This window comes from Brassica napus, chromosome C6 (assembly GCF_020379485.1).
Source record: "Brassica napus cultivar Da-Ae chromosome C6, Da-Ae, whole genome shotgun sequence".
Classification (NCBI taxonomy): Eukaryota; Viridiplantae; Streptophyta; class Magnoliopsida; order Brassicales; family Brassicaceae; genus Brassica; species Brassica napus.
In genome coordinates, this window is record NC_063449.1 from 41,468,370 (window position 1) to 41,603,474 (window position 135,105).

Here is a 135,105-nt window from a genome sequence, read left to right on the forward strand (position 1 = left end):
CTGACATCAAATAAATTTTATCATTAAAAATGTATAAAAATATCATCCAATTTTATGTAATTTCAGTTATAACATAAAATTAAGATTTTTAACTGATTAAAAATGTATGTAAATTTTTTTCAGTTAGCTATATAATACTCTACAGCTTTATATCCGTATACATTTTTATGAATTGACCCAACAAAAACAAATATGAATATAAGTAGTGATTTGGCCCAACGATTTTTTTTTTAATTATCCATTTCTAAATTGAAATCCATCATCTAACATTTTTTTCATCGGGAATAACAAACAAACGTTTGTATAAATCTTTTGTGTGTTTTTTTTTTGTTTCTGGTAATGGCATATAATTTATAATTCACTAAGGTTATTTTTATAATTGACCATTATAAAAATTAAGTTTATTTTTAAAGTTTATTTTTAACTATCGAACTTTTTTATATTTAATGTACATTAAAAAAAACTATCTTTTTATTTTACCAATTAAAAATATACATAATTAACAAGATTAAGATTTCTTTATTTTTACTTTATTTTATTAATATATTTCATTATCTAAATTAAGCTGTTAAAGCTTAGACCACTAGCTTATGATTACTTGCGGTTTGAGGTAAATGATGGAAGGTCAGTGCATTTCTAGTTCGACAATTGGCTAGGAATGGAGAAGCTGTGGATGTTGCATGGGATGTAGGGACATTGTATTTGGGGATCTCACGTCATGCTACGCTAGCTGATGCGACTCAGGAGGCTGTTTGAAACCTGCGAAGTAGAGGGAAGCGCAGGTACCCTCTCATATATGAGAGGATTAAAGCTTTCACGGCACCAAACCAAAACTCTGGTGCTGATATAGCTCTATGGGAGCATGATCATGATGGTTTCAAGCCGACTTTTTTAGCCACTAAAACTTGGGACTCTATGCGCGCCAAGAGGAGAGAGTGAACTGGCATGGACTGGTCTGGTTTGCACAGGCAATCCCATGTCAATCTTTTATACTCTGGCTTGCCATGAAGGATAGCCTATCTATAGGTTCTCGTATGAAGCAATGGGGCATTGAGCAAGGATGTGTTCTATGTTGTGAAAGAGATGAAACCAGAGAACACTTATTCTTCGCTTGCCCCAATATGTTCACTGTCTGGTCCAACATTACAGGTAGATTACTTGGTCACTCCATGTCACCGGATTGGGATCACATTTTGGTTTCTGTTTTTGCAACAGGCCAATGCAAGATGGATAAGGTACTTATCCGGATGTGTTTTCAAACAGCAATAACCACACTGTGGAAAGAAAGGAACTCCAGGAGGCATGAAGGAGGCTGGGTTTCAGTGGAAGGTACAACTCGTGCTATCGATCGTTTAATGAGAAATCGTATTTCTTCCCTTCGTTATACAGGAGCCCATAAGCTGGAAGGTTTACTTAAGCATTGGTTTGACCGTTTGAGGTCCAACTACGTTGATTTTTTTTAACACTTTATTTTATTGAACTGATTTGAAACATATTACATCATAGAAGAATACGACAAAACGATAATGAGAAACTAATAATTCTTCTGCACCAGAAGCTCGTGAGGATAATCATCATTGATGAAACATTAACCATATCAAACTAGTCTTATTATAGAATAAGGTAGATTAGGTGTTCATGTTCTACCAGTAGCAGACAGACTTCTAATACCTTATCAAAAACATAGACAATCTCATCATCTAGATAGGTCTTCATCTTCAATTGTCTTTATCAATTTTGTTTCGAATTTGCTTCAGATAAGCTGCCATCAAAAGGTTGATTTTCTATGGTCATCTTATTATCTAAAGTTTCTTTCTATTCTTTATACATGGTGAAAGGTAGATAGGTTATACTCCACATTGTACGGTAGAATATCTATAAATTAGTACTCGATAAATTAATAATTTCTATAAATTAATAAATTTCGTTGGTCCTAACTTGGGCCGGTTCAAAATTTGACACAAATCGATAAAATAATAATTTTTTAGAAAATTCTATGTAAATATATGGTCTCATTAAAATTATTTATAAATTAATAATTTATATGTATACATATTTTATATCAGTAAGAACCTATTATTACATTGTTTGTTTTATATTCATAATGAAATTATCTTTATATTTTTATTAACATTAAATATATTTTGATGAGATTTAGTAATATTATATCTAAAATCACATTTAAGTTCTATGCAATATATATTATGTAAACTAAATAATATAATAAAAATAATATAAATGTTAAATTTCAAAAAAAATAACAATAAATGTTAAATTTCAGAAAACAAATAACAATAAATGTTTATACAATAAAATCAAATATTTTTTTTATTTTAGAATAAATATATCCTAAAATAAAAAATATAAATAAGGAATTTTTTTTAAATTATATCTCTATAAATTAATAAAATTTCAAAGTAACAACATTATTAATTTATAGAGGTTTTACTGTATATGACTACTTTTAATTCTGATCAATAAATTTTAAATTTCATTTAAAAAAAAACAAATATATATATATATATAATACAATATTAATTTGTTTAAACGTACATAAACCGATCCTATCGTATATGATGGATATGGCCGACATGACAAACTGAAAGGACAATAAGACGTAAAGCCAATTATGATTCACACATAAAACAAGAGTTTCGCACACTTCAAACATTAATATAAAAGTATAAATACATTGAATAGTTTTTTTTTTCTGATAATCGTGGGTTCATTCCCAAAGGCATTGGATAGTTTATTTCTTCTTCCCTTTCGATGACATTTTATTGGTTATGCGTTCCAAAACGTGTAGTTTCTTCCCTTTCGATGACATTGAATTGGTTATGTGTTCCAGAACTTGCAGTTTCCCAGAAGCCACACATGTGCTACACGTAGCCACAGCTTCACCAACTTCCTTGATTGCCGTAGCAAACGTATCCACTTCGTCACGGATTAGGTCCATCACAGGTTTTACGGCCTCCTCTTCTTTTTTCACCACAGCACGCTCCACTGACCCTAAAATCAACGAGAGACTGTTAATAAGCTTCTCGACTAGGCTATGTATCGTATTTGTCGCTTGGATGTTGACATTCGTGTTGTCCTTCATTTTATTGACCACCTCTTTCTGTTTATCCAAATCCTTCTCACGTTTCTTCAACACCTTATGGACCAATACTCCTACAGTTCCAATCACGTAGTTCAACCCAGTCGCAACCCCAAGCGCAGTATACAACCCCAACGGAGGTATGACTATGAATAGACAAATCTCTACAGCCAAAAAAGACATAGCCGCAGTAGCGTAAACAATAGTCACCCATCTCCTCTTTCTCTTTAATATCTTCTTTTTACTATCAAGCTTCACCGCCAGCTCATGGAACTTCTCTAAAAGAATAAGCTGCTCCTCGCGTACAGACTTCATCTGATTCTTATACTCGTCACCAAAAGGATCTCCCATAGCTTTAACCTTGTTCAGCTCCTCTAATGTATCCTCGTACTTCTTCTTGTTTCCTCCAAGATCTGTGTCCTTGGACTCTTTTTCGAACTGTTGGATCGCCGTTCGGATGATCACAATGCTTAATTTTGCTTTATTGGCGGAGCTCCCCACTGTATTAAATAGATCTAAAGTCTTCGTGGAACTCTCATAATAGAGATCAACCAAAGACCTTAGCTCTTCGTTCTTAAATGCATCTTTGCTGGCGAGAATGCTCTCGCCCATCTTTTGGTTCATTTCAACTAGAAACCCGCACACCGATTTGACTGCGTTTATGGGATAGTTTTCAGTCTTGCCTCCTGTAAGACCGAGCGAGGTCTTCAACTCGCTAAATTGTCGGTCAAGCGAAGAACCAAATGACTTGAGCTCTGGATCTTCTTCACAAGCGGATGTGTACAAACACATGCTTCGTTCGTTGGTTTCATCCTCATCGGAACTTGAATATTTCAACAGTAGCTGAGAGACTAATCCAACAGCCCCCATTGACTTGATAGTTAAGCTAATCTGGAAACAAAAAAAACAAAAATCAAGAAAATTAAGGCAATGTATTCACAAAACTGTTCTTATCATTCTTAGATTTCCTATTCAAAAAAAAAATTATTTATTTTTGTCCACTGTTTTTATAGAACTAATTTATTTTGTTCACTGTTCTAAACATATTATAAAGAACAAATAAGTTATTTTGTTCACTGTTATTTTGTTGTAAACATATAAAACAATAGGTATAATATGAAAAAAACATGATTGTGAATTACACGAAACATCTAGACAAACATAATATATAGAAAACTACACTAACTATATAGATCACATGACAACATCTCTGAAAACTACACTAACTATATAGATCATTTAAATATGTGTTATGTTGTTAACACAATAAAATATAATTTTGATATCAAAAAAATGTTGCGGTTTTAGAATTTGGCATCACCAAATAAAAATTTATTTAAGAAACAGATCATAACACATATTTAAATGATCAAAAACAAAATGAACAACATATATCAAAATTTCAAAATGCAATGTTATATATTAACGAATATCAGATAATATGTTAAAATATGGAGTATATATTAAGCATCATCATCATGATCATCGGGTTACAAAACTAATAATCTTTAATGGCTATCAAATTATGTTAATTGTGTTAGCAACATAACACATTATAATTTAGCATGTTATCATGTGATTCATATAGTTTGTATAGTTTTTACTAAATGAATTTTGGTCATGTAGTGGCATATTGTTCGTATAGCTATAAATCTTTTTCTGTATAATTTCTCCAATCAATAAGTATTTTTTTGTTGAAAACTATTAATATGAAAAATATCGAACTAGTCTAAGTTTTTAAAAATAAATAAAGAAATGAAAGAAATTTTCTACAGTTATTGCAAATATAAGCTATATATACATTATATATATTTAAAACTGTTAAACTTGGATTCAAATCAGTTATAAATTGTTCACCACTAGTGCACTATCTAACTATAAAGTTCCAAACATCACGTCTAGTATCATTTCTGAAACAGATCTAAATTAATTTAGTTACAAAATTATGCACTATGGGAATGTTTAAAAGGAAAATTTTACTTTTACCTTATTTTTTGTATAATTATTCATGTTTACCTTTATTAAAAGATATTTTCACAAATACTTTATTCATTAAAGAGGCAAAATACTCTTCAACTTTTTCTTTATAGATACATAAATATAAATAATTTTTAAATAAATAAAAGTTATAAAAAATAAATTATAGTTTTCGAATTATACGTTTTCCAATTCAAACTTTTTTATTAAATTTTCTTTTTGAAATTTTTCATTTTGAAATTCGAAAATCTTTTTTGAAACTATTTTAAATTTTAAATATTTATTTATATATTTATTAAAATCTTAAACCATAAATCTAGATTAGTTAAACTCTACGATTATAAGTGAACATGAAAATTGGTACTAAAAATGTGGTAGTTTAAACAATTTCTCATGATTAAAATGTCTAACTATAAAGTCTCAATTTTTTCTGTTCAAAAAAAAAATTAATCCCGCTCAGGGCACGTTTATAATATACTAATCGTAATACTGAAAAGCAGAGAGATTACCCATATCAAGATGAGATAGGTTTGAAAAAATAAAATTACCTGAACTTGGTAGGAGAATCTTGCTCAAGACACTGGATTGTTGCAGTTACAAACTTAGCAAAACACACATATATATATATATATAATCAATAGCCAGCGACGCTTGAAACTGTGAAAAAGAGGTGGATCGTGCTGGAAGTTGGGGACAATAACGCGGGGAAGAAAAGTTCACCGTTTCGTCGAAACTGTGGAAAAGACGTGCATCGTGCTGCAAGTTGGGGTTAATAACGCAGAGAAGAAACTGATTGGGTTCAACTGGTCTTTTTTTTGTTGACAACATGGTTCATTTTGTCTTTTATCTATCATAAATGATTATCCTTCATGTTTCTAAATTACCTCAATTGATTTTTTATTTTTCTTCTCCTGCCATAGTTCTAGGCTTCTAGCCTTCCAGGTCACATCTTCTCATCTTTCAATCCTTTTCTACATCATTTAAAACTTTATTCTCAAAGTTTTTCCATATCACTTCATCTTCCTCGTGTAGAAGTGGACGTTTATACATCTAGGCCTGAGAACACGCAGATGGGCCGAGTACGAGAGTTAGAGCATCTCCAACCTCACTGCAAAATTTACTGCAAAATGGAATGTATTATGCTGTTGTGAACAAACAAAAAATGCATTACTAATCTTAGGATTCGAGCATGATAGTTGACTCTGACTCGGTTCGAAGAAATAAAGGGAACAACTATTTTTTTGTTCTAATCACAACTCATTAGTTTTTGTTATATTTATTTTAGTTTTAAATGTTAGATTTAAAAATATATTATTTTCTTTTAGAAAGAAAATACCATATTATTTTATGTGAAACTATGTTTCGTGTATAAAAATCAATAAATTTAAGACTAATAGATATTTTATTTTTAAATATGAAAAATAAATTATATATATATATATTATATGTCTTTATTTTTGTTATTTATGTGAGTCTTTAAAGAGAAATTAAAGCTAAAAACCAAATAGAAAATTATAAAGAAAAACTAATAATTTAGTAATGGTAATTATTTATAACATAATTCATTAAGGTTATTTTTGTAATTGACAATTTTAAAAACTAAATTTGATTTTAATTATCCAATTTAAAATATACATAATTAACAATATTAAATTTCTTTGCTTTAGATTATTATATAAATATATTTCATAATCTATATTTAAAATGAAATAAAATTCTAGATTTATGTTTATGTTAATTTTATTTCACTTAATATAATGAGATACTAGATCTTGATCTCCTCAACCGAGTGGGTGTATTTCACTTTGTAATAAATAATATTTTATTTTTATGTTATAATTTTATAATTATGTTTGTTTGTTTAATCGAACTAATTTATATTTTCTATTTAGTTTGTTATTGCGTCCGCGTAAGTGATTTACTTTTGTAATGTAATACATTTATAATTTATTGAAATTTTAAATGCTTGACCATGTGTTGATTGTTCCTATTGTGTTTGGATGTTAAGTCAATTAAAGTGATATGTTACGTAGATTATTTGCCATTTGATTTTATGGTTACTATATAGACCATTTTTTATTGTATTTGTTTAAATCTAAGGAGGTGTTATTCAATGAGTAATTTAAAATCTATTGGCAAGTTTTGTAATAAATTAAAATTGTTAATTTAAACATAGATTTAGTTGATGAATCCTAAAATCTCTGCAGTATACCTTAAACTTTGATTTCAATCACTTGTTCATAAGAATCCACCACAATTGATTTGAAATCAATTTTAAATACAAAGAATTTTTAAATCTGTTGAACTTGAATAACACTGGATTTTAAAATTTGGATTTAAATCATTCATTAAATAGCACCAGATTTTAAATTAGATTTATAAATATCATATCCAATAACATTAGATTTAAAAATAGAATTTAGAACCATTGTTCGAATAACAGTGGATTTTGCTTAGATTTAAACTCAATTAAAATACATAATTGAATACCACCACCTAATTATTTAATATTTAGGGTATAATTATACGCCTATTTAATAATCTAATTAAATAATATGTTGTATTTGTTTATTTAGTATTTAGTATTTACTATATTTGTTTATACATCCAACCATTTATATTTTTCTATTTAATTTGTTTATTGTGTCCGCGTGGATATTTTTATTTTATAATGTAATACATTTATAATTTATTGACATTGTTTTTGAACATGTGTTGTTTATTCATATTATGTGTTTGGATGTTAATCCAAATAAAATGTTATGTTACATATGTCTTATGTAGATGGTTAACAGTTTTCTTTGCATCGACCTTAATCTTGGTATAATTGAGTGTTTCACTGCAGAACTACATGGGTGTCAAGATAACCTTGGAAAAGTGTAAGCAGGTCTGTTTAGATCACGAGATTACTAACCTTTATTTCTTACTATAAATTAGTTTTATAATATAATTTTATTTACGGAATTACGGAAATATTTTTCTCTTAATTGGGTTTTATATTGGTAAAATAGAAAATGAATTCAATATATTGTTATATCCGGTTCGTACTTACAAATTTATCAATATGAGACCTCGGATGTGATATAAATTAGAACATAACTTCAAAATAGCCAACCTATATTCCAACGGGTAACTAAACGCCCAAGCCTAACTTACAATGTGTTTTATGTTTTGTTTCATTAGGTTTATATTTGATAACTATTTACATTTTTGTTGGAATAATCCATACAACTATACTTATAAAAATATCAATAATAACATATGCCATCATATAATTAAATCTTGATAGTAGCAAGCTATTAATATTTACTTCATCAAATATGTATACATATAATTTTAATACTCTATACATAAAATTATATTATTATGTATTTGGTGAGGGTTTTTGAAGAATTTGTTTCTTGCATTTGGATTAAAGTACATTTGTGTGTATATATATATATATATATATATATATATATATATATGAATCAGTAGGAATATAAAATTATTTTTATTAATAAAAATATATAATTGATTAGTTACTTAAATTTAGTGTTAATATAAACTGAATTCATTATTTAAAAAAAAAATAGATTAGTTATTTTGTTCCTTAATTTTAGGATATGATATATATTTAATAATAATTAAGTTAGACCTAGGTAGAGATAATAGGAACCCGATAAAATATGATCCAACCTAGACTATTTATAAGTAGATAAAAATTATTTATATTTTAATAATATTGACTAGATTTTGATTCGCGCTTTGAAAGCGCGGGTTTTGTTTTTTTTGTTTTTAATTATAAACAAAAGATTGATAAATTTTTGATATGAATTAAAACTTTAGGATGTTATACAGTATTATGTAACAAATCTTATTATATTGAAGCAAAGAATTTGTTTAAAATTATATAATATATATATTAGTTGACATGAGATTCTGCATAAAATTATATAGTTTATATATTAGTTTATTTGAGATTTTGTATCTTTCGGTATTTGAATATTTTTTGGTTTCAAATATTTGGGGGGGGGGGGGGGGGTGGGGGGTTTAGGTACTTGGAGTATTTTTCGGGTTCTAAATACTAGACACGAACCAGATCCACTAATTATCAAAAAAATTATAAGTATTTTAGAGGTACTTAAATTATGGAACTGAAGCGACCTAGACTCAAAAAGAAGTGATCCGAACCTAAACCGAAAATTTTCAGATATCTAATTGGGTCAAAATTTGTAAGACTCAAAGGACCAAAACCCGAAAGGAACTGACATGTATCCGATCGGAAGAACCGAATGCCCAGACCTACTTTCTCTCATTATATTTTGTGTGCATTTTATAAGAGTTACATTTGTTAAATTGGTGTAAATTAAAATTTATTTGGCAGATTTTAGTTAATTTAATAGTATAAATTTGTATTTTAATAGTATTTAAAATTTTCTTAAATAACAAAATTTTACTATAGATATTCATATAAAAATTAATTTAACTTAATATATATATAAATAATTTTGTTTTGACAAATGATTTGCTAAAGTGTTTTAATCAAATTTGATTTTATAAAAATTTGAACTATATAATGTAAAATGATATAGTATAATATGTTGTATGATATATGCTTACTAATTTTGATAATTGATATCTAAATATTATAGGTCTATATATTATTGAGCATAAGATATGGTGTCTATAATTATCGAATAAAAATAATAACGTAGGGTGATAAAAGAATTAGAGAAATGTCTATAGTTACTGAATAAAAATAATAACTTTTAACTATTGATGTATATTCATCATATACGTTTATAATAATAATAATTTAATTTGTATTATAATCATTCTAAACACTACATACCTTATAATAGTTAGTAAAATTTATAATATAAGAAGTGCATAACTAATAATTAGAAACAAATGATATAGATATAAGTTAAATGTAAAATGTAAAATTTGACAAAAAAGGAAAAACAAATGATTACGTAAGATTTGTTATATGCGATTTGTTTTATTAGTGGATCCCATTATCTGAGGTTATATTGAGGTTAGATTGTATATTTAATAATAATTAATACGGTATGTCAAAAATACAATAAAATTAAATAAATTTAATGGTTCAACCTAGATTATTTGTAAGTACATAAAAATGTTTATGTTTTAATAGTATTGATAATTGAGTGTTTCATTGCAGAACTACAGGGGTGTCAAATAACCTTGGGAAAGTGTAAACAGGTCTGTATCATGAGATCACTAACCTTTATTTCTTACTAGTATAAAATAGTATTATAATTTAGTTTTATCCATGGAATTTTGGCAATATCTTTCTCTTAATTTAGTTTAATATTGGTGGAATAGAAAGAGATTTCAATATATTGTTAGAATTTCGTTATACAAATACAAAAAACTAATGTAAACAATTTTGTTCATTTTAAAATATATAATATATACACTAAAGAAATCATGATATCTATTTTAATAGATTAAAAGATATAAAATATAATATAAAATTAATGTAGTTAAACGTACATAAACCGATCCTATCGTATATGATGGATATGGCCGACATGACAAACTGAAAGGACAATGAGACGTAAAAACCCAACATAGACGCAGCCACAGAAGCGAAAGCAATAGTGGTCAATTTCCTCTTTTTCTTTAATTTATCCTGTTGTTTTTCAAGTTTCTTCTCCAGCTCACCGAGCTTCTCTAAAAGCATAAGGTGCTCCGCGCGTACAGACTCTAACTTTTCCTTGAACTCGTCACCAAAAGGATCTCCCATAGCTTTGACCTTATTCAGCTCCTCTAATGTTTCGGCGTACTTCTTCTTGTTTCCTCCAACCTCTGTATCCATCGACTCTTTTCCAAACTGTTGGATCGCGATTTGAATGATCACAATGCTTAACTTTGCCTTATTGGTGCAGTTCCTCACTGTATTAAATAGATCTAGAGTACTCGTGGAACTCTCATGATAGAGGCCAACCAAAGACGTTAGATCTTCGCTCTTCAATAAATCTTTGTTGGCGATAATGTTCTCGGCCAAATTTTGGTTCACTTCAACTAGAAACCCGCACACCGACTTGACTGCGTTTAGGGAATTATTTCCAGTCTTGCCTCCTGTTGTGAGCGACCTCTTCAATTTGCTAAGTCGTTGGTCAAGCGAAGAATCAAAGGATTTGAGCTCTGGATCTTCTTCACAAGCGGATGTGTAAAAACTCAGGTTTTGTTCGTTGGTTCCATTCTTATCGGAACTCAAGTATTTCGACATTAAACGACAGACTAATCCTGCCGCCATTGACCTTTATACTTGAGCTAATCTGGAAAGGAAAAATCAAGAAAATTAAGGCAAAGTATTTACAGAACTGTTCTTTCCATTCTTAGATTTACTAAGCAAATAAAAATTTATTTTAGTTTTGGCTTACTGTTTTTTAGAACTAATTTACTTTTGTCACTGTTTCAAACATATTATAAAAACAGATAAATTAGTTACTAGTGATTCATTTGTTCTATACATATAAACAATAGGTATAATATAAAAAATGTTTGGCAGCTATACGAACAATACACCACAACACAATACACCACCAAACTATATATATCACATAACAACAAACTATATAATTTTGATATCAAAAATGTGTTGGATTTGGAATTTGGCATCACCAAATGAATTTTTTTTTTTAAACAGATCATAACACATTCAAATGATCAAAAACAAAATGGACACATACATATCAAACATTCAAAACGCAAAATTATACATTAGAGAACATAAAATAACATATTAAAATATGCTAAGCAGTAAGCATCATCAGGAATTACTGCGTTATAAATCTAAATACACTTTAATGGAAGTATGTTGATTGTGCTAGCAACATAACAAATAATAGTTCAAAGACGTTGACATGTAAGTCATACAGTACATATAGTTTTTAATATATTATTTTTGTCTAGTGTGTAAATGAGGTGGCATATTATCTGTTTAGCTAATAATCATTTTTCTACAGTTATTGCATATAAAAGCTATATACATTAAAGAGTGTTAAACTTGGATTCAAATCACTTATAGGATGTTCATCCCTAGTGCACTATCTAACTATGAAGTCCCCAAACATCATGTCTAGTCGTCTACTATCAATTCTGAAACCGATCTAAATTAATTTAGTTGCAAAATTATGCCCTAGGAAAATGTTTAATGCTTTCCTTAGTGGGCGCGAAGTATAAATTAACATATAGAAAACCAAGATTATTTCGTAAGATTCTGCTCTTGGTTTCGCTCGAGATAATTAAAATGCTATGCAACTCCTATATTATGCATAGCATTATTAATTATTATCAACTAAATAATTAATTTAGAAGACATATTAAAACTAAAACAATAACCAAATCAATATAATCTCTCTCTTTTATCATTTTCTTTTCAAAACGGATCACTATCTATTCTATTAATTTTGAGTCATATATTTTATTTACTGTTGACAAGTCATAACCATATAATTAACTATTTGATGTGACATATTTGATTATTTACATTACTAATCAATAAAAATATTAATAATACATCAATTTTAATTAAAATTTTGAATTTTATTTTTAGTTATAACAAAATTTGTTACGAAAAAATCTAACAAAATCCTACCAAAAACTTTTAAACTATGTAATATTTATACAAAAGTTAAAACTATTAACATATTTAAAAAATTTATATCTACAATTACATATTATCATTTTATTTATTTTGAAATTCACAGCAATATTTTATCTATAAATAATTATATGCAAAATATAATAGTATATAACTAACCTTTAGTTTATGCATGTATTATTTTACAAAATATGTGATTAGAAAAATTTGAAATTTTAATAATTAATGACAAATCAATTTTAATTATAAATTTAATTTTTATTTTAAATTATAACAGGATCTATTGAGAAAACATAAAAATCTTACCAAAACTCAAATTTATTTTTATAAAATATTGAATTAATTTAGTAAAAAAATTAAAAATCATATAATCTTGAAAACTAAATAAATCATATATTTAATTTTTTTATGATAATATCAAAGTTATACAATTATAAAATGAAAAAAATATATGTATGTTCGTGTGGATCAAACTCTAGTATTTATTATTCTAAAAGATATTTACAACAATTTTCTATAAAAGTATTCACTATAACTTTTTATATAATATTTTTGAGAATATTATTGTTTGCAGTTTAGAGTTTTTTCTTATAAACACTAAACAAAAAACGATCTATGTTTTTAATAAAAAAAATAATGAAAATTTTATGAAGTTTTAATGTTTGAAAATGAATATTTAGTACATAAATTGATATTACAACTACATCAGAAATACCTGAATACGTAAACAAATTTTTTAGCAAACAATCTATTAATGTGTGTAAAATCCTTTAACTTAACACATCAATAATATTCTTCAGCAAAATATTATCAAATATTTTTTTATCATTAAAAATTAGAGAAATTCTCTTAGATAGTTTTTTTTTTAGTTTATTTTCACAAAAAAATAGACCGGAGGAAAATGACCAAAACATATTTTATAAAAAGATAAATGTGCATTTATATCATTAGGGTTACTAATCAAAGATTTAGGGTTTAGAGTTAAAGGGTTGGATTTTTGGGATGAATTCAAAAAAAAAAATTAAAATTTTAAAAAATATTAAAATTTTCAAAATAAAAAAGAGCTATTTTGGTTATTTTATTTTTAGGTCTATTTTTGTGACAAAAGTTTTTTAAAAAATGTAACTGCGAAAATTGCCCTAAAAATTATATGTAGTTTTAAAACATTAAAATTATTTAAAAATAATGGAGAACGAATCTAAATAGTCAAATTATACTATTTTGATTCTCATATATGTATATTTATATAGAACTTTAAAAAAATTCAGAAAATTAATAATATTAAAAATTATATATGTTAACATATGCTTGTTACAAAAAAAAAAAAAAAAAAAAAAAAAGTTAACATATGCTATATACATGTTATGATCGTTGGGTCTATTGTTTGACCACAGATCTGAATCAGATATAAAAACACTACTTGAAATTTAAATATTATAATAAAATAATTTTTAAAATTATTTGTTTTCTAATATAGATTCATGCTTTTTTAATCAAAATGATCAATATAAATTTATGCGCTTTGATAATAACGATCAAAATTTAGTATAATATATTATTTGTAATAATTAAAAGCAAAGCGATCACGCATATCGAGATGAGATAAGCTTGAGAAAAAATTACCTGAACTTGGATAAGAATCTTGCTCGAGACGATAGAATGTCAAGATTACTCTGATTTACAAGAATAGGTAATGGATTGTTGCATTTATAAACTTAGCATACACTTACACACATATATATAATCAAAATAGTAAGCCACCCTTAAATCTGTAGAAAAGATATCGTGCTGGGAGTTGGGGACAATAGCGTGGTGAAGAAAAGTTCACCCTCAATTATTAAAAAATATTATTTAATTACCTCATTATCTTTTCTATTTTAAATTACCCTATTGATGATAAAAAAAAAGGAAAAATAGCCCTATTTGCCTTTTACTTTTTTCTCTCATATTCCATAGTTTCAGGTCACTTTTTCATATTTCAAACATTTTTCACATATATAAAGTCTTCTTCTCAAAGTATTTCCCACATCATTTAAGAGAAATTAGGGTCAATAACAAAAACAAACACATTAATTAAGAAAATGATCATAACAAAAAAATTATTATGTATTTATATAACATTTGCCATTTTACCCTTCATCATTGTTCCTTCTTATTTTATTTAATTTTAGCATTCTATAAAACAACTATTCAGATATTTTATTTACTTTTAAAAAATATATCATGTTTTGAAATTTTAAAACAAACATATATTTAGAAAATTTTATATGTTGTGTTTTTTTACAAAATTATGATGTTTATTTCTATTTAGTACTTATAGAATAGAAATCTAACATTTTTTCTATTTTGTATGAAATTATTATGTTCTATTCTATTTAATAAATCTTTCTCTCTCTCTCTCTACAAAAAGGAAGATAATGTCCAAAACAGTGACAAATGGTCACATCAATTTTCAGAAAATACATATATGGTTAGATTGTTAATTCCCATATGTATATTTGAAAATTTCACCCTCAATTATTACAAAATATTATTTAAGGTACCTCATTATCTTTCCTATTTTTTAATTACCCTATTGATGATAAAAAATTAAAAAGAAATCATGTTTATCATTTTTCTCATATTCCATAGTTTCAAGTTGCATATTTTCATATTTCAAACATTTTTCACATCATATAAAGTCTTCTTCTCAAAGTCTTTTCCATAGGGGTGGGCGTTCGGGTATTCATTCGGGTTCGGTTCGGATCTATTCGGATTTCGTATTTTCGGATTTAATGATTTCAGTCCCATTCGGGTATTTCTAAAAATCGGTTCGGGTTCGGTTCGGATCTTTACGGGGTCGGTTCGGGTTCGGGTTCGGATAACCCATTTAAATATTTTTTAAAATTTTCATATTCATTATATGCTTAAAATTTCTCTAAATCTATAAAAGAAAATAATATATTACATATAAATTTGTATAATATATGTCAAAATACCTAAAATTAACATATAAATTGGTTTGATTTGAATATTTTGATAGAAAATCAATAGATATTTCAAGTATTTTGGTGTTTTGAATATATTTTAGCTATTTTAGACATTTACTTTTGACTATTTATGTATATTTTTTAGTATTTTAGACAACTTAAAAATATCTTATATATTTTGGATGTTTTTAATATACATTAAATCTAAAAATAATAAATATATTTAGGTATATAAATCTATTTCGGTTACATTCGGATACCCGAAATATTTCGGTTCGGGTCGGATTCGGTTTCGGTTATTTAGATACCAAAATTTTGAACCCGTTTGGATATTTAATCAATTTCGGTTCGGATACAGTACTACTTTTTCGGATCAGGTTCGGTTCGGTTCTTCGGATCCGGGTTTTTTTACCAGCCCTACTTTCCCACATCATTTTATCATGCTTAGAGCATCATTAACGCTCTGCTTCTTTAAATTAGGTTTTTAGGATTTTTTTTTTTAATAAAATAAATAGAGAACCAAGTGGTGGGACCCGCGAACAGGCCACAAACTCTTCAAAACCCGTAGGAGGAGGAAGAAGCCAGCTTTTAAAATGGTGTGGGACCTACCGATTTTTTAATATATTTTTTTTTAAAACCCATGGCTTAGAGCCAGAATTAAAGATGCTCTTAGCACTTTCGTTTGATCATTTTCTCTTTTCCACGTCACCGCAGGCCTTCTTCTCAAAGTACTTTCATTCTCTCTTTAGGTAACCATCACTACAAAAATTAAACAAACAATCCTTGGCAGATTCCCGACGTAAACCACTTCCTCAAAAGTTACTAAAGAATTACCAACAAAATATTGGCGAAATTTTCAGTTGGACTTTTGTCAGACTTTCTTCGGTAATTATCAACAAAAATTCCAAAACTTAACTCGTGAGTAATTATCGACAAAATAGTATGTTGGTATATAATTTTGACGGACTCCGAGAGAACATTTATCCGTTAATTAGTCGTTGTAATTCTTGAGAAAGATGTTCAATTCGTCAAGAATCCATCAAAAAGTTCCGGCAAATTTTTATAACCGTTTTATAGCCAATTTGGAAATTTCAAGTATTGTGATGAACTCCCGAGAACATGACAAAATTTGTCGGGAATTCGTTACAAATTCGTTGGAAATGTCGAAAGCTTTATCTGTAAATATCACTCTCTCTATCTTGCTCTCATTCATAACAAAGCACAAAAAAAAGAATGAAGACTCATCCCTAGCATAGAGAAGGGTCAACCCCGACCTGATTTAGTTAACCCAAAATGTAAAAAGGATCAAGACATTTGAGGTTTATAAAACATAAAACAGAGACTAGTATGCCTAAGATGAATAAACATTATTATTAAAACATAAAACAGAGACTAGTATGTCTAAGATGAATAAACATTATTATAACGAAATGTTATGAAATTGTCTAAATATGTCTCTTTAGTGTTTAATAAAACATAATACAGAGTCTGATCTTAATGGATATATGAAGCCAATCAGTGTCTATGAGTTACCGGGAGATAGCAGGAGCTTCCTGGGACGAGCAGTGTGGTTTTCATAATTAGTCATCAAGTTTCTTGCGTTGAGAGTAATGATCTTCTTCTAGCACCGGAACCTTCCAAGGTTGCACTTCACAAAGCTGCAAGCCTGCAACGGTGAGAAATCAAATGTGGAGCTGGTGTAAAGATTAGTGCCAAGGAGAAGACAGAAGAAAGAGAGGGATTATAGTATAAAACTTAGCTTACATGAACCAAGAGATAGCAACAATAACCAGGGCTTGTGGCCTAGTGGTGATTAACTTGAGGGTAAAAAGCCCAATACGGTCAAGCCATCAGGATTCGAGTCCCGACCACTGGAGAATTAACATTTCGGCATCGCCAGTAACAGAGAACCGACACGTGGCAACACGTGAATAGTCTGGACCACTTCTGTGGGGCCAGGATAACCCTGTATAATTCAAAAAAAAAACAAGAGATAGCAACATTACAAGACCTGTGAAGAGGACAAGGCGCTGTTGGAAATTGATAGATGTGCTCCATTTTCTTGCACTGGCCAAAAGATGTGGAAGCTCTTATCTGTTTACAGAGGTTGTTGTGATACGCATGCATGGTGGGAAGAGCAAGAAATAGACTTGAAAGGAAACTCAAGAAAAAGAACGTACGTGATTGCATCATTTGCATGCATGGCTGCTGTTTCCAGAATGTATGGACCAATCGCCTTTTAAAATCTATCTTTTTGGGGAATCAGACAAACATAAGTATTACCAATCTTTTATAATAAATTTGAAAAAAAAAAAACAAAGCTGAGAGAAGGTAGATGAAAGTCATTAGATATGAGAAAACCCCATAATAAGATACCTATCAAAGAAGAAGAGTTAGGATTCGAGCTCGATAGTTGACTCTAACTCGGTCTCGAAGAAGTAAAGGGAATCCTGAGATCTTCGGGCACCAAGTGATCAAGTGGAGGACAAGATGCTGGAAACATCAACAGATGAAGCGAGTATATAAGGATGATCATGACGAGGGAGATGGACATTCATGCATACATTGACTTGACATCACGCTCTCTTTCATATTGACCTCACTTAGTTCTTTGTTCTTAAACATGATTACATTGTTGTTGTTTCCAAGGGAATTGTGCCCTAAAATCTTTCTTCCCTAATTTTTACATACAAACACCCTCAAATACCTAATGTAGTTTTAGGATTCACATTTCGCCGTTGTCTGTGGGGAATATTACAAAACACATCTTTGCTAAAAAGCTGATCCAAAGTTCGAAGGTACAAATGGATCCATTCTATACGACTTCCAGATCCATAGTTGATCACCAAGACGAGCCGACATCAAACGTTAGAGCACCTCCATTGGTTAGAGTCTTTAATGGGTTCTTAAAATTAATTTAATTATTAATTGTGTACTTTAAATAGTTTAGAACCTTTAATATTATAATTAGTTTTGAGAAGATCTAATGGGAGAACCTCTATGAGGTTCTTAATTTTTTTTTTTTTTTTTTTAGAAATTGAACCAATTGGTAAAATGAAAGTGTTTTAGATTTTTACAAGTATTTGAGAAGACAAACAAAAACTAATACACGAGAAAAAAAAAAGTTTTAAACCATTTGAAACAAAGTGATAAAGAAGAAGCCAAGTTCTTTGTTGTAGTTTGCAAAACTTACCCTCCATATGAGTATGGACCGACTGATACCAAACCATGGTCTCTTGCCTGTTTATGAATTAAACTAAGACATGAGTATGACATCGGCCACCAAGAGAATCAGAAGAACTCAAAATGTGAGCTTACCGGGAAACTACTTTCATAACCATAGAATCTGTCTAAAGAAACCATTCCCAAGCTGCTTTCCTCTGTCTCTCGCCTCTGATCAAAATCTACAGAAGCATATTCTGGAACAGAAGATACAAAAGGAGGAAGTGTGAAACCGGAATGATCAGATCTTGCAGGAGGAGGATTCCTAGCAGAGACACTGCATCTATCTCCTAAAACATCCTCTCTAAGTCATAGAACAATCTGAAAGAGAGCATCTCTCACACTGCTGAGTTCACCAGATACCTAACGATTACAAGAGATTTCGAAGTTGAATATAAAACAAAAGAAGGAGAAAAGATTTGAACTTTGGTAAGGATCATAATAACCTCAACAAGATCATCGTTATTCTCTTTCGAGATACGGATACTGGCATTGGTTCTTTTCCTGATTTGGGTTATGACAGAGCCGCTTCTACCTATAACACATCCAATAACCTAGGAAGGAACAAGAAGTTGCATCTTAACAGTCTCCTCATCATCATCATTTATCTTCTCTTGCAGAAGAAGAATAGCTTCAACAGCCATACACTTCATATCATCAGGAGACTGAATAACAAACAAACACACAACAAAAGACAATATAAAAACAACACTTTACAAAAGAAATGAAGATAAAAAGTGGAAACGAACACTGAAGACAATATAAAAACAACACTTTACAAAACAATGATCATGGACACAAATTGCAATGTGAGATTCCCACAGAAACTGAATAAAGGTCGTAGCTTTTCAGTTGGAATGTGAGATTCCACGAACACTTTTCTAAGACGCGGCTGGTTAATCTCCTCGTCGTCGGTCTCCGAAACGCCGTCGTTTTGATCGAAAAGGAGATCGCTAGATCCTTCTGCGTTTACACAAGCAAACGAGAACTCTTCTTCCTCTCCTCCTTCCTCTTCCTCGTCGAATTCGACGGAATCTTCGAGTTTACTCCAAGATCTCTCGAGTTTTCGAATTCTTTCACCCTCTTCTGAAAATCTCAGCTTCTTGGTGAAATCCTCGCTCAACTTCATGGACATCTCTGTTAAGCGTTCATCGTCGATGGTTTTCGCCGGCGGCGAAGAAGGGAAAGCAATTAAGGGTTGGTCGTTCCTTACCAATCCTAGAAAGCCCAGTTTAAGACCCGGTTCTTTTTTTTTTTTTTCATTTTTTTTTTTTACTTTTGGTTGAAACTCTCCTTACTAAACAAATGAATGAAGACACGTCCCGATCTCAAAGAAGGGTCAACGCTGACCAGACTTAGTCAACCCAAAACGTAAAGAAGATCAAGTCATTAAAGGCGGTTTTCAAAACACCATATACTCGCAGGAGACCACACTAGGGATGTTAATATGGGCTTAACCTGACAGGGATAGCCCTAACCCTGCAAACCCATTTGTAACCCTAACCCTCATTTTTTAAACAGGGTTTAAATAGGGTTGACCCTAATAGGACCAGGGTTTAAATTCTAACCCTTTTATTTTGATTCACACAACTATTATACAATATTTAATAATGTTTTTCATCAGAAAAAACTTAAAGTGGAGTTTTCTCGCCAAAAACTGAACAACGAAATTTTCCGTCGAAACCGCAAAATCGAGTTTTCAACTAAAACAACAAAATTGAGTTTTCTTTCCAAAAACGCAAAATCGAGTTTTTCGTCAAAACTTCGAAATCGAGTTTTCCCGCCAAAAAATCAAAATCGAGTTTTTCGCCAAAACCTCAAAACCTCAAAATCGAATTTTCCCGTGAAAACGTAAAATTAAATTAAGTTTTTCTGGAAAACCCGTAAAATTCAATTTCACGGTTTTGGCGGGAAAACTCGATTTGCCGGTTTTGTAGGGAAAACTCGATATTGCGGTTTTAGTTTTGACGGGAAAACTCGATTTTGCGGTTTCAGCGGAAAAACTCGATTTTGCAGTTTTGGCGGGAAAACCTGATTTGTCGGTTTCGGCGGAAAACTCGTTTTTGCTGTTTCGGCGGGAAAACACGATTTTGTAGTTTTCGGCGGGAAAACTCGATTTGCCGGTTTCGGCGGAAAAACTAGATTTGCCGGTTTCGGCGGAAAAACTCGTTTTTGTGGTTTTGGCGGGAAAACTCGATTTTGCGGTTTTGGCGGAAAAACTAGATTTTACGGTTTCTGCGGGAAAACTCGATTTGCCGGTTTCGGCGGAAAACTTGATTTTGCTGTTTTGGCGGGAAAACGCGATTTTACAGTTTTGGCGGAAAAACTTGATTTGCCGGTTTTGACAGGAAAATTCGATTTTGCGGTTTTTGCGGTTTTTGCGGGAAAACTCGATTTTGCGGTTTTGGCGGGAAAACTTGATTTTGTGGTTTTGATGGAAAAACTCAAATTAGGTTTTGGCGGAAAAAAACACAATTTTTTTTTGACGGAAAAATTTTATTCTTAGTTGTGGAGCAAAAACTCGATTTTGCGATTTTGGGAGGAAAACTTTTGATTTTGATGCTCAACAAATTGGAGGAAAGAATCTTATGATATCTTAATTTTTCTAGTTTTATCTTTAAAATTTAAGAACAAAAATAAATGAAATATTTTTTTCAATTAAATGAATTAACCCTGGTACCAGCCCTAACCCTTGATTATAATAGGGTTAAAATAGGGTTGGGTTAAAATAGGGTTGGGCTTATAATAAACAAAAGAGGGCTGAGCCCTAACCCTGCAGTTAACATCCCTAACCACACCACTGTTTGTTACGATTCTCCTCTGATAACTATAAAAGGACGACAAAGGAGAAGGAGGGGAGATCCAAGTTTCCATACATCTTAGCTATACCCAAATTACTCTCGAATTTACTTGTATTCTTATACTCCATGTTCATTATGGTTATATAGTTTGACTGTTTGAGAGATCAATAATATACACTTTCTTATACCCAAAATCATCATAAACATTTGTTTTACATATTACTTTGTTGATACGTTAGTCTAAATTTTAGTCCTAAATAATGAGTGGATTTTGCCATCAGGTCATACCTAATTTACTGCACATTTCTTTAATTCCTAACTGAGATCATTTTTTTTTTCGAAGAAATTGCCACAAATATCACATTCAAAGTATCATTTTTCATGTTTACACTAAACACTTTTATCCTCATTTTTAATGAAGGGTAAAAGACAATTATACCCGTAGAGTTAACTAATCTATTTTCATATATACACTAATCACTTTTACCTTCATTTTTAACGAAGGGTAAAAAACACTTATACCCCTAGGGTTAACTAATCTAGACTTAGGGTTTAGAGTTGAGGGGTGGGGGTATGGTTTTTGGAATATGAAATTTATGATTCTAATAAATATATAAATAAATACTTAAAAATATAAAACAAATTTTAAAAATAGTTTCAAAAATAATTTTCGATTTTCAAAAAGAAATTTTGAAAAAAAAAATAAAAAAAATCGAAAAAAATTGAAAAAAATAATTTATAAAAAAGTTTAAATTTGAAAAATTATAATTCGAAAACATAAAAAAAATATTTATTATTTATTTTTTGTTTTTTATTTATTTAAATAATAATTTATTATATATATATAGAACAAATGTATAAGAGTCTTTTGCCACTTAATGAAGAATGTATTTTTGAAAATGTCTTTTTAGTGGTGGTAAAGATAAAAAGTGGTACCTTAAAAGTGGTAAACACGAAAGTTCCATTTTTTTTTAATGAAATTTCAAATTTATTGATTTGTCAAAAAAAGAATTACATTTACAAATGAAACATGTAACGAAACTATACAAATGGATCAATCTGACTAACTGAGATAATTTAAGGCCATCCACTTTATATTTGTAGTTTTTCTAGAGGGAAATAATCCAACAGTTGTATTTACAACACAAATGTGGGATATAAAAATTAGATATTTGTAGAAGATGTTGGTGGAATTTACACTTGTGAGATTTAGTGGTGATTTATACTCCCTCTGTTTCATTTGAAGTGTCATTTTGGGTTTGTGCATACAGATTAAAGAAACAATTAACTTTATATATTTTCTATATAAAAATATAATTACCTATACATCTAACCATATTTCAACCAATGAAAAACACAAATTACTAAATAAAATTAATAAATTTTGCATTGAAAATCGAAAACGACACTTATTTTGTAATGAAAAAATTTCTCTACAATGACACTTAATATGAAACAGAGGGAAAAGATTTTTTCTCAAATTTGGAGTCTTTTTGTATTATTAAATATCATTCACCATTTTTGCAAAAATTAGAAGAAAAAAAATTCTTTAAACACAATATTTTTTATTTGAGTTCACCAGTTTTTAGAGTTCAGCTTCTTACTTTCCAAGTCATAACTTTTGAAAACAGAGGACTCTTTGAAGAATGGACCCTCTGAACCAGATAACTGAATCTTTTCTTATCGTTGTCTAGTACATCAGTACACACTATACTAGCGTGTGCCATACACACCAATAATTAAGTTTCTATGTGATGCTTGATAAACCTAACGAAACAAAAATAGGTTTTCACATAAAACAATATTTGGAACTTGGAGACATACAATAAAACCTCTATAAATTAATAATGTTGAAATTTTGAAATTTTATTAATTTGTAGAGATATTAATTTACAAAAGTTTCCTTATTTAATTTTTTTTTCTATTTTTAATATGTTTATATATAAAATACGAAAAAATATTTGATTTTATTGTATGTACATTATTCAAATTTTAGAAATTTGATTTTCATATTGTTTTATTATCTTATTTGGTGTATATTTTTATGTTTTATATGATTGTTAAATGGCTTTCGATATAATTTTACTAAATATTATCAAAATATATTAAAATGTTAAGAAAATTAAAGATATTTTCATTGTGAATATAAAATGAATAATATATAATGTTAAAATTATATATAGATAGATTATTAATTTATGATTTTAATAGAACTATATATTTACATGGAAGTTTTAAAAATATTATTATCTTATTATTTTATCGATTTGTGTCATATTTTACACCGGTCTAAGTTGGGACCGGCAAAATTAATTAATTTATAGAGATTATTAATTTATGGAATATTAATTTATAGAAGTTCTACTGTATGTCAAACCTATTTCAGGCATTTAGTACTACTCAACTATTTCGTCATAAATTGACTTCAAGAATTATTACATGTGTACTTTCATATCTGCTGTTCCTCTCTATCTCAAAAGCAGAAAATAATGTGGTTTTCTATCTCTTAACATTCACAGAAACAGTTACCAAATTTAAAGTTAACAATCTTGCAGCCTTTAGGACAGAACTTGATGCATTCAATATCTCTATGGCAAGTCGCATTAATCTTGTAAGAGTCCATTACAGGTGCTACCGGCGGCAAGCAGTTACAGTTCTTCTTTCCATCAGGACATTTGCCATCGATGTAATTCACTTCTTCCTTCGCCATCTCTCTTGCATCAACCAAAGACGAACCTTCACAAATACAGCACCACAAACTTTAATTACATGATACAAAACCAAAGCAAAAATTAGATAACAAAGATGAACATGTCTTAGTATATAGAAGAAGAAGCATACAAAAGACTATGATTGTGAGGGAGAACAGGAAGACAAGTTTGAGAGATGTTTTCTCCATTGCTAATTGTAATCTCAAAATCTTCTCCTGTTTATGTTGCTGATTGTGTGAGAGTAATGAATAGAGAAGTCTTACTGTCTTATTTTATAGAAGAAAGTTAAACTGCAACAAATATTTGTTTTAAAGTTTTACCTAATCAAGTCAGATACTATTTTGGTTACATATTAGTCCACCTCTTTCTGTTTATCCAAATCCTTCTCACGTTTCTTCAACACCTTATGGACCAATACTCCTACAGTTCCAATCACGTAGTTCAACCCAGTCACAGTCCCAAGCGCAGTATAGAACGCCATCGGTGGTATGGCTATGCATACACAAATCTCTACGGCCAAAAAGGACAAAGCCGCAAGAGCGTAAACAATAGTCACCAATCTCCTCCTAATCTTTAATATCTTCTTTTTACTACCAAGCTTCACCGCCAGCTCATGGAACTTCTTTAAAAGAATAAGCTGCTCCTCGCGTACAGACTTCATCTGATTCTTATACTCGTCACCAAAAGGATCTCCCATAGCTTTAACCTTGTTCAGCTCCTCTAACGTATCCTCGTACTTCTTCTTGTTTCCTCCAAGATCTGTGTCCATCGACTCTCTTTCAAACTGTTTGATCGCCATTCGAATGTTCACAATGCTTAATTTTGCTTTATTGGCGGAATTCCCCACGGTATTAAATAGATCTAAAGTCTTCGTGGAACTCTCATAATAGAGATCAACCACAGACCTTAGTTCTTCGTCCTCCAATACATCTTTGCTGGCGGTAATTTCCTTGGCCAACTCTTGGTTCGTTTCAACTAGAAACCCGCACAGCAACTTGACTGAGTTTAGGGGGTAGTTTTCAGTCTTGCCTTCTATAGCAAGCGAGCTCTTCAATTTGCTAAATCGTTGGTCAAGCGAATAACCAAATGATTTGAGCTCTGGATCTTCTTCACAAGCGGCTGTGTACAAACACAGGCTTTGTTCGTTGGTTTCATCCTCATCGGAGCTTGAATATTTCAACAGTAGTTGAGAGACTAATCCAACAGCCCCCATTGACTTGATACTGAAGCTAATCTGGAAACAAAAAAAAAACAAAAATCAAGAAAATTAAGGTAATGTATTCATAAAACTGTTCTTATCATTCTTAGATTTCCGAAGCAAATAAAAAATTATTTATTTTTGTTCACTGTTTTTATAGAACTAATTTATTGTGTTCATTGTTCTAAACATATTCTAAAGAACAAATAAGTTAATTACTACTGATTCTTTTGTTGTAAACATATAAAACAATAGGTATAATATGAAGAAAAAAATGATTGTGAATTACAAGAAACATCTAGACAAACATTATATATAGAAAACTACACTAACTATATAGATCACATGACAATATCTGTGGACTAATATATGTGTTATGTTGATAACACAGTTAATGGATATCGAAAAAATGTGCTGGTTTTAGAATTGGGCATCACCAAATAAAATTCTCTTTAAGAAACAGATCATAACACATATTCAAATGATCAAAAATAAAATGAACACACGTATATCAAAATTTCAAAAATGCAATGTTATATATTAACAAATATCAGACAATATGTTAAAATATATTAAGCATCATCATCATTAATTACCGGGTTACAAATCTAATACTTTTTAATGGCTATCAAATTATGTTAATTGTGTTAGCAACATAACACATCAAAGTTTAGGATATTATCATGTGATTCATATAGTTCGTATAATTTTTACTATATGATTTTTGGTCATGTAGTGGCATATTGTTCGTATAGCTATAAATCATTTTCCGTATATATATATATATGTGTTAAACTTGGATTCAAATCAGTTATGAATTGTTCATCACTTGTGCACTATCTAACTATAAAGTTCCAAACATCACGTCTAGTATCATTTCTGAAACAGATCTAAATGAATTTAGTTAAAAAATTATGTCCTATGCGACTGTTTAAAGGGAAAAAAATTCACTTTTACCTTATTTTTTGTATAGTTTTTTGGATAGCTCTTTTTAGTTTATCTTCACAAAAATAGTCTCAATGAAGAAAATAATCTAGTTGGTCTACCTCCTTTGTAAATACTGATTTGATTTGTGTACAGCTCTCCTTGAATGAAATCGACCCACTTGGTCTACATCCAGCTGTGGTGGCGATCCTTGAAGAGTCTCTGCACAAAAGACTTACGGCTATGGAGTGGGATGTTCTCTTCCACAACGCTGCAGTCCTTGGTCCGGCGATCAACCATGTGCTTATCATTCTTAGATTTCCTAAGCAAATAAAAAATTATTTTTTTTTGTTCACTGTTTTTATAGAACTAATTTATTTTGTGCACTGTTCTAAACATATTATAAAGAACAAATAAGTTAATTACTACTGATTCTTTTGTTGTAAACATATAAAACAATAGGTATAATATGAAAAAAAAATGATTGTGAATTACACGAAACATCTAGACAAACATTATATATAGAAAACTACATTAACTATATAGATCACATGACAATATCTGTGGACTAATATATGTGTTATGTTGTTAACACAGTAAATGGATATCGAAAAAATGTGCTGGTTTTAGAATTTGGCATCACCAAATAAAATTTTCTTTAAGAAACAGATCATAACACATATTCAAATGATCAAAAATAAAATGAACACACGTATATCAAAATTTCAAAAATGCAATGTTATATATTAATTAACAAATATCAGATAATATGTTAAAATATATTAAGCATCATCATCATGAATTACCGGGTTACAAATCTAATACTTTTTAATGGCTATCAAATTATGTTAATTGTGTTAGCAACATAACACATCAAAGTTTAGGATATTATCATGTGATTCATATAGTTCGTATAATTTTTACTATATGATTTTTGGTCATGTAGTGGCATATTGTTCGTCTAGCTATAAATCATTTTCCGTATAATATCCCCAATCAATAAGTCTTTTTTGTTGAAAACTATTAATATGAAAAATATCGAACTAGTCTAAGTTTTTTAAAACAGATAAAGAAATGAAAGAATTTTTCTTCGGTTATTGCAATTGAAAGCTATATATACATTATATATATATATATATAAAATTGTTAAACTTGGATTCATATCAATTGAAGAGTATTTGGAGGAATTGGCTATTGAGGACTCTAGATTCCTAATCTAAAATGGCCAACTCTAGATTAGCATTAAGATCACTCAATCAAGCAAGGAAACATATTAATATACTCTAAACATTCTAGATCATCACTTAATCATCATAATCATCCTAACCCATGAATCCAATGATGACTACTCACTCATTATCATGGTAGACACTAAATCATTAGTTGATCTAAGTCTAAACATGATTAATGATCAAAGTAATCAAGCAAACACAAGAGAAAATGATCAAGATTAGATCTTTCACCCAAAAGTGACTTTTGATTAGATAGAAAACAAGATAAGATCCTTAGATTAGGTCTGAGAAACATTTATAGTAGTTTAAAATCGAACCGGGTCAACCCAACAAACCTGGATTGACCCAAACACAAATGGGTAAATATCTGGTCAAACTCCGAAATGTTGACTTTTTGGACTCGCAGCGGCTAGGCGAAACCGCTCCACCAGGCCGCTTAGGCTCTCGCAGCGGCTTCCTTGCTTCGTCTTCAGACTGTTGCGGCAAGTACGTATGCGGTAGGGAGTGGGGTATTTCTCCAGCGGTTTCAGCACACCGCTGCGCAAGGCCGCTCCCACACTTTGTCTCTATTTCACGAACGCTTGCAGCGGCTTCTCAATGGGGTCACAAGGCCGCTGGGAGTGTCACACGACCGCTGGGACACTTTGATCATCTTGTCTCATGCTTGAAAATCACCAATCTTGCCTCCAAACCATTTCTAAATGCTCCAAAGTCACCATTGACATCTCCATCACCTGATAAAGACATATGTAGTGCAATGCAACCTAAACATGTCTAAATGTTATCCTAAATAATCAAAATATGCAAGAATGAATGGTTAAAACAATGCAAATCATGAAGATATCAATCACCGACTTCTTGCTTTCCAAATCATAGCTTTTGAAAACAGAGGATTCTTTGAAGAGCGGACTCTCTGAACCAGATAACTGAATCTTTTCTTATCTTTGTCTAGTACATTAGTACACATTATACTAGGTTGTGCCATACACACCAATAATTAAGTTTCTATGTGATGCTTGATAAACCTAAAATAACAAAAATAGAGAAATTGTTCTCACATAAGACAATATTTGGAACATGGAGACATATGTGAAACCTATTTCAGGCCTTTAGTACTCAACTATTTCGTCATAAATTGACTTCAAGACATTATTACATGTGTACTTTTTTTTTTTTTATTACATGTGTACTTTCATATCTGCTGTTCCTCTCTATCTCAAAAGCAGAAAATAATGTGGTTTTCTATCTCTTAACATTCACAGAAACAGTTACCAAATTTACAGTTAACAATCTTGCAGCCTTTAGGACAGAACTTGATGCATTCAATATCTCTATGGCAAGTCGCATTAATCTTGTCAGAGTCCATTACAGGTGCTACCGGCGGCAAGCAGTTACAGTTCTTCTTTCCATCAGGACATTTGCCATCGATGCAATTCACTTCTTCCTTCGCCATCTCTCTTGCATCACCTAAAGACGAACCTTCACAAAGACAACACCACAAACTTTAATTACATGTTACAAAACCAAAGCAAAAATTAGATAACAAAGATGAACATGTCTTAGTATATAGAAGAAGAAGCATACAAAGACCATGATTGTGAGGGAGAACAGGAAGACAAGTTTGAGAGACGTTTTCTCCATTTTGCTTATTGTAATCTCAAAATCTTCTCCTTTTATGTTGTTGATTGTGTGAGAGTGATGAATAGAGAAGTCTTACCGTCTTATTTTATAGAAGAAAGTTAAACTGCAACAAATATTTGTTTAAAAGTTTTACCTAATCAAGTCAGATACTATTTTGGTTACATATTAGTCCACCTTCAATTTTATGAAATCACTTTATAGTTGGATAACTGTTGACAAAAAGTGTTGGATTATTTTGTTTTTGTAGAGGTAAATAAAACAATAGCTGAGATACATTGCTTGAAAATAAATACAAGATAATAGAGTATTTACAACACAATATACAATGACCAATCCTATTATTTCCAAGAGAGACAAGCAGATTTTTCAAACTGAAATTATTTTCCTTTAACAAAAGCCAAAACAAAGAATGAAAGAAACAACATAAAAGCTGCTGCAAAAACTGGTATGCATCTCAAGTTGCTTGCCCTTCTGATCTCTGTGTTCATACTACTCTTTTCAGACTCAGAAAGGAACTCTGGTTCAACCTTAGTTTCTGGTTCTTTCCTTGTTCTCTCATCCTCCTGTTCAGATAGAGAGAAAAGACCACATAACATTAGTACAATAGAGAGAATGATCTATATTTTGCTTTCCTTACTACACAAGAAAATGTTAAGAATATCTGCATTCAGAATAAATACCTGCCTGCAGACTTTCCGCAAATGCCTCTATTCCACCCCCATCTGTGTTAGAAGGCAGCTCTTTGTCCCCAGCATAAGTTCCATTTCTTTGGTATTTACCTCCCTCTGAGCATTGGTTCACTCTCAGTTTTTCATTTTCCTTTGCCAGGGAATATAACTGCAAAAAGACATTAATGGTTGGCTTCTCTGTCCTCTTTATTTGACAAAGCAAAAAATAATTAGGCACATAGCGCAAGCAACGTACCTGTTCTTTTATACGTTCCCTTTCACTGGATAACTGCATCACCATATCCATCAGAAGCTTGTTTCTCGTAGCTATTTCTTGCGCGTATTTCTCTTTTTCTTCTTTAGCTAGATCCAACGATGCTTCCAAGGATTTGGCTCTTTGCCTCAAAGATATCACTTCTTTGTTAAGTACAGAGTTGGTTGTAGAAAGCACAATGCATTGCTCCTCAACTGTCTCACTTCTACTCTCAGCTTTAGAGGCTTTAGATTTAAGATCTTCAATCAAGGTCTCCATGTCCCATATTGCTGAATACAACATGTTCTGCTGTTCTTGACTTGCTTCAGATAATACCTTTGAGTTCTGCAACTGAAATTCTAGTTCCCTGAGTTGCTTCTCCAGCGAGCTCACCTTCTTGGTCTTCTTATCGTCAGCATCTTTAAGGAAACTTAGTTCCTCAGTAAGTTCAAGATTTGCAGCATTTAGCTCTTTAATCTTAGTCTCTCCACTCTCAGCTCTGCTGTCAGCCTCGAAAAGGCTCTCTTTGACAGACTCATTAGCATTCTCCATCTCAGCAAGATGCACCAGAACTTCTTGTTTGGAGGCATTGACACTCCTCAGCTCAACCTCAGTATCTTTCAGTTTCTGTTCAGTTAACTTCACATGTTCCCTCAAAGTGAGTACTTCTGAAACTATCTCTTGATTTTCTTGAATTGTTCCTTCGAGCTTTTTCACCTCAAGATCTTTGGCTTGGAGCTGTGCAGTGATATCTTCAAGCTTAGCTTTAAGTTCAGCTTCTCGTTGAGCTGACCAACTCTGACTAAACTGGATGATCTGAAGACGGCCAACAAGTTCCTTTGAAACACCCATAAACACCTCTGAGGAGTTTTCGGCTTCTAGAAACCGTCCCCATATAAACTCTGATGCTTCTTCCATCCTAGAAGATACCTCTTCTGTGTAGTGCAGCTTGAGTTTCAGCTGCTCTTCGTTCTGCTGAAACTCCATTAGCTTCTTCTCAAGCTCTAGCTCTCTTGACAATGACTTCTCCAGCATCCTCAGAGCATTCTTATGCCTCAAATCAGATGGTCTCAGCACATACTTTTGCCTTAAATCTTGACCGGTTCCTGAATACTCAGCTGACTCTTCATTTTCACCTGCCAACATGTTTGTCTATAATAATTAGATGACTTAAAACGATTTAAACCGATTTAGAATGGTTTAAATGGATTTGAATCGTATAAATCGAATTTTAAGAAATGTGTGACCAGTCTAGAATAATTTAAACCGCCTAGACCGATTTTTAGAACCATCACCAAGAAGCAATGCAAACCAAAATTAAAAGCAACCATAGTATGAGAAAATGCTTACTTGTTCCATTTCTTATGTAATGAAGTGTTCTTCGAAGCTGAGCCAACTGCAAAGTGATCTCCGAGACTTGTCCCCTAGACTGCTTCAACGATTCAGCAGATTCAGCCAATTTGCCTTCCATAACGCTATACTCTACCTGTTTGCAAGCAGATAACTTATAAGAAGTGTCAACGATTTGCGCTTCTAGCTCATCCAAAACCTCGTCCACTCCCTTTAACTCAGACTCCAATATACCACATAAAAGATCAAACGTCAAAGCTTTCTCAAAAGACGCTGCAGAAGAACCAAGTGTCCCCATCCCTTCGAGATCATTATCCCAAGCCAAAAGGTGCATAAGAAGAACATGAAGGTTCAGCAGCTTTTCACTAGTGTAAGCCGAGTCTATCTCTAGCTTTGACAATATCTTAAACATCCCTTCTCTCGCTTGCTCCTCCTCACTCATACTAGACAAGGCTTCTTCACCGTGATTATACACATCTTCCTGAGAGATTCCCTCCATCCTTAGCCTGAAAAAAAATCAAAATTAAGAAGTTAGCTAGGAACAAGGAAAAATATAAGCACTCTTTCTTGTCTCAAACAAGTTAAGAACCTCTCGCATTAGTCTCATAGAGCAAACTTTCTATATGAAACAAATAATTAGTTAACTAGTAACAGAACATCTAAGCTAATAAGATAAACTTAATCCCATAATTGAAAATGTTACTACATAAACACATTGACAGTATCTTTTCTCAGATCAAAAGTGCTCACTTTGGACAAAAGCCATATGAGAAGTCAACTTGACAAGTAAGTTTTACTTGATCACACATCGACTTGTACAATTCTGGTAAGACAAAAGAGATCCATTTAACACATGTTACTAATCTACTTCAACAAAAGATTCAAACTTTACCATGAAAGATCAAAACCCAACAAAAAAAAAAGCAAGAAACAAAAATGGTCGGTTCCGGCTTACTTGGAACAGACATAGACAGAGAGTTGAGAAGTCAAAACAGGATCTGGTAAGAGAGAACTATACCGATGAGGTTTTTATGCGAACTCGGGGAGATGAAGGAACCGATTAGGAAGCTTTGTCCGTCAACGTACTCGACTTTGGTGGAGTTTCAAAGATCCCGGAATGATAATGCTAAAATGCGCAGGTTGTTTACGAGTCAGCTAACGATAAAGAAAGCGCGCGCATGATAGTCGTAAGACTCGGGATTGGAGTTGTGCGCACGTTAGCCGAGGTTTCTTTTTGTGGTGGACGTTGAATTATTGAGAAGAAGAAACAACTTTACTTTAAGGTTTGTCTGCTTCTTATTGGTTTATTTACAGCCAAAAAGGCATAAAATGACAAAATCTCTTTTCTCTCGTGATGTCTGTAACACACCTTCAGATATGTATATAGTTAGACAATTTAATGTGAAATTTTCAAACTTTTAAAAATGTTACTGAGCATACTTATTTTTCTTTAATGTGGAGATAACATGATATATTCGCACTTGAGATTATGATTTTGTCTTATAATTAGTGATTTTTGTAACTACAATGCTAAAATTTAAATATGATTTAAGTTCGATTAAATGCCAAAAGTACATTTTTACTATTGAAATTTGAGCACTTTATGGTAGAATGGCATCTCTGTGTTTTAAAGAAAAAAAATATGGCAGCCTCATGTACGATGTAGAAGGCTCTAGTTCCAGTTTCTGACTAGTCATGTTTGACAAAAGTCTAGTTGTGAATGGTTATGTGATATAGGAATGATCATTTTATAACAATATCAAAACTAGAACAATTCCGTGATTATAGTGTCCCATGAACAAAAATACGACGGATGCGCTCGGAGTATTCCATGTTAATTTAGAATAAGCATTTGTAAACATTTGTTTTCTTTGTGTGTTTATTGTGGTGAGTGTTAAGGATATGCATAACGATATATTAGATCAAAAATCGTGCTAAAATGTCTCAAGCACGATATTGCATTCCCATTGACTTCTAAAATATGAGTATTGTAAGCTTTTGGGTTTATACTTATGTTTTACGTATGAACAATTAGAATGTTTTATCATATAGTAATAGGTTTGGTAAACTGTCGATGTTTATCTAACTACAATGAAAAATAAGTCAAAAAACAAGGATGGTTGGGTCAAGATTTTATAAGTAATATAAATCTGGACATTCTAAAACGTGATAGAGTCTAAAACGTGATAGAGTTATGACGTGCGCGCGAATGTGGGGACAAATGGTTGGTACGCGATCGAGTGATGGTGATTGGGCTCATGATGAGTGACCATGACTATGGATGGAAAATGTATAGAGACCATGCTACTTTGATTGTTTACGCCCTTGTGTCCTGCATGTTAAGTATGCGACGATATGTACCGTGACTTGGATAGAATTGTTGTGGTGAAGATATTCACACGAGATTACAAAACTATTAGCACGTGCCAAGGTTGTCTCAGATTCCAGAAAAAAAATGTATAAAATTTCTATGTAGGTTAATGGACTTGTATCAAAAACATGTACGAGAGTTATAAGCTCTTAGCTAGATCTAGATTTATGTTTTCCATCAGCTCCCTCTATTTATATTCAAGTTCATGGTAAAGTGATGATGCGTTTCTATGAAAGATGGATAAGAGGAATACGTTAAATGATTGCGGTCTTGAGATGGTCAAGATTCTCCTAAGCCTTTGCCTTTATGAAGAGATAGATAATGGTTTCATGTTTATACATTGTCACAATCGTATGCGCGGAGCACTTCTTTTACCAAACATGTTTTTTTTTTTTTTAACCAGGATGGGTTCGGGCCTTCGGCCTTAATCCCCTTCGAGGCCCGGAGTCAGCCTTTGTCTGTACCTGTTACGGCCCTGGACACTTCTCTCCGTCCGAGACTCGAACTCGTGACCTCTCAGACAAATGTCTGAGGTGTTACCAGTTGAGCTAGCTCGTCCGGGTTTTTACCAAACATATTGCTATCAAGCATTCACTTCAAAATGCAAAAGATGTATCCAAGTAACATACTTAATTTTAATATGATTTTTATTTCATTAATTTTTATATTTTGTGGTGTGTTTAATAAACCAAAATTGATTCAAATTTCATATATACATATTTTACCAATTAACTATTTGTGTTATTCGTAAAATATTTTTCATCACTCAAACATTATTCCATTCAACCTTTTTTTAAAAGCACACTTTTGGCATAAACCTTATAAATTAATAGTATTTGAACTAACACCAAACCAAGTCTAAACTAAGTCTAAACTGAAATTTCGTCGAGCCAAACTGTAACTAAATCAAACTACAGATAGTTTTGAATGACTTTTTTATAAGTAATATGAAACCAGAATCTAAACGTAAACTTAGTCGCTTACTTTTAATCGATGTCATTTACAGGATACTTAAGATCTATCAGACCACCTCCAATGGGAAGAACCTCCATTGGAGATGCTCTTAAGTTGTGTTTACAATTAAATTCTTTTTGGTATAGTTTTATTTTAAAAATATAATAATCTTGGTTTAAAACTTTTAATAGTGTTAGAAAACATAATACTAGATTTACTATTTTAAAGCCCTTATTTATTTGGTCCTTATATGTATATATACACACACATAAATGTGTGTGTGTGTCCAACTAAATTATTCATATATGCTTAAAAGTCCAAAATAATACGTGTTTAATCAAGTTGACAACGCTATATATATATTTATTTTTGTGGTCACTAACATTAAATGGAAAAGAGTAATACACATGTGGCGATGATGGGTGGAGTTTAGAGCATGATCATTGGAAGGTTTTTAGGATGAATTCTTAGCGGAATATAAGAACATGTCTCTTAACTTTTAACTAAAAAAACTAAGAACCGTCTCTTAAAACTCTTATTTAAGAGTCGGTTTTTAGTTTTTTTAGTTAAAAGTTAAGAGACAAGCTTTTATATTCCGCTAACATTAAGAGCATGTTTATTGCTAACAACCTTTAGTGTTGCTTAAGTGGTTGTTAATGAATTTTTAAGTATTAAAATAAAACTAAGCAACAAATTAAGAAACACTTAATGATATTGGTTTATTGGTAATTGCTTAACTTAGGGTGCTTAACAATAAAAAAAATTAAATTTATTTTTAAACATAATTTTTTTATAAAAGATAAAATTTATTAAGTAAATAAAACATAGTTAAACATAACATTTTAAACATAAATTTTAAAATATAAACATAAAAGCATGGAAACAAAGATTATTAAAATAAACGATAATAATTTGAATGAGACATCCAAACTCAGTTGGTATCTTGATCACGTCCAAATTTACGCCAAATATGTTCAACCAAATCACCTTTCAGTTGTTGATGTGCTTGTCTATCACGAATTCTTGTTCGAACACCCATCTGATTGGCGATATTTGTAGGGATATCTGTTGAATATGTGAGATCGACATGTGAACTTCCGCTTCCTTCTCCTTGTTGAAAATCAGAAACATCGTATTGAGTGTAGTCATCTCGTTCATTTTCTACTATCATATTATGGAGTATGATACATGCTCTCATAATCTTTCAAATCTTGACTTTATCCCAACAAAGTGCCGGATTTTTAACAATTGCAAATCGAGCTTGCAAGACTCCGAAAGCAAGTTCGACATCTTTTCGGGCAGCTTCTTGACGTTGAGCAAATAAAACTGCTTTAGGCCCTTGGGGGAATTGGAATAGATTGGATAAAAGTTGCCCATTTCGGATAAATGCCATCGGTGAGATAGTAAGCCAAATGATAATCTCTTCCGTTGGCCGTGAAATTCACTTGCGGAGCTTGACCATTTATTATGTCATCAAAAACAGGTGAGCGATCAAGAACATTGATATCATTTAAGGTACCTGGAGGTCCAAAAAATGCATGTCATATCCAAAGATCATACGAAGCAACCGCTTCTAAAACGATAATCGGTTTTCCAGAACTACGAGAATATTGCCCTTTCCAAGCGGTGGGACAATTCTTCAACTCCCAATGCATACAATCGATGATTCCTATCATCCCGGGAAACCCGCGAAGCTCTCCAATATGAAGTAGACGTTGAAGATCATCTTGTGTTGGTCTTCTTAGGTACTGATCTCCGAACAAATCTATTATTGCTTCCACAAAATTTTCCACACATAACCGAGTAGTGGTTGCACAGAGCCCGAGGTATTCGTCGACCGCATCAAGGGCAGAACCATATACCAACACACGAATAGCTGCCGTACACTTCTGAAGTGTAGAGAGACCAAGCCTTCCGAGACCGTCCTTCTTCTGACGAAAGAATTGAACTTCATTTGAGAGACGATCAACAATATGTATAAACAATGGTTTGTTCATACGAAATCGTCGCCGGAATAGGTTTTCTGGATACGTTGGAGCGTCACTAAAATAATCATTCCATAATCGGAGATGACCTTCTTCACGGTTTCTTTCGATAAAAACTCTTTTTTTTTCTTGTCTTCTTTTCTTCTGTTTGATCACCAAAAGTATTGCACAAATTCTCAAATGCTTCATCGAATTGATGATCAAAATATTGATCGAACGCTTCATAAGTAGAGTCTTCGAAATTGTTATGAGAGGAAGATGCCATTAGATAAAGGGAATTGATTGTTTATAACTTGAGAAACGGATTGTTGAGTCAAGAGAATTGAGAGTGAGAATGGATTGTTGAATCAACGAGAGTGAGAACGGATTGTTGAATCAAGAGAATTGAGAGTGAGAATGGATTGTTTTGATGAAGAGAATTGAGAGAAAGAAGCAAGAGAGTGTATTGTTTATAACTTGCAAGAATGGTGATAATGAGAAAGTGATAGATATATACATTTTATAAGTCTTACAAAGACCCGTGACCAAATACATATCAATGCATTAATACAAGTTTCGTGACCAAATGCACAACAGGAACAAGATAATACAAAACAGGAACAAGACAATATAAACAGAGCAAGTCCCGTGATACAATGCTCCACTCTCGTGTGGTCTTGTCTGCCTCTCCACTCTCCACTCTCTCCTGTTCTTGTCCCACTCGCCACTCCCGTGATACTAGACTACAAAACAATAAAACAGGAACATCAGTGTTATAGAACAAGTGACAACAGGAACAACAACAACAACTATATCAACAGAACCAATAAAACATAGAACAAGAGCATTACAAGGTTACTTGATTAAATTAACATTGTAGCATTACAAGAACTTGATCAAACAGAACAACAACATCCGGTGAAACGAGAAACTGAAAGACAACAACAAACATAACAAGAACTACAATCAAAATAAGTCATTGATTAGCTTTTTCTTAAGGGATTCTTCATACTCAAGCAAAGGTTCTTTTTTTTCAATAAGACTATCAAGCAGGCTCATCTTAGACAGGCGTTCCTTAGCATCAATTTCCTTCTGCTTGATTTTCCAAATCCTCTCAAACTCCTCTACTTGCTTGTCTGGATCAAACGTCTTCTTACCACTCGCCTTTGAGGCTTTAACACCTGGTGGACGCTTCTTAGAATCTGCTTGAGATGTTGAAGAATCACCACCATCTTCAGCCTTTCTTTTTTTAGAGGTTCCTTCATTCTTAGCAGATGAAAGCTCACACCACTTCTGGTCGTGCCTCAGTTCCTTCCACGCGTGTTCAAGGAGGAATTTCTTCTTATGGTTGTTGAAAAATATTTGATGAGCAAGTTTGAGCACATCGTTTTCGTTTTGACCTGATGTCTTCTCTCTCCTTGCAGCTTCATAAGCTCCACAGAATTTGCAAACGAGATCATTGATCTTCTGCCAACGGTGCTTGCAATGACTAGCCCCTTTCTGTTCGGAGCCACCATCTTGATGACTTGCAGCAAAGTAGGCTGGTATTCTTGTCCAGAAAGCGCCTGACTTTTGCTCGGTGCTAACAACTGGATCTTTGCTCGTGTTTAACCACGAGCTGATCAGCACCACATCGTCTGCTGGTGTCCAAGTTCTTCGTTCACGATGGCCAGCAGGAGTGTCGCCGTCGAAGGCTGAATCAGCGGTACCTTGAGTGGCAAGAAAAGGAACTTGGGTTGAAGATAGCTCTACACTATCTTCATAGGATCCAAATCCAATGTCTTGTTGACTATTGAGTAAGTCAACAAACTTTGGATTCTGCCTATATGGATAGGAATCCATACTTCAAGATGAGAAAGAAGAGATAAGACTCAAAAGAGATGCGAAGATGAGAAAGAAGAGATAAGACTCAAGAGAGATGCGAAGATGAGAAAGAAGAGATGAGACTCAAGAGAGAGGCCAAGGACAGAGTTTAAATGGAGGAAGAGAAGCATTGATCACAACCAGTTCGAGAGAACATATATCTACCGCAATTAACACACAAGACCATCGATATGTATCAATCCATAACTACACTTATTATCTTAACACAACCATAACCTAACCATCACATTTATTACAGTGTTCACCTAACCTAACCATCAACATTTACATTCACACTACCACACAATGCTTTATCATATTCACAATAGCAAAGAGAGGGGTTTACCTCTATCAACAAGCGTAGGGCTTTTATCTCACGAACCTTGCCATTGCATCTTGATCAACCAACCTAAAGACAGAGAGGAAAGGAACAAATCACAACCAAAACAAAGATTTATATATATGTACACGAGCTCGCCAGAGAATAAAAAACAACAATAACAAACCACAAACCACCAAATGTTATTAACAATGCTTCATCCAATTCACCAGACCAAATACAAAAGGTTTTATCAAATTGAACCGACCAAAGACAAAGGCTTACCTTTAACATATAACCCTTGATCTTCTGCCTTTTGAATGAAGAATCGTTTGGCTCTTGATCATTCCATCTCACAAGAACATGACAGAAAAAAATCAAATCCAAATTTATCATGTTCCTCATATTAAAATTCTTGATATGTTCGAGAAAATCTAAATCAAATACATGCATAATCAAAATCAAATACATGCATCATATTAACAAATCTTTACCTTCGATTCGCCTGAGATAGAGCTCGCAACGATTCCCCCGAGGAGTTCCGCCGAGGAGAGGAAAGAGACAGATAGGGAGATCGCTGTGGCCCTTCCTCGACGACAGCCACCGACGGAGACGTCGCCTGATCGTCCAACAGAACCACCGATCGGGAAAGATCTCCCCTTTCGCCGAGGAGAGGAAGGAAACAGAGAGAGATGTCACCGTTTTCCTTGGTGGAGGAGAACAACAGATAGAGAGGCCGTCGTTAGCCGTCGTCGACGACAGCCACCCATTGAGACGCAGCCGTGGCGTCGAACAGTCCCATCGATCGCATCGGATTTCGCCTTTCACCGTAGCGAGGAGAGAAAAAGAGAGAAAGAAATGAAGGAAAAGAAAAAATGCGAAGGACGCTAGGGTCACCTTTTCTCCAGCCTGTCCCGGTGCGACACCTGGCAAAGAAGCAACGACGCTTTCCGTGCCAAATTAAGCAACACCTTTTCTCTTTTTTTCCTTTTATCATTTATTTTAATTACAATTAGTCTTAAGCAATTTATTTAAGCCACTGCAATAAACCTGCTCTAAGAACTTTCCAATAATCATGCTCTTAGTCGTGAATCGATCAACTCAAATCATTTCGAGCTCTGATGTGGCTCTTATTGTCGTAATTAAAAAAACAAAAAAGGTACTTTGACCAAAAAATAAAAAATAAAATAGGGAGTACTTTTTTAGCAACAAATCAAATAAAATAGGTACATAGCAGCAGTGTTACAAAAAAAAAGGTACATAGCAGCAATAAACAAACGAAAGATATTGACTGTTAATAATGCTGCATATGGTTAAAGTATTGTCGATAATTAAAGAATTAAAAATAGAAATGATAAAGTGAAGGTGTAGGCTGGAGATTCCATTATTATAAGGTTTATTTAGGTCTCTTTGGAACTTGCAAGTCCCAAGGCCAACTAATAATGACCTCGATCTCTGCGCTAACCGGACCTCCCATCTACTCTTCCTTTATTTTATTTGATCTTAGCTTGTAGTTGTTAATACGTTTACACTTGTTCAATCACCAATCCTATAAACAAAAGGATTTGTGTTAGGGAAAACCAAACAATTTGCGTCAATAATCATTTACCTAGTTAGTAAAATACACCAACTTGTTAGTATATTAAAAGGGAACTAAATTCGAGTAAACATTTAACCATTGATTGGCAGGTTTTGGATGCAGTTTCGGAATCAAAAGGTGATAGAGGGTTACTGCTGATCAGATAAGTTATTGTGAAATTTATCAGACTGTTTTTTTTTGTAACATTATCAGACTGTTAAATTTCATTTTAATGTTTGAAAACAAATTATAAATTATTTGTATTGATATAGAGCAACAATCTGAATTGCTAAAAAGGAAACATCCATTTGAAACCAACAGAAGCAGTGTTCAAACATTCATTTCCATTAAACATTTTCTAAAAAAACGTTAACAATTTTAACCGCCTTTTAGATGATTTATTAGTAAATTAAATCAAAAAGATATATCTTAAGTTGAAGTATAAAATTTGAAAATTATTGTCTTATAATGTATTCTTCGTTTATTCAAAACTCGTTCAAAAAAAATTTTATTATAGTAAATTAGTAATAATTAACTTTTTCCCCAGTTCTTTTATTTCAGTTATAACTTTTGTGCAACTGCAATTCTCGGACTTGGTCGTGCCATTGCTTTTTTTTTTTGGTTTAATGGTCGTGCCATTTCGTTGTATCCATTGACGTTAGCATATAAAAAGTGTCGAACTTTAACTTACAAAATTCTGAATGATTATTCTAATTATTGCACAAATTTTCTTACCACTTTGTTATCAGTTAGAACAATTATTATTTCAACATTACCAGTCCACACTGTTCTCAACCACAACATAATAAATTCTTGTTACGAAAAGTACAATGTGTTGATCAAAAAAAAAAAGGAAAAGTACAATGTTTACTTGAACAATCTCTCCATTGATGGAGTGTAAAATTTATAAAATCTGGGTTTGATAAAAAAAAAAGAGAGGAAAAGTACAATGCATTTTGCTTTTTTGCTTTTTGGGACAGAAATTTCGTGCGCTATTTTCTACTATATTACAGAACGAAAAATAGAGTACTATTAGAACTTCTTACTGTAAACTCTTTTTTAAAGTAAAAAATAGAATGGAGTTAGAGATACACTAGCGAGATTTACTTATTTCTTCCTTGGCTATGAGCCAGCCAAAGCAAAGCTATATCAGACACTTCAATGACCGATACATAAGGACAATGCCAATATGGCCGGTACAGTTTCTCCAAATCATGTGTTTTATATTAGAACAAATTTGATCTTAACTTTTCAAAAAAAACAAAAAAAACAAATTTGATCTTAACACTTTGATACCGTTTGACAATTGAAATGACTCATAAGTTTCCGCTATAACGCTACAAACACTTTGACCCATCCGATGTGCTACATAAGTTCCTTGGTTCAAATCTTGTTTAAAGAGCGTTGATTCCTTGGATAATATTTTTGGAAAGGCCTAAAAAGAAATTATAATTGTAACTTTTTTCTTGCCAACAAAATAATTGTAACTTAAAGACCTCTCTCAACCACGAAGATCTCATATAAGATTATTTGACTAACCAAGACGTACGAATCATTTTTATTTGAATAAAGTGTCACAAGTTGCCTAAGCTGACAGAATGTAATAACTCGAATATCAAATTAAAATATTCCAAGCAACAGTAAAAGATCTAACAAAATTGTCAAATATTGAAATATTTTTTGTTTCTTATCGATATATTATTATAATTGCTATGAATCTTTTAGCAAGTCTTAGCGGTACGGTTTACAACTAGACTTGAGCTGCAACAATATTCTTTTGTGAAAGCAAGCGGTCAAAAGACACAAAAATAACTTTATATTTATTTTAATAAACCCCAACAAGCCGTGCATGAAAATAAAAAGCATTTGTTTAAAAATTACCTATGATTCGGTACAAAATCCAAAACATTGAACATGAAATCAATAATTGTTATGATTATTCGCAAGCATTATACCATATATTATATAAACACTTGACAATGGAGAGATTAAGCTATATATTTTACATATAAACATTTGAATATTGAAACTTGAACTTATTCATCATTGAAACTAGCTGATAAAAGCATGCACATGACTGACTAAATATAAGTATGTCAAACATTAGGCTCATAATACTAGTAATATAAAAGTATTGAGTTACATGGTCATATACTTTCATTAATAAATGTGTAATACAAGTGTACTAGGTGATAGAGACTATTAGAGATTTTTTTTTAATCTTACGATATTACGAATAACTAAGTTATATGCACACAAAATAGATCTAATTGTTTGATATCAAACGAAAGTGTGAATGTATATATAATAAACGATTAATTGTTTAATTGAAAAAGCTTGTATGATTGATTATGTGTCAATTAGATTTTCTATGTAGAAATATATAATAGTATGCAATAATTTCAATCAACTTATTATGAATTTAATACAAAACAAAACATTTGAAATAGATTAATTGTTATCATGATTAAAATTATGATTACAATTTTAAAAGGAAAATAAGTAATAGAAAATTAAAATATGCAAGAAACAATTTATAAAAAAAACATGATAAAACCGAAATGCCACGAAAAAGATCTTCAGAACTCATGATTTGCAATCCTATAGAGAGAAATAACTAAGAATTAGTTTACCGAACAAAACATAGCTGATAACCAAATGCACTAAACTAATTGATATACCTTTTTCTGAAATCATCAATTTCTGGAACATCATTGGGTTCAAAAATAATTCTGGAAAACCCATCAATGTTGGTCACGTTGGTCACATGCTTTAATCGACCTTAAAATGAAAAAAGAAATAGGTGAGCAAAATATTAAGGGGATATCATCTCCAACAAATTTCTATTATAAAGTAATACTATAAATTATCTTCTCACCAATTAATTTTCCAAAATTGTAACACACAGACGACAATATTTGCATTTGTAGAATTCCATAAGTCTTGGAAAACATGAGCAAGTGCTCCATAAGCAACACACTTAATGACAATGTTACTGTAATGAATAAAAAAAATTCATAACTTAAAAAGTTAAAACTAATTAAATGCGTAACTTTTAAGTTCGGATGTGAAATATTTACTCCATGTTTACTATAAAGAAACGGATCTTATGGTTAATGAAACCATTGTTCCCGTTGGTAGGTTCTGTCATATATTCTTCAAGAAATCCTACTCCTACTACAACCCCTTAAATATCTATTTGATATACAAAAGAAAAAAAAATAAAACTTTAGACAATCACACTCAAAATATTGCCGATTTACGGCTATAATTAAACTTGACTATTAAAGAAAAGAAGATCATATATAAACATACCAATAGAAAATTTAGGATGGGCGAATCCGCGATAGAGGTCGTCAAACTTTGGAAAACAATAATAGTTGGACTTGAGAAATGGATTGATCATCGCAATGATAGAGGTCTTATTGAGTTTGATATGGTATCGGTTCTTTGTCAACCGAAGACTCTCTGATGGAGTTGTTAGTATGAAATTTTTAATTTCATAGCAATGACATTCCTCCAACGGCATTTCAGTTGATGCATCCAAATCTCTGAAGAATGTGGCTTGGATGGTATTACCCTATTGAAAAACCAGTAAAAATGCGTCAGTTGAAAACACAAATAGTAGTAAGACTAACCTAAATTTGTAACCTATTTAATTGACAAAACTTGGACGAGAAGGTGTATACTAAGACTAACCTAAATTTGTTAGACACGATATCAAAACTTCCTAAAATTTCTCTACAAAATTTTGTAAATGGAATATAGTCGAGTATTAATTGATCTGCAACTATTGAATCCATAATAAAATTCCTTATATGAAACAATCACACTTTTTGATAAAGAATACTAACCATAATCACCTTAGTAATGAACCGAAATTAAGCCAATTAATCACCGCATATTATTAGGCTTTTAAACACGATTTGGTTACTAAAATCGTAACAGAAAAATATAACAAAGTTATTAAAAATGATTGTTTTAACAATCACGATATCATTTGGCCTTGCTTGCTACGTTTTATTTAATGCCATACAGAGTAAACAAATAACTTTAATATTGATTGATTGAGATAAGTTTGAATTTGGTAGGCTATATTCATTCTGAATGTGTCCAATTAAACATTTGTGGTAGTAGTGTTTTTATTATTTTCAACTTGATATAGAGACGACATTATAGTTACAGATCACAAAATTTGGATTCATACAAATAAGAAAACATATAAATGTCGTATGGTTCACTAATTTAGCTTGTCATAGTCATACATATATCAAAAAGAAAAATTGGTATATTTGCTTTACAAAGCTACGTTCATATGGTTTTTTTTTTTTGTAACTGAACGTTCATATGGTTTTCATAGTAATGCATTATATTTTTTTTTTACACTTTCATAGTAATGCATTATATGGTTCTAGGAGCTCTCCAAGGATTTAAAAAGATAACCAGATCTTATTATATGATATGTAATTTTATGTGGAATATATTAAATTACCGGTATTCAAAGTTTTTATATAATATGATATATGTATGGATGCATTATATAATTTTTACACATTTTATATCACAACCCGTGAATTTATTTTTGTTACACATTTTATATCACAACATGTTAATAATAACTCTCGAGATCACATTTTAATGCTATCACTATAACGTGAAGTGTATCCAAAAGATTAATAACTATCGAAATCACATAATATTTGCTCTTCGATATAGGAATGAATAATGTATTAGCATTAAACGTGGTTGGTTTTATTCGTTTGGTTAGGAAATATCAAAGAAGCTTATAGTATATTAATGGATTTATAATGCAATGGTCGGTGGCAATTTTTGTAATTAATCTAGTTAACAAAGAGTTTTTAAATTTAAGATATGAGAGAGCTTGTAGTGCTGCCACGTAGAAAATGACACTCATGTAAATAACACATGAGATAAAGGTTATTTCTTTACAAGTTCCTCAAATAATAATAAAGGTATTAATGATTACTTATGTCCGTAAATTTCAACGTAATAGTAGATCAAAGTGATGATGGTTAGTAGTAACTAGTAAGTAGTAAGTAGTGTAGGGGGTTAGTTTCTCTGTATTTCTGATTAATGACTTTTAATATTTTATTTTTATTTTTAAAATTATGTTTTGGATTTTTATTATTGTATTTTATTGTACAATCAATATATAAATGGTATATATATTGTATAGAAAACTAAAATATATGTTTTTTTTTAATTGATGTTTTACATTTTATTATTGTATTTTATTGTACAATCAACATAATTCTGTAAATTAAAAAAAAGTAAAACCTAACATAAAATATGTATTTATTTTTCTTAATATGTAGAAAAATTAAAATATCATTCTTTTAAGGACACATTTTTCAAATAGACATTTTTAAGTTATTGTCACAAAATAGCTCTTAAGAAAAAAATGACCAAAATAATTTTTTTTTTTTTTGAAAATTTTAATGTTTATTTTTTATTTTTTTAATTTTGAAACCTTATCCTAAAAATTCATCTCTTTAACTTTAAACCCTAAGTCTATATTAGTTAACTCTAAAGTAAAAATATATATTTTAGTCATTTTACCTGTTAATAAAATTTATTTTGGTCACTTTCTTCGCAAATAGTTATTTTTGTGACAAAAACTTAAAAAAAAAAATTTATCCTATTCTTTCAAAGACAAAAAATATTTAAATATTATTATTTACATTAGAATTTTAAACGCTAATTTATTTAGAAAATATTATGAGCTTCACTTCCACGGATTATAAAAATAATTTCAATGCAATATGGTATGCAAATGATAGCCCTAAGCTAGATAGATTTTTGAAATATTTTTAGCAGACAAACCTAGTTCGTAAATTATAAAACAAGAAAATAAATAATGAAAGCCTGTGTCTCGAGGATTTTATTTTTAAAATAAATAAATAAATAAGATAACACCAAAATGAAAGTTGTCACTGTCAGCCGATTGCTCTAATTCGAATAATTACGTGTTAAACCTTACAAGATTTAACCCAAAAAAATCAACTAATATTTGAAACTAAAACCTTTTCACACAAAAATTAAAGGAAAAACCTGCAAATGATAATGCTTTTGGCTATGGCGGTGTTTATGTTAAATGATGATCAAAAAGCTCTTATTTTTATGCAAGCGTGGGATATAAATCCACATCCTTTTCTAGATTTTTATTTTCCTTCTCTTTTCCCCTTTCTTCTAAAAAGCCACTCATCTGCTATCTCTCTCTCTCCCTCTCTCTCTGTGCAGCTGAAGAACAGAGAAAAAGGGTTTTGTCATCTGACCAAAGGACCCATTTCAATAAAGTTTTCTTTGGCGAGAAACTGAGGAAAAAGTTTGAAGCTTTGAACAGAAAGTGGCACAGATTCTGCGAAATGGGTATCTTTTCTCCCGTCTCTTTTTAACTTCATTACCTCCTTAAATCTGGTCTCTGTTTTTTTTTTCATCAAAGCTCTGTTTTTTTTTTCTTCTTCTAGGGTTTCGTACAGAACAAATCATGATCTTTTAATGAATCTTTGTTTTTGTTCTTCCGTTAATTGAAATCAATTCAATTGGTTCTCTCTTACAGGTGGATTGTGCATCTCTAAAGACCAAAGTGGTTGTGTTTGTGTGGGAACTTCTTTTGTTTTGTAGCTGTCTGAACTTGATCCTGGAGTTGGGTTTTGGTTTAGTATATGTTCAACAAGTTTAGGAGAGAGATGGATGTAAGTGAGAAAGATGAGTTGAGGAATGGTGATGATACAACTGTGAACTATGATGAGTCTGCTAATATTCCACCTCCAGATTGGAGAGTCTCTGGTTCTAATCCGGTCTCTGATTCATATCCTACAGAGAATCTGATCTCCTCTTCTCAGATGATGGAGACTCTTTGGTATGATCCAGCAAACGTTCAAGCTGTGGGTTATGGTGGCTTCAACGGTGGTGGTAACCCCTCTTCTTCGTCTTCCTTTAGGGGTAATATCGATAGATCTCTTGAGATGGGTTGGAGTCTGCCTAACTTGTTGCCTCCCAAAGGCGGCAACGGGATGTTCTTGCCAAACGCTAGTAGCTTCCTGCCTCCGAGTATGGCTCAGTTCCCGGCTGATTCAGGATTCATAGAGCGCGCGGCGAGGTTTTCGCTCTTCAGCGGTGGGAGTTTTAGTGATATGATGAATCAGCAGCAGCCGCTTGGGAATCCGGAGTCGGTTGGTTTGTTTCTTCAAGGGCAGTGTCCAAGTAGTGAAGTGAATGTTGTTGGTGTAGCTCACAATGATGCATCTTCGGCAATGAAAGAGACTAATAAACAGAATGTTCCTGGTTCGGGGAATGTATCAGAGGATACTCAGTCTAGTGGTGGTAATGGTCAGAAAGGTGGGGAGACTTCTTCTAAAGGCTTTGACTCAAAGAAGAGAAAAAGAAATAAACAGGTAGAAGATTTGAAGTTTTTTACTCTTTTTATTTGGTTCTCTCTTTGACATTTTGGTGATGTATCTGTTGTGTAGAATGCTGGAGCAGATCAGTCAAACAGATCTCAGCAATCTGAGGAAGAACCAGACAACAACAATGGTGGTGGTGCTGAGAAGAGGAATGATGAGCAGAGTCCAAATTCACAGGGGAACAAAACAAACAGTGGGAAACAACAGGGGAAACAAGCTTCTGATCCTAAAGATGGATATATTCATGTGCGTGCACGTAGAGGCCAGGCTACAAATAGCCACAGTCTTGCAGAAAGAGTACGGTTTCTTAAGCCCTCTTGGAAGTTGAATAGAGAAGCATTCTCTGATTACTTGTTTGTGGTTTTAGGTGAGGAGAGAAAAGATCAGTGAAAGGATGAAGTTTCTTCAAGATCTTGTTCCGGGCTGCAACAAGGTAAAGTCCTTTAGGTGCTGATGGATAAAATTGTAAGAAGGGAAACAAAACTAATGCAGGAAACTGGATGTGTGTGTGTGTGCAGGTGACTGGAAAGGCAGTTATGCTTGACGAGATCATTAACTATGTGCAGTCGCTGCAACGCCAAGTTGAGGTATATGAGGTTTCCTTATTCTCAGCTGTATCCTATTTTCCGTGTTGCTTCTTGTAATCAATTTGCTTCTCTGTATTGTTTAAAACAGTTTTTATCGATGAAACTTGCCACTGTGAACCCACAAATGGACTTTAACCGTGAAGGTCTTCTTGCCAAAGATGTAAAGAGATCTTATGAATTCTCCTTATCATTTATACTCATCATAAGATTCTTCTGATAAAACCGAATCCTATACACACAGGCACTTCAACTACGAGCTGGTACGTCATCTGCAACACCGTTTCCTCCAAATATGCCAATGGTTTATCCTCCTCTGCCACATGGATTCATGCAACAGACCCTTTCATGCATGGGAAGGACCGTTAGCTCTCCATTGTCTCCCCCAATAAATGGTGGATACAAGCGACAGGTATTGTATAACAGGGTCTGAAATCTGTAGAAATGAGCTCATAATCTGATTCTGTTTTTGTAATAATAGGAAGCAAATGGATGGGAAGGTGATCTTCAAAATGTGATACAGATTAACTATGGAGCTGGTGATGTCCCACCTGACTCTCAAGCAGCAGCTACAGGTGAAAACTGAAACCTCTTTGTCACTTTCTTTACAAACCTTGAAGAGAATTGTTTTGCTAAAACTGTCTGTTTTTGGTTTACAGATGCATCTCTTCCATCTTCAAACATGAAGGTTGAGCCATGAGATTTTCTTTCTGTTAGATAGAATGTTATATTCTTGTAATCTTTCTTTTAAATTTACTGTGTACTATATGATGTATTAACGAGTACTACTAGTCTACTACTACTACTAATAAGCATTTAAGATTAGGTAAAACGAGTATAATCTGTGAGCTGGAAATGATTAGAAATATATTACCTTTTTGTAAGAGAAGTTATGTTGGTATCCTCTGTTTGTCATAAAACATAAAACTGACAGCTGCATCTTCCCACCAAAGATATAGACAATACATGCGACCTATCTAGATTTGATCTTGAGAAAGGAAAATTCAGATTGAGAGCTAGTTTCCGTTGTTAAACTGTTGTAGTATTTTAATCCTTGGTGGGTCACTCACTATATATGTTAAGTTGAGTGGCCGGAGAGAAGATCTTTAAGATGACGTTGACATAAAAGCCAGGGCCGTCTCAATTAATAGTTTTATATATATATATATGTATATTTACTGTTTTTTTAAACATTATATGCTCTAAATTTAGATTAATATATTTTTTTAAAAATTTTAGACTGTAATTTATATAATATTTTTAAAAAATTATTAATTATTTTTTGTTTTTTTGATTTGGAGATTGTTCCAATTGAACGTGCTATTAGAGCATCATTAACCCAAAAACCCACTTTGAGTCTCTTAATGATTTTTAATTATTAAAATTTACTTAAGAGATCTACTTAAGAGACGCCAACATTTTTATGCTCCAATGGTAGTCTCTTAACTATGGGTTCTTAAAAAAATTTATTAAACATTTCAATAGAACAAAAAAGAGACCGGCTACAACTCTAAACAAAAGCTATGACGGATCAAAGACGGTTTTCAAATTCATTACCATGAATAATGAATCAGAGACACAAGACATGATTTTCAATCACGATGAGAAAATGGATTAAGCAAAAGCTACAACTCTAAACACAGTTGTTTCTCAAAGGTTCAAAAATAGGAGAAACGGTTTTCAAATTCATTTCCATGAAAAATGAGCTAGGAGATTGAACAAGACGCTTGAGCTTGTGCTTCCTCTTCTCAAGCTCTGTTGGTGGGTTAAGCATATTGATATCGATATCGTTTTGTAGAACCTGACATTGCATTCCATTACAAAACAAAAACTAAATTAACTCTTTGAAGAGCAAAGATAAAAATAACAACTCCAATAAGCTATGACCAAACTCAAGTACACAAGTTTTTTCTATAAGAGATACCTTCTGGTCAAGTACGAGCCAATCTTTAGCAGAATCATCAGCAACAGTACCTCCGATAATCACATTAGTAGTGTTCCCAACCCTCCCATCAGTCTTCGACACTTCTGCATCAAATCACCATGAAACATGTAATCAATAAACTAATACTCAAGCTTGATTGTTAACCCTAACTAATCCAAACTCCTAGAGAATTGAAGGATTAGTTAAACAAGTAACTAGCCGTTCTGCATATCATATCCACCGAAACATCAAACGAACCGTTTCGACCACCCGTTGGTCCTAAGTTCTAACCAAACAATGACAAGTATCCATTGAAGAATAACCACACTATGGAATGAATTCTAAGAGGCAAGTAAATCGAAACCTGTCCAGAAGCACAATCCCAAATCCGTAGTGTCTCATCTTTACTAGCAGTGTAAAGCTTATCAGAACCAGAAGGCAGAGCAATCCCAGTAACTACCTGCCCCAAAAACAAAACCCTGTCAACAAGAACCCATCATCCCATCAAAAACTACTCAAAAAGGCATCACCTTCGGCTACTTCCTTCGCCAGCGCTCCGTCTAGTCCCGGACGTAATCCACCGCCTGGGTATTTCTTCAGCGCACCGTCGAGTCCGATGCATTTCTTCTTGTCCTCCACTGCTCCGTCGGAGAATCCGAAGCCCGATTCGTCTCCTTTGAGTTTGATTTCTCCTCTCGGTTGTCTTCCAGCAGCGGTCCTATTGGCGGCGTGCCAATGACCTCCGCGGAGGAGCTCTTCTCCAACGGCCAGATCAAGCCGATTAAGCTCTCTTCACACCTCGAGAGGCCTCACAGGTCCTAGCGCCGCTTCTAGATCTGGAAACCGAAGAGGAAGACGACGAAGAGGCGAAACGAGACGGTAGACGCGGGAGGGAGCACCGGAGATTTCTTCTTCACCTTTGGCCATAAACGACGCGTGGCACAGAAGAGACGTATCTTGTGTCGCCTAAATAAGATACGTCGCTTATGGTAATTACCTTTTTTTCTTTTTCTTTAATTCCAAATAAACTAAATATTCTTGTCAAGAGACCCCGATAATGATGGTGTTAGACGGCCTGATAAAAGCACAATAATGTAACGTGCCATTTTTCCCTTGGTTCATGCAGTAGTATAACTGAGGAAACTATTAGAAAACTTAAGTGAAGAAGACCCTATCCACGTTCCCATCATCAATCTATCTTCTTCAAGTGAGAGAGCCATTGATCTCTGTTCATTACCACAAACATCTCACCAACCACAGACCACCACAATAAGTATCGTCTTAAACGAAGGACTTAAAGAACAGTCGAAAAGTCTTCAATGTTAAAGCCAAGAACCGGTGAAGAACCCTAAAACTTTCTTGCTGGTAGGAGGGAAAATGTATTGAAAGTGGTTACAATCCTATAACTGAACAGTACCCCCACTCAACTCGACTCTATGGACCTATCTAGAGAGAGTATTTAATGCCTCCATAAAGGTTTGCCATCCACACACCCGGGTCCTCTCCTCGTGGGTTGTGCCTTGCTTTTTAATTAGCTAATTAAAACGTGTTTAATTATTATAAAAATCAGATTTTTGTAACCGCATAACTCACAAAAGAAAAAAAGAAAAAAAAGAATGAATGAGAAGAAGGAGCTCCCAACAGTAGTGTTCCCAACCCTCCCATCAGTCTTCGACACTTCTGCATCAAATCACCATGAAACATGTAATCAATAAACTAATACTCAAGCTTGATTGTTAACCCTAACTAATCCAAACTCCTAGAGAATTGAAGGATTAGTTAAACAAGTAACTAGCCGTTCTGCATATCATATCCACCGAAACATCAAACGAACCGTTTCGACCACCCGTTGGTCCTAAGTTCTAACCAAACAATGACAAGTATCCATTGAAGAATAACCACACTATGGAATGAATTCTAAGAGGCAAGTAAATCGAAACCTGTCCAGAAGCACAATCCCAAATCCGTAGTGTCTCATCTTTACTAGCAGTGTAAAGCTTATCAGAACCAGAAGGCAGAGCAATCCCAGTAACTACCTGCCCCAAAAACAAAACCCTGTCAACAAGAACCCATCATCCCATCAAAAACTACTCAAAAAGGCATCACCTTCGGCTACTTCCTTCGCCAGCGCTCCGTCTAGTCCCGGACGTAATCCACCGCCTGGGTATTTCTTCAGCGCACCGTCGAGTCCGATGCATTTCTTCTTGTCCTCCACTGCTCCGTCGGAGAATCCGAAGCCCGATTCGTCTCCTTTGAGTTTGATTTCTCCTCTCGGTTGTCTTCCAGCAGCGGTCCTATTGGCGGCGTGCCAATGACCTCCGCGGAGGAGCTCTTCTCCAACGGCCAGATCAAGCCGATTAAGCTCTCTTCACACCTCGAGAGGCCTCACAGGTCCTAGCGCCGCTTCTAGATCTGGAAACCGAAGAGGAAGACGACGAAGAGGCGAAACGAGACGGTAGACGCGGGAGGGAGCACCGGAGATTTCTTCTTCACCTTTGGCCATAAACGACGCGTGGCACAGAAGAGACGTATCTTGTGTCGCCTAAATAAGATACGTCGCTTATGGTAATTACCTTTTTTTCTTTTTCTTTAATTCCAAATAAACTAAATATTCTTGTCAAGAGACCCCGATAATGATGGTGTTAGACGGCCTGATAAAAGCACAATAATGTAACGTGCCATTTTTCCCTTGGTTCATGCAGTAGTATAACTGAGGAAACTATTAGAAAACTTAAGTGAAGAAGACCCTATCCACGTTCCCATCATCAATCTATCTTCTTCAAGTGAGAGAGCCATTGATCTCTGTTCATTACCACAAACATCTCACCAACCACAGACCACCACAATAAGTATCGTCTTAAACGAAGGACTTAAAGAACAGTCGAAAAGTCTTCAATGTTAAAGCCAAGAACCGGTGAAGAACCCTAAAACTTTCTTGCTGGTAGGAGGGAAAATGTATTGAAAGTGGTTACAATCCTATAACTGAACAGTACCCCCACTCAACTCGACTCTATGGACCTATCTAGAGAGAGTATTTAATGCCTCCATAAAGGTTTGCCATCCACACACCCGGGTCCTCTCCTCGTGGGTTGTGCCTTGCTTTTTAATTAGCTAATTAAAACGTGTTTAATTATTATAAAAATCAGATTTTTGTAACCGCATAACTCACAAAAGAAAAAAAGAAAAAAAAGAATGAATGAGAAGAAGGAGTTCCCGGAGAACACGAGAGAAGACAGCTTAAATGAAGAAACCAAGAGTTTAATCTCTTCCCTTCCTTCTCACAAAGATTTTCTAGGGAAGCAGCTATACAACTACCAAGGATGTTGGTACTACCCCAACACTCTTCAAGGAGTTTTAAATTTCCAGAAAGGTTTCAAGCCTCAAGAAACCGATATAATCCTCGCTTCTTTCCCTAAATCCGGCACCACTTGGCTCAAAGCTCTCACCATCGCTCTCTTTGAGAGATTCAACAACACTTCTTCTTCTAATCACCCCCTTCAGTCCGATAATCCTCATGGCTTAGTACCCTTCTTGGAGATGAGTCTTTATCACAAAACCTCAACGCCTGACCTGACCAAGTTCTCATCATCTCCGAGGCTGTTCTCGACTCACATGCCCTTCCATACGCTTCAAGCACCCTTCAAGGACGACTCCTCTCGTTGCAAGATCGTGTACGTGTGTAGGAACGTGAAGGACGTGTTGGTATCTCAATGGTATTTCAGGTGCGCTTATCTTGGAAAAGAGGTAGAAGACAAAAAATATTCTCGAGTTTTCGTTTGAGTCATTATGCAGTGGAGTTGGCTATTTTGAACCCTTTTGGGATATTGTATTGAGCTACTGGAGAGGTAGCTTGGAAGATCCTCAACATGTTCTCTTCATGAGGTACGAGGAAATGAAGTCAGAGCCCTCTGCTCAGGTTAAGAGACTTGCTGAGTTTTTGGGTTGTCCATTCACTGAGGAAGAGCACGGGTCTTTGGACAAGATCTTGGAACTTTGTTCTCTACGTAGTTTGAGCAGTATGGAGATCAATAAGACTGGAAAAACTTCGAACAATCTAAATCACTCTAGTTTTTTTCGCAAAGGAGAAGTCGGTGACTCCAATAATCATCTCACTCCTCAGATGGAAACCAAAATCGACATGATCATCGAGGAAAAATACAAAGGCTCCGGTTTTAAATACTGAGTGATGTATGATTTGTGCTTTCCTCTAATAGAACAGTACTAATCATAGTAATAAAAGGAATAATACATTACTGATGTGTGATTTGTGCTTTCCTTTAATGGACTGTACTAATCCCCTATATATTAAAATAGAAGCATTACAACATATTTTTGTATCCACATGTCATCACCACAATCATTCTTAGATTCTTTAGAAAAATATGTTGGTTCATATAAATATATAATAAGCTTTTTATTAAACTAACCATAAATTAATCATAAATGTTCTTCATTGTTTCCTTAAATAAAAATCACGGAATTACCAAATGTGGCTAATGTATATATGACAATTAATGATTTTGAATAATAAAGATTTGATAAAAAATAGTCTATTCTATATCATTTTTAAAATTTTTAACTTATTAAAATAAATTAAACAACTAGATTAACTATATAATAAAAATTCAGATTTTTTCGTATATGTTATATTTTGAATTTTTAAAAACGAATATAAATAACTAAAGTTGTTAAAAATCTCACATTGAAATTTTTGTGATCCATGGTTTAAAATTTATGTTATAATAAGATACAAATGATTACGAAATTACATAAGTAGGAAGTCTCATTTAATAAATATTATATATATGTATATTAATATTAAAAAAAATAAAATTATATACCATATAAAATACATAAGTATTTTAATTTCAAATTGCTTTGAATTTTTTGATAAACATTTTAAAAAATTATTGACAGCTTAATATTTAGATTTTAAACTTTGCATTGAATGTTTTTAAAACTATAAATTACTAAAACTATTAAACATCCCACAAATTTTTTATTGTTATCATTGATTTAAAATTTTTGTTATAAAGAAATACAAACGATCAAAAATAATATGAGTATGAAATATTGTTTAACAGATGTCAATATTAAAATATACTATATATCTATGTTAATATCATTTAAACTTAATTTTATACCATATAAAATAGAAAAAAATGTTTGTCTGGATTAATAAAATTTATTTAAGTATATGCACCAATTTAATTATATACGTAATAGTTACTAAATTTTTAATTATTCAATATATATTTATTATTTAATAATATGTAAAAATATATAATACTAAAAATAATTTATATATAATATTCATTCCGCGCAATAAGCGGATCTTAACCTAGTATGAATTTTTTTTTTTTTTTTTTTTTTTTGACAGCAACCTAGTATGAATTATAATCGAATAATTCAAGTCATTCTCTGGAAAAGGTTATGACCGTTTACTTTGCCTTAAGTACTTTTATTCTCGTTCTACATAATAGTCAATACATGATCATTTATTCAAGTCATTCTCTGGAAAAGGTTATGATCCTTGCATGGTAAATGTATGCTAAGGTACATGAAACTGAAGATTTTTGTAAACCATAGCTTCAGTTTTAAAAACTGACGCAATGATCGAAACTGCATGTCGTCCAAGATTTTGATTTTTATTTAAAACCGATATAACATTGTTCATATTTTTGTCCTTCCGCGGTTAAAATTCGTTTTACCTATCTCGTATTTGACAAATGTTTGAAAGGTTTAATGAAATTAGCAAAAAAAGAATCACAGTTGTAAAAACAGTAATATGATTCACTATATTACTAGATTAGACGTTAAAATTAAACTATGCTAATAAAATTTATTTACAAAATATATTATATGATACAATTAATCTTGAAAACAAAGGTGATAATAGATTTACTTCTTAAGTCTATCTGTTGATACAATGACCTAAAAATAGTCAATGCATTAATAAAATTTTCATTTTCATGCTTCAAAATACACTATTAAGATGTCTCATCCTCCAAAAATAAGAATCATCAAACAGTAAAACATAACTATTTTTTGTATTTTATTTTTGATATATTTGATTACAGATTATTTTAGTGTTCTTAATTATTTTTTAATTTTAATTTTTTGCTTATTTGATAATTATTAATTTTAAGTATAAGTAAATGAACAATGTGAGTTACATTTTTAGCGTGGCGAATAAGTAAATTACTTTCAAAATTTAATGTGTTAGTAATTTTTTTTTGGTCATCATGTGTTAATAAAAATAGTTGGTTTAAAATGTAAGCTAGATTTTGACACGCACTTCCGTGCGGATTTTTTATATTTTATAAATGTATAATTTGATATTATTACAAATATTTTAAATATATAATTTCCAGTTTTAGTGTTATATATTGTGTAACTCTATAATATTATTATTTATATTTCTTATTCAGAATTATTAATATATAGTAATTTGTTTAGTACATTTTACTTTGTTATTAATTTTTATTACTTACTAATATATTTTTGAGTTAAGTACAATGAAATAGCAATCTGAAATAATCAAATAGAAAATCTCCTTTAAAATATATTTTTCTTCAATTTATACATTTTGCATATAATACATTTTAAAATTTGTTTATTTATATTATAGAAAAGATATACGTTTAAGATATTTTATATTTACATGTTCTGTTTATAAAATATACTTTAACATGTCATTTTAGTATTTTACAGAATTTATAAGTAAATAAACTAATTTGTTTAAATAATATAGCCCTATTATTTTAGTAAATTTTATACATAGTAGCATCTCTCATATTATTTCATATTATTTTAGTAAATTTTATTGATATAGGATATATATTTTTAGATGTTATTATATTAAGTTTTTTTTCTTATTAAATTAAGATTTCAAAGTATTAGATTACTTTAATTTTTACAACATAGTTTATTTTTTCGTGTTGCATTTCAAAAAGTTATTCTTTATCATCCATGACTTTATCTTTTGTAAAATTTAAAATATTATCATTTTTAGTTTGAATATTTATTTTCAAAATTGTATATTTTGTCAAGAAAAATTTGAAAAATTACAAAACTATTTTTGAGTTTGGAAGATTACATGAATTTTGAAATTGTTTTTATTAATCTATTAATATATTATTTAATAAAAATATTTGAATTTTGGTAAGATTTTTTAAATGTCTCTCAACTGATTTTGTTATAATTAAAATTTGATATGCATGTCATTAATATTTTAATGAACTATTAAAATTTCATAGTGTTCTAATAACATATTTTTAAAATAGTATATGAACTAAAAGTTAGTTCATTTAGTTCATATACTATTATAAATTTTGTATATAAACATTTTTAAACAATGTATTGTTGAGAGTTAAAAAAAAAGATAATATATAGTTGTAGATATAAAAGTTTAACCTATGTTAACAAATTTATTTTTGTACCAAAATATTATATAGCTTACTATGATGAATGATAATTTATTTAAACGAAACTATTTAAAAATAAAATAGGTCAATTTACCTATTTAATATAATTTGTCATATATTAATTTTATCATTTTTTGGTCATCATGTGTTAATAAAACTATGGTTTATAATGTCAGTGTTTGAACACCTGAGTTTAAATTTTTTTGATGATTTAAAATACAATTTTCCATATAAAAATACGATATAACAAAAAAAAAACAAGTTATTATTTTCAATTTTTAGTACCATCAAAAAGTACCATGAAAATATACTTAATTTTATTTAGCGTGGCCAGTTTAAACTTTAAAACGTCCAATAAAGTGAGCAGGACAGACAATGGCGTCGAACTACTACTCTGCTCAGATAAAGCAATGCCTTGAGTTCGGAACTAGAAACCAAAGCCGCCACTTGAAAACCATCCACGGACACATCATCAAAACCCTTCTCTATCCAGAGACAATCCTACATAACAAAATTATCCACGCGTATGCGAAAATCAGAAACTCAACTTATGCTCGCCGAGTGTTCGACGGAATTCCCCAACCAAACCTCTACTCCTGGAACAGTCTCCTCATGGCCTATTCTCAATCCGGGCATCATCTCTCAGAGATGGAACATACCTTCAAGAGGCTTCCAGATCGTGATGGTGTCTCCTGGAACTTGCTAATCTCCGGCTACTCCCTGAGTGGGCTTGTGGGTGAAGCCGTCAAGGCTTATAACACGATGATGAAAGATGGGTCTGGTGATTTTTTGACGAGGGTTAGTGTGATGACAATGCTGAAACTTTGTTCCGACAATGGGCGTGTTGGTTTGGGGAAGCAAGTTCACGTGCAGGTTGTGAAACGTGGGTTTGAGTCTTATCTTTTAGTCGGGAGCGCGTTGATGGATATGTATGCTAAAGTTGGTTGCATCTCTGATGCAAAGACGGTTTTCTACGGTTTAGAGGATAGAAACACGGTTATGTACAATTCGCTGATGGGAGGGTTGCTTGCGAGTGGAATGGTCGAAGATGCTAAGAAGCTGTTTCAAGGGATGGAGAAAGATTCAGTCTCTTGGACAGCTATGATCAAAGGGCTTTCTCAAAACGGACTGGAGAAGGAGGCTATAGAGTTTTTCAGAGGGATGAAGATGGAAGGGTTGGCGATGGATCAGTTTACGTTTGGGAGTGTGCTACCTGCTTGTGGGGCATTAGGAGCGATAGAGGAAGGGAAAAAGATTCATGCTTGTGTGATCAGGACCAATTTTCAGGATAACATATACGTAGGGAGTGCTCTCGTTGACATGTACTGCAAGTGTAAGTGTATAGACTACGCAAAGACGGTTTTTGATGGGATGAGGCAGAAGAATGTTGTGTCTTGGACAGCGATGGTTGTGGGTTATGGCCAGAGCGGTCGTGCTGAAGAAGCTGTTAAAATGTTTTTGGAAATGCAAAGAAGTGGAGTTGAACCGGATCATTATACTCTGGGACAAGCGATCAGCGCGTGTGCCAAGATATCTAGCTTAGAAGAAGGCTCCCAGTTTCATGGAAAAGCTGTAGTGTCTGGCTTTGCACATTACGTCATCGTTTCAAACTCGCTGGTGACTCTGTATGGAAAATGTGGGAACATCGATGATTCCACTAAGCTGTTCAACGAGATGAGTTTCAGGGATGAAGTCTCTTGGACCGCGATGGTTTCCGCGTATGCTCAATTTGGAAGAGCCATCGAGGCTATTGATTTGTTTGACAGAATGGTACAACATGGACTAAAACCTGATGGAGTGACATTGACAGGTGTTATCTCAGCTTGTAGTAGAGCAGGGCTAGTGGAGAAAGGACAGAGATATTTCGAGTTAATGACAAATGAATATGGAATAGTACCGAGTAATGGTCACTATTCTTGCATGATCGATCTCTTCAGCCGATCTGGAAGGTTAGAGGAAGCCATGAGTTTCATTAATGGGATGCCTTCTCCCCCAGATGCGATTGGTTGGATTACTTTACTCAGTGCATGTAGAAACAAAGGTAACTTGGAAATAGGTAAACGGGCGGCTGAATCACTCATAGAACTAGACCCTCACCATCCTGCTGGCTATACCTTACTATTAAGCATATATGCTTCTAAAGGGAAATGGGATTGTGTGGCGCAGTTGAGGCGAGAGATGAGAGAGAAGAATGTGAGAAAAGAACCAGGACAGAGCTGGATCAAGTGGAAAGGGAAACTGCACAGTTTCTCAGCGGATGACGAGTCAAGTCCATACTTAGATCAGATATACGCTAAGCTCGAGGAACTGAACCAAAAAATCATAGAAGATGGTTATAAGCCTGATACTAGTTTTGTTCAGCATGATGTTGAGGAAGCAGTTAAAACAAAGATGCTGAACTATCACAGTGAAAGACTCGCCATTGCTTTTGGGTTAATATTTGTACCCTCTGGCCTACCTATCAGAGTAGGGAAAAACCTTAGAGTGTGTGTGGATTGCCATATTGCCACTAAACATATCTCCAGAGTCACTGGTAGAGAGATAATTGTTAGAGATGCTGTTAGGTTTCACCGTTTTAAAGATGGAACTTGCTCATGCGGAGACTTCTGGTAGGCATGATGATTCCTCACTGCGAATCTGACAAAATCAGAACAGAGTAGGGAAGTTTCAGTTGTTCTGCAAGCTCGAATGCTTGGAATAGGAGCCGCTCCATCACCTACCTGAAGACTTTAACAGATAGAAGAGGAACAAGTAAGACTTTCTCACTTTGCTTACACTATGCTCTCGGTTTCTGATCCTAGACTTCTCATTTTATTGATGCTGATACAATGTCAGCAGGATTCTAAAGCTGATCAGTTAACTGCACGGAGCTCCAGTTGAGTGAATTGGCCAAGAGATTACAACAAGGCGCATCCATATATAGTTCAGCTACAAGATTGAAAAAGATGGAGAGCATAGATGGTAAGACCTAGCTGGATTTATGATGGCGATACAAGAATCCGTTTTGGCTACCAGAGAAACTATAGATGATGTAGTACCTAGTGGTCAAGGGCTTGCTAAAGATTTTTTTCTACTTAACGTTGGATTTAGATAATCAAATTGAATTTCCTAAGATGCTTGACAACTTAATAACATTTTTCGATCATTTTATTTATTCGACTACAAATGATATATGTTATCATTTTATTTTGATTTTTTTATTCTAGCAAAGACAGAACCATATAAAAAGCTTGCATTATATAGTCTACTGATTTCTGTGGAAATTAATGTGACAGAGCTTTTAGCCACTCGAGGCATCCAATGTTGAAGGGAAAAGAGATAAAAGGTAACTTTCTTAGCAAATTGTTGAAGCTTAAGGAAGCACTTCTTCCTCTTATCAAATGCTCATTGGTGAGCATGTTTTGGTTTGACAATAGACAAACTTTGAACCCTTTTCTTACTTTCGTCGCAGACTATGGCCCAAGAGGGTTCACAACAGGAAAAAAGAGGTGAGACCTATGCATATATATAAATTGACAATCTGGCTGTCACGAGGATGTCAAGTTAAAAATCTCCGTTATTGGTGTGTGACAACAACGTAAAATCACTTTCAAACTGAAAAATATATACACTGAGTACAAAGAGAGGAATAAATCATAATAGTCAGGCCCTACGGGGTTTCAGATGTCACTCTTTCTGTCATATAGACAGAGAAACTTGGCATCTTGTCCAAACGCCTCAAGATATTTTCTGCCATCTGCCTTGTGTTACCATCTCCACGATGAAAGGCGCTAACCAACATACCTGACAGCATCCTATCTTGTGATATGCCAAATGCATACCTTTGTCCACCTCTAATTAAGAACTTGTCAATCATCCAAAACGCTTTTTGCAGTAGAGACTCTTTCTTGTGTTCTTTGACCGCATTTATAATGAGTTCTACTGCATTCATTCCACTCAGCATGTTTAAACTCTGCTCCACATCAACTTTGTCATCCAATAGCGTGCATATAGCTGATAGTGCTGACTCCACTACCTCCGTTTTATCACTCTGCAAACATGCTAGCAGCTTTGTGACTGCATTTGCTTCAACCAAGCAAAACGTGGCTTTTGCAGAACATACCCCTCTGTGGATTGCGCATGTCTCTACTTGCTTCTTTTTAGATGAACGTAGTGAGAAGGACCTAGGCATACTCAATGATCCCATGAACTTCGTGTTCCTAACTTGTGGTGCCCTTGATAAATTCATAGTTGTAGATGATAGATTTTCTAATCCAGTCGCTGATAACCTTTGAACTTCATCGCTTGATGTTTTCATCAATAAATCAGCAAACACTGATGTCAAATCATGGTTTTTGGCTAGGTACATCATTTGAGGCTCATACAGTGTAGTTGTGAATCTCACTAAGATGCCAACGAGACCTTCGAGGAAATCAGTTGCGTACCTGCTTGTTCGCGTTCCACTTCTCTGAATCAGATGGATTGCATGCAGGATTTCAGACACTATGCTCTCGTTGACAAGTGCTAGGTTAAGAGTCAGATTTTGGTGAGGCAGTTTAGCAAGTAACTTGGCTGAAACAGCATGTTTCTCCGTTATCAGATTTGCTTCTGCTGGGCACTGGATAAGATTCTCTGGCTGGCCTCTCGTTTTACATAGTCTCTCCGATAGCGTATGACCGATGAAGGGTGTAAGTGCAATGAGAAGCTTCAAGGCTCCAACCCCCAATTCTTCATGAGGATTGTTGATGAGTTCTATCATGGCAAAGCTTGCATCGGTTTCTTTGATCACCGAGACAATAGTTGCCATTGCTCTGGGTGATTTAGACAAGGATAGAAGAATCCTGATCAAATCAATATTTAGATCATCTGGGCTTGAGTTTTTGAGCATTTGGATGATGTTGTATACAAAGTAATCCGAGCCTAGCGTGTGGCCTGTGGTATTCACCTCAAATGTCTCATGCTCCACCCCAGATTCTAGTATGTTTGCAAGTATTGTAGCAGCTTCGTTCCTGGAGTTCATCAGATCACTGAACATCCGCTTGGTGAAAATCTCTTCAACCATGATCTTGATGATGCCTACTTCTACCAGTATTTGCTTGTTGGGGTGATACAATGAGATATGAGCAAGAGCTTTGAAAGCGGCTCTTCTAGCCTCGATGTTTTCACTTTGCACCAGCCTGAGGAGCGCAGGGCAAGCCTTCTCAGCTACATTAATCTTCTTCTCATGTCCAATATCAATTTCTACAAGGTATGCAGCCATTACCACCTGCGTCTCTTCACTCCCTGCATTAACAAGCCTTATGTTTAGATGAAGTCCAAATATATAGTTCCAACATAAACTGATGCATCATTATTGTTGATCATTTCACTGCAGGTTTATGCTTGTATAAGTTAGGAATTACCTTCGGCTAGATGAATGAGAAGAGGTTCTAAGAGCCCACTCTCTGCCATTTGCTTGATATTGTGAGGGAACTTCTCTAGATTTTTTAAGATTTGGTCTGCTGTTTCAGACGCAAAGGCATCCGACTCTTCGTTGTACTTTGAGGTAACTAGCATCAATATTGCCCCTGTAGCATTCCCAATCTTCTTACATGCATGTTGAGATTTCGAAAGCTCAAGCAGTAAGGCTAGTGCTGCATGTCTTACAGTCTGGTGACTGCTTCCCAAAAATTTGATCACGCATGACATAGCTAACGTATTCACAATCATTTCCTGTAAGATAACTTTGAGATATAAAAAAAAACATTGAAACAGGAACTAGCTGTGTCTAAAATGCAACTTTAAGTAGTGTAAATGAAAGAGGTCGAACCTTTCCTTCATCAGTGTCTTCATCTGCTAGTGTCTTTAACAATTGTAGCAGTTCATACCTCACATCTTTACTTCTGTACGATAGGTATCTGTCAAGCAACTGAATGATCCCAGCTTCACGGACTTTTAACTTGTTGTACTCTTTCCCTTCACAGGTCATTTGCAGATCCCTTAATGCATCGATAACCATGCTTTCTGAACCGCCTAAGGATAAAGCTGCGTGAGCCACCTTGATTCTTGCTGCCTCGTTTCGCACTTTCCATTCTCCAATGATGGTTTTCAAGACAAGATTGGGACTTAATCCGGTTGTCAACTTTTGCCCTGTGACCGGACAGCTAATCTCGTCCGAGTCTCCAAATTTGTCAAACCACTCTGTCACTGCTTGTCTTTCGCAGGTTACTCCTGTTTCAGTGGTGACTGGATCTTCCATTACTTCTTTGGTCAACGGGCAGATGAATGCTTGGTATGGTGGCTCCATGAACTGTGTCACCTGTGGTAACATTGACAAGGATTCGCTAAGAGTTCCGTACTTTCTCTGCCTGCTGCTAACGTTCGTGCTCCGGATTGAGATATCTGGTATCTCGCTCATTTGTGATTGTGATTCACTCTGAGTTCCATACTTTCTCTGGATGCTGCTAACATATGTGCTCTGGCTAGGGATATCAACTATCTCGCTCATTTGTGATTGTGATTCACTCTGAGTTCCATACTTTCTCTGGCTGCTGCTAACAATTGTGCTCTGGCTTGGTATATCTGGTATCTCGCTCATTTGTGATTCACTCAGATCCCCATACTTTCTCTGGCTGCTAACGTATGTGCTCTGGCTTGGGATATCTGGTTGTGATTCACTCAGGTAACTTGCATAGGAAACTTCAGGATCACTAGGATAGAGATCTGTCTCTATTTGCTCCTCTGACACCAACTCCTCCTGTGTCCGCCTCTCAGAAATTTTCTGCTGAATATTCTGTAAAATCTCACTCTTACTACCATCTCCAATGTTAGCATTCTGCATCTCATTTGAAAGAGACTGGACAACCACTCCTATGTATTCTTCCTCGTCGATTATCGCTTCAGGTATGGACTGCAGAGTTTCACCAATCTGCTTCACAACGCCTTGAAAGCCTGCCTCAATGCTTGTCAGATCAGTGGTTGATTCTGGTCCGTTGCTTTCTTGAGTTATCTCGAGGAGGTACTTGGCTGCTTCTATACTCTCGGATAGTGATTCAATCACATCCGTTGGACATGTGATGGAACTCTCTCCTGTCTGTATCTCCATTAGCACCACTGAGACTCGATAAAAGTAGCATGCACATTCAAGGAAGCACCCTGTTTCTGATTTTAAGAGCTCCAAAGATCTGATTACTTCGGAAATGGACCCCAACAACGATCCAATCAATGTATCATTTGTAGTTATATCTTCTTGGGTCTGAGATTATATTGCACAGATAAGGAAAAGGGTGAGAGATTTGATTGGTTTGAGAAATTGATATGATTCAAGAAAATAATGATTTTTGAAGGTGCAAAAGGAAACAAGACAAGATTGAAAAAGAGTTCTTACCGACATACCATTTGTTCAAGGCTGGTTTTGTCTCACTCTGATTACCAATTCTCTGATCTAGCAAACGACTTCAAGGAAACACTTGGTCCTCTGTTTCATGGGAGAAGTTGGAACCCACTAAAGGTAAATTTGTTGTGCTGATGATGATGGAGGAGACGACTTTTTTAGCAGTTAGTGGGGACACAGTCATATTGCATAGGACTCTGTAAAGAAGTTGAAGTATTCAAATCAGAGAGTCCTTTATTCAAGTCTTACCTTGTTCGTCCATACAAAGCACCAAACATAATCGTTCCAAAAAATATTTATCAGGATTTGGTTGACTTTTTTTTTTGGCTCTTCTTGCACTTAACTTCTTCAGATTGGTCGGACCACACGCCCGGGTAAGTGAAGATGGTGAGAAAGGAGATTCAGCTCAGCCTCTTGTTGTTCCAATTCGGACTGTAGTTTTTTATTTTTGACATATTCGTAATAAGTGTACTTTCTTTAAATAAAAGAAGGATTTGGTAGGTCACTTTCAATGTCATTGTCTTTGTTTTAAGGGTTTTGTTTGTTTAATGTAAGAAGAAGAAGAAGAAAAAGAAAAGTCTTTTGGAATTGGTAAGATGTGCACATTTATTTTTCAATTTGTTACAGTTGTGCAGAATTATATATGCTATGGTCGTTGGTTCTTGCTTGACACTTGAGGATAAGATATTCACATCTTTGACTTATCACGTAGAACCTCTATAAATTAATAATGTTGGACTTTAAAATTTTATTAATTTATAGAGATATTAATTTACAAAAAAAAAAATTCAGATTTTTTTCTATTTTTAAATTTTTTTATTAATAAATTAAGAAAATATTTGATTTTTTAACGTATATAAATTATTTAAATTTTAGAAATTTGACTTTCATATTATTTTATTATCTTATTTGATGTATATTTTTATGTTTCATATAATTGTTAGGTGGTTTTCGATATAATATTATTAAAATATATTAAAATATTAAAAAAATAGAAATATTTTCATTATAAATATAAAATCACCAACATAATGTTTAGTCTGTACTTATATAGAATAAGTATAGAGATAGATTATTAATTTATGATTTTAATGAGACTATATTTACATGAGAATTTTAAAAATATTATTATTTTATCGATTTGTGTCATATTTTACACCGGTCCAAGTTAGGACCAATGAAATTTATTAATTTATAGAAATTATTAATTTATCGAGTATTTAATTTATAGAGGTTCTACTGGGTTGCTTTTCTTCTCCGCTCTAGATACATAAAAAGATGTCACAATCAAACCTTCTAGATAAATTAAAGCTTATCAACATTAATAGAATAGATTCATCAACTTTCTTATCTTAAATCTTTGATTCAGAACAGCTTACAGAGCTAAGAAAAGAGTCTCGAGCATGTAATTCTCAGAAGATCTTGTTATTAACTCTAAGGTGGAAGGCAATGAATAAATGTAACAAGGCCAGACCATGACACAGTTTACTCATAATAAAAAAAAATGTTCTCAAAAGATATGCGCATTAAGCATTTTGGTCGTTTGCTAACATATATCATCTAATGAACCAATAGCATAAACATAAAACATTTTGGTGGCTTGCTAAGCATTTTCCATATAATGTTGATCCACAAACTAATCACACATAGGTATTCCACCCAAAGATGCAGACTTGGACTAGAGTGCTTACCCTGGATCAGGTCATATCAGAAGTGAGTATTTGACTGTGATGGAAAACATGAAGAGGCAAACTATGAAGAAAGAGTTATTTGAAATTATAGTGGTACTATTTAACATTTCGACCAAAAAAAGTTATAATAGTACTTGATATGCGGATTTCGTTTATAATATAGAAGGGAGAAGTTACAGAGTAAATTTTTAACTTTGATTACAGAAAACTTTTGACCAATAAGAGAGCGAATCAAAGTTTCATTGCAGATTTTTTTTTTTAAACTATAGCAATAAATTATTTTGTAGTGTGAGATGAAAAACAACAGCAGAGATTGTGAGAGCCTTTTCATGTGGTAAGACCAACACTGGTTTAAAGGCATCAAGTAACTCACTTTCTTATCTTCCTATAACCTTGGCAATCTGAGTCTCCATGAACACTGACTTTTACATTAACTTATCCACAAATATCTTCATCTCCTAAACTTTGGCAATCTGAGTTTGATTTTTAAAGTATAGGGGCCAACCGGCCATTTACAAGTAGTGGGGGTCTATTTAGAAATAACATAGAAATATAGGTGGGTTTTTCTGAGTTTTCTTCAGAAGCTATTTCCAAATATAGAAACTTTACATTTTCATGCATTTCCAATCAATGCGAGCTCTAAAGACAGAGCAGAGTTTGGTGAGTAGGGTTTTAATATTATTTTGGGCAAATCTCCAAAATAGCACATTTCTAAGTTTATATCACAAAAATAGCAATCCAAAACTAAAATGACCAAAATAGCATCTTTCTAAGTTTATCCTTTGAAAATTTTAATTTTTTAATTTTTCAAAATTTGAAATCTTATCCCCAAAACCTCATTTCTCAGCTCTAAACCCTAAACCCTAAACCCTAAACACTAAACCCTAAACCCTAAACCCTAAACCCTAAACCCTAAACCCTAAACTCTAAACCCTAAACCCTAAACCCTAAATCCTAAACCCTACCTTTTGACTCTAAACCCTAAGTTTGTAACTTTTGATAAAACATTAAGTGCTATTTTTGTGACTTTTGATCTTGAGTGCTAGTTTGAGAACAAAAACTTGATTTAGTGCTATTTTTGTCTTTTTCTCTATTATTTTCTTCGATTCTCTTCTCTCCAAAAAAAAAAGCAACTTAGGGTTCTTGAACAATGTCTCAGCTTTTCAGCCGAGTCTCCAAGAATCCTTCATCATTCCCAACCCGGAGCCTCTCTTCCCGGCGGTCCAATTTCTCGACGGTGACACCACCTTACCTCCTCCTCGGCAGCGACGTCGTCGGAGAGTCTCCCTGCGGCGGTAAACTCGTCGACTTTAACCTCTACGATCCAAAAACCCAAAAGCAAGTAAAGATCGAAAACCAGACTCTATCAAAAGAGCTCAATGAATCTAAGTGGATAGGCTCATCAAGAGGATGGTTAGCTTCGATGAACAAGAATGACTCAACCGTCCATCTTTCCAACATCATCAACCCCTTGAAGAAAACCATAACCTTACCTCCACTAACCAGAGACAAGTTCGAACATCTTGTCAATGTCTCCGTCTCCTCCTCTGACTGTTGTGTAGTCGCCGTCAAGTTCTACGGCTCTCGAGTGAGCCTTTGTCGACTCGGAGACTCGGAGTGGACTCGCGTAGACGTGCCTTGCCCATCTTTCCACTCTTCTACTGTCATTTACTCGGAGAGAGACGAGAGATTCTACTTGAACAACTGCAACCCTGACTACACCGGTCCAACCGATTTCACACCACCATCAAATCCCGGTTTACTCACTCCGGTTTGTGGCTACAAGAGGTTTCCCTTCACTAACTTTCTAGAGGAGACAGGACCGGCCCTGAGAGTTTGGAGGCCCAAGACCATTTAGTAAATGTTTCAAAAATTTGGGGGCCTAAAAAATTTTTTTTTACAAATTGGGGGCCTATTTACATATAAAAAAATTCAAAATTTTTGGGGGCCCAAGACGAATGTTTCATTGGGCTTGGCCCAGGGCCGGCCCTGAGAGGAGATGCCAGAGCATGAGAATGAAACGTGTCTCTCACGTTTCAAGATCCAACAGCAACTAGTCCAGTCATCTTCGGGCCAATCCTTCATTGTTTGTTGGTAATCTTTTCATTCTTACACTAAGAGCCGGTTCTAACCCTTACATTTTCTATATAAATGCCTCAATTTATGAAAATAATACTATATAAATTATTATTAAATTGTTTTTAAACCCTAAATTCTTTTTTTTTTAAATTACACATATATAATATAGATCTCTAAATTTATAAAAATAATATTATATAAACTATTATTAAATTTTTGGTGTAAAATATTATTATTAAATTGTCTATGGCTACCAAAATTTGAGATTCTCATATGTCGAATGTCGTTGTCAGGTTTGTGGAAAGATTTACAGACAAAGGTGAAGCTGCGCCGTGGGGAGACACGAGTTACGACAACAACAAGGAAGGCCTTTGCAAGAAGACACACAAGATCATGGTCTTTAGGCAAGACGAAGAGCAAGGTCTTGGTCCTCACACTGATGATATTGGCGATCTCTGCATTTTCTTGGGTGACAATGAAGCTTTTTGTCTCTCTGCCAAGGACTACCCTGGTCTTAACCCTAATTCGGTCTACTTTGGCGGCCATGGTTCCGGTTTTGGTATATGCGATCTCGCAACTCGCACCATCTCATATCTCTCTGGTTCTCCTCCACCATCAGGTCGCATGTTTTGGATTCCTCCCAGCTCCGCATAGGAGCTAGATGAAGGCATTTAGGTTATTTTTTTCATGTGGTTGATTTGGTGTTTTGAACTTATCTTTTCTAATTTATTAGGACTTCTGTGTCATCGTTTTGGCAAACATCACTGGTTGTCGAAATATGGTTTCATTATTAAATTTATTATTAATCCTAGTAATAGTATTGCTTTTCAAAGAAAGGTTAACCCCTCTTTATTTTACTTATTGATATTGTGCATTCCATTTTTCAACTTTCGGATATTGGATTCAAGAGGATTCCATTTCTCAGCTATTCCATGTTATCAGCTAGTGACTTGGTTAAAGTCATCCAGATGGTTGCATGGTTTAAACTAAGCTATTGATAAGTTATAAAATTATCATCCAAATGTTTAGTTGATTTGATTATCAAGCGAGATAAGGTCATATATATGTGAGTGTTTCGGCACTTATGATTTTAAGCTATGCCCCTTGAGGGCTCATAGTGGCTAAATGGTTATTTCCTCTGTTGTGATGTGGTCTTCGGTTCAGCTTAATCTCTCGGTTTGTATGTGATTACCGGTTTAGCAGCTGTGAGCTGGTTGAAGATGAGAAAGCGAGACGGTGACGGTTTGGAGGAGAATCTTCTAATGGGCTTCGGGTTTGTTAAACTCACAATATAACCCAGAGTGGTAGAGTTCTTAATCTGTGTACGATAACAAATTTATTATATTAATTAATGTGTAATAGTAGGATCACAAAATCACTGAAAAAAGTGAGACGCTCCCGGACACAGTAATCGAGACACCCATTATGACTTCCTTTTCTGGTGCCGGTCAAGGCGTTTCTCGCCGGCGCCGGGACTCACAGTTACCGGTTCACCTATGCCTCCTCTTCATAGCTATGTTCTTTTCATACTTTTTACTCTGTGTGTCACCGTTCATAAAGCTGTTATTATGCGGTGGAGGGAAGATCTGAAGCTCTATGCGACGGAGACAGATAAGAAGATTCATAGAACCACCTCTATCGGCCTCACTTGCCCTCTGGTTGGTCTTCATCAGCGTTGAGTCTGGAAGTTTTCTCCGCTGCTGCTGTTCAATGTTTTTCGGGTAAAAGCCCCGACGTTTTCTTTACGGGTGACTGTCGTACATCCTTGGGCGCCAGCGCTTCCTCTGTTCAAATTCCGGTGAGGACTCCATATTCTCAAAGAAGCCGTCTCTTCCTGTCTCCGGGAACCGACGAGCTCTTTCATCCACCGTTTGAGGCGCCCCTTACTCCATCCAACACCAGATCTGGAAGCAGCCCTTAGCTTGATCTGAAGAGTTTCAGAAGCTTCTTATCCCTCTCGTTTCCCACGATGATGATGCCTGCGTTTAGTCTCCTCTGTAGCTTGGTTGGCCGTCGACAAAGCAGTCTTGGTGATAGCTCCTTCAACGGCGGCGGCAAGTTCAGCCTAGGTTACGAGTGCATCTTGGGTCTTTCAGCTGACATTGGGTCTCATTTACCTTTCTTTTGGGCTTGGCCCACTAAACTTATGGTAAATGTCAGATTTTTTACTAGTCAACTAAAAAACAGAGTCGTGGTGAGAGACACGATTATATCATGTATGGTATTAAACTGTTTAACTAGATTTGTAAAGATTTTTGGTGGGTTCACCGACATCTGTGATTTGTACGCATTGCCATATATCTACTTCATGAAGAAATTATTGGTGGGTTCACCAAGTCATGTTCCATGTTCGATTTCATTCCCATACCTCCTTTCTATGAAAGAAGAAGACTTCTCGGCTTCTACATCGGGTAAGTGTTTCAGCTTTTACACCGTCTTGTTATCTTATGTAGCGGTCTGTACGGGGCCTGAAGATGCAAGCGAGACTACTTCGGTTTATCTGGTTGGTGAAAACTGGGTCTCAACGTCACTTCTGACTAACTTTCAGCTCTCCGGCTTTGTCGTGAAGCTCTTATCGACGCATTCAAGCTTTGCTTTGAATTTACTGTCATCTTCTCATGAAGACATATCTATTTTAGCTTCGTTTGCTTATGTAGTTTATGATTATAATTAAAGAGGATGTTTGATTCTCTCTAGTTGTACGGTTGTACCCAAAAACATTAGAGTTTAATGAAATTAAGTCGTGTTAAAAAAAAAAAAAAATTAATGTGTAATATCTCTGAACCCTGATTATTATTATTAACACATATAGAGTGTTTTCTTTTACTTTTTCTTTCTTAGATAACATCCCATTTTCGAACATAGAAACTAGAAAACCAAAACTAAAAATGTAATAAGTAAAAAACTTTATTTGGTCAAAGGTGATCCTTCTGAAACACTCACTCATTGCATGTGTCAATATCCGATCATCTGGTTCAACTATTGAAAGTCTTTTATATTATCTTAAAAATATGTAATCCTTATTATTTTATACGGCAGTGTCACAGCGAATATCAGGTGTAACAACAGTCTTTGATTTTCTGTATCATAAGAATATATGTATGTACAGTTCTTAATTGCATACACCAGAGCAAGTCTATACCAAAGCAAGTCTACCCCAGAGGTCCGAAGGCAACTGCATTAAAGTTAATGAAGCTTCATCATAAGCGATTAGGCGTCAATTACTCATTGATATTTACTACTATGAATTTTTAATAAATTTTTGGGATAATACTTATTACTACAACAACAACAACTTACCAGTAGTACATAAGAAGTTCTAAATACGATAGTGATGCGTTTATTTAAAAAGAAAAGTTCCACAGAAAAAAAAAATTGTAATAAGGAAATATAGCAGATATATATAACAATAAAATGAAAATATGTTGAATGAAGGCAACAATTAAATAAGAATATTAACTATAAGCTTTGTTAAATATTAAAGGTTGCTACTTCATGACTCATAGTGGTGAGGTTTCCTTTGTTGTAATGTGGTACTGAATTCAGCTCAGTGTCTCGGTTTGTTTATGATGTCCGGTTTAACAGTTGTGCTAGGTGAGTAATAAGTGAAAACATTTGTGGTTTGCTTCATAAATTAGAAAACCAAAACTAAAAATGTGACAAGCAAAAAAGTTTTCTTTGTTCAAACATAATCCCTTTTTTTTTTTTTTTTTTCAATGAAATGCCATTTATTAAGCTCACCACTCAAAGAATGATATAATTCACATTCTACACAGTTTTTAACCCAATCCAACTCGACAAACCAATGGATCAAAAACCAGTAATAGCCAAAATCGATCAAAGAACACAGAACGCATCTTTTTAAAAACCCTTATTGGGTTGGAGAGGCAAAGAATAAAGGTATGAAACCAAAAACAGGAAAAGACTATTTATGGAAATTTCCAAAGAAGCCATTAGGAACAGCAACTGGCTTTGGCTGTTTCGTCGGGAAAGGAGTCTGCATAACCGGATATTGGACGGGAGCGCTGTAAGGTTGCAGTAGACCCGTCGTGAACGGTTGGGAAACGCATAGCTGCAGCGGCTGGCCAGCTGCAACTACACCTTGATGCTTCAAGTATTGGACATGTGGTGCGGGAGAGCATAGGTGGAAGAGGCGGTGTTCCCTGAGAAACTGGTTGGACATACACAAGCTGTCCTGATCTCGCAGCCATTACCTGGCGTACAGTAGAAAGAGCATTTAGAAACATATACACCAAGTAGAGCTCCTACAGTGCAATTCATTATAAAAAACGTGAGTGTTTTGGATCTTCCATGCTTGAACAGATTGGTACGGAGAAGTGAATCTCTGCGGCTGTTCCGTGTTGTGGAAAGGGAACACCAACAGCATTTCTAGCAGTCAAATTTCCTTCCATATGGAACAAACTTGGAAGATGGAGATGTTTGGGGCATATAAGGGTTGGTTGTTCACAAGTTCTGGTTAAAAAGCTTCAGGGACAGGTAGCATGGGATTGTTGCTAGGTACATAAGCAATATTTCCAATGTCAGGCATAGCAGTAGGAGCTGGTGAAAGACGTTTTGTATGAGACGGAACACTCATTTTCATGGTGTCACTATCAGAGAACATATAGTTACTTGTTATTAAAATTTTATTCTTTATTTATTTAAAAAGATCAGTTTGGTGGAAATAGTATCCGTTGTGCTTGTTATTAATTGTTAGCAGAGCCACCAGCTGCATCAAAGAGGTGACGCTAAATTAATGTTCGTTCGTGATGTCCGGTTTAGCAGCTGTGAGCTGGTTGAAGATAAGAAAGTGAGACGGTGTCGTTTTGGAGGAGAATCTTCAATGGTCTAATAGGCTTCGGGTTTGATAACAAGTTTATAATATTAAGACTTTTTCTTGGGTTCACCCCCTAGGGTGAACCTTTAGGTTCACCAACCAATAGAAAGTTGTCATTTTAGATCTAGTATCTTTTAATTAAGGAAACAAAATAACTTGCCAAATTATATTATGCTTTTAAAATAAAAAATAAAAAATTAAATAAATAAAAATAACAATAGTTCTAAAAAAATATTATTTAAAAAAAATATTTATTTTTAAGATTTAGAGTTTAGTGTTTAAGATTTATAATTTAGAATTTATCCAAATGTTTAGTGTTTTTCCAAGGGTTTAGGGTTTACCTAAGGGTTTAGGGTTTACCCAAGGGTTTAGGGTTTACCCAAGGGTTTAAGGTTTTCCCAAGGGTTTAGGGTTTAGGATTAGAGTTTAGGGTTTAGTGTTTTGTTGACAACATGTTTAGTGTTTTTCCAAGGGTTTAGGGGTTTACCCAAGGATTTAGGGTTTACCCAAAGATTTAGGGTTTAGGATTTGAGTTTAGGGTTTAGTATTAAAGCTTAGGGTTTAGTGTTTTGTTGACAACATTTTTTTTTTTTTGAATTCGTTTTTTATATATTATTTTTATTTGTTTTTAAATTTTATTTTGAAAAAATAATATAATTTGCAAGTTATTTGGTTTCCTTAATTAAAAGATACTAGATTTAAAATGACAATTTTCTATTGGTTGGTGAACCTAAAGGTTCACCCTAGGGGGTGAACCCAAGAATAACTCTAATATTAATATGTATTATCTCTAACCTCCGACAGTTATATTATTAACACATTTATAAAGTTGTTTTTCCTCGGATAACATCCCATTTTCAAACATAGAAACTAGAAAACCACAACTAAAAATGTAATTACTCATTAAGTAAAGACTTTCTTTGGTATCTTACTAGAAACATTTAATACCAACTATATGATATCATATGATATTAACTAAAGCAAGGTGACTATTTATTATATATTATTTCCTTAAATAAAACATACGAAATTACCTAATGTGATTATGATATATATAGTAATTAATGATTTTAAATAATGAAGATTTGCTAATAATCTATATGCTTTCTATCATTTTTGTTTAATTCTTTACTATTAAAATAAATTACACAATTACATTAATCATATATTAAAAATTTAGATTTTTTTTGTATATGTTGTACTTTGAATTTTTCAAAACGAGTATAAATTACTAAAACTGTTAAAAGTCTCACATAAACTTTTGTGATCAATGTTTAAATTTTTTTCTATAATAAGATACAATGATAATAAAATCATATAAATAAATATTTTTATTTTAATAGGTGTTTATGTTAATATATATATATATATACTTCATATCGTTTAAATTTAATTATATATCATATACGATAGATAATATTGATTGTTTTGATTTATTTATTCTAAAATGATTGCGAATAAACAAGAGTGGTCATTTGATTTATATGTACAAGCCATTTTATTACATAATAGTAACTGATTTCTTAGTTATTTAATATATATAATTATTATTTTATTATTTCATAAGGCGCAGATTTTAACCTAAATATGTATCTCTTTAATAATTTTGAATCTTAAACATTTTCTAAATCTCATGCCAAAATAAAAAAAAGAAATGAGAATAAACTCAAAAATCAATATTTATATCGAGCAATAACCAAAATGACACAAAAAGAAGAAAAATATCGAAGATAGATAGGATTGGCACGTGAACGTAAACTTCTCATAACCATAATTAACTTTTAAATTGCTAAATCATGATATAAAACCGAGTTGACATAGTTTCAGTGTAGCCAAATAGTAGGCATGAAATTTTTCGGCCTAAACGTTAGATTTTTATGCGATAAATAATTTTTTGACCTAAAATATTTTTAAAATTGGGATCAGATTATTAGTAAACAAATTATGTAATTAACAAAAAAAGTTTTAAAAAATTGTTTAAGGGCCAAATATATTAATTCGATCAATAATATAAATTGTTTTCCATACGATATTTCTTAAATAATTTTCATATAAATTTAACAAGCGCAAGGCGGAGGTCTTATCCTAGTATATAAACAATAAAATGAAAATATGTTGAAATAAAGACAACAATGAAATAAGTATTTTAGCTATATAAGACCACCCGCATCGGAGGTTTATGAGAGAGTCATGGGCTCGGTATCATAGGCCTTTTCGATTAAAAGAAATGAATAAATGGGTTTCAACCCGTGAACCGGGTCTTCCAAGTGAGCCCGTATGATACGGGGTAATGCCACGCGGCGCAGAGGGAGTGGCTACGCGATCTCGCGTGTTGAGTGAGAAAAAAAGGGTTTCGCGTGAAAGATCCCATTTTCCCTTCTCTCTTCGAAATCTAGGGTTTCTCCGTCTCTAAGGCGATTTCGTGTCCGAGTCCAGAGCCGGAGATTTTCTCGATCAATTCGTCGTCGGAGTCACTCGTAAACGCTCTCAGGTGAGTCTCAATTACTCCGAGGACGAGATAGCTTCGATTTGATCTCGAGAGGTTTCTAGGTTAAGGAAGTCGATTTGGGGGTTTCGTCTTAGGGTTGAAAATCGAGAAGGGGGTTTCGATTTCTTGGTTAAAATCGACATACGGTTTCCTTTTAGGGTTCGTTTATCGTGGATTTCATTTCGATTTGGGGGTTTCGTGTAAGGGTTCGAAATCTAAAAGGGGGTTTTAATTTCTTCGTTTAAATCAACATACGGATTTCTTTTACTGTTCGTTCATCGTGGATTTGAATTGGATTTGGGGGTTTTTAGTTAGTCTTTCAAAATTTTTTTTTTGTTTCTCGGTTGCTTCTGTTCTAATTATTTGTTTTCCTGATACAGATGGATCCCGAAGCAGAGATAAGAGACACAAAGAGAAGAAAGGAGCACATCGATATGCTTTCATACGTGTGTGATTCATAACACGGGATTCCGACGAGGTGTCCCTGTGGTGGGAGTATAATTCACGAGGTTTGTGGGAAGAGGAATACGACACTCTCCCCGGCAAGCGTTTCTTCACCTGCATAAACTACGAGGTAAAAAATGGGTTCTTGTCTTTTAAATAATGTCTTCTGTTTTTGTCTGTTAATTAACAATCTGGTATAGTTTATGTGTTGTTACCAAGGCTGATGGATTTCATTATCGTCAGCCTTGGGTCATTGGTGTGCAGGAGCATATCAAACGGCTCACAAGTCGTGTGGAGGAGGTGGAGGCAGTGATCAAGTGGGTGCCGGAGGTGAATAATAAGATTAAGAGTCTGGAGGTAATCTGACTTCCCACTTTTGAATTTTGTTTTGTAATTTTTTTCTTATATTTTATACAGTGACTAACACCATCTCATTGTCATTTCCTTGTACAGGCAGAGGTAAAAGCCCTCACTGTGGAGGTTGATAGGCTCACCGGGAAGGTTTATAACCTGACCGTGCAGGTGGATCACTTGGAGAAATGCTGCTTCGACTGAAAACACAAAGCTAACCACACTATAACTAGAGTTGTTGCGTAATGAATTTGAACTTGAACTAGAGTAGGTTAGAGTAGTAGTAGAATTAAAACTTGAACTGAACCAGAACTGAAGTAGTTGTGTAGTTAAGTTAAGTGTAATCAATTTTTGAATGGTCTGTGTGAACTTGAATTTAAACTTGAACTGAACCAGAACTGAATTTAAACTTGAAATAATTAATTTGAAAACCTGATTTGATGTTTATTGAATGGTCTGTGTGAAGTAGTTGTGTAGTTAAGTTAAGTGTAATCAATTTTTGGTGGTTAGAAGGTGTTTACTTCCTTGTACTTTCAAACCCAAAAGTAGTTTAAAAACCTAGCTAATCGACATCTTAAAACACAAACGAAAACTTAAAAACTTCAATACTCAACCAAAATGGATCCTTTTCCCCTAAACTCTCCCGGCTTTGTTAACCTGCTTACTTCCCAGACCACTCAGCCAATAGAAATAGGATCTTCTGAGGTTCCCAAACCTCCGGAAAGGAGGAAGTGGACAATCAAAGAAGATTTGGTGTTGATCAGTGCTTGGTTGAACACCAGCAAGGATCCAATAACCAGTAATGAGCAGAAGCTAGGAGCATTTTGGAAGAGAATAGAGGAGTACGTGAATGCTAGCCCTCTGCTCGTTGGCTCCATTCCTAGGGAGTGGAGTCAATGTAAGCAGAGATGGGGAAGGGTTAATGAGCAGGTGTGTAAGTTCGTGGGATGTCATGAAGCTGCTCTGAAGGAGCAGGCGAGTGGACAGAATGAGAATGATGTCATGAAGGTGGCTCATGACATCTTCTTAAATGATTACAAAGCCAAGTTCAGTCTTGAACATTGTTGGAGGGAGCTTCGGTTTGATCAAAAATGGAGATCACACAGTCTGACATCAAATGGTGCAAAGGAGAAAAGGAAGGAAACTGCGGATGAGGTGGGTCGCGAGGAAGATGTTAGACCTCCCGGAGTCAAGGCTAGCAAAGCAGCAAAACGCAAGAAGCATGGCAATGAAGCAGCGTTTGATCAGATCGAAACCATTCTAGCAGCCAAGAATATGTTATCCAAACAGAAAATACTTGATAGGTTGCTAGGAAAAAACGCTGATACACTTACAGATCAAGAGCTTGCTCTAAAAAACAAACTCATATCTGAATTGCTTTAAGTTGGTGAGTGGTTATTTATTTTTTGAAATTTATAGTAGGTTGCTAGGAAATGCAGTGTATGTTGTTTGTGTTTAAATCTTTTCCTTGATGTATATTGATATTGTAACTGTTGTGCTTTGTAGGTCACCAGTTCAAGGAGGAGGATGCGTGGATGGTTGCAGGTCTCTGTTTCTTTATGTATCAAATCAAGTCACGGGTGGTAATGTAGTAGTAGGAGGTTGTAGTGGTAGGTTATGTAAGATGGAATCACGGGAGAGTGTAGTGTTTTCCAACTTTCTACACTCGTTTTATGTATGTATCAAATCAAGGGTATGTCCCCACGGCTTTGCTTTTGTACTCACAGGTGTATGTACCCACATGCTACTTGCTTCAATGTTTTTCTATATATATGACTATGTGTTTCATTCTATTTATCTCATTCATGCATTTTATCAAAACTATCTTACCAACTATGTGATACATCAGTTTGATTCTTCTTACCATCAGCCATACTTTTATCAAAACTATCTCACCATCTCGGAATCTCACCAACCAACACCACTACGAGAATCACCAACCAACACCACGAGAATCACAACAACAATCAAACAACAATCACCAATCATCTCTACCATTCAACAGAGGTAAGTTGAAAACCAAAAATTCTAAGTAATGAACATATCCTTAAATAATGAAATTCTAAATTCTATATTATCATATTTAAAACCAAAAAAAGGTTTATAATTTACTAAAATTAAAACCCAAAAAAAAAGATTCAAGAGAAATAAACAGATTTATAATTTTAATGAAAAACTTTACTAAGGTTAAAACCAAAATAATATAAAAAAAAAACTAAGGTTAAAACCCAAAAAAAAAATGAAGAGAAATAGAGAAATAAACTTTAAAAGAGGAAAAACATACCATATATAAGAAATAAAAATTTGTTTTAAAAGTTTATTAAAAATTCCTCCCTATTGCCTTTTGTAGGAAAAATATTACAATAAATATCATCAACAATGTCTTCCTCATCAAGTGATGAAGCGGATGAAGTTTTTGATGAATTGGTCGATGAAGTAGTTGATAATTTCATCGATACAGTAATTGATGGTCAAACCAACAAACCAAAGAGGCGAGCTTATATTGAAAGAGATCGAGAACTAGGACACATTCGACTATGCAACGACTATTTCAGTAATAATCCAACGTACACACAAGATATGTTTAGGCGGCGGTTTCGAATGAACAAGCCATTGTTCCTTCGCATTGTCGACCGTCTAAGTACTGAAGTTCCGTACTTTCAGCAAAGAAGAGATGCTACCGGAAGGAACGGGCTATCTCCACTTCAAAAGTGTACGGCAGCGATACGTATGCTCGCATATGGTCAGTCAGGAGATACATATGACGAATATCTCCGGATGGCTGACAGTACATCACGTTTATGTTTGGCAAAATTCACTGATGCAATAATACAATTGTTTGGGGATGAGTATCTACGAACACCTACAGCCGAGGATCTTCAGCGATTACTCGATATTGGAGAGGTACGGGGATTTCCGGGGATGATAGGCAGCATCGACTGTATGCACTGGGAGTGGAAAAACTGCCCAACAGCTTGGAAAGGCCAGTTCACACGTGGTTCGGGAAAGCCGACAATTGTCTTAGAAGCCGTGGCATCACAAGATCTTTGGATTTGGCACGCTTTTTTCGGCTTACCAGGTACCCTAAACGATATCAATGTTCTTGATCGGTCTCCAGTTTTTGATGACATCTTACATGGTCGAGCCCCTAAAGTGAAGTTCAAGGTCAACAACCACACTTATCGTATGGCCTACTATCTTACCGACGGCATTTATCCTCCATGGGCAACATTTATCCAATCCATCCCACTTCCTCAAGGTCGTAAAGCACATAAATTTGCAGAAATGCAAGAATCCGCCAGAAAAGATGTCGAACGGGCTTTTGGAGTATTGCAATCGAGGTTTGCAATTGTTAGGAACCCAGCTCTACAATGGGACAAGAAAAGGATAGGAAAAGTAATGATAGCTTGTGTCATATTGCACAATATGATAGTAGAGGACGAACGAGACGGATACGCTCCAATTGATACATCTGAGTTTGAGACAGGACAGTCTAGCAGAAGTTCGCAGGTGAGAAGCAGAGATAGTGTTAATGTCACCCTTGATATGTTAGCCATGCGGAGAGAAGTTCGAGATAGTGACAAGCATCATCGTTTGAAAGCTGATTTAGTGGAAAATATTTGGCAAATGTTTGGTGATGAAGATGAATAAATAAGTTATGTATGTTAGAAAAATTTCTCAATTTATGTAATGTACTTTTAATGTATTGAATAAAATGTTTTCATAATTTTAATAATATGTTTTAATATTTTATTCATCTTTTTTGAATATTTTAAATTTTTTTTTTAAAAAAATTAATATTATTATTTTATTCCTATGAACTCTTTCTTCGGGTTCACTAATGCAGAAAACAGCATATCCGAGTTCATAACTGTTCATGGACCCACGAAAAAATATTAAAAAATGTTGGTGAACCCCCTTTGGGGTTCACCAATGCTCATGCTCTAAGCTTTGTTAAAATAATAAAGGTTGATACTTCATGACCCTATTCATGACTCATAGTGGTGAGATTTCCTTTGTTGTAAAGTGGTCTTGAATTCAGCTCAATGTCTCGGTTTGTTTATGATGTCTGGTTTAACAGTTGTACTAGATGAGTAATAAGTGAAAACATTTGTGGTTTGGTTCATAAATTAGAAAAAAACCAAAACTAAAAATGTGACAAGTAAAAAGGTTTTCTTTGGTCAAACATAATCACTTTTTGAACACTCATTTTCATAGTGTCACTATCAGAACATATAGTTACTTTATTAATTTTATTTTATTTTTTATTTTTTAAAGATCAGTCTGGTAAAAATATAGTATCCGTTGTGCTGGTTATTAATTGTTAGCAGAGCCAGCTGCACCAAAGAGGTGACGCTAAATTAATGAATTAATGTTTATTTATTACTTATTATTAATTATTTTTTTGGTGTAAATTGTAAATAAATTGTATCCGTTGTGTTTGTACATAAATTGTAAATACGACAAAGATATGTTCAGCGATAATACGATTTGTGTTCCTGTTTGTTATTTCAAAACCTGATGACATGACAAAATAATAAAGAAATTAACGAGTTCTCATTTTTAGTTTTATGTTATCTCATGACTTTTGTTATTCTATTCGGCATTTTGTTTTCAGGTACTTCAGTGATAACCGGGGTTTTTAGCTTTGGTGGTAAATGGCTCAAGGCTATGAGTTTCGCCACCTGGATTCGAAACCCGGTCACTGGAAGATTTACATTCGGACCCTCCAGCGCCCGAGACCGAAGACCGTTCACAGTAAGCCACATGGTGACGCTCTGGTAAAGTCTTTGCTTGATTCGGTCTCTAGTCTGGACCACCTCGGTGGAGTCAGGACACTCGGTTATAAAAAGAAGGTACTTCTCTGATCAAACATAGATCATATAATAAAAGGAGATAGCTGCTATCATATATATATATGTGTTTTGCCCGTGATGTGAGCTTAAACATTTTCATAAATTTTTAGAAATTTTTTTGTACATTATATTCATTAATAAAGTAAATCTTAAAATAACTTAATATTTAATTTTTAATTATATAATTAAAAAAATTTATTTGATTAATATTTAATTATATAATTTATGTTTTTCAGATAACAATACAATATATATAGAAATTATCTTTTTTTAATTATATTTTTAGATTTTGGATAATTCAATATTCAATTTTTAATTATATAATTAAGAATTTTATTTAATTAATATTTAGTCATATAATTTATGTTTTTAAATTTTTACAAAAAAACTTTTTCAAATAACAATACAATATATACATAAATTATCTATTTTTAAAATTATATTTCAGATTTTGGATAATTCTTACTTTTATTAATATTAATCAGTTATCTAATCAAATCAATTAAAATTTCGTTTTTATTTTTTAATTTATTTATATATTTTATTCATTAAGAAAATTGTAATCAAGTAAGTAAATTCACTTCTCAAATAATAGTATACTAGGTATTCTGTCCGCACATGCGGGCATAGTATTTTTATAGATATTTATCTGTTTATGAATATTAAATCAAAACCAACATAATAAATTATTAATTATATTTTTAAAAAGATAAATCAAACATTAAACTTTATATTTTATAATAAAAAATATTATTACAGATAAAAACACAACATATTTAAGAATTATCTTATGTTTTAAAAATATATTTTATTTTTGAGAATTTTATTGTATTTACTTATAGTCAATTATCAAATATAACATATAAATAAATATTATTAATATATATTCATTAGTTTTTATCAAAATATATATATGCTTATTGTTGTGTTAAATTTTAAAAACATTCACATATATTTTAGAAAATTTATTTATTTGTTTGATTAGCATTTAATTATAAATTGTTTTATATCTAACTATAAATTTTATAATAAAATATTATTTTCAGATAACCACAGAATATATCTAAGAATTATCTTATGTTTTAAAACATGTTTTTATTTTTGAAAATTTTCTTATATTTATTTATAGTCAATTATCTAATATGTGATATAAATATAATAGTATTAATAGAAATTCGTTTTAATTATTTATATTTTAGATAATTCTTATTATTATTATTAATTTTAATCACTTATTTAATCAGATATATTTTAAATTCTTTTTTATTTTTGACTATTTATATAATTTATTTATTAAAGGTATAAATGATTTATTATTAATTTTAATCACTAATATAATATATAAATATAATAGTATTAATAGAAATTCGTTTTTAATTATTTATATTTTAGATAATTCTAATTATTATTAATTTTAATCACTTATTTAATCAGATATATTTTAAATTAGTTTTTATTTTTAACTATTTATATAATTTATTCATTAAAGGTATTAACGATTTATTATTAATTTTAATTATTTTTTTAGTCAGATAGATTTGAAATTCGTTTTTATATTTTGACTAATTTATATAATTATTCATTAAGGGTATAAACAATATTAACCGCTCTAACTTTTAACGTGAGAGTTCCGTTGCAAAATTTTACTTCGCAAATAATAGTATAGATAGATAGATATATTATATATGTTTATGGGTTTTGGGTCTTGGATTTGGGTTTAGGGTATAGGTTTTGAGTTTATGATTTACGGTTTGGGTTTAGGATTTACCGTCTGGATTTATGGTTAAGGTTTTGGGTTTAGGGTATATAATTTGGGTTTAAGGTTTACGGTTTCGGTTTAGAGTCTAGGACTTGGGTTTAGGATATAGAGTTTAGGTTTATAGTCTTGTTTTTGGGTTTAGGGTATATAATTTGGGTTTAGGGGTTTGGATTTATGTTTAGGGTATAGGGTTTGGGTTTAGGAGTTTGGATTTGGGTTTAGAATTTAGGGTATAGGGTTTAGAATTTAAGATTTAGGGTTTAGGGTTTAGCTGGAAGCGTTAGCGTCGTTAAAATTAGCGTTTTTTTTGTAACTATTTTTTATTTAATTTAATATTTTTTAATTAATAATTTATGTGTCATTTTAATTGGTTGTAAAAAATAAGGTGAATTTAAAAGTTTACGGGTGAATCTAAGTTCTCTCCTTTATTTACCAGACCAGAAGCAATAGAAGATTCTATGGTCTACACACATAATGCATGTCTGGCTAAGAGAGAACAGAGACGTAAAAACATATAAATGCAGAGCAGAAAAAAAAATACAAAGCTTACTAGTTTTAGAGTTTTCAAAGGCTCTGACTTGAGTCTTACACCATTTCCGATTGTGGCAATGGTAGCCACCATTGGTTCTGTCATTTGTCTATATAAGAAGGGGGATGTATTGCTTGACAAAGGGTAGTTTCATACACACACACACAGATTTTAAATTCTTCTTGAGATATAATTCGAGATGAAAAACTTAGGGAAAACTAAGTTCTGTTTGGGACTACAGTTTGAGTATAAAGCAAATGACATCCTTGTGCATCAAGAAACTTATACAGAAAAGATACTCAAGCAATTTAATATGGACCAGGCACACCCCTTGCCGTGTCCTATGGTCGTAAGGTCATTAGACCTGGAAAAGGATCCATTCGGACCTAAGAAACCGGACGAGGAAACACTCGGATCGGAAGTGCCTTACTTAAGTGCCATTGGGGCCTTAATGTACTTAGCTAGTCATACTAGACCGGACATAAGCTTTGCCGTGAGCTTACTATCTAGATTTGGTTCATGTCCGACCTTAAGGCATTGGAACGGAGTGAAACATCTGTTCAGGTATCTGCAAGGAACAAAGGATCTCGGTTTGTTCTACACCAACCGGCCAGGAGAGAACATGGTCGGATATGCAGATGCTGGGTACTTATCTGACCCACACCAGGCTAGATCTCAAACAGGTTATGTGTTTACACATAGTGGAGCCGCAATATGCTGGCGTTCTACAAAGCAATCCTTAGTAGCCACATCATCTAATCACGCCAAGATCATAGCCATGTATGAGGCAAGCCGTGAGCTTGTCTGGTTGAGGAACATGACCGGCCATGTCTTAAGAGAGAGTGGTCTGGCCGTGGGACAAGAGAAGGAGGAGCCAATGATCATCTACGAGGACAATGCAGCGTGCATTGCTCAGCTCAAGGAAGGATACATCAAAGGAGACAGGACCAAGCACATCCTGCCCAAGTTCTTTTTCACCCACGACTTGCAGAAGGCAAAGGAGGTTCAAGTAGTTCAAGTCCGATCCAGCGACAACTCAGCCGACCTTTTCACCAAGTCTCTGCCAACCTCAACATTCAGGAAGCTGGTTCATCAGATAGGGATGCGCCGGCTGAAGGATCTTCAGTGATGCCTTCATCAGGGGGAGTGTCATGCGTTGTACTCTTTTTCCTGTCTACGGTTTCCATTTTTTCCCACCTTGGGTTTTTGGTTTTCCTAGAGAGGTTTTAACGAGGAAACATCGTGCATGATACGAGCCCATATGGTTCTATCATCCAAGGGGGAGTGTTATGAACAATGTGGATTGCTAGTAACCAAATGGCCAAACCGTGGCCCATGGAGAGAGAGAGAGTCGGCGGCCCAAAGGGAGAGAGAGTGGCCGACTTTAGTCTTAGGATGTTTCCATTTATCTCTTCATGTTTATCTTTAAGAAGTTTTCCTTTTTCCTTTACGATAATGATTTGTACACTTTCCTTTTATCTATTCCTTGTAACCCCTATATAAGGGAACACTTTGATTGAGTAATATAGAGAGAGAAACACACGATTTTACCTTTGTTCACAACACGTTATCAGCACGATAGCCTCTGAACCCTGAGACCAAAATCGAAACCTAAAAGCCTAAACCGGCGACTCAAAACCTAAAACCTAATCTTGTTCATTCAAGAACTCAGGAGATCCATCTTGAATCCCAAACCTTCTCAGATCACGTTTCAGATCAGAAAGACCGCCATCCAGCTCGCGATCGAACCCGAAGTCCGCGACCGACCCGAGACGATCCTATCCCCGAACAGCTCGCAGCCGAAACGCCTCTAGCCCGCGATTGACCCCATCCGCGACCCGATAGGAGGCAGCAAGCGTCCGTTCTTCTCAGCTCGAAGTTTCATCCATTCTCAGGTGGTCCGGTTCTAAATCCCCTACGAAACAAAGGTATAAACATAATATGAGAACCTAGAACAATAAGAACCCTAATTCCATCATTATGGAACCTATGTCCTTGAAGAAACCCTAAGATTAAAATCGACAATCTCCTAAACTAGAAATATAAATCGATTCCAATTAGAACCTGATTGTATGTTGATTGATTGAATCTGAAACATGGCAAACCCTAATCAAGGAATCGAAAACCCTAAACCCTAAAAGAAGTTAGTATCCGATTTTAATCTTGATCTTGATTGTTTTGATTTCTGATTTGAATTGAGGTTTAGGATTGTTTGAATTAATCTAACTGAGTACACAAATACTTAAGGCCTTGAAACCTTAAACATAAGTTGATAGAATTTAAAGATTGAAAACCCTAGGAATTATAAGTATGGAAAAGTTGAAATCGTTTTACATGAAACCGAACATGAAATTGCATTCATAACTGATTAAAACAAGATCGGCCAGCATATAGATCACACGAGCTTAGGTTGATTGCATAGGGCCGTGTGGCTCATGATTGATAGCACCATGGTCGATCAGTATTGTTTGAATATCATAAATGCATAAGACGTGTTGTGGCCGAGCTTGCTTATATCCTGCGGCCACGTGATCACATTGTGAATCTAAAATCTTATATGATAATGTGAATCAGATGTCGAAAATAGCAAACAGAGACTATGCAGCCCTTAATCTCTCCGGAGACAATTACTTGCAGTGGGCGCTAGATACAAAGATAAGTCTAAAGTCCAAGGGACTCGGTGATACTATCATCGAGGACAACAATGAGAATGAAAAGAATAGATACAGGGCCATAAGCTTTATGCGCCATCATCTCATTGAAGGTCTTAAGGATCAGTACATGACGATTGAGAATCCATTGGATTTTTGGAATGCTTTAAAGCACAGATATGATCACCAAAAGATGGTGTTGCTTCCAAAGGCAAGGCACGACTGGATGCATCTCAGATTCATGGACTATAAGTCGGCGGATGAGAGGTTTATTCCTTGTAACCTCTATATAAGGAAACACTTTGATTGAGTAATATAGAGAGAGAAACACACGATTTTACCTTTACCTTTGTTCACAACACTCTTCAGTATTGCTTCATAATTATTGCACTCATATCAGCTTATTCCACAATTTGAATCTGAAACGCATATGAGTGAGTGTAATGTGTGTATAATATATAAAAGAAAAAACAACGTACAAATAGATCAAAATTGGGAGACTACTAAGACAATCCTAGATGATTTTCGTCTAGCACAGGTTTTTAGTTATTACAACACTAACTGCGTAAAAGACTCATGCTGAACTGAATCCACTGGTTCGACATGCCCGATCCATCCAACGCCACTCCCTGATGCCAAGATTTGAAACACTCTTTTCTCTTTGTTATTTACAAGTGACCCTAAGCCCACCTCCGAGTTGAGGTTAATCAACAACATTCCTCATTGCTGATTGCAAAGGAGCTTTTCCCTTTGATCAATATGGCTAATTATATTGGCATGAAGAGACAAACCTACTCTGCCCTGAATGTTAGATGGAGCAATGGAGCTTCCATTATGCAAAAAGTAACCTGAATGTGCTGCAACTTAATTGAAGAAGTATGGCGACCGTATGACCTCCCTCAGATCAAAGTCGCCTCGTTCTGGCAATGGTGGAAACGTTAGGCCTGGGAATGACTTCTGGAAACTCTCCAACAACTATCAATACACAACAGATAAAACAAATCCATCACGAGTTTAGTTATAAAGAAGTGAAGAATTGGTAACTGTATGCAAATATATAATAAGGAGATTCTCTATTACATTTTCTAAGATTGGCTTATCGTAGAGCTCGACAAACTTCTCTCTGAGTATATTGTTCATAAGTTCAACATCACATGCGTGAGTCCAGAATGAGTCATGCACCCCTACAAATTTCCGTATAGTGAGTAAAGAAGATGAAATGAAAAACCTATATCAGTCCATGCATATGGAAGGCTAGAGCTGACCTGCAAAACTCAAACCCGCCTTGTTGCAGGCGACTGCTGTCATCATCATGTGAGACCCATCAAGGGAATGTACAAAATTTGGTGCGAAAGCTGTCATTTGCTTCCTTGCCATGACCTGAACGAAAGAACACAGCATATGTCCGCATAAAGTTGAGACAACACTGCTTAAAACTTGTCAAAATACAAGGTAAGAAAATGAAGGCGGTTACCTTTTCAGTCTCTCGTTGTAGAGTTAACACCTGAAGAGTAGTCTTAACCTGCAAAACATTGATGCCCCTCGACTTCAGTTACATTCAAGAGAGTCACTATTACGTTTTTTTCAGCTGACCATTTGTGTTCTTTAGCTAATCAAAGAAGTTAAAAGAGCAATTACCAAGTGTCTTTCATTCTTCCGATAGGGTTGTACAACTGGAAGCCCAAGAGGAGTCGTCCAACAAACTGCTTTGTTTTGTGAAGCTATTATCTGTCCCACCACAGCAAACATCTCTCATTGTTGTAACCAATTTGTCAAGTGAAAATTCTTTCAAACAAGATCGTCAGGGAAATAAGAACTGACCTTTGCACATTCACCAAACCAACTCATGATGGCTCTGGCAGCTTCAAACATCTCTTCCAGTGCTTTCAAAGTGACCTAGCAACAGAACCAACAGAGGAGTGAGCATTTGGTTACAGAATCCAAAAAATCATTCACAGCTGAATAATGCATAAATTATCATTTTCTTACTCTTGCTGCATAACAAGATGCGTGAAAATTTTGTGAATCGTCCGCAAAGGCACCACGCTCTTTTAACCTCTTCTTGATTTGGTCACGTGCGCCACTATAAGTAACACCATACACTGATGTCATGACAGTCTGTTTCACCAGCTTCCTGTCGACCTAAGGAGTTTCAATAGTAGAGTACTTCTATCAGATAGTATGTTCACACGCAAGTAATAATAAAAAATTGGTTCTCAGGTAATATATTCGGCAGAAGGTGGTCCAGTTTAAGCAAGAGATGTCGAAAACCTGATCTAGCATGAGCTTGGCATATGTGGCATTGGGAAATGTTTCAGGATCTTCTTCTGCGTCTTGCCTCATGATGTTGAGAACCCTGATTAAAATTTAAACCAAGTAAAATAAGTCTGTCGGATAACAGCGTCACTGTAGCCAGAGAGAGATAGAAAAAGTACCTAGCAGCAATATCTGCATAAACATCAGCCGGCTTTTCACCTGTAAATAGGTTGACAGCAGCTGCTCCAATCTATCATCAGAACCAATCAAAACAAATGAATTAGATAACCTTGAAGAGAAATATATTTTCCTACGTGTGAAGGGATGTACAGAAAATTAAAAAACCTAGTTAGTGTAAAACTATTGGCATACCTGATCCCTCCCAAGAGCAGCATAATGTTGTAAACCATTACATGAACCATCCTGGCAGTAACGATTAATACAGAAAGTAAGATTATACATACAAAAAGCGAGATGGTGATAAATTCGAAGCAACAAAGGAATCTGTGTAATTTCAATTTCACTAGAATGTCACTAAAGTTGTTCAGATTCAGGCATGGTTATTGTAAAATGATTGCGCACAGGTTGAAAGGTATATTACACAAGAAAACATTGTGATATAATATGTATAGTGTTTTGAAAAAATCAATAACCACCAACATATTTTTACTTCTGAGGATATAATTTAGCGAGTACCTGGTGGATGGGGATATGAGATACAGCAGCTTCAGGAAAAGGGCTTCTCAAAGCTTCTGAAAGGTTCATGCAAGCAGCCAAACACTGAAACGGATCCTCTGCATTAAGCCACCATCTTTTTCCTTCAAGAGGTCTATCAGAAGAGTCAAATATATCTTCCAAATGACTCTCGGCAAATGCAACCCGATCCTTATAAGCAAACTTATCAACACCACCACCATACAAGTTTGCTATATGTATCTTCAGCCACCGTAATCCAGATTCACCAAGAGGCTTTCCCTCACAAAACTCAAGAATGCCACGGCAGAGATCAGACCCGAGATGATTAAGATATGGATGCATGGGATAGGCTCGGCCACGAAAGTCAACGTTGTGAGGGAAGTAGAAACCTTCCTCGTCCTTCATTTTACGTGCCACCTGCTCAATCAAATGAAAGTACAATGACGTTCTCATAAATCAGAACAGCAAAAAGGAGAGTGCAACAAACAAGGAGTTTTCTCTTACCTCGAGTTTGAGCTCTACATCACACCTTTGAGAATGTCTCTCGCTGTTTTCCTTATTTGCTTCCTTCATTTTCCATTTCCATTGCTTTATTTCTTCCTGGTCTTCACTGTCGGGCTCCTCTGGAATGGGTACCTTTTAGAGTTTAAAAAGAGAGATGTTAAGAGAAGAGTGAGCAAGATCCAGAAGCAGATAAAAAGAGGAAGGCGGGAGAGAGAGAGAGCTCACGTCGTCACGGTCAACCAGACCACCAACGCGACCTCCATTAGCCCAAATTCTGTCCACCAAACTTAACACCTTTTTGTTTATTCTCCATTTCGTGTTTCCAAGAGTATCTAAAGCCTGGTTAAAGCAAAGGGAATCAAATAAACTCATCTGTTAATACAACATCCAACTCGTAATTCTACTTTAAAGCATTTAATATATCGTTAAGCTTAAGTAACATTAACTCATAATGCAGGTTAAGGAACTCAGACCTTGAACACTGGCTCCAGTTGCGCCTTAGGAGTTCGTTTTATTGCAATACGTTGTTGTTTAGCTCCATGTGTTCTCATTATGTATGAAGGCAAGAAAAAGTGTGCCCCTTGATCATACCTGTAAAATACTATCAAGTTACATAGCAATTTTAGGAAGTGAAAAGTAGATCAAGGGGATCTAGCAGAAGTAAACAGTAAAAGTCTTAATTACTGGAGAAAACATCTCATACCCTGTCCAGTTCTGGGGAGGTATTAGCATTGGCAAGTAGGGAATGACCATATGTCTAGCCTGATTAAATAAAGGAAAATAATTAGAAAATCGTAGAAAGATTGTTTCAGGCTCCAAGCCAATATATAGTGGTAAAAGATTGTTCACACCAAACATCATAAAGGTATATTACTGATATCTGATAAAAGAACAGCAATAACATAGTCCACAGTTATGCTTACTGATTTGTCAAGGCCCTTTCGGATCAGAGGATCACATTCGATGCAGCCATATTTCCTGCTTAATTTTCTGAGGAAGAATACAGTACAACGTAGATAAGCAGCAGGGACAAGGAGAGGGAGAGACATATACAGATTCATGTGAATGAGCATAAACAGAATCACAAGACTCTTACTTATTTTCAATTGTGACAGTTCTGGAAGATTGCTTAAAAGCAGGCCGGATCTCAGGTGGACCATCATCAAACTGTTCAGCTGGAGGTTGTATATATGCAGTTTCCATCAATAACTGAATCAAACGTGCGCCAACCTACAAGTGCAAGAGCCAAAATTTAAATCACAGGAATTACTGTAAAGCGTTCTCCAATGAACAAATGTGGAAGCTTAGTGTGGAAGTAATAAACAAACCTTCACTTGAGCCTCTTGACCCCATGACTTGAACGAGTCATGTGCCTTCACTATCCCTCTCACTTGCCTCACCTTATGCTTTTTCAACAATGTATTAATTTGTTTCTTCAGCTTCAATGTTTCTTTGGTCTCAACCTCTCCTGAAGCATTTACAGCTTCTGATTCATCATCAACCACATTCTTTTTCTTCTTAGCTTTCTTCATAAAGCTGTTGATCCTAGCCTAATCCAAATAAGAAAACACATACCATTAAACCAATCTACAACACATTATCAGATTAAAAAAAAACACTCACCTCCTGCTCAATGGCTTCCCCGATCTGAGTAGCAGCATTCACAACCTTAACAACCCCAACACCTTCAGCGTTAGTCATCAACAGCCCCATCATCTTATGCATAGTGATAACCGCCATCATATCCGCCGGCAACTGCTCCATATAAGACGCGTAAGGGATCTTCCCTTTCTTAACCTTAAACCCATCAAGATCCGCCTGAATCGCGTCGCGGAGAGGCTCGAACCACCCGAGAAACAGAGACTTCACGTAAGGGAGATTCGGCGCGAGCTTCTGCTCGCACATGTCCTCTATAATCTCTTGACACTCTTTGGCGGCTTTCTCCCATTCCTCGGTCTCGAGCTTGACTTGCCTCTGCTTCAAAGAGTAGTACTTCTGAGCTCCCATCCCCGCCACGACTTTCATCGGCTGTTTGGCTGCAAGTCGAGCCTTTTTGCGGACCCTCTCGGTTTCCTTCTCCATTGCTGACATCAGTTCGTTGACTTCGTCGGACCCGGATGATGAATCGTCTGAATCGATCGTTTGCGCAGCTGTGGCGAGCCCTCTGAACGCAAAGGGGTGATTATGAAGAACAGAGGTCAATCTTCCCAATTCGTTAACTGGGTTAGTCGCTAATTGGTTTCTAACGCCACCAGAGAGATTAATCGACGAAATGATGCCGCGAAAGTGAGTGGCGGAGGTAGAATCGGAGAAAGGCTTGATCTTTCTCAAAGTGGCTCTCCCGAAAATGTTCCTCCACATTTTCGTCGGATCACAAATGGGTGAGAAGTATATGTGTACAATAGGCTATTTTAGAGCTGGGTTTTCCAGAGAGAGCGATACGAGCATAGAGAAATTGAAGAGAAGATCGAAGTTTGAAACTTGGGTGAAGAGAAGAGAAGATCTGAGAGAGAGCCGTGAAGTACAGCCGCCGAAATAAACCCTTCATAAAACCTTGGGTTGCTTGCTCTCCCTCAGGTTTCTCATGGATCTTTTTTGTTAACCCGACCCGGTTATCGGATCCGTTGCCCCATTTATTTGGGCTTAAAAGCCCATCGTAGCGTAAGTTATTAATATTACATTAAATTAAGCTTAGGAGACAATTGAATAAACAGATCAGAGTGGCGCAGCGGAAGCGTGGTGGGCCCATAACCCACAGGTCCCAGGATCGAAACCTGGCTCTGATAATCTATTTTACTTTTTGGATTGAAAAGCCCAATATGATCAAACGCTTCCCTCAGTGTTGTCCAGTATCTCGATCAAACCCATATTAGTTTTGTAGATGTCCAGTCCAGCTCTGCCCTTTAGCATTTACTCTTTTACAACGATAAATTATAAAATATCAGTTGCCTTTTCGCCGTTTTTGTTTATTTCACAACAGTCTCGTGTTTTTTTCATCTATCACAATCCACTAAAAGGATGTTTGTGGTTAGAAAGATAGACATAAGTCGCATAACAGATGTATCGGAATTTATATAATCAATAAAACCATTTTTAACAGCATTAATGTGTTAATTTCATCTATTTGTTACTAATTTTTATAAGGACCAGGTACGTGGAATGTGCTTCAGAGTCGATCCTTGTATTCTTTCATCATCTCACAATTGATTATTATTATTATTAGCATTGTTTTATAGGTTCAAAAATTATTTTCATACTGGAAAAAATGCTTTTAAATTTTTGTCATATGCAGCATTATATATCATATGTTGCCGCTCCAGTAAAAACAAATTAACTGGTCATTCATAAGAGAACAGAACACGTGCATCACGGCACGGCCTTTGTACTGAATCCTGGTTGGTTAAAATCCCGTCTTATCACGTGAAGCCCACGTGTCGCACAATTTACGGTTCATTAACTGGGTTAACCGGTAATCAAACCTCGCTCGTACACGTGTCGAGATTAGGAAACTTGCGGCCAAAAATAGAGGTGAGCTCACGAGTGGTCTGCTGCAGAGAATCAAAGCTGAGCCCCAGAGTCGAAAAAAGCAAATAGGCTCGTCGACGGGAAAGCAAAAGAAGAAAGAGGAAGAACAAACTCCGACGACGAAGATGAGAACCGGAAAAGCAAATCAAGAGGAGGACGATTACGGAGAAGAAGACTTCGGCTCCAAACGCGAAGGCCCTTCTTCCAACCACAGTAACTCCGCCGCAGCGAGCAGAGGTAATTTCTCCGATCCAATTCCATGGGGTTTGCATTTCCTCTGATTCGGTGTGTTTTGAATTTTCTGAAAGCAGATGTAAAGGAGAATGATAAGGCTAGTGCGATACGCTCTAAGCACTCGGTGACGGAGCAGCGGAGGAGAAGCAAAATCAATGAAAGGTTTGTTTGATTCAGCTGTTAGAAAAGTCTCAAGCTTTTAGAGAGGTGGAGCTCTGATCTCGTGAGCTCGAGGTTTAGGAGTAAACGCAAGCTTCTTTCTTTGATACTTTGAATACTTAGGACTCAGTAGTGTGTTTGGGAATTTTGCTATAAATCAGTATATGGGACTTAAATGCATTTATCATATTTGCTTTGTCTTCCTTATGAGTGAGTGCTGAATCTATGAATCTCTTGTCAGGTTTCAGATTTTGAGAGAAATCATTCCCAACAGTGAACAGAAAAGAGATACTGCTTCCTTCCTTTTAGAGGTTATATTTTTATGTTATTTTGAAGCCAATATCTTGAGCTTTAGATCTATGTTTTCTTAATACCATGCATGCCATTTTAGGTGATAGATTACGTCCAGTATCTACAAGAGAAAGTGCAAAAGTATGAAGGATCATATCCTGGATGGAGTCAGGAACCAACTAAGTTGACTCCTTGGGTAACATTTTCTCCCTTTTTCCGATGCTTTATACCCTTTTTGCGCATGCCGTTCCTTGATTCTTTTCATTTCCCTGCCATTTCGCGACACACTTTTGCACCTGAAAGTCTTTCTGCTGCCAGTTTTGTACAACTTCTAGCTGAATCTTACGTTATCCTGTTTGGAACAGAGGAATAATCACTGGCGAGTTCAGAGTTTAGCTAATGGATCTGTTCCATTGATACCATTTCCTGGAAAGTTTGAAGAAAACTCTGTAGCCTTTTCCGGACCTGCAGTTGCGGAAATGCAAAACCCTGTTGAATCTGACCAAGGAAGAACTGCTGTCTACAAACCAATAGACAGTCAACCCGAGTTTGACGACAACAAGGAGTTACCGCCTGTACAACCAATCCACCATCCATTGGTACACGGTGAACAAGCTAACAATGAATGCCCTGCAACAAGTGATGGGGCAGGCCAAAGTAATAATGATCTGGTTGTTGAAGGTGGAACCATTAGCATCTCTACTGCCTACTCGCATGAGTGAGTCAAAACCTGATTCTGTTACCTTTTCACAATAGGTGATGCAATTCATGTGTTGGCTTCTTATTAATGTGTACATTACTTCTGGTATTAACAGGTTATTGAGCTCATTAACACAAGCACTTCAGAACGCAGGCGTTGATCTCTCGCATGCTAAACTTTCTGTGCAGATCGATCTTGGGAGGCGAGCTAATCAAGGACTAACGCATAACGATCCATCCAATAAGGTTCTCGTTTTTCGAAATAGGTCATGTTTAGCATGAGAAGAACTATATATATCATGATCTTGATTCATTTTTGTAAGTGCAGAATCCATTTTCCTCTCATACCGAAGGCGCTACACGATCAAGGAATCCAAGCGTTGAGGGAGAATCTGAACATGCTCATAAGCGGATGAAAACACTGTAACATCTCTCTTAGGCTCCAGTGCTCTGGAATATATAAATGTATTGGCAAATATCTTCTTTTGTGTACGTTTGTTCGGCTTCTAGGGGCATTCTATAATCGTTAAGATATAAATTATGGTTAGTAGAGTCTACGTCTTCATGGTTTTTGAGTTTGTATTATCTTCTGCATATCATTCATCATTGTAACCTATCAAATACAATCTCTTGTGGAATATTAGATTCTGTTTCAAGTTCTTGAATCATGTTTCCAGTCTCTAAAACTGACTTTCTACCAACAATCAGTTCTGTTATCTATTGTTGTGATAAGCCATGACTTTGATAAGAAAAGCATAATCAAAAGCAGTCTCTTCGCATTGAGCATAGCGACCTCCTTCACCGAAATGGCCACCACTCATATTCGTTTTCAGAATCACAGTTCGTGAGCAATCATGGCACGTACTCTCCCGTATCTTAGCCACCCACTTAGCACCTTCCCATACTCCAACCCTGACTCAACACCAAACACCAGTTTAGGTTTTATATAAAAGAAATGGAAGGCATGTGTCTTTAAGGATGTAGTGTGAAGCTTGCCTTGAGTCATGAAACGAAGCTGTGACAAGCATTGAAGGAAAGCAAACATCTCTGCGTATGTTATCATATGGAGAATAGCCAAGGATGGATTGAAACTCGGTTTGGATGTTTGGGTTACCAAACTCTTCATGGTCCAAAAGTGTGAGAGGTAAGTTTGAATCTGACAATGTGTTTAACACGTCTACAAAAGGAACCTGCCACCATTGTTTATGCACATTAATATGATATGAGCTTTAGCTTATTATGGACTGAATGCATTTGTAATGCATCTAACCTTCAAAATGGCAGCTTGAAATAGACTCGGGTGCATATTCATGGCTGCAGCTGGAAGAAGAGCTCCTGCGCTGTAACCAATAGCAGCAAGATGATGTCTATGCACATATCCCTTGTCCATTAGATAATTCGCACAGTAGATGAAATCTTGAATTGAGTTTAGTTTCAACGATCCAGTGCCTGATTTGTGCCATGAAAAGTCCCCACCACCTCCTCCCCTGAAGCCAAAAAATGAAACTCTTATTATCATGTCAAAGACCATAATATCACATGATATGGTTTTAATAACTGACCTCACATCAGCAAAGGCAATAACCCAACCACGATCAAGCATGCTCAATCGATTTGTGCACCAGCTTTTGTCCAGGGCTTCTCCATAAGCACCGTAACCTATCAACATCCCCGGTGACTCGCTCTTCTTCCATGCTTCTCGGGAATACAGAATTGTCAGCGGGACTTTTACTCCGTCGTGTGAAGAAACTTCTTGCCTTTCACAAACATAAGCATCAGATAGTTCCTCCCATTCAGGCATTCCCTCACTGGTTCTATCATTATTGTCTGTAGAGTGATCTGCTGAGTACCATGGCGTACTAGTATCAAGATCATCTATGACTCTTCCCTCCTGATGGACGACTGAGAATGATCTTCTTGACACGTCATAGTCGATGATAGTGTCAGGAATCTGCAGTTACAACAAAGAAACTATCAGAGTAGAAGGAAGCAGCTCAAATGCAAATAAACTATCTTAATGGCATCAAAGCTACAACAAGTAGAGGAACCCATTTCTTAAAGTAAGTGTATATATATATACCACAGGAGATGAAAGGACCACTCGGTAAACTGAGCTTTGGAAGTCGTGGTTTGAGCCCGGTGCAACACTGCATGAATCAGCTGGAAGAGGAAAGTACCAGGGATTAAGATCCTCCATATGCTGCCAAAAAATAGAGCAGAACGGAACATAAAACCTTAGTAAGAAACAGCTTAAACAGTGTAACGTTAATCACAAATCTTTAAGTCACCTTCGTATTTGCTTTCATGGGCATATCGATGGAACATAGCATAGGTGAGCCATTCTTACTGAAGAAAAGCACTAGATAGTCATTGAACATGTCCATATCTTGTATCACCACATCATCATCTGGACAGAAAACAACCTGACTAGAAAAAATCAGTTGGCTATATCCAAAACAATCTACGAATAATTATAAACAACCAAAACCTGCCATTCCGATGATTCAACTTCCTCCACTAGACACCTACTCAAATAGTACCCTTCACCGGACCACTCACTAGCTGCATCCGTGTGAGCATTGGTAAGAATGTAAAAGAAGCCATTGTGATGTTCAAGAAAACACTGCACACCAGGGACTCTCTCACGAGCCCTTCGCAGACCAGCCAATGGCTTCTCCGCATTTACTATATAAACCTCGGACGAAGTCCTCGAGTTCGAATTAATAGTAACAAACTTGCCATCTTTAGTACTCGTGATGTCCACACAGAAACTGGAATCACTTTCAGAGAACACAACAGTATCACCTCCCCCGTCTGATTCAACATTAGTAACAACAACCCTGTGAGGTCTTTGGTGTTCATCTACAACGGTGTAAAACAAGTTGATTCCATCTAACGCCCACGCCAAGCTGACAACTCCATCAACTTCCAGCCTCGGAACCAAACAACCACTTCTAAGATCCTTAATTTGAAGAAGGAAACGTTCGTTGCCCTTGGGATCAACAGTGTAGGCAAGGTAGTTATGATCAGGTGAGACACGACAAACACCAACGTGAACATAACCTGTAAGTAGAGAGAGAGTAAGTCCAACACTTGAATCAGTAAGTAAGAAACTTTTAACTTATACCAAACTGTTCAGCAATCTGATTCCAATCAAGAACAGAGAGCCAGTTTGTTTCAGCCTTCTCCTCCAATCTCCTAGAGAGAAGAGGATACTCTTTTCCTCTTGGTATGTATTGCCTGTACAACCTGCTCAAGTGACGTTAATAGATAAAGCTCGCTCCTTTTTGCCTCAATTCGAGTTATATATAGAGAGAGAGACGAGAGACGAACCATTGTCCCCAGCGCTCTGGGGGAGTGACAATCTCTGCGGGGATGCGAGTTTTCATCTCGGAGATCAGATTACGCCTTAGGGTCTCTGTGTCAGACATGAAAGCTTGAGCGTAGGAGTTCTCGCGGTGGAGGTGGTCGAGGAAAGCTGCGTCGTTTGTGTTCCGCATCCAACGGTAAGGATCTTGTCTCGTGACGCCATGAGTTGTGACCGAGAAAGGGATCTTTTTGGGGACAGGAGGAGGTTCTGTCGGAAGAGAGAGTGACGCTGTTCGTTGGGTAAAACATTGGGTCGAGAAAGAGTGGTAAGAGGAGGAAGTGAGAGAGCAGAGAGAGGGTATGGTAGGCGAATTGAAACGCCGGAGAAGAGATGATACTACTGCCATAAAAAAAACGACTAATCTGCGATAATAGTTTGTGTCTGGCTTTTTTATAAAACGAATTGAATGAGATGTCTCTTCTTATACACTGATGATGAGACATCGTATATTCATATACAATTAAGGTGTAATAACTTCCCTCTCAATGGGGTTTAATACCAATATATATTCTAGTCTACTCTTCCACATCCTCTCTTGTTGTAATCTTTTTAGAAGAGAAACAAACAAACGTAACTTACATATTAGCCAATAATCTTGTCGAAGATTGGGAAGCAAACAAGTCAATGACTCTCACCAGGAGCTTCGTCACTGTCTTCTAGATCTCCCAAGATGAATTATCGACATCCTGCTCAGAGGACGTAGTAAATGTTCTATTCTTTGTCACATTCTTTTCAGCTGTTTCTGTCCCTCCAACTGCTGAAGTCTTCTTAGCTTTTTCTTCTTTACTCTCTGCTTTGTTCCTAAAGTTCTTCCATGTACTTTCCTCTCATTTTCACGATTTGCCAATTTTGAATTGTTACATTTCCGACAAAGACACAACATCTTACCACTTTTTTGGGCGAGCGGTGTGGAATCTACTTAATGCATAATGTCTCTAGTCTCGCAAGGTATTCTTTCGTCACTCTCCCGTTAGCATCTCTATGCATATACATCCACCTCCGCAACTCAAAAATATTCCCGGAGTCCGACATTTTTTTTTTCTTTCACGTTTTTTTTTTCTTGTTGGTGTGTTTAAAATGATGTTCAAATGTCCATATTTATAGGAAAGTTTCGAATCTGGAATTGTAATTTTCCTAGGAATTTACGACGAAATTTAGTTAGGTGGTCGAAAAAAAACGTGTTACAATAAGTTGGTGGATTCAAAATTTCCTCGCTAAGTAGACGTAAAATATTTCCTCGTAAAGTACACGCTACAATTACGTCGAGTTTACGAGGAAATCGTATTTCCTCGTAAAAGCCACGTGATATTACATCGATTTTACGACGAAATGATTTCGTCGTTATTTTACGAGGAAATAACGCTGATTTTATATTTCCTCGTAAGTTCCTCGTAAAATTGACGTAAACTTATGAGGATTACTTTTTCTCGTTAAATTTCTTCGCTAAACTTGTGTTTTCTTGTAGTGTTGTATTCATCTACTTGTCTTCTCTCTCAGTTATGGAAACGATTTTTTTTTTTGTCTTCCAGTAATAATGCATGTATGTCTATGTAACATATGAAGACGTGTTTGGGGGTGCTGTAGTCGTGGACGACTTGTGCTATTTGAGATAAGTTTTAATGTATTAGATTTTTGATCTAACTCTTTTTGTCGTTTGAATTATGTAATGTTATCTTGTTACACTCGGTGTATGAACGTGTAAACTTTCTGTATCAAACAGAGAGACGTGATTGCTTTCGGAGTCATGATTTGATCGTAACAATATGATTTAATGTAACTCATTTTAGCTAAAAATAAATAAGAATTTGAGAAAAGTACAAAATGAACCACCTATTTACAGAAAGAAGGAGATGAACGCAAGCCAATCTGAATTATATTGTAATTTGATTATGTTTTGGATTTCATAAAAATGGAAAATTGATCCGAGCCGATCTGATCTGGAAAAAAAAAGCCAGTACTTAGACTCTAACCACTTTCTATGCATTTCTATTGATTACTCTTTATTTTTTTTTCTTGTTCGAATGAGTAAGAAAAAACACAAAACTAACCAAAAAAAAAGGATTTACAGTGTATTTGGAAGACTCAAAACCTAGGAGTGTGGGTACTGGGTAGTAATAAAAGAACTCAAACAAAAGTTATGTTATCATTGTAAAATTCACATAAATGTTGGAGAATGGATACACAGCCAGTTACAATCTAACGCAAGAGGAGGTAATGCGATGATAGATTGTATGATTGGACTTCAGAGATAATAAAAATAAAAATGATGATGAAGGCAAATGCTTGAGAACAAAAGAAAGAAAGTTTCGGTGAACAAAAAGAAAAGCTCCAAGGAAACATGGATATCAACTTACTTTGTTGGTTGTTGTTCTGCATGGGACCCCCCTCTTTACCTATGACATCTCCACATCTCCTACCTTTATATATACACTTGTAATATTAAAAACATTTTTTTTCTTAACTGAAATCGGCAGTATCATAATTGATACGAACAAAATCAAATCAGCGGCGCTGATATGATTCATATGAACCATGATGTATTGTATACACACAAAATAGTTTTTTTTTTTTGAAGTTATTTGTTGGTTGTATGAGAATGGGATACATCGTATTTAGGGTCGGACCTAAGCACAAGCTCATCAAGCTATGCTTGAGGGCCGATAGTTTTAAAAGTAAGTTAGGGGCCAATTAAATTAAATGTTTGATAGTTCAGATGGCAAAATTTGGTTGCCACCTAAATTAGGTGGCCGGGTTCGAAACCCATATACAATAATCTGCAATGATTTTTTTTAAAAAGAGTTGTCGTAGGGCCAATTAATTTTTAGTTGCTTCTGAGTCTATATATGTCAGGCCCGGCCCTAATCGTATTCGTATCTATTTTAGAGCTAACGAGATAATCTGCAAGGTCAACTAAACCGACTTTTCTCTAATCCGTGTTGAGTTTATTAAAAAAAAGAAACACATTTGATTACCTACCTAACCTTCCATTATTTGTTAATGAAAAATTGTGTGTTGTGTAAAATGTGAATAATATATAGACTGTTTTGGTTCTATTTTTTAACATTATCGTGTAGTTTCCCTGCCAGTTTAATTTAATCGACAATCAGGTTTCAAATCGTCCTATGAGAAAGTTTATTTGAATGGTAATTCTGGTAAAATTAGGCCGGTTCATTAAGAACGGTCTAAGAACTCACACGATGAGATTTAGTTTGCAATGAGCCAAGGAGGGAGGGGTTTACTCTAGGCGGCATTTTAACCTGGACCCGAAAATCCGAACCGGAACCGATCCAAAAATTCCCGACCCGGAACCGGACCGAAAATTTACAAGTACCTTTTGGGTCTAAATTTTTTTTACCCGAAAGAACTTGAACCAAAAAGAACCGACCCAATAGATCCGGACCCGAAAAGAACCGATCCGAATAGACCCGATCCGATAAGAACCGATTTGTACCCGACTTAAAAATATGTATATCTAAATCTATGATGTTTTTGTGTTCAATTTTATATATATATATATTATTTTATGATTTAGTTGAAATATCTTTTGTTAACAATATTTGTTATTATTTTTTAATATTTTAAAGTAATATAAAGCTTTAAAATGTAAAATTTAGAGTTTAAAAATGTTTTATTTAAATTATTAAGAGTTTCATTTAACTTATTTTGTAAAATTTTAGACATATATGACAAGTATCAACTAAATTTGATGGACTTGTGTATGTCATGTTTTTTTCAGATCCTAAATACCCGAATCCGACCCGGACCCGGACCCGATATGGACCCGGAAAATTACGGGTACTTTATGAGTATTTTAATTATAGACCCGAACCGATCCGGATCCGAGAAGAACCGATCCGAACCCGAACCGAAAATTTTTAAGTATCTATTAGGTCTAAATATTTAGGATCCGAAAGACCCGGACCCGAAAAAAACCGGACCGAACCCGACCCGAAGACCTGAACGTCCATGCCTAGTTTACTCTTTGCCGCAGTCACGTTGAATGTTAGTTGCCGGTTACAGGGAAAAGACGAAAACACCCTAAGGGTGAGTGGGCCCGTTTGGTCTGGTGCTTTCCGTCCACATTTCGGGGAGTTACTCGAGGAGAATGTATCACTTTTTGGTGAAACACAAATTATAATGCATATCCATTTCATCCACTTTTCCTTCTTCTTCTTTAAATCAATTTAACTTGTTTATTACATGGTCTCTTTATTTGATTTGGTGCAATCCTTTAAAATCCACCGACAGAGTAAATAGTCTAGTGATTATAAACGTATATGAGTGTGAATATGCCTCCCAAGAGTCCGGTAAAGTACCAAGAAGCCACAGACCGTGAATCTCATCATCAAACTTGATGCCCATATCAGACAACTTGTTGAGCAATCCCTGAAACACATTCAAGTGATCTGTCATCGGAGTCCCCTCCTGATACCTCAGCTCAATCAACTTCTTGATCATGTACATCTTGTTGTTTCCGGTCTTCCTAGCATATAACTGCTCCAGCTTCTTCCACAAAGAACGAGCATCCGTCTCAGTCTCAATATGATGCAACACATTATCATCTACCCACTGCCTTATCAACACACACACTTGGCGATGTTGCAGCTTCCACTCTTCATCCGTCTTCTTCTCAGGTTTCTGCTCCTCGAAGACTGGAACATGGAATTCTTTAACAAAGAGCAAATCCTCTATCTTGCCCTTCCATAGATGATAGTTAGCACCATTCAAGCTTATCATCCTGCTCATATTTTCCATCTTTCACTCAAGCAAATAATAACCCAAAGTTATCAAAAACCAAAGCTCTAAAACCAAAAGCTCTGATACCACTCTGTTGGGGAAAGTCACACGGCGCAGCGGAAATACTAATGGTCGTGTTCCCCTGACCTTGTGCAAACCTGTGAGGAAAATACTTCGACGATGGCAAGATATCAAAGTTGCGATAACTAAATGAGACACACAATTTTTACGTGGAAAACCTCCTCGATGTGAGAAGGAAAAACCACGGGACCGTAGTCCACTCAAAAATTCACTATATAAATGGTATGAGTACAACCACGTCCTCCCTGTTCAACAGCCTGAACAGAACAGAGAGTCTAGCTACAAAGAGCTATCTCCAACACAAACAACAACAACAAGAGAGCAACACAAAGCTTCAAAACCGGCAGCAACCAAACGACCTCAGCTCACAAAGATTCCGGCTTCCAGAAACTAATCCAACCGTAAAAATCCAAGATAAACAAGTCGAAAATACCTCTGCCAAATTTCAGCTCAATAAGAGAATATCTCACCGTTGGATTTACCAAACACCCAAGACTGCTCTGCTGAAGAACTATGGCGACCAGCTTCAAGAAAACCCAGACAACAGAAGATCCAACCGTTGAAATCCAAATCCCTTCGGTGAACCTCTAACCCACTGACTGAAGAAGCTTCCCACAAAATATCAGCCCGATCAGGATCCGTTTGACCCTCCAAATCCAGTCTTGAAATCACCTTACGAGTTTTCTCCTTCTCTCTCTTTTTCTCTTTTCTCTCTCTTTTGTTCCACTTCCTTAGAAGCAACCACATCACGTATCCAATGATTCCTCCTCTGAATGTGTTTTGACTTCGAATGAAATGTAGAATTCTTCCCGAGACAAATATCGCTTTGACTATCACAAAGCAACACATACTTTTCTTGCTTGAAACCGATCTCTTCACAGAAGTTCTTCATCCACAACAGTTCTTTACAAGCTTCAACTGCAGCAATGAACTCTTCCTCAGTGGTAGATAGTGCAACACACTTTTGCAACCTTGACTGCCATGCCACAGCTCCACCCGCAAATGTTACCAGGTAACCCGAAGTAGATTTGCTAGAATCAGCATCTCCCGACATGTCAGAATCAGTGTACTGACAAGCAATGACTTCTTACCTCCAAATGTAATCTTCAAATTATAAGTCCCTCTGAGATATCTCAAAATCCACTTCACAGCATTCCAATGTTCTCTTCCCGGATTGGAGAGAAACCTGCTGACAACTCCAACGACGTAGGCTAAATCCGGTCTTGTACAGACCATGGCATACATCAGACTACCCACTGCAGAAGCATACGGAACCTTCGCCATATCTTCCTTCTCCGCATATGTCTTCGGACTTTGTTGACTGCTCAGTCTTAAGTGTGGAGCAAGAGGAGTACTCAACACTTTAGACTTGTCCATGTGAAACCGCTTAAGTACTTTTTCAATGTCCTTCTCCTGAGATAAACGAATCAGCTTCTCACATATATCCCGAATAATTCTTATACCAAGAATTTGTTTCGCTGGACCCATATCTTTCATGGCAAAGGACCCACTGAGCTGCTCTTTCAACTCTTTAGTTCTGTCCATGTTCCAGCCCACAATCAACATATCATCGACATACAGCAACAAGATGATAAAATCATCCTCACCGAACACCTTCACAAGTACACAATGGTCTGAATCAGTCTCTGCATAACCATGCTCCCCCATAACAGACTTGAACTTCATGTACCACTGCCTTGGTGCTTGCTTCAATCCATAAAGGCTTTTCTTCAAGCGGCAAACCAAATTTTTTTTGCCCTTTTGCACATTGCCTTCCGGTTGTTCCATGTAGATCTCTTCCTCCAAATTACCATGAAGGAAAGCAGTCTTCACGTCCATTTGCTCAACCTCTAGATCAAGGCTCGCTGCCAATCCAAGTACAACCCGAATGGATGACATCTTTACAACAGGAGAAAAGATTTCATCATAATCAATTCCTTTCTTTTGGCTGTAGCCTTTCACAGCCAATCTAGCCTTGTGTCGAGGTGGCAAATTTTCATCCTCATGCTTAATTATGTACACCCACTTATTAAGCAAAGCCTTCTTGCCCTTAGGCAATTCCACCAACTCAAAAGTATGGTTCTCCTCAAAAGAATCCATCTCCTCATCCATGGCTCCAAACCACTTATCCTTGTGTTCATCCTCCAAAGCTTCTTCATAGCTTTCAGGCTCTCCCCCATCAGTAAGTAATACATACTCACTAGGATCATACCTTGTCGACGGTTTAAGACCTCTCTCGGATCTTCTAACAATAGTAGGTTGGTTCTCAGCAGCTGATGTCTCACCATGATCGTCACCATGATCACCACTACCATCTTCATGTGCGGGAGCATCTGCACTGGGTGTATTATCATGAACCTCAACCTCAACCTCACCGTCAACCGATGTAGAAGGAGTAGCCTCTGTATCGATCAAACCCTCAAAAATCTGAGTTGGCTTTTTGGACTTTTCAATGTCCTTAATCGTTTGATCTTCCATAAACACAACATCTCTGCTCCTTACGAGCTTCCTCTCAACGGGATCATAAAATCTGTACCCGAACTCATCATGACCATAACCGATGAACACACACTGCCGCGACTTCATCTCAAGCTTCGATCTATCAACCTTGGGAATATGAACAAATGCCTTACACCCAAAGACCCTCAAGTGACTGTAAGAAACATCCTTACCAGTCCAAACCCTCTCTGAAACATCACCATCCAATGGAGCACTTGGTGACAAATTCAGCACATGAACCACCGTGTACAAAGCTTCTGCCCAGAAAGTCATCGATAAACCTGACTATGAGATCAAACATCTCATCCTCTCGACAATCGTTCCGATTCATCCTTTCAGCCAACCCATTCAACTGTGGAGTATGAGGTGGCGTGAACTGATGCCTTATTCCATGCTCTTTGCAATAAGCATCAAATGGTCCAAGATACTCTCCACCATTATCACTGCGGATACACTTCAGCTTCTTCCCCGTTTGTCTCTCAACCAATGCCACAAAATGCTTGAAATATCCCAGCACCTGATCCTTCGTCCTCATAGGAAATACCCACGACTTCCTTGAATGATCATCAATAAAAGTCACAAAATATGATGTGCCACCAAGAGATCTTGTCTTTATTGGACCACACACATCTGAGTGTACCAAATCCAGTACCTCGGGTTTCCTAGAAGGTGCGGAAGACTTGAAAGATACCCTGTGTTGTTTTCCCACAAAGCAATGCGAACACTTCTGTAGGTGCAAACCAGAGATTCCTGGAATCACCTCATTCTTAGACAACACAACCATTCCTTTCTCACTCATGTGACCGAGTCTCTTATGTCATAGCTCCATGGCATTATCATTCTCCACCGCATTAACAACATCTTTGGAGACCTTAGCCTGCATCCAATAGAAAGATGAAGACTTCTCACCTCGAGCCATAATCAAGGAACCGCGAGAGAGCTTCCATTTACCACCACCGTGCAAACTGAAATAACCCTCATCATCAAGCCTTCCCGTCGATATCAGATTCATCCTAATATCAGGAACATGCTTAACATCCTTAAGAACCAGCCTAGTACCAAGACTAGTCTCCAAGCAAACATCACCAATGCCAGCAACCTGAGCCATCGCATCATTCCCCATCTTCACAGAACCATAATTACCCGTAGTATAGGTAGAAAACAAATCCCGCTGTGATGTAGCATGAGTAGTAGCTCCACTGTCAATCACCCAACTGGTGTCCTGACATGCGACATTAATGGCATCACCCTCAAGAAGAATGAGAAACTGATCTTCGGTGAGAGTCACCCGATCCATCTTTTCTTCTTGATTTCCTTGCTGCTTGTTTTTCAACTTCCAGCAATCCTTCTTCATGTGCCCTTTCTTATGACAGAAGTAGCACTCCATATTAGCAAATCTATTAGACTTGCTCCTGCTCCTGTTCTTGTCTCTCTTGGGATCTCTACTTGTACTTCTCCCCCTTGACTCAGTAACAAAGACATCTGAACGCAAACTGCTAGCATTCGACAGCCTTCTTGCTTCCTCATTAAGAACACTGTTCTTCACTGAATCCATCGAAATAACACCTTCCGACGCAGAGTTACAAAGAAGACATCCTGAAAACCTCCCAAGAGTCCGGTAAAGTACCGAGAAGCCACAGACCGTGAATCTCATCATCAAACTTGATGCCCATATCAGACAACTTGTTGAGCAATCCCTGAAACGCATTCAAGTGATCTGTCATCGGAGTCCCCTCCTGATACCTCAGCTCAATCAACTTCTTGATCATGTACGTCTTGTTGTTTCCGGTCTTCCTAGCATATAACTGCTCCAGCTTCTTCCACAAAGAACGAGCATCCGTCTCAGTCTCAATATGATGCAACACATTATAATCTACCCACTGCCTTATCAACCCACACACTTGGCGATGTTGCAGCTTCCACTCTTCATCCGTCTTCTTCTCAGGTTTCTGCTCCTCGAAGACTGGAACATGGAATTCTTTAACAAAGAGCAAATCCTCCATCTTGCCCTTCCATAGATGATAGTTAGCACCATTCAAGCTTATCATCCTGCTCATATTTTCCATCTTTCACTCAATCAAATAATAACCCAAAGTTATCAAAAACCAAAGCTCTAAAACCAAAAGCTCTGATACCACTCTGTTGGGGAAAGTCACACGGCGCAGCGGAAATACTAATGGTCGTGTTCCCCTGACCTTGTGCAAACCTGTGAGGAAAATACTTCGACGATGGCAAGATATCAAAGTTGTGATAACTAAATGAGACACACAATTTTTACGTGGAAAACCTCCTCGATGTGAGAAGGAAAAACCACGGGACCGTAGTCCACTCAAAAATCCACTATATAAATGGTATGAGTACAACCACGTCCTCCCTGTTCAACATCCTGAACAGAACAGAGAGTCTAGCTACAAAGAGCTATTTCCAACACAAACAACAACAACAAGAGAGCAACACAAAGCTTCAAAACCGGCAGCAACCAAACGACCTCAGCTCACAAAGATTCCGGCTTCCAGAAACTAATCCAACCGTACAAATCCAAGATAGACAAGTCGAAAATACCTCTGCCAAATTTTAGCTCAATAAGAGAAGATCTCACCGTTGGATTTACCAAACACCCAAGACTGCTCTGCTGAAGAACTATGGCGACCAGCTTCAAGAAAAGCCAGACAACAAAAGATCCAACCGTTAAAATCCAAATCCCTTCGGTGAACCTCTAACCCACTGACTGAAGAAGCTTCCCACAAAATATCAGCCCGATCAGGATCCGTTTGACCCTCCAAATCTAGTCTTGAAATCACCTTACGAGTTTTCTCCTTCTCTCTCTTTTTCTCCTTTATCTCTCTTTTGTTTCTTTTTGTCAAAACTCCATTATTGTGTCAAGTGCCAAAGGGGAACATTAATTATCTCTTAAGTTCACCCCAATTGGTCCTCTCCATCTAGGAGGGACCCAACAAATTGTTTGACAGCAATGCATAATTACATAGGATCTAGCCCTCAAGCTAGTCTCGGCATTGTAAAAGCAAATCGAAACCTTGGATTGGATGATGAATGCCCAAGGATCAAGACACGAAGGTTTTTTTTTTTTTGCTATAAAAAAAATGTAATATTAAAAACATTTTTGTCGTTTTTTTTTTTTGGCACCTGTAAATTATATTAGATCATGCATCAAAGTTCGGATACAACAACATCAAGTTAGAACCCGATGATTACTACAAACAACCATCCCCTACCTACATAACTTCCCAAAAACCAACCAAGCGTGATGAGATTACTCTCCCAATCATCAGAACCAAAAAATCAAGCCTCTTCACTGCCATATACCTATACAGAGGATCTGATTTCCTCACTCTCGAACAAAGCATGTAACCAACTAGGAGAGCCTTGTGCTACGTAAGAATGATAACGCCTTCCTTTGGTTACACTCTGAGCAATGAGAAAAGCTCCTCTGTTAGTGCATCTTTCTTCCCCTCCTATTCTCCACCACTCTATTTTAGACAAACATTTTAAAACCTCAAGAGCTTCAAATCTGAAGTTAGGCCAGGCCTTGGGTCGAACAATCATCCCCACCAAAGATTTGTCTTCCATTGCTATTATCACCCTATTGACCTTGTGAGACGCCATGCTGTCAACCCACTACCAGAAAACATCGGTATTCTGACGGACATTCCGACGGAAAATGAAATCCTCAGAATTTCCCGAGGAATTTCCGAGGAAATTCCGAGGAAGCCCAAATTTTGGGTTTCCTCGGAATTTCCTCGGAATATACCGACGGAATTCCGAGGAAACACTAATCCGTCGGTATATTCCGAGGAAATTCCGAGGAAAAATGTGTTCCTCACAAAATTCCGAGGAAATTCCGACGAACGAGTGATCGATCGATGCGCTTTGGTCCATCTTAGTGATCGATCGATGCGTTTTTGGACATAAATCCATCGATCGATGCGTTTATAAAAAAACATTCGAGATTTTGAAACCCAAAACACTAGTTCCTCGGAATTTCCTCGGAATATTCCGAGGAAATTCCGAGGAACACTTGATATCCTAGATCGATCGATGGGATAATCTCATCGATCGATCACATTGTTACGCTTATTCCATCTTAGTGATCGATCGATGCATTTTGGGACATAAATCCATCGATCGATTCGTTTATAAAAAAACATTCGAGATTTTGAAACCCAAAACACTAGTTCCTCGGAATTTCCTCGGAATATTCCGAGGAAATTCCGAGGAACACTTGATATCCTAGATCGATCGATGGGATAATCTCATCGATCGATCACATTGTTACGCTTTGTTCCATCTTAGTGATCGATCGATGCGTTTCTGGACATAAATCCATCGATCGATTCGTTTATAAAAAAACATTCAAGATTTTGAAACCCCAAACACTAGTTCCTCGGAATTTCCTCGGAATATTCCGACGGAATTCCGAGGAAGAAAAGGGTTTCCTCGGAATTCCCTCGGAATATTCCGAGGAAATTCCGAGGAAATAGGGTTTTTAAACCGAAAACAACGTTTTGCGGTTTGAATAACACCTATATAACCCTTATTAAGTGTCTTACGTTCATTATGAAGTCAAAAATTTGTTCCTTACCCTATAATAAACACTTTTCCGATTGTATGAACGAAATCCCCACAACATAAGAGAAACACTTATACACTTTAATGAACGGTAAAGGGAATACTTACAATTCGTTTTGAAATTTGTTATTTCATGGTTTATGCTCATCTATACAAAGAATCCTCAATGGTATGCATTACAATTGTATAAGAAATGAAATACGGCAAAAAAAATTGATGTTTTGAAACCCCAAACACTAGTTCCTCGGTATTTCCTCGGAATATTCCGACGAAATTCCGAGGAACAATATAAATTAATAGAAATATATGCACAGGATATTCTTTTTCCTCGAATTAATGAAAATATTCCGAGGAAATTCCGACGGATATTTAAGTGGCCGTCGGAATTTCCTCGGAATATTTTCATTTAACCGGGCAAACAAGCAGCCAAATATTTCGCGAAAATTGAAATTGAAAATACTGAGGGAATTCCGACGGAAAATATCCGTCAGACCCAAGGTTTTATAAACTCGAACCGCATCTTCTTCCCCATTTCTCTCTTCTTCTCCATTTCTCTCTTCTTCCTCTCCGGCGATCTCTCTCTCCTTCCGGCGTTCTCCACCTTCTCTCGCGACGATCTCTCCGGCGAATCCTTTCCATTCCCTTACAAATCATGTAAGGACCCTATCCCACTCTCTTAGGTCCTATTTGTTAGGTTTTTAAGTAGATTTGATGATTTTAGAAGTTTTTTGATAGATTTTTGTTAGGGTGATTGGGTAGGATTGTGATTTGTTGTGTAATAGGTTTAGAATTGTGATTTGGTTGTGTTGAATTGATTTAGAACTTGTTTTATAAATTGTTTATTATTTTTGTATTTACAAAACGTTTTTTCTATATAAATTCGATTTTACAAAACGTTTTTGTATATAAATTCGATTTTTGGATTTATAAAAGATGATTTCATATTTATAAAAATATTTATATTTATTAAAACTAATTTTGTATTTATAAAACATTTTTTTGATTTATAAACACTATTTTTTTATTTTTGTATTTATAAAAACTATTTTTAAATATACAAAACGTTCTTTGTATATAAATTCGATTTTTGGATTTATAAAAGATGATTTCATATTTTAAAATTAATTTTGTATTTATAAAACATTTTTTGATTTATAAAAACTATTTTATTATTTTTTGTATTTATAAAAACTATTTTGTATTTATAAAAAGATGATTTCATATCTATAAAAATATTTATATTTATTAAAACTAATTTTGTATTTATAAAACATTTTTTTGATTTATAAACACTATGTTATTATTTTTTGTATTTATAAAAACTATTTTGTATTTATAAAAAGATGATTTCATATTTATAAAAATATTTATATTTATTAAAACTAATTTTGTATTTATAAAACATTTTTTTATTTATAAAAACTATTTTATTATTTTTTGTATTTTAAATATGTTTTCTATTTCAATTTTAATTTTATATTTTCGAATTTCAATTTAAAAAAATAAATTTATAATTTTTTTTTTTAATTTTGGAAATATTCCGAGGAAGTGTATCCCTCGGAATATTCCGACGACATCTTCCTCGGAATATTCCGAGGAATTTCCGACGAAAAAAGTCCTCGGAATATTCCGAGGAAATTCATTTCCTCGGAATTCCGTCGGAAATTTCCGAGGGATTTCCGAGGAAAGATGAATTTCCGAGGAGTTATTTCCGAGGACTTTTTTCGTCGGTATGTCGTCGGAATAGCGTTATTCCGACGACATACCGACGATTTTTTCCCTCAGTATGCCGATGTTTTCTTGTAGTGACCGTCCACATCAAGGCCTTAAAAGTAGCCTCCCACTTACTTCCAGTATTGAAGAAAGCTCTTCTGCTATGCATCATCACTTTCCCTTTAAGATCTCTGACCACCCAAGCTGCTCCTCTCATCTTTTCCTCTCTATTCCAATCAACACCCACATTGCATTTTACCCATCCATTCTGAGGCGTTTCCCAAACCTTCTTCTCTTAACTTTCAGCCCTTAGTTATTTATACATGTAATTATATATATATCTGAACGAAAACAAAATCCTTTAGGCCTAATCCATGGTTTACCGCAGCTATTGAAGTTTCAATTCACTAATCACATCTCTTAATCCACTCATTCTTATAAATATACATGTCATAAGCTATCTTTACCACCTCCTACGCACTTTACACGATTCTCAATCTAATCTTATTCTACTAGAGTGCCTGACTCTTTTAAAAACGATTCTCAATACCAGTCTCTATTCTACTAAATAAAGTGCCTAGACTTTGACAAGAGATGGGTGGAGAGAGGCTTACGGTTACATGAGTGCTCACTAAAGTGAAGTAAATCCTCCAAATATCCTTTCTTTCATGACTCGCGGGCACAATTCATAATCTAAGTTCGTCAGGGGGTGGTGTTTGTAGGAACATCCCAGAATATTCAAGGCAAAAACCCAACTGAGCTAGAGAACATCCCATAATAGCAGGCGTTCGATTCTGGTCCAGTTCTTTCAGTTTTTTGGTTTTAGAGATATATGAACCGTTTGTTATTTATGAAATCCGGTTCGGTTTCGGTTCCATTATTTCGGTTTTAGGTTCAAAAATTGGGTAATTCGAATAAATTTTAATAGTTTAATTGAGAATTATTCGAGTGATTCAGTTCTTAAGAGTAATTCAAATAATTTTAAATATTTTAGATACAAAAACATTCGGGTAATCTTAGTTTTTTGGGTAGTTTGGTGTATAAATAATGTTTTTAGAATAGTTGGTAATGTTGAAATTAAATATAACTAATAATTTTAGGAATATAAATTGTATTTCGGATATTCGAATATTTATTATGTTCTTGGTTCGGTTGCGGATTTTCGGTTCCAAAAATCTAGGAATCTTTCGGTTATTTGTGAACTCCGGTTCGGTTCGGTTTCGGTTTTGGTTCTCGGTTTATATGCCCAAGCCTAGTTAAACATTACAAGTTAATGCGATACTACAACTTAATGTTCATAAATTTTTGGTCGCGTGACCGTATTCATAATGTTCTTTGACACCCAATTCAATTTATTGTCCCATGTAGTGAAATTGCCATCCATCAACTTTAAAATTAGATTTGATGGCCAGACTTATAATTAAGGGTATGTCATGCATTGTCTGAATATATATGTTACGATTATATAATTATCCCCAACCATTTGCTCGTTCTTCGACGTAGGATGTGATTGGCTATTGCTGTAGTTGCTCTCCACAGTCACAATTATACCCACAGCTCTAAATCTACACCAATCTTGATTTATATTTTTTTTAAAGCTCACAGCCTTTTTTTTGGTCCACAACACTTCTTTAAATTTATGTGTCTATAATTGCTCTGCGGAGATAAATTACTACAACCCAAATTTAAAGAATTTTAAAAGTTAAAAATCTAGAGCCAAAGCCAAAAAAAGTCACAGCAATATTTCTACAGCCAAAAAAAGAAATCACAGCTCTTACCTATCACACCCATCACACCCATATTCTCTCCTTGAGCTATTGATACAACTCCATCTATTAAGTGCAAGAGATGACAACACATGATACTTATGTATATACCATGTTCGCAACTACACTACACGCTAGTCGGGCGACAATTCCGGACCAGCGAGTTACCGGAAAATCGGAGATTATTCGAGGATTATGCGGGGTATAATTTTAAATACAATTTAATATATTTATAATATATTTAGCTAATTTCAAACATGATGACACAAGTTTTTAGACATAATTATATAACTTCTTATATATAATTTTAAACAGTTTCTTTTTGATTCGTCGAACATTTAGATTATGTTGTGTTTGGTACGAAAAAAATCTCTGAATGCAGTACTTATGTGTTTGTTTTGGGTTTGATAGCTAATTGTAATTATTTAGTAATGAATAATTATACAAAATCTGTCAATACTGAGTAAAAAATAATCAACCGTGTTTCAACTTTACACGAACGGAAAAAAAAAAAAAACTTAGGCGGTCAACACGGGAATTATGCAGATCTTACGCAGGTCAACGCCTAGCTACACCGATTTGGATATATTCACCGCGGTTAACCTCCGAACAGCGCCCGACCACGGTGCATCACGATGAATAAAGCATACAACATATTTCGTTCAGTTGATCTCTGTAGATCATACAAATGCGCTGACTCGGACATCTTAGGTGCTAAAGTGGAAGCCAACCCTAGAAGATATATAGACAACTCTAGAGTTCATTTACGATGTTAATATTTAACATCATTGCTTAATTAGTTCTTAAAATCCTTTCATTTATATTAACTTATGAAAAAACTGGGTTATTTGAACAACGTCCAAATTTTAGAAGATCGGTTATAGGCTTATCAAGATTGTGACATAATTGTCAGTTTAATTTTATCAAAAGTATCATTTTCAACATTAATTATTGCGCAGTGTCTACCATTGTATATGTTAACCACCACAATATGTTAAAATAGTCATATTCTTTAGTTGATTTTAATACTACTAACGCCACATAATCTAAGCAAATCAGAAGGGTAATATCATACACAACAAGCATATCTCAGCTTTTCTACTCTAAGTTACTATTTACAGTATAATGTCTACAAGACTCCTTTTGTTTTTAAATAATCGGGAAGGCCCAAATAATATACTCTAACCGGGAGCAGCGGTTGCTAACACCAAGACATGGCATAAGATATCCTTTTCAAAGGGAATCGAATTATAGGCATAATGGATCCAAATCTAAACATTACATCACTAGTTCAACACACTGTTTGTAATTCTTTGTTGTTACGATTATAAGAGTATAACTGTCGTAGTATATTAGTTGGTGTGCAGTATGAGTTCTGGTCAACAACAACGAGAGAAGGACTTGTTGGCCCCAGGACCAGAAACGGAAATAATTAACGGTACGAAAAACAGTATCATCATACAACTATTTATTGCCGGTTGTAGTTATTTTGTTACCGTTTACTAGTTTCTATTCTCGTTAGAAAACTCTTCCGAGTACTGTTTTTTTTTTTTTTTCTAATCTTCTGAGTACTGTTACCAGTCAAACCCAAAAATAGTTATGGTTTTCAGTGAAAAGACCATAAAAAGACATTGGAGGTGTGAATCTAGACCTGTAGAGGCAGATCTAGGCCAAGGATGCTTCCAGTTCCAGTTTGCAACAGAGAAAGACCTCTTAAAAGTTCTTGATAATCAACCGTATCACTTCGCCCACTGGATGGTGATTATACAACGCTGGAAACCGTCGCTGTCCCCGTCTTTCCCAAACCAGATCCCTTTCTTGATCCAGGTTCAAGGGGTCCCCCTCCACCTCTGGTCCTCTGAAATCCTAGAGCGCATAGCAAGTGATATCGGAATTTTTGATACACTAGAGATAACTAACACAACAGCAAAAATGAGGGTCTTTATTAATGGTCTACAACCCATTATCAAAAATCGACGATGGAGTTTGATGATGGCCGTGAACTAGAAGTATCTTTGGTCTATGAGAAGATGCAGAATCACTGTACCAACTGCTATAGTCTCTGTCATGATAATTAAAGAAAACTGCCCGGAGAAACCTGCAAACTCGATGGCGTCTCTGGATGCCCGACCTGAGAGGCAGCTGCCAGAGAAAATCCGCTCTCCACCTCGCCATTCTCGGAGGGAGACATCAAACTTCTCAAGATCACACCACTAGAGCTCGTATAGATCCTCTCCTTCAAACCCCTTACATTCAAACTCAAGGGGAAGCTACACCCTGGGACCTGAAAGGAAGAAAAAGAACTATGAGAGGAGAGTTGAACTTTACAAGACAAACTATCCTCCCTCGACGGAGAGAACTATTACTGCAAGATACCCCCTAGAGGAGGTGCAAGGCTTGAAGGTAGAAGTAGAGATGAGAGCTACAACTTACCAGTCTCGAGAGTACATGCGATATGAGCAATCAGGAGCTAGCTACGACATCCAACGATCACAACCCTCAAGATCTTTATGGGTGAAAAAAACAGATCAAAAAGAGCATAATCCTCTCCATACAGAGAGATCGGAATCCTCGAAACCAATTACACAACCTCATCAATTGTCAAGGGTCTCCACTATGCCTGTGGAAATGCCGGTAGAGGCCATAAACCAAGCTCGGGATGAGATCAGAGATTAATTGGTTCAATACACAAACTGCCAGGACCCCACTGAAAGTGCTGCCAGGAAGGAAAGAATGCGACTGGCTGAGGAGCAAGGAGAACCAGAGGAAGCAGCAACCAGACTGGTCAGAAATAATTTGGAAGCTCATACTCTCCTCCCCTCAGAAGCACCAGTTGAAATATCACCAGCTAGAACCCCGGTTGCACATAGATTGGGTCCCATTAGTGAGACGCAGTCGCCTTTCGAAAGATTGGGACCTAGGGTGCAGACGCGGGAGGAGGAAAGATTACCTCAGTCGCTGCAACAGGTCCAAAAGAGAAAGGGGGGGCAAACCGTCAGTAAGACGTACAACCCCTTTGTCCCTCGCACTGATCAATGCAGGAATGCGTAGGAGGAAAACACAAAAAACTACAAAAAACACAAGACCAATCCCTCGGAATGAGGAGAACCGTTTAAAAACCATCCCTCGTAATGAGGAGAACAATGATAGGGATAACACAATGAAAACACACCAAAGTGCTGCTGGCCCCTCTAGCAGGCCGCCGCGTGCTGGTCCCTCAACGGAAAGAAAAGCTAGAAGAGCGGTAGGAACGATTTTCAAGATCCGGCCTATCCTCTTCCTTAAAAATGGTAGCATGGAACTGCCAGGGGTTGGGGAACCTTTGGACAGTTCAAAGACTCCGGGAGATCTGCAAAGAAGTTGATCCAGACGTCATATTTCTCTCGGAAACAAAAAATCCCCATCATGTGGTGGCAAAGAAGCTAGAGACATTGGGTTTTACTAACCTGAAAACAATAGCACCACATGGAGTTGCAGGAGGATGATTAGCACTATTATGGAAGGACTGGCTCAACTTAGAGATTATTTCCTCATGTAACAACTATTTTGACACATGTATCACCTATGAAGTGAATGTGTCTTATGCTACTTTTGTCTATGCAAGTACGGATAAGAAAAAAAGGAAACAGAATTGGGATTTTCTCACCTCTCTTGCTCTCTTCCGGGATGCAGCCTGGCTGGTCACAGGAGATTTTAACGACATCACAGGCAATCATGAAAAGCAAGGAGGCCCGGAGAGATCAGAAGCGTCTTTCCTAGACTTCAGAACTTTCCTCTCTGAAGGGAATCTCTATGATCTACAGCATAGTGGTGAATTCCTATCATGGAAAGGAATCAGAGGAACACATGAAGTTAAATGTCGTCTCGATAGGTCACTGGCTAACAATACTTGGTCAGAATCTTACCCATCGGGCAGATGTGAGTATTTGCGCTTTGATAGTTCGGATCATAGACCTCTCGTCACCCTATTTGATCCCCTGAGAAAAAAGAAGAAAGGCATCTTCATATACGATCGCAGATTAAACAAAGACATGGAAGTTGGAAAACTGGTGAAGGATACATGGCTCAAGAACACACAGCTAAAGGTCAAGCAGAAGATTGATAATTGCAGAACGGCAATTATTAACTGGTCAAAGAAGCAGAAGGAGAAAAACAGAGCTTACATGGAACATCTACAAAGATCAATTGAGGAGCAAACGATATCCCGGCAACCTGATGTGGAACTCTTAGAAAAAATGAAGACTGAGCTCCTAGAGGCTTACAAGACGGAGGAGAACTATTGGAGACAACGCAGTCGTCAGCTCTGGCTACATCTTGGAGATAAGAACACATGTTTTTTCCATGCCTCTACAAAAAAAGAGAAAAGCCATTAATAAATTTGCTGTGATAGAGGATGAAGAGGGCAATGAAGTTTACACAGAGGAAGATATTACAGATACCATCAGCAAATACTTTACTAAGCTATTCACTCCTAATGTCTGCAACCTAGACTACATGCGGGAAATTATAACAGAAGCTATTGAACCCCGAGTTACAACAGAGGAAAATGAAAAGCTAGTAACGTTACCTTCTCCTGAAGAGATTAAAGAAGCTCTTTTCTCTATCAACCCTGAGAAGGCACCAGGCCCAGACGGTTTCTCTGCGTGCTTCTTCCAATCAAACTGGGCGATAGTGGGGGAAGATATGATCAAAGAGGTACGGGAATTCTTCACCTCAGGCGTAATGCCGAGAACCATCAACGAGACTCATGTCCGGCTAATACCGAAGGGGATGGGAGCAAAATCCACAGCAGACTATAGACCTATTGCCCTCTGCAATGTCTATTATAAAACAATCTCCAAACTGCTCTCCCGAAGGCTCCAAGCCATCCTTCAATCGCTCATTTCCGAGACACAATCTGCTTTCGTTCCGAAAAGAGCAATATCAGATAATGTCATTATAACACACGAAGTCTTACATTATCTGAAGAACTCTAAAGCAGAGAAGCAGCTATCTATGGCAATCAAGACCGACATGTTCAAGGCCTATGATAGGTTAGAATGGGTTTTCATCAGAAGGGTGCTTGAAAGAATGGGTTTTCACCCTAAATTTATAAGCCTAATCATGGAGTGCATCACAACAGTAAGCTACACATTCATTATCAACGGAGCCACAAGGGGTTTTGTCAAACCAGGGAGAGGAATTAGGCACGGAGACTCTCTATCTTCGTACCTGTTTATTTTATGCTCTGAAGTCCTCACGGGATTGTGCGCCAGTGCGCAAAAGAAGGGCCTCATGAAGGGGATATCCATTGCTACCCATTGTCCGGTCCTTGATCATTTCCTATTTGCCGATGACACCATGTTTTTCTGCAGAGCAAATAAGAAGAACGCAGAATCATTAAAGTCCCTCCTCTCGACATATGAAACAGTTTCAGGTCAACTGATAAACAAGCAGAAATCTTCAATCTTTTTCTCAAAAAGAACCACACAGGAGACAAGGAACTTAATGAAAGCTACACTGGGAATAGTTAAAGAGGGGGGTATGGGAAAATACCTAGGGTTCCCAGAGCTGTTCGGCAGAAGGAAAAAAGATCTCTTCGCCTCAATCGTTGATAGAATCCAACAAAGAGCTGCTAGCTGGTCCTCAAAGTTTCTTTCAACTGCAGGGAAGATGATCATGGTAAAAAGCGTCTTGTCTCCAATGTCCTCGCATACAATGTCATGTTTCAAACTCCCACAGTCCATCTGTTTGAACATACAATCAACCCTCACTAGGTTCTGGTGGGACTCAGAACCTGGAAAAAAAAAAGTTTCTTGGATATCTTGGGACAAAATGGCAAAACCTAAGCGGAAAAGAGGATTGGGTTTTAAAGATGTTTTCTCTTTCAATGATGCACTCCTAGCAAAAATAGGCTGGCGCATTCTGAAGAATCCTACGTGTCTTCTAGCACGCTGTTTGCTTGGAAAGTACTGCAAGAACACATCTTTCCTTGACTGCAAGGTCTCCCCCTCATCCTCCCATGGATGGAGAAGCGTCCTGATAGGTAGAGATCTCCTCTCGAAGCAACTAGGATGGATGGTGGGGACTGGTGAATCCATCAGTGTCTGGGAAGATTCGTGGCTATCAAATTGTGAGCAATTGAAGCCATATGGACCAGCACCAGAGCACCTACAACATCTCAAAGTGTCAAACCTCCTCAAACAAGGTACATGTGAGTGGGACTTGGAGAAAGTAGAAGGTATATTACCATTCCATAAAGACTAGATCCTGAAGATAAAACCTAGTGCAAAAAGAGCTGAAGATGAATTAGTTTGGCTGAAAAATCCTTCAGTAGAATACTCTACGAGATCGGGCTACTTGGCAATTACAGAGGAAAGGATGGATCTCCATCCTCTAGACCAAGCTGCTGCACCTGATTGGCTCCAAAATGTCTGGAACATCAAAACAGCCGAGAAGATTAAAGTCTTCATTTGGAAATCCCTACAAAGTGCTCTACCAGTAGGAGAACAGTTCGCTATCAGAAACATACCTGTATCGCCTTTTTGTATCAGATGCAATGCAGTCGAATCGATTCATCATATGCTATTCACATGTCCCTACGCTTCAAAGGTTTGGGATTTAGCTCCCTTAGCTTCGGGAGCAAACATCCTCACGGTTTTAAACTTCCAAGAGGGATGGGAAAGGGTCCGTAAAATACCTTCCCTACCACCTATGGGAATCGAAGCAGGGACACTCGCAGCTTCCATCATCTGGTCTCTCTGGCGATCGCGAAACAATATCATCTTTGAGAAACGAAAGTTCACACCGGAGGAGACACTACAGAAAGCGCTGACGGATGCTCGAGAATGGATAAGAGCACAACCCCTACCAAATCCAAAGATTTCGAAACCGTTGATCAGACTCGAACCAAGCCCTAGAAACCCCGATCTATGCTCGATCTTCACAGATGCTGCATGGAACCCCTCTACGGGGGTTGCAGGGCTTGGTTGGGTTATTGATGATCTGGTCTCCCCATCCCAACACTCAGCGGTTGAAACTTCAGTTTCATCGCCCCTCATGGCAGAAACGTTGGCGGTTCGCACCGCCATGACCTTTGCTCTCTCTTGCAGATTCGAGTCCATCGCCATCTTCTCTGATTCGCAGATACTGATCAACCTAATCACAAGGAAGAGGTTCAATCAACCTAATCACAAGGAAGATGATGAACCTCGAGATCTTTGGAGTATTGAAGGATATCTACCTTCTATCTACCGTTTTTAAATCTATTACTTTCTCTTTTATTCCCCGCTTACAAAACGCTAAATCGGATCTTGTGGCTAAACAAACCCTTTGGGCCTCAAACCCTGTTTAAGTTTTAATTGAAAGTTATGTTTGCAAAAAAAAAAAAAAGACCATAAAAAGAAATAATTGTTGGGGTACATGGGAATATGGGATGATGGAAATAAAGAAAAGATAGATGGTGAGAGTGAAAGATACGAAAGAATATATGGTTACGGTGTGGTCGAATCGGTGTTAGAAAAAGGGTGTGGTCGAATCTTGTATGCAGCAAGAGACCACTTCTCCGCTAAACTATATAATATATGATGACACGAATTAACACGATTTTGGTAGATGTCAGATTGTGAAGTGAGCCAAGTTGCCATCCCTTTGGAGATTTATCCAAATCTTTCATGATCGCTACGTTTTTGTTATGCATACTTTAATTTTAGTAGCTATTACCATGTCGTTCCAATCCACCTTCTTTTTTGTCTGAATGCATTTTTGTATGTTCAGAAGTTTTTTTTTTTTTTTTTTTTTTTGTAACTGATATGTATGTTCAGAAGTTTGATAAAGGATTAAGCAAAAAAACAAATTTGATAAAGGACCTACGTTTGGACTAGTTACATCTTTGATATAAAAGCGCATTTAAATTTTAACTAATTTTTGAATAAATATGTGATTCTTTATTTCATGCTGCGGCGGAGTATCAATGTTATGTGTTGTGCGTTTGATGCAACAATAACCAAACTAAAAATTAACCAAGTGTACAGGTACTGGTACGTACATGACGTTTTTTCTGCTCTCTTGCCTCATCCTAGTTACCGAAAATAGAATTTGGGTAGAGTTTGAACATTAATAAGATATTTTAAAATAAGTAGATTTAACAAATATTTGATTAATTCTTATCAAATAGTATTTTGTATAAATTTTCACTGATTGTCATAAATTTTCATATTTTGTTTTTCTCAAAACATCTCTGTATAAAATAGTATATATATACATGTTTTCAAAAATCTTCTAAATTTTTTACATGAAATATAATTATTATTTTTGTCAAAAACTATATAACTGTTGATTTGGTATTTAAATAGTTCTTTGCTTTCTTATAATGATTTTTTTCATTTTGTGTTGTATTCCTTATTTTTAAAAGTTTTAATAATTATCGTTCATATGAGAATAATCATTTTGTTGAACTTTTAACAAAAGATGTTAATAAGATTTTAAAAAATCTACAAAAATGTAGTCTAGATTAGGCCTGGACATTTTACCCGGACCCGAAGATCCGACCCGAAACCGACCCGAAAAAACTCGGTTCGGGTAGGAACCGACCCGATCAAATTACCCTATCGGGTCTTGTTGCAGAGGACCCGCGGGTCTTGGACCCGACCCACCCAAACCCGAAACCCGATGGGTACCCGAATTAATAATGTAAATTAAAAAAATGCATCAAGGGGGAATCGAAGACGGGTTATTCGTCTAGAGAACATGGAGGTCAACCACTAGGAGACAACAAATCGTTGGTGTATCTTGCATAGTTTAATATATATACACATTTTAATATAATAAAAACACTAATTTTGAATAAAATTTCAAATATTTTCGGATATATAAATATTTTTATATATTTTTTGTATTTTTAGGTCTTCGATTCCCCCTTGATGCATTTTTTTAATTTACATTATTAATGTGTATATAAGACTCGACACGAACCCGAACCGAACCCGATCCGAAACCGAACCGAATCTAAACCGATAAATTCTAGTTACCCGAATGGGTCTAACTATCTAAGACTCGACCCGACCCGGACCCGGCACGATCCGAACCGACCCGGAACCGAGAATTTGAAATTACCCTATCGGGTCCTAAACTCTTAGACTCGAAAGGACCCGATCCGAACCCGACCCGATGACCCGAATGCCCAGGCCTAGTCTAGATTGATTTTATTTGAGAGGAACAATTCTCACACAAAGCTTCTTTAGATCGATATTAAGCCAAGACAATCAAGTTGATTTGGTGGTAACAATTGTAACTAAAAGAGAATGCAAAGACGGTGTAAATTCAGATTTAAAAAAATTAAGTTTAGGGCATTTTGTCGGAAATCTATGGATTATGAACTAAACGACTTATTCCGGGAACAATACAAAACCAATCTCGAACTCGAATAACAAGACTAGATAGACCAACTGTCGTGGTACTATTCTTTTATTAAGCAATCATAATGTCTAAACTTTCATTGGAATCAGAAAATGATGACAAGCATTAGTGTCATCATTAGTGATTAGATTCAATATATTCACGATTCACACCTTAGCATTAATTGTTGTTGGTTAAAACAAATCGTCTATCTATATTCTTTCTAGCAACCTTCGTGAACATATAAAACATATATTCATGTTCTAAATGATCTGTTTAACACAAACATTAAAATTAACAATAGATAAAAACAATCAAAGAATATATCTCTATTTGTGTTTAGCTCATTGATCCACAATCCCTAATACCCTAAACAGAACAAGTGGCTATTCAACCATGGCGGCAAAAAACACAGAGAAAATAAATGATGAAACACATGTGTATCGATGTAAAATAGTAGCAACAAGGTTTAGAAAGTCTTCTCATATGTGTAGAAATTCTTCTCCTCAAATCTTACAAAGTATAAAACACTTTATCTCTCTTTCTCTCAAGCTGTGTAAAAATTGGATTATTCTCAAAAGAATAATGAAAATGATGTAGTTAGCATACGCGCGTCGGCTGCAGCTGAAAGTGAAAAAATTTTAAGTAAAAGTACCGAATTTTGAAAAAAAAAAACTCTTCAATTATCTCGACTGCAATGACCTGATTGTTTGAGAAAAGAGCAATTGCTCCGTAATAAAAAATTCTTCATCTATCTGATTTCATCCAGTTTTGCTCTAAGCGTTCCAATCTTCATCCAAATTTATCTTCGAACTTCAAATGATTCAAAAAACTAAAAAAATGATAATAGCTCAAAAGCACTTTAAAAATATTATTAAAAATTGCGTCAAAACATGACACACCAAGAGTCTCAAAATTTTATAAACTATTTAAAATTCATCTACCAATAAATCTTCCTAATAACTGACGGGGTCACTGAGCCACACTACATACAAAATGAATACATACGAAGTGAATTTGAACGTTTTCTTCTACAAAAAATCCACGAGTCAGTGGCAGATACAAACTTGGCCAAAATGTGCATAGGTTTCCGACTCACACGCAACCTACATAGGCCCGGACTAAACCCACGCGGCAGAGCTTTGTTCTGGTGATGAGATTTGATATGTCAAATTGACGCTCGCCCTAACTGCTGCAAGCTGGCATATAAGCGATGGACATTACAACAGTTGTAAAATAGAGTTATGTTTTCAACCAAAAGGTTCAAACAATAAGCTATGCCGTGGAAAAGTCTCATAAAAGTGTGTTATTTTCTTGTACTCTTTTGGTATTAAGCTAGTTGATTACATGAGAAAAGAAAAGGGACGTCGTCAAGAGGCGACCTTTTAGTAATAAATAAAGGTAAACATTTAGCATAAACTGCTCTTGTGCACGTTTATGCACTAAAGCTACGTACATAGCAAAGGTGACAAGAAACGAACATTTCAGATTGAATAATACAAAGAAGCCTTAGTTTTATTATGCGTATTAAATTGTAAATTAGTAAAGCAACACTTTGATGACAGCAATTTTTTAATACAGTCCGTAGTATTTTTTTAACGAGACAAAAAGTATTACGGGGAAGAAAGTGTGCAATGTGCATGTTAGCAAAAGTCAGAATCTAAAACTTTTACAGAACCGTCTGGCGTGGACCCCCAGTCTCGTACCGCTCTGTCTCTTCCTTTTTTCAAGAGACTTCTCTCCCTCTTCCCTTTATTTAGGATTATTTTTATTTTAACGAATATTTCCTTTTCCTTTTCTTTTCTTTTTCAGCAGTCGTGTATAATGCTGCAATTATGGTACTTTCTATGAGTTTGTTTACTAACAACTGTGTATGAGTTTTAAAATAGTAAGGGGAGAAAACATTTTTAATTTTTTTGGAAGATTTTAAATTACATGAAAGACATGTGACACGTGCGTGACTGCCACTCTGTCTCCACATGAAAAATCTGACTCACGGGTCTGCCTCACCTCGCGTGCAACTTTGCTTTAACTATTCCGTTAATTCCGACTTTGTAAAAGAAACCATAATCTAATTTTGAAAAATAACAAGTCAAAAAGAGTCGAACAAATATTAGGTTTTTAGAAAGAGCAAACGTTAAGTTAATATTAATACTATTTACACTAATATAACTATATTATTAAATGAAAATAAAAATATATTATATAAATGTTTGTTATGATAAATAGTGTTACCTCTAAATTTGGTATAACACTATTTACAAAACAATAATTTTTCTTTTACTTAAAGGCTTTCAATATCAAAACAATAAACTAGGGTTATTGGTTAGGCCGTAAGAACTTACTTTAACTTTAGTTTTTATCTACAATCTTTAAAATCATCAATCATGTTTTATATTGGTTTTTAAAACTATATAAAAAAAATTAAAAAAAAACAGTTGTAAAAACCTCATTTCCTAAAATTACATATTTTTAGCTTTAAAAAATATATTGATGTAGTAATAAATTTAAAAGCTACATCCCTTACAGCTAAATAAAAAATCATAGATCTTAAATTTTAGAGCAAATTTTTTACAGTTACGGTTTAACCAATCACTCCCAATATTATTATCAGAGTTTTATTGGAGATGAAATTAGTCAATTACATTGTTTAACGCAATTGAAAGTTATTAATTAGTGCATATTGAGAAAGCTATAATCTTCTTGTTTAAATAGTAAGTACTTGTTGACCAAAAAAAAGTAGTAAGTACCTACGTTAGTTGGTAAACAAACTATTTGATATAGCTACGTAATAAAAAGAGGGCGGTGGTGTGTCTCCATGTAGTTGCCCATTGACTCATTACCTCTTCTATTGTCGGCTTAAACAAATTATTTAGTAGTTAATCACAGGTTAAAATTTAGTTATTAGTTAAATGTTTAAGCTAAAACTAACTGATACTGCACTAAAAGTCCCGTGGATTCCATAGGTCTAAAAGCCTAGGATCTGATATGACATAGTCTTAAGGCTGGGGACCATACTATATAACTCATATGTTGCCAGTTTTGGTTGTGATTGATTAAAGTATGTTTTTGTGTAACTTGGCTCAATTAACGTATGTTATAACGAATATTAAGAACACATCATGAAAACAGTTCTCCACAACTTTTGAATGGTATCACATTCACTACTGAAAAATCACAATATATTGGTTCTATTGATCATACAAATTGGTAAATATGGATACAAAATGGTAAACAGTATCAAAATAGTTAAAAGATATTAAAATAGTAATAATATTGGTATAAAACAGATATTTTTTTTTTTTGATATTGTTAGTTCTTACCATTTTCTGATTAGTAACTATTAAAACAGTGAACTATATATGTAGCGATGTAATATGAAATTACCAATTATAAAAATGTTCAAAAATGCTAGACTGTCTTTTTATATTTTGAAATTTCGTTCTCATTTATAAGAAAAGGGAACGAAAATCAAATTTACAAACTATAGAGTTTGCGGGGTGTGCATTAACTATAGCGTATGTGCATCGATTTACAAATAAACTAGTTATTACTTAATATTACAAATACTTTACGATTTCAGGTATTTATATATGAATTAAAAATGATGTTATTTAACACTAAATTTAGTGTTTTGGTTGAATTTTCCTTTAGTTCGTTTAAACAATTTAGTCCATAAATCATCAGATTTTATTAGAAAAAGTTAATCCATAACTGTAAAAAATGAAATTAGCAAGATGTCAAAAAGAAAAAAAGAAAAAAAAATATATTAACAAAATAAATTCTGACCAGCTAGAAATTTGTTTATCACCAATAAAGATTACACCAAGATCAAATCAATTTGGTCCAACTGGATTAAATAAGAATTAGTACAAAACATGTTAAACATTTCGACTAAAACCAGATCATAAGCCAACTTTACAGCTTTGCAAGTTTCTATTTCCTTTAATTATTTTTGCATATAACGTCTTTTTTGTTGCTGCACAAAAAACTTCCTTTTGTTAAGTAATGAACTTAACAGCAAAAAAAGGATTAGATAAGAAGTTAACGTTGGCAGAAAAAAGCTACTACAAAATAATGTAACTATACTCCCAAATACAAAAGTTATAAATAAAAATTAATTTATCGTTATTTTAAATATGTTTTACCTTAATTAATAAAGAGAGAGTATTTTTTCTAAAACAGTAGGAAATTATATAAACTTTAACATTTTAGCTCATACAATGTTACAAAAACAGGCTATCTAATTAAAGTGTGGAGACGAATTTTTTATGATATTTGCATTATTTGACTACTGTCGGTCTAAGTGACGCCGCACTTCCATGGTCAGCAAGTAACACACCATTTTGCTCCTTAATTTCATGCTCTAGAACCCTTTTTGCTGCTGCTACAATTACATAAAACAAAACCTTTTTAGCATAGCGAAAAGAACTAATATCATATAAAAGTATATATCTATCTATATATATAAAGAAGAGTTTCCTTCATTCCGGCTATCCACATCAGATTCCATGTCACTAATTCGCATTATGTAGTGACGACATGTGTTACGGTCAATCAAAAGTCAATGTTTCATTAATTCTTGAGTTTAATGGGTTTTATGTGTTTACTACGGTCTAAATACATCTTCTAAAAAAAAACTGTATACGAAACTTAGGGAAGGTGACCGTCGAACAAGAATTCTCGTTCAGTCAACTGTCAATAGAAATCCAACGGTTTCACTGGTGACGAACGATTCCGATCAATGTCAGTTGGAAGCCGAATAGAATTCTTTAATCTGGCGCCGTTACGGAAATTAACTTGGTTCATGCACCTTCATTAACATTCACATTAATACCTATTCGCTACTTCTCACACGATCTCACATTCAATGAATCCCTTTATTCATTTCTTTGTGTTAATCCTTCATTATAAATATGAAAGTTTTCTTCCAACAAAATCATCAGTTCATTTCTCTTAATAAACAACAACAAAAAGGTGATAAAAAAAGATTTGTTAAGCCCATGATTGTACTTAACGGATTGTGACAGAAAAGTGATAAGAAACATAAAAAATGAGATGAGAAACATAATAAACAGAGAAGAAGAGAAAAGAGGAAGACGATAGAAGAGGGGAGATAGTTTTTTTTAGTGAACCTTTTTTTTAAAAGATCATTTATTTTTAGCTCATAATAATTTCCAACATCTTGGTGTTGATTTTTCATTACTGTGGCTCTCTGAAAGGTTGTTGGCCCTGATCTCAAGGATACAACAGTTAGTGCATACACTTATGGATATAGAATCCTGTGTGAGTATGCATGATTGTGATTTGTGAGTATATTTCAATTACATCTTTTCCATACCGACTACTGGACTATGAATTCTATTTAACTTGGTTGCTTCTGTGTCTCCAAAATTGGCTGAGTTTTGATATATACATATAATGCATTTTTCTTATTATACTTCTAAGTTTGAGTCTGCATATATAACAATAAAATAAGGACGGTGGACGAATGAGCTGAGTGTGGAATACTAAACATGTTCTTACATGAAATTAAAGCGTTGTAGTTTTGTCCAAACACTAACTTATGCCTTATTTAGAACACTCACTTCCCATAACATATATACTCTGTTCTCGACAAATGACACATACTAACCTAAGAAAAAAAACAATCACAGCGTTGACACATTTGAAAGAAAATTCATCCAACCACACCTCCTATTTCGAATAAAAACAACTAGAACTAATACGATATAAAAAACAAAAAGTTTCAAATATATATATATATATGAAAATAATGTTTCATTTGACATCAACCTAAAATAATATTTTAGCACATAATTAATAATATAATATCAAAGACATAAATTTTAAAAATATTCATAAGAAAAAAATATAATCTAATATTTTTGTATTAAAATTTATTTTACTTATTATCAAAATTATCATAATTACAGTAGAATAAACAAAGAAAATATGTAAAACTATTATGCATTCTTGAACATTTTAATATTAAGATGATCATGATCTATTAAAAGAATAACAAAACATACACACTAAAAGTTAATATCACCTTAAATTTTAAGTAAGCTAAACATTTGGAAATACTCTTTAACTGATATATTTATGTATCTTTGGCTACTAACACGCCCATAGCGGGAATATATATATATAGAAATTATGCTAATAGTAAAAATTAGTTTTTTGGTTAATTTTAAATTAAGAAAATAGTATATCTCATATAAATCTCTTGCAAATGTAAACCTAAAACACAAACAACAAATCATATAAAAAATAATAATCTTGATTACAAGTAAAGTATATTCCGCCCGTCCTGCGGGCCAACCCTAGTAATTTATAAAGCATACAGCTTTTAATATTCAAATACATTCTTCTTATTACTGAAACTGTTATATCATTACACTATTACCAACTTGTTTTTGTCATTTGTTCTTTTTCGTGCCGTTTTCTCCGGATTCAAATCAGAACCAACCCTAAGATTTAAAGAACTACAGCTTTAAAATAAAAATAAAAAATATTTATAAATTGAAAGCCATAAGACTTATGTATTAATTTTAAGAATTCAGGGATTTTGTCCAAAAAAAAAGAATTTAGGGATCAAGAGAAATGTTTCATAACACTTTGACCATGATCGGCTCTGGTTAAAACCCTGTTGCATTCTCTGTCGTTAAAATAATCTGTATTGCATGCCTCCGCCATTTATTAAGAAGACTCATGCATAAATAATCTACATGTTGAATGAGTCAATGCACGAAGAATAATTTAATATAAAAAATATCTCAAATTTGACCAGGTTTACTGTAAAACAAATAGAAAATCCAAGTTGGTGACTAAGTAGTGACTAGTCCCATCTACGTGTGTTATATAGAGCCCCGCGCTTGAATCTCGACAAGACAAAACCATGAATTTGTAAGGAACATGGTCACCTTCACTGCTTCACATCACTTCGATTTGGACAAACGTAGTTTAAAATAAAATAAAAGTGAAGTAAATCTACTTTTTGAAGCTAAACCCTTGCCTGCGATCTCCGAAAGCAACCTCTTGGACCAACGACCTACCTTAACATTTTTTTTTTGACAAACGACCTCGGACATACACAAACATGGTTTTTACTATTAAGGAAACAATATCATCTCATTACTATCATATATTCTAGTACATCATTGTGTATCAATCATATAAATCATGTCCTAGAATAGCTCCTCTGTCTTGTATAAATATGTACAGAAAGGTATCAATACAAATCATCCTTTACATCTTTTATGATATCAGAGCAGATTTTAACCTAAGCATTTTTTTTCCTGCCGTCATCTTCTTGCTTCTTCATTTCTCCTCTATTTCTTTTCACCATGTCTACCTCAAACAACAGTTCTACGTTTCCGACTGCAACTTTGATTGCAGAAACCATTGTGCCCAATACCACCTCGCTGCTCAACATTAACGTGGCAAACATCGTTAAGCTTACTGCTTCCAACTACCTTGTTTGGAGCAGACAATTTCATGCTCTCCTTGATGGGTATGAACTTGCTCATTTTCTTGATGAATCTGCGCCTGTTCCTGATGCAACCATCACCACAGAAGGCGTAACTGCACCAAATCCAACCTTTCTTCTCTGGAAAAGACAAGATAAACTGATATTCAGTGCGCTCCTTGGTGCTATCTCTCCAACCATTCAACCGCTGGTCTCCATGGCATCAACCTCTGCTAGCGTCTGGAAAACTCTGATGTCCACCTATGCCAAACCTACACGCGGTCATATCAAACAACTACTGAATCAGATCAAGCAGTGGACGAAGGAGACCAAGACAATTGATGAATATCTGCAAGGTCTCACCTTAAGGTTTGATCAATTGGCGCTTCTTGGAAAAATTCTCGACCATGAAGACAAGCTTGACTACATCCTCCAGGACCTACCTGATGAATACAAACCGGTGATTGAGCAAACAGAGGGTCGTGATCTTCCACCATCTCTCACTAAGCTCCATGAGAAATTGATCAACTTTGAAGCTAAGCTCCTGACATCCACGCCTCTTGTTGTGGCTCCCATCTCAGCTAACTATGTCAATAGCTCTCGTCCTGCTCAGAAACACAACAAACGCCCACAACAAAATTGGCAGAATGCTCCTCACAACAATCAACATCAAAACTGGAACAATACGCCAAACAACAGTCAGCAAAGGACATTCAGGCCATACCTTGGAAAATGCCAAATATGTGGTCTTCAGGGGCACTCTGCTAAGCGCTGCAATCAACTTCACCAGTACCAGCAGACAACACAGCCGGCTCTCCTTCCTACGCCTCAACCGCGAGCGAATTTTTCCTACACAACAGCTCATCAACCGTGGGTTCTCGACTCTGGTGCGACGCATCACATCACCTCCGACTTGAACAACTTGTCACTTCATCAACCATACACAGGTGGTGAAGAAGTTCTCATCGGTGATGGCAATGGTCTCCAAATAACCCATACCGGTTCTGTCTCTCTCCCTACAAACCTTAAACCAATACAAATCATCTTTTACATCTTTTATTTACTACGGTTTTCCACAGTTTCATTTACCCGTAAATCCATTAATATTTTTTTAAAAAAAATTATTCTTTACAATAAAAGCCAATCATAATCGATATTATTAACCATGCGCAGTATTGAATTGCGACAATACTGGCCAATATAAATATGTCTAAATATTAAAAGTAATAAAGGATTCAATACAATCCTGACATAGATGCACCACTCATATAGCTAGGGTTGGGCAGTTGGGCAGGGTGCCTTTGAATTCCAAGGGATCTTGAATTTGGCAGATATCTGTCATCGGTTCTGATCTTTAATGAGTACAATCTTTTTTTTTTTTTTTTTACAACAAAAGGCTATAACGAAACTAAGTAGGTTCCTGATCCAAGAGCCACCTTGGAGGAATCGAATCAACATAAACCATAGCAGCAGGCTGATTTCTAGCACCTCGTGCCAGCTTGTCCGCCAATGTATTTTGTGCCCTCGGAATATGCTGAATAATGAAGGGATGAAAAAATTCTTTACATCGTAGAAACTCCTCCATGTGTGTAGTGAACGCTGACCATTCTGTTGGTGTAGATACCATCTTCACCAGTTGAGAGCAGTCAGTTGCAAACACCACTTCTGAGATTCGTAGGGTCTTCATGCACTCCATCGCCCATATCAAAGCTTCACATTCTGCATGTAAAGGTGATAGACTTTTGCGAATAGACATGTCATCCATCATAGTATCAGTAGATCCACCTGCTTCATAAAACCATCCTTGTCCTGTGCACAAATCTTGTGCCCTCCAAGCTCCATCGATATAACATCTACTTTTATCACCTATCTTTTAGTTATGGTATTTGATTTAATAGAAAAAATATCTGATCAAAAATTTTAAAAGCCCTTTCTAAAAATTATATCTGATCAAAATCTGCCAATCTGCTAAATATCTAATCCATTATTTATCCACATATAAATATAAATATTTAAAAAATAAATAAATTTCAGTATTAAAAATATAAATTTTCTAGTTTAACTGGTTATGCCGCTATCACCTGCAAACGCTGCATTTGTGAGTGATAGCAAACATTGACGTTTTACAAAGATAAAAAATATAATAAATTATTTTGTACGGTTCCAAATATCTCAAAATTACAAAATAGTTTCTTTTGGGGTTTATGGTTGCGGTTGAATAAATATAATACTTGAAAATTATTATTTTTAAAGTATTATATATATATATATATTTATAAGAAATTTAAACCAAAATATTTTCCATAATTTTCTAGTATTAGTCTTTGTAAAATTATAAAATTATAATTTTCATCTAATATTATATTTTATATTTGTAAATATAGAATATGTTTAATTTATAATTTAATTAATGATGCATCTGCTAATTATTTAGTCATAGATATTTTACGAAGCATATATTTCTAACCGTTGCATCATATGAAACCGGTTAATAGCATTTGAAACCGCAGCCATATGTTTTATAACTTCTGCATCCACGTCCACTATTCTAAATCAGCCAAAATTCTTATGTACAATTTAAAAAAATTGTCAACGGTTTTTTTAAATTAATACGGATATATTCCACTCGTACACAAGTGAAACCCACTAACATGTTATTCATCAAAGAAAACTCTTAATACGTTATGAAAAATCTTATACTAGTTACCCGGAGTTATTAATTCTATTGGTAAAGTCTTAAATTTTAAGGATATAGTAGAGACTGATCCGCGCAACCGCGCATCCGTGCGGATATTGGTTTTTACATTTTATATTTTAATATTTGTTTTTCAAAATTACTGTTATATATTTTAAATGTGTAATAATATAATTTATTGTATTCTAAAGACCTGGACTGAATTAGATAATATGGTTATTTTTGGTACAAATATGTGAATCCGTTTTAAATACGTTTGTTATTTAGATATTCTTAGGATCCTATACATCAGAACCAAACTCATCCAGACCCAGAATGACTTAACTCAAAACCCACACATAAATTTATAATATTAAAGCGGAGTTTAGTTTCAAAAAAAAAAACGATATCCAAAAAGAACAACCCGTACCTAAATGGATAACCAATGTTCATGCCTAACTTATTTTATAAACTAATAGAAAGGATTATTTTATGTGTTTGGCTAAATTAAGTAAAATAGCAAGAGTTTTTTATTTAGTAAAATAATTATGTGGAGTGAAAACTTAAGTGACAATAAATGTAATATATTTTTATTATTTTGATTTAAGTTATTATTTTATTCACAAATACAATTATTTGAATTATATTTTGGCTACGTAATTTTTCAGCGATTGAAACTAAAATAAAAAAAAAACGTTTTAGTAAAACAAACTAAACCGAACATTTAACCATATGAAAACTCAATTATTTTACATTTTTATTTATAATTGGCAAAAAGTTAATGTTGATTAATTAATAAATAAAAATTTACACTATTATTATGGTAATATAATTAATGATATGTTGTATTACTAATGTAATATAATTAATGAAATTGTTAAAATGAGTAGAATATGGAAAGACAATTAATATAATTATAGGGCTTTTTGCAAAAGTGACTCAAAACTTGAAGTCAAACAGAAAACTAACATTTTCTTTTGACTCCTTTTTTTTTTGAGATTTTAACCCCACACCTGCATTTTATCTACGAAAATGCCATTAACATTTTTTTTTTCTTTTTTTCGAAAATGGCTTCTTTACAGTCTCAACCTCATCTTCTTCAAGTATTTACAATATTGCCACTGCAATGAATAGTGGCAACAACCTTGTATGAATTGTTTGGAGCTTTTAATGCCCTTTAATGCACGTAAATCTCTTTACACTCTCTCTGTTTCAATTGTTATGAACTAAAAACAACATTTCTTTCACTTTCTCTCTATATTCATCCAAAAAACTCAAGCTTTTGATTCAAAATATGGGCTATGGTTGACAGAGCCATATTTCTTTCGTTTTGACTTACGGTTGCTTTCGTTTGAGGTT

General features: G+C 34.9%; 14 protein-coding genes and 2 pseudogenes across 23 annotated transcripts; 7 read left to right on the top strand and 9 right to left on the bottom strand.

The window, feature by feature from the left end:
* Positions 1-2,468: 2,468 nt before the first annotated feature.
* Positions 2,469-6,510, bottom strand: LOC106405296 (UPF0496 protein At5g66660-like). The gene is made up of 2 exons (XM_048761093.1): positions 5,623-6,510; positions 2,469-3,988 (listed from the first exon to the last, which is right to left on the bottom strand). The coding sequence occupies exon 2, from the start codon at positions 3,965-3,967 to the stop codon at positions 2,750-2,752; it is 1,218 nt and encodes a 405-aa protein (XP_048617050.1). The 5' UTR covers positions 3,968-3,988; positions 5,623-6,510; the 3' UTR covers positions 2,469-2,749.
* Positions 6,511-10,023: 3,513 nt separating this feature from the next.
* LOC106373662 (UPF0496 protein At5g66660-like) lies at positions 10,024-12,358 on the bottom strand. Its single transcript, XM_013813804.3, has one exon. It carries the CDS (start codon positions 11,340-11,342, stop codon positions 10,518-10,520), a length of 825 nt encoding a protein of 274 aa, XP_013669258.2. The 5' UTR covers positions 11,343-12,358; the 3' UTR covers positions 10,024-10,517.
* Positions 12,359-18,711: 6,353 nt separating this feature from the next.
* LOC125588534 lies at positions 18,712-20,018 on the bottom strand (annotated as a pseudogene).
* A 4,055-nt stretch (positions 20,019-24,073) lies between these two features.
* LOC106403504 (putative defensin-like protein 263) lies at positions 24,074-24,583 on the bottom strand. The gene is made up of 2 exons (XM_048759931.1): positions 24,552-24,583; positions 24,074-24,443 (listed from the first exon to the last, which is right to left on the bottom strand). Exons 1-2 carry the CDS (start codon positions 24,581-24,583, stop codon positions 24,191-24,193), a joined length of 285 nt encoding a protein of 94 aa, XP_048615888.1. The 3' UTR covers positions 24,074-24,190.
* Positions 24,074-26,245, bottom strand: LOC106403503 (UPF0496 protein At5g66670-like). Its single transcript, XM_048761233.1, has one exon. It carries the CDS (start codon positions 25,606-25,608, stop codon positions 24,748-24,750), a length of 861 nt encoding a protein of 286 aa, XP_048617190.1. The 5' UTR covers positions 25,609-26,245; the 3' UTR covers positions 24,074-24,747.
* Positions 26,246-29,644: 3,399 nt separating this feature from the next.
* Positions 29,645-32,916, bottom strand: LOC106354045 (WPP domain-interacting tail-anchored protein 2). Of its 5 annotated transcripts, none has more exons than XM_048761234.1 (6): positions 32,617-32,866; positions 32,412-32,484; positions 31,662-32,167; positions 30,315-31,447; positions 30,075-30,227; positions 29,645-29,953 (listed from the first exon to the last, which is right to left on the bottom strand). In XM_048761234.1, exons 1-6 carry the CDS (start codon positions 32,627-32,629, stop codon positions 29,768-29,770), a joined length of 2,064 nt encoding a protein of 687 aa, XP_048617191.1. In that variant the 5' UTR covers positions 32,630-32,866; the 3' UTR covers positions 29,645-29,767. The 5 variants fall into 5 exon arrangements, with proteins under 5 accessions (XP_048617191.1, XP_048617192.1, XP_048617194.1 ...); XM_048761235.1 differs by having other exon boundaries at positions 32,680-32,864; XM_048761237.1 differs by having other exon boundaries at positions 30,071-30,227; positions 32,617-32,857.
* Positions 32,917-46,749: 13,833 nt separating this feature from the next.
* LOC106402477 (transcription factor bHLH49-like) lies at positions 46,750-49,611 on the top strand. Of its 3 annotated transcripts, none has more exons than XM_048761238.1 (10): positions 46,761-46,860; positions 46,973-47,101; positions 47,292-48,129; positions 48,205-48,435; positions 48,506-48,571; positions 48,657-48,725; positions 48,814-48,885; positions 48,967-49,134; positions 49,204-49,297; positions 49,382-49,611. In XM_048761238.1, the coding sequence occupies exons 3-10, from the start codon at positions 47,398-47,400 to the stop codon at positions 49,420-49,422; spliced, it is 1,473 nt and encodes a 490-aa protein (XP_048617195.1). In that variant the 5' UTR covers positions 46,761-46,860; positions 46,973-47,101; positions 47,292-47,397; the 3' UTR covers positions 49,423-49,611. The 3 variants fall into 3 exon arrangements, with proteins under 3 accessions (XP_013698680.2, XP_048617195.1, XP_022560847.2); XM_022705126.2 differs by lacking the exon at positions 46,761-46,860 and having other exon boundaries at positions 46,867-47,101; positions 47,292-47,455; positions 47,555-48,129; XM_013843226.3 differs by having other exon boundaries at positions 46,750-47,101.
* Positions 49,612-49,839: 228 nt separating this feature from the next.
* LOC106405081 lies at positions 49,840-54,856 on the top strand (annotated as a pseudogene).
* Positions 54,857-58,386: 3,530 nt separating this feature from the next.
* LOC106402670 (putative pentatricopeptide repeat-containing protein At1g68930) lies at positions 58,387-61,551 on the top strand. Of its 3 annotated transcripts, none has more exons than XM_022705046.2 (4): positions 58,387-60,824; positions 60,909-61,034; positions 61,349-61,398; positions 61,525-61,551. In XM_022705046.2, the coding sequence occupies exon 1, from the start codon at positions 58,449-58,451 to the stop codon at positions 60,684-60,686; it is 2,238 nt and encodes a 745-aa protein (XP_022560767.2). In that variant the 5' UTR covers positions 58,387-58,448; the 3' UTR covers positions 60,687-60,824; positions 60,909-61,034; positions 61,349-61,398; positions 61,525-61,551. The 3 variants fall into 3 exon arrangements, with proteins under 3 accessions (XP_022560767.2, XP_048617196.1, XP_022560766.2); XM_048761239.1 differs by having other exon boundaries at positions 60,912-61,034; XM_022705045.2 differs by lacking the exons at positions 61,349-61,398; positions 61,525-61,551 and having other exon boundaries at positions 60,912-61,265.
* Positions 61,550-66,610, bottom strand: LOC106402669 (putative U-box domain-containing protein 42). Of its 2 annotated transcripts, none has more exons than XM_013843448.3 (4): positions 65,419-66,610; positions 63,862-65,286; positions 63,455-63,764; positions 61,550-63,335 (listed from the first exon to the last, which is right to left on the bottom strand). In XM_013843448.3, the coding sequence occupies exons 1-4, from the start codon at positions 65,422-65,424 to the stop codon at positions 61,723-61,725; spliced, it is 3,354 nt and encodes a 1,117-aa protein (XP_013698902.2). In that variant the 5' UTR covers positions 65,425-66,610; the 3' UTR covers positions 61,550-61,722. The 2 variants fall into 2 exon arrangements, with proteins under 2 accessions (XP_013698902.2, XP_013698903.2); XM_013843449.3 differs by having other exon boundaries at positions 65,427-66,608.
* Positions 66,611-68,214: 1,604 nt separating this feature from the next.
* LOC106403501 lies at positions 68,215-73,081 on the top strand. The gene is made up of 3 exons (XM_013844324.3): positions 68,215-68,949; positions 69,115-69,209; positions 69,488-73,081. Exons 1-3 carry the CDS (start codon positions 68,266-68,268, stop codon positions 69,846-69,848), a joined length of 1,140 nt encoding a protein of 379 aa, XP_013699778.1. The 5' UTR covers positions 68,215-68,265; the 3' UTR covers positions 69,849-73,081.
* A 4,851-nt stretch (positions 73,082-77,932) lies between these two features.
* On the top strand, positions 77,933-78,697 carry LOC106403499 (glutathione S-transferase T3-like). Its single transcript, XM_013844323.2, has one exon. It carries the CDS (start codon positions 77,933-77,935, stop codon positions 78,695-78,697), a length of 765 nt encoding a protein of 254 aa, XP_013699777.1.
* Positions 78,698-79,693: 996 nt separating this feature from the next.
* On the top strand, positions 79,694-82,099 carry LOC125588535 (putative nuclease HARBI1). The gene is made up of 3 exons (XM_048759932.1): positions 79,694-80,312; positions 80,394-80,906; positions 81,933-82,099. The coding sequence occupies exons 1-3, from the start codon at positions 79,694-79,696 to the stop codon at positions 82,097-82,099; spliced, it is 1,299 nt and encodes a 432-aa protein (XP_048615889.1).
* A 5,445-nt stretch (positions 82,100-87,544) lies between these two features.
* LOC106406790 (DNA-directed RNA polymerase 1, mitochondrial) lies at positions 87,545-93,118 on the bottom strand. The gene is made up of 19 exons (XM_013847522.3): positions 92,189-93,118; positions 91,894-92,115; positions 91,662-91,795; positions 91,489-91,555; positions 91,269-91,327; positions 91,039-91,156; positions 90,791-90,904; positions 90,566-90,697; positions 90,062-90,478; positions 89,738-89,788; positions 89,545-89,615; positions 89,381-89,465; positions 89,099-89,251; positions 88,931-89,005; positions 88,748-88,837; positions 88,584-88,631; positions 88,375-88,489; positions 88,190-88,293; positions 87,545-88,084 (listed from the first exon to the last, which is right to left on the bottom strand). Exons 1-19 carry the CDS (start codon positions 92,924-92,926, stop codon positions 87,974-87,976), a joined length of 2,904 nt encoding a protein of 967 aa, XP_013702976.2. The 5' UTR covers positions 92,927-93,118; the 3' UTR covers positions 87,545-87,973.
* A 961-nt stretch (positions 93,119-94,079) lies between these two features.
* LOC106406517 (transcription factor BIM2) lies at positions 94,080-96,132 on the top strand. The gene is made up of 7 exons (XM_013847200.3): positions 94,080-94,327; positions 94,402-94,486; positions 94,725-94,794; positions 94,875-94,970; positions 95,140-95,492; positions 95,590-95,719; positions 95,802-96,132. The coding sequence occupies exons 1-7, from the start codon at positions 94,216-94,218 to the stop codon at positions 95,898-95,900; spliced, it is 945 nt and encodes a 314-aa protein (XP_013702654.2). The 5' UTR covers positions 94,080-94,215; the 3' UTR covers positions 95,901-96,132.
* On the bottom strand, positions 96,048-99,715 carry LOC106406516 (protease 2). The gene is made up of 9 exons (XM_013847199.3): positions 98,807-99,715; positions 98,601-98,722; positions 97,962-98,536; positions 97,762-97,896; positions 97,554-97,673; positions 97,036-97,424; positions 96,744-96,960; positions 96,470-96,663; positions 96,048-96,385 (listed from the first exon to the last, which is right to left on the bottom strand). The coding sequence occupies exons 1-9, from the start codon at positions 99,187-99,189 to the stop codon at positions 96,187-96,189; spliced, it is 2,334 nt and encodes a 777-aa protein (XP_013702653.2). The 5' UTR covers positions 99,190-99,715; the 3' UTR covers positions 96,048-96,186.
* Between the last annotated feature and the right edge of the window lie 35,390 nt (positions 99,716-135,105).

Bases quoted from the DNA above. Each gene is read 5' to 3' on its own strand.
- LOC106402670 (XM_022705046.2), top strand. From the start codon at position 58,449: ATGGCGTCGAACTACTACTCTGCTCAGATAAAGCAATGCCTTGAGTTC.
- LOC106406516 (XM_013847199.3), bottom strand. From the start codon at position 99,189: ATGGCAGTAGTATCATCTCTTCTCCGGCGTTTCAATTCGCCTACCATA. The intron at 98,723-98,806 runs GTTCGTCTCTCG...TCACTTGAGCAG, and splicing joins CCAGAGCGCTGGGGACAATG to GTTGTACAGGCAATACATAC. The intron at 97,425-97,553 runs GTATATATATAT...TTGTAACTGCAG, and splicing joins TGGTCCTTTCATCTCCTGTG to ATTCCTGACACTATCATCGA.
- LOC106405296 (XM_048761093.1), bottom strand. From the start codon at position 3,967: ATGGGGGCTGTTGGATTAGTCTCTCAGCTACTGTTGAAATATTCAAGT.
- LOC106403501 (XM_013844324.3), top strand. From the start codon at position 68,266: ATGTCTCAGCTTTTCAGCCGAGTCTCCAAGAATCCTTCATCATTCCCA. The intron at 68,950-69,114 runs GTTTGGAGGCCC...CCCTGAGAGGAG, and splicing joins AGACAGGACCGGCCCTGAGA to ATGCCAGAGCATGAGAATGA. The intron at 69,210-69,487 runs GTAATCTTTTCA...TGTCGTTGTCAG, and splicing joins CAATCCTTCATTGTTTGTTG to GTTTGTGGAAAGATTTACAG.
- LOC106354045 (XM_048761234.1), bottom strand. The intron at 32,168-32,411 runs GTGAGCACTTTT...ATTTTTTTTCAG, and splicing joins TCATATGGCTTTTGTCCAAA to GCTAAGGATGGAGGGAATCT. The intron at 30,228-30,314 runs GTACGTTGCTTG...GTCTTTTTGCAG, and splicing joins GGGAACGTATAAAAGAACAG to TTATATTCCCTGGCAAAGGA.
- LOC106402669 (XM_013843448.3), bottom strand. The intron at 63,765-63,861 runs GTTCGACCTCTT...GTTATCTTACAG, and splicing joins AAGACACTGATGAAGGAAAG to GAAATGATTGTGAATACGTT. The intron at 63,336-63,454 runs GTAATTCCTAAC...TTGTTAATGCAG, and splicing joins TCTCATTCATCTAGCCGAAG to GGAGTGAAGAGACGCAGGTG.
- LOC125588535 (XM_048759932.1), top strand. From the start codon at position 79,694: ATGTCTTCCTCATCAAGTGATGAAGCGGATGAAGTTTTTGATGAATTG. The intron at 80,313-80,393 runs GTTCGGGAAAGC...TCGGCTTACCAG, and splicing joins GAAAGGCCAGTTCACACGTG to GTACCCTAAACGATATCAAT. The intron at 80,907-81,932 runs GTTTGAAAGCTG...TTTTGTTTTCAG, and splicing joins AGATAGTGACAAGCATCATC to GTACTTCAGTGATAACCGGG.
- LOC106403499 (XM_013844323.2), top strand. From the start codon at position 77,933: ATGGATCCTTTTCCCCTAAACTCTCCCGGCTTTGTTAACCTGCTTACT.
- LOC106403503 (XM_048761233.1), bottom strand. From the start codon at position 25,608: ATGGGGGCTGTTGGATTAGTCTCTCAACTACTGTTGAAATATTCAAGC.
- LOC106406517 (XM_013847200.3), top strand. From the start codon at position 94,216: ATGAGAACCGGAAAAGCAAATCAAGAGGAGGACGATTACGGAGAAGAA. The intron at 94,795-94,874 runs GTTATATTTTTA...ATGCCATTTTAG, and splicing joins CTGCTTCCTTCCTTTTAGAG to GTGATAGATTACGTCCAGTA. The intron at 94,971-95,139 runs GTAACATTTTCT...TGTTTGGAACAG, and splicing joins CAACTAAGTTGACTCCTTGG to AGGAATAATCACTGGCGAGT.
- LOC106406790 (XM_013847522.3), bottom strand. From the start codon at position 92,926: ATGTGGAGGAACATTTTCGGGAGAGCCACTTTGAGAAAGATCAAGCCT. The intron at 91,556-91,661 runs GTAAGAGTCTTG...ATTCTTCCTCAG, and splicing joins ACTGTCACAATTGAAAATAA to AAAATTAAGCAGGAAATATG. The intron at 89,789-90,061 runs GTACTCGCTAAA...CGTTACTGCCAG, and splicing joins CTCATATCCCCATCCACCAG to GATGGTTCATGTAATGGTTT.
- LOC106402477 (XM_013843226.3), top strand. From the start codon at position 47,398: ATGTTCAACAAGTTTAGGAGAGAGATGGATGTAAGTGAGAAAGATGAG. The intron at 48,436-48,505 runs GTACGGTTTCTT...TTGTGGTTTTAG, and splicing joins GCCACAGTCTTGCAGAAAGA to GTGAGGAGAGAAAAGATCAG. The intron at 49,135-49,203 runs GTATTGTATAAC...TTGTAATAATAG, and splicing joins ATGGTGGATACAAGCGACAG to GAAGCAAATGGATGGGAAGG.
- LOC106373662 (XM_013813804.3), bottom strand. From the start codon at position 11,342: ATGGCGGCAGGATTAGTCTGTCGTTTAATGTCGAAATACTTGAGTTCC.
- LOC106403504 (XM_048759931.1), bottom strand. From the start codon at position 24,583: ATGGAGAAAACATCTCTCAAACTTGTCTTCCT. The intron at 24,444-24,551 runs GTTCTCCCTCAC...ATGTAATTAAAG, and splicing joins TCTCTCAAACTTGTCTTCCT to TTTGTGGTGCTGTATTTGTG.